Consider the following 144,179-nt stretch of genomic DNA (forward strand, 5'->3'; position numbering starts at 1 on the left):
TACAAAGGGTTTGTACTGAATGAAATATTTATACATTATATTATAGAAAATATATTATATTTTATTAATATATGTATATATATATATATATATACATATATACGTACGTTTACCAACATTCCTTCTCTTCGATATTATGCAATATCTAAGGTAAAAAATCGAACATGTTTGTTTCTCTGCCTTTCAACAGTTTACCATATGTGAAAAATGTTCATGAATTATTTGCTTTGCAGCGATAAGTTCCGATTTCTGATATTGATCAATGCATTGTCGAAAAATGCTGCTCAACCGAAACGTTCTTACTTTTGAACAATTACTTCATAATTTGTTACACATCATATTTGATATTCCCAATTCTTGATGTTTGCTTTGTAACCTTTCTCTCGGGCTTATTGTTCCACATAACGATAGCGAGCCTTTCATGATAAGTGTTTTATCGATACTTCAAAGTGCGATCTTGCGTGTAGTTTGTCTAAATTCACCGGATAACTCCCCTTAGGCTATATAAGATACCGCCTGCCGATTCATGAAGAATGCAACTCCACCAATATGAAATTTTAATTTCCTTGCAAACAGAACAGTTAAGGGAAGAGTGAGACCTGAAGATTACGATAACGAAATCTTGAGAGATGTTATGGTGTTTAAAACTATAAAACAGTCAATAGGAATACGTAATCATGTTATGAAAGCTTTTGAAGCAACCTGGTTTAACGAAAAGTAAAAGATATTTATCTCAAAAGTTTTCCCGCCGATTTGATGGAGTGGCACAAAAGTAACTGTTGGGTAAATTGCAAATACCAGATGAATCGTACGAGACAGTCATGGATTATGGGGATTGAAAGCTGTTGACTAAACTATGAAACAAATATCTTTATTTATGTATAACTCAGGGCATATCCATGCACGAATCCTTTATTTTAGAAGTTAAGAGCTTATTTTCAGTGTGTTTGTCAACTCTGTCCTACATGCCGTATGAAAAGAAACCTGAAAAAACAAAACAAAGTCGCAAAGGATATACCGCCTAATGCGCGTGTTTTATCGTCTGCTTTTACCAAATGGAAAAGACTAAACGTGCTGCAGGTATACAGTGATAACGTTTTGTGTGAGACGTTAATTTACAATTCTACTACAACTGAACACGATGGAAGAATATACGAAAGATATTCCAAGGCTGCACTACAGTCGGCAAATAGATTCTAAGAAATGAAACACATTAAAGTTGAAATCGTTGACAATAGCATATGCCCGTCAGTGGTCTATTTAATATAAGCTTCATCTCAAGTTGTAAATCCCATCATAAATTACATCCTCAATCAGAAAACGATTTTGCTGCACATAAATGACGTCAACATTTAAGAATAATTGATCTTAAAGAAGTCTCCGATGAATCTTCGAAAAGTCGAGTAGGAGCGAGACAATAAAAAAAAAATTAATTTGACAAAACAGTCACCCGTCTCGCGATCTTCATTCGATCTGAAGTTTAACGAGCGATCAATTTCTACCTTTTAGTTTTAATCATATTCGGTTACCAAAGAGTTGTATCGTAACCAAAGCGCTTAATATCGGCATACATCGTAAAACTAAGTATTGATGATCCACGTGAAAGACATTTGGCTAGACCAGCATTGGCAAAGCGTTTCCCCAAAGTCAATTTACCCGCCAGCCCCATAACAAGGATGCGGTGATAATAGCGAATAAACTCGACAGTAAAGGTTGTAAAACTTGTGCAAACAGCCTAGGAATATATACGTTGACACCAAAAACGATCTATCTTTTTCTTTTTGTCTACTTGTTCCAATTTTCCCATTGTCGGGTGCTTTTCCTTTCTATACATTTTTATTTTCCTTTGGTGAGAATGGCAATTATTAGCTTTTTGTTGGAGTCAACCTTTCTCGAGAGGGAGATCCATGCACGGCTATAATAGGTCCTTTGTGGCTAGTATACTTTCAACGAGTTCAGCAATTCATTTGCTGCATTATTTTTTGCAATTTCCGAGAAGAAGTTATGGCACATTAGCTTGTTATGAGTATGAGAGAAGCCGAAGACCTTCCGTTTTCATTTCCAGGCATGGGAGGACAGCAAAAACGGCAATCAAATATTTCCAAATATTTCATCCAGCGTAGTCAATTTGCTAGTGGCATTCACCATAATTATTGCCTGTTTGTGTTTTTATAATATGTTTCCATCATTTCTTCCAATGAAGATGTGCAAGAACATTGATGTCGATGACTTTCAAATGATTGTTTTGGTTTTACTTCATGAAACACTATTCTGGTGTCATACCATTATTCTGGAATAATTGTAGGCGGCATGGGGTAACATGGGTTGGGAGTAAAAGAGGTGGGGAAAAGTCCCCGGCAGTTGAAGCATTAAGAAAATAAATCATACAAGAACAAATATGTACTATATTCTACGGGATGTACCTCAGAGACTATAGGGCGGGGGGGGGGGGGGGTCCATGAGGCGTTCTACCTTACCAGTGATCTTACCAGTGGTCTCTTCTGTATGATAATCGAGGCAACCATCTTATCCTTATACCAGTGATACGGACAGTGGTCTCTAATATAATTTATTATGGTCACTAATATATGCGGACATTGGTCTCGTATAGATGATACTTAAGGCAACTGTTTAAAATATATATATATATCACCCAATAGAAACTAGATAAATAGCATTTACTCTGCCGAGTCAGTATGGTGACAAGACCGAAGGGTGAATCAGGACAAACTGGCGAGTCTCGCACATTGACAAAGTGGGTCTATACGTCAGCCAATCACGTGTAACACAAAACTTGTTCAGAGAAGCTGAATGTTAATGGCTTGACGTATGCATTTCATTTCATAGTTATCATAAAACAAAGCAACCTCATTTACAATACTTTTTGTTATGACTTATGTTTTGATAGAGGCCCAACCATCGGCAATCTTAATCCAATCTCACTTAGGCTCACTGAATTTGCATTTAATGACACGCATACGCGAGGTTACGGATGGGCCCTACATCAAAAGGTTCACAATAAAAGTTGAAAGTATTAACATTCTAATGATTCCATTTCCATTTTCCAATTTTATCCCGTGTAGTCACAGACAAAAACTTGGATGCAAAATGTTGAAACAATTAGACAGAGAAAGACACGTGGTATTTTAGACAGGGCAGATTTTCATCATACTTGTTAACTTAACACAACTGAGATGGGCAATCATGGTGCACAGTACAATGTGACCATTGCACATCAGTGAGAATTGATTGAAAAAGCAAGTGATACGAAATGGTAAGACTTGAATGAGAGCTAGAATCATGGACGACACTATAATCGTAGCATATATTGTATCTTAATGATAGAACTTTACGACAAAACATTCAATGGGTGCACAGGGTTGGTCAGATGAACCAACTAACTAAACTGTTCTACAAACCGGTATTCGAAACACTCTGAAAGCCCAAAAAATAAAATAAAAAATAAGACCAATGCAACAATCAGAATATTTTGTACAATATATACCAAAGTTGTAATTCAACCAATATACTTAATCCCCACGTAGATCAATCATTTCTTAAGTGATTTTAACGACATTGAAACACGTTTGACATCATATTTAATGACTATTATAGACATGAAATTTTATTTCACTGAATTCAAGTTTTACTGTTGAGTGTTCGCTATTAGTAGGCCAAACCTGCCCACAAGATCGTGCGCAAATTCGTAGCAATCGTAGCTCTGTTCACAAACGCATAGTAACGATTACATATGAGCATACTGTTCAAAAGCTTTACTGAGCATTGAGAACACCGAGGCCCACAGCTTATTTCCACTTACGGAATGAAATTGATTGGCATTTCCCCAACATTTTGTGCAAAAGTGGAAAACCGTCTTTTCTTGGAAATGGTCCATATATCTCTGGCTTTGAAGCCCCGACACTTCTGTTAAATACCACCTAACGTTTATTCTAGAAGGGCCAACAGAAGGAAAGTAAAGTATGCTACGCGGGTAACTTTATATAGGTCTTTGGCTTCTACTTGAGGTCTTGTGATATAGTATTTTCTTGTAAACCAAAAATATGATACTCCAAAGCTAATGGAGAGTTGTTGGTTCCGTTACAATAATTTCAATCGATCTTTGTAAAGCGACTCCATAAAGATTTCCTGGGAAAGTGTAAACAAAAACTGTTTTCCAGTATTATATATAGACTTTTCCTCGGCAAAACGACACCACGACTGTGTATATACGTCTTAACAGTTTGCGTTATGATCAAGGGCGGCGGAAGCACTTTTAATCTGGGGGGGCACCGACATCAAAGGGCACTTTGCAGAAATTCGATTGGACTGATGCAGCCTTATATTTAGTACCCTTGATAACTCTTATTGTATTAACTTATTTGCGTATACACTTCACTCCATCGACGTCCCGCCCCCCCCCCTCCCCCTCAAGGAAAATATGCATACTAGCACTGCAATATCCAATGTGCAAATTGGGAAACAAGGAACAAGTTTTCTTTTGAGACAAAATGAGGTGAAATCATGCTAGTTGCTAATGTAGGAATCTTCCGAATTAGAGTTTATTTCTTGTTAATATCTTAACCAATTTTTTTCCATTCGAAATAGCTTTGAGTTTGACCCACAGAAATTCATTAAAAGTCAGGGGCGTAGCCAGGATTTGCAAAGTTGTGTGCACGACTATCTGGAGCGCCACCATCGGTTGGCGCGGAGCGTACAAGAAAATTTTTGGTTTTACAAACCCCTCAGATGGCCGGAAACGGCCCTTCCCGAGTGTTCATTCTGGTTCCCTGGCCTCTTGCTAACTTGAGACACCTCAATTTTTATGTAGAAAGAGGGCACATTTTTAACCTGAGGAATAGTGGGGGGGGCACGTGCCCCCTGTGCCCCCCCCCCGGTTCCGCCGCCCTTGGTTATGATACAGTTGAATTTGTTTAGTTATGCTTTATAAAATGCTATTTATAGACTGAACTGCATAAGCTTGTGATCGACGGTTTGATCAAAGGTCAACTTGTTCGATGTCATCATAGAGAATGAATAAAGTTATGTGGAATACTCTTATACTCCTTCTTACTCATATGGACACCAACTTGTCACAAATATCAATCGCTTAGATTGGATTTTAATCAATCAATTGGGGCTTTCATTCCATCATATGACTCGAAATAAAGTTCTTCCCTAAGGATGTGCGTTTTAGAGAAACGTTTGTATGCTATAGTGTAGTATCGGAAGAAGCAACTATACTTTATTCAAGGCTATTACTACATTCATCAGAATCTGTTCATAAATTCCTCGCAACGTGTAGACGAAGCAGCGATTTTCATTGGATTGCTCTTCGTAAATGTGATCAAGGCAACTACCCTAAGTAGGCCCACTGAGTTTGAAGCAAGTCTTATACGCATGCATGGAATGAATATTCAATAAAATAAGTACCATGGAAATAGTTGGGACCCACTCAATTTTCAGAAACGACAGTGCAGTATGCTATTTCAATACAACCTATATACACCGGTGAACTCACACTTCTATCAATAGTCTTCGAGGAGATATACATATCAAAACACACAATACTATTTACATGCATGACAGGAGTGAATAACATACCACGGCATTGCATCAAAACTCAATCCAAACATACCATTGGCCAACCTTAACATTTTCTTTACTTATATTACAAAGACGGAGAGAATCTGTAAGACTTGCCTAAATTACTCGAGCGTGAACTAAAACCAATCGAAATGCATTACCCAGTATGCAGTCCTATCAATATCAACTGATAATAACCCGTGATGAAAAATCAAATCAGAAGAATCGCTCCAGATGTCAATCAAATTTCATTAGCACCCCGGGAAATGAGCCAGGAGAGGGAATCAGGCTCTAGATGAAGGAGTAACTTCTATGTGTGACAGATCGATAAACTCAGGGGTCGCACTCAAAATCAACTCAAACCAATGTAGCCTGCGTGCTAGCTTGCTTTGCGGATTTCAACACTCCGGTCCCAGGCAGTGGCTTGCAATGGGCTAACTCAGCCACCTTTCAAAGTTAAAAACTCGAAAAGTGAACGCACACTGCAGCTGGGCTTTTCCAAAGAGATGTAAGAAATATAGATTTTCAATGTTTCATTTTATTCCAAGTTACCAATGACGGGGTTGACTAGGCGGGAGATCTAGCGCGCTTGAATGCCCATGCATGCGGTAGGCGGTGTTACTTCACGCCGCATTGTGAGCCCATGACACGGCTGTTACATATTTTACATTGCACTCAGCTATCTGTTTCTTTCGCATTTTCCAAGGTTATAAAAACACAAGAGAGAGTTTCTTGACGCCAACCAATTGAAAAAGGGCGGAGTATTTTCTCGCTTTTGTATCTTCCCTTCCCAATAAAATATTAATTTCAAAAGGTTTCGGAAATCAACTTCAACATTCAAGGAGATAACAGAGATGGCTCAATCATTTGTTTCAAATTTCTTTGTTTCGTGTTTTCCTTCTATATCGGCAGTGACAAGGTACGTCACTGTAGGCTTAAAGCGATATTAGTCACAAAGATATGTGTTTATCATGAAAACGTGTAGTTACAAAGACTAAATACAGTCTGGAATTTTAGTACAGTTATGGACGAATATCTTTAAATTAAATTCTTTGTTCTTTTCAATCGTCAACATTTTCCCAGTCAGTTTTCTATATTTAAATGAACGTATATGAAAGTGTTTCTTGGATTTCATTGAATTAATGTATATTCTGTACACTTTCGGAAATACTCATATGTAGGATTCACATACAAAGACTGCTGCAATATTATTTTGAGATGAGAAAGGTGAAGGGCATTATGGAGACGTCCACTTGGTCAAATTTATCAAAAGAGGGATTCCTGCATTGCAGAACTTTTTGTTAACTTAACCTGTAACCGGCACCAATGCACCAAATAATTGCTTTCGAAGGACACACTTATTTTTGTAAGTTTAATATCACGTGACCACAATAATAACGGTGCTTTGAACAACATAACACTTGATTTTCTTCTATGTAATTGCTTGTTAGTTTTTACGCTTTTCGATAACCTGAGTGGACAATATGATTAAACACTTTCATGATCTCTGGAGAACAAAATGGATCGTTTAAAACAGTGTCATTCAACTAAATACATGTCTCATGTAACTAACCAGCAATTTTGTCCAAATATCGGTGCATAAAATATTTGCATCGCTTCATCGGATAACTAGTCAAAACATTCTTTTAAGTCCTGTATTTCTTCCAGCCAGCCGTGTACGAGCCAGCCCTACACATCACCGTACTATCAGCCGGCTGGAGGATGCATGTAATGTTTTAGTTTGACATAACTACGACACAGAATGAAATATAGCACACATTGAATACAGAGTTGGCGGCTACGTGACATAGCTTTAAAGTGACTTTTGATTTTATGCATGGCACGTGTCGTGTGCAGCTCAGGCTGTTGTTGAACAGACCAAGGATTGTAACAGTTACAGATCCTTTTGATAGGCCTACATGAGTTTTCACGCTTCGTCGTGTTCATTCTATCAGCAATAGGAAGCGCGCTTATCGATTGTTCCGAACAGTTGACTCGATGTCGTAGCAGAGGGTGAGGGACGTTCTCACCTAGGTGTCAAAGAGGTCCACAACTAGCAGGACAGGAATCGGTGTTCATACTGCACGAGAAGTAGTCAGCTGATTTAAAAGACCTAATCATATCAAATGAGCATACAAATGAGCATAAAGTATGCAAATGAGCAGATATATATATATATATATATATATATATATATATATATATATATATATATATAAATATATGTGTGTGTGTGTGTGTACCTTGAATTACTATGATTTCTTATAGTTCTGGGTAGTGTGTATATATAATTTGAATTACTTATTTCTTAGTGCATGATAGTGTACAAACATATAATTTGAATTACTATGATTTCTTACAGCGCTAGGTAGTGTGTATATCTAATTTGAATTACTATGATTTCTACAGCGCTAGGTAGTGTGTATATGTCATTTGAATTACTATAATCTCTTATTGCTGGGTATTGTGTATGTGTACCTGAATTACTGATTTCTACAGTGCTAGATAATGTGTATAAATGTAACTTACAATACTATTTCTTACAGAGCTTATTACAGTACATTTATGTACCTTGAATTACTTTTTCTTACAGTGCTGGGTAATGTGTCTGTATATGTACCTAGGCTTGAATTACTATGATTTCTTACAGTGCTTCTTACAGTGTATATATGTCCCTTGAATTACTTTTTCTTACAGTGCTGGGTAGTGTGTCTGTATATGTATCTAGGCTTGAATTACTATGATTTCTTATAGTTCTGGGTAGTGTGTATATCTAATTTGAATTACTATGATTTCTACAGCGCTAGGTAGTGTGTATATGTCATTTGAATTACTATAATCTCTTATTGCTGGGTATTGTGTATGTGTACCTGAATTACTGATTTCTACAGTGCTAGGTAATGTGTATAAATGTAACTTGAATTACTATGATTTCTTACAGTGCTTCTTACAGTGTATATATATACCTTGAATTACTTTTTCTTACAGTGCTGGGTAGTGTGTCTGTATATGTACCTAGGCTTGAATTACTATGATTTCTTATAGTTCTGGGTAGTGTGTATATCTAATTTGAATTACTATGATTTCTACAGCGCTAGGTAGTGTGTATATGTCATTTGAATTACTATAATCTCTTATTGCTGGGTATTGTGTATGTGTACCTGAATTACTGATTTCTACAGTGCTAGGTAATGTGTATAATGTAACTTGAATTACTATGATTTCTTACAGTGCTTCTTACAGTGTATATATGTACCTTGAATTACTTTTTCTTACAGTGCTGGGGAGTGTGTATGTATATAATTTGAATGACTATAATCTATAAGGGCTGGGTAATGTGTACATGTACCTTGAATTACTATGATTTCTACAGCGAAGGGCAGTGTGTATATCTAATTTGAATTACTACGATTTCTTGCATTGCTGGGTAGTGTGCAGTATTTCAGGGAATTCAGTGAAGAATGTTTGCATTGTGCACATTAGTGATGAGATCTGTGAATTTTGTTTATCACTAAGTACTCAACTAACTAAGGTTTTGTGTACAACCACAGCTATGCATATTGAATGTTTGCACCAAACTTGTATTTCAGGAATTCACAAGCAGCTAACTGTTAATATGTGAAATAATAAAATGCATGCTTTAGTTTTCTTATGTTACTGCAAATAATGAGGCAGATGGGGGAAATGGCCAGTTCCTTTGTAAAATACAAACAAAGTTTAGCTTTAAAGCTAACAAAAATGATGACTCAATTGGATATGTATGAGATGTAACTTTTCTCTATTCTAAACTGATTCATATAAAGGTAAAATACCAGAGCGAAGTATGAGACTTATCTTATTGCAACCCCTTGCAAAATGCAAAATGAAAATTTGGCTTCTGATCTGCACTTGAAGAAAATTTCCATAATCTGAGCCAAACAAATACACCTTAATACACATTAATCGTATGTATACTGTATAGTCTTCTCCTTATCACATGACATTGAGTCAACCTAAATACAAAATTGATTGTGCATTTTGAAGTGACACTTGGAATAGAAACACTGTCATCTGTGTGCTGGCATATAATAATTTATCCAATTTTACACAACCTTTACAGTTTGTTCTCTTAATGGATCAAATGATTTTTTTTTTTTTATAGTACCTTGGTATTCATTATTCATTTTGTATCAAGACCAATTAGCCTAATTAAATTTATAAACATTTATAGTATCCAAAATGATTAAAGTCCTTTTCATTCTGCTTCTTAAAGTATACATCAAAGAAGTTAAATAAGCAATTCACTGTGCATCCTACAGTGCTCTCAAAAAACACTATTAAACATACATCAATGTTCATACATCAATGTTCATACATCATATCATTATAATAGGTTACATCTTTTTCTTCAAACAGACATTATATTGAGACAGAGCAGTCTAAGCATACAGAAACCACATCAGATAGGGCAAGACCTGAAAAACCAATTCAGCTACAGCAAATTGCCATCTGTGCCCATACAACTTGCCATTATGCCTTTAAGAAGCTACGTCTTTATTTTCAAACTAAATCAGGGCTAAACAATTGTCCAACGTTTCAGCAATATTAGCAACATCCATTAAGCAGCTGTGGGAAACACTTATGCATTTCAGTTTTAGGAATGATCAAATTCATCTTTTCTATTACTGTCATTTCTGAGAGTGTTTTCCCTCACATTGACAAAAAAAGAGACATGCCTTCATGCTCTTTGGCATGCACAAAATAAAAAAGGGTTGTTGTGCCCACCTATTTCATTAAAAAAATAGCTGCCGGCCCTTTATATCGGACCAGCTAACCACCTTTTAGATAGTACACAGTCAAAAAATACATGCTTGTGATATATCCTTTGATGAAGCTAAGACCAATAGCAGTAATTCACGTAGTATGATTATTTTCACTGAAATGGAAACCAACAGAGCTAACCTATTTTCCTTTGTTTCAACATGATTGAAAACAAAATATATTGAAACCCTAAAACATTAAACATCCAGTTCTATAAACTATCTAAATATTCTGTTTTGTAAGAATGACACTAAGGCAGGGGTGGGCAACCTTTTTGAATGAATGGGCCAGACGTAAAGAGTGAAAAATTCACTGGGCCGCACCTAACCAACGACCTGCTGTTTCAAACCTTTGATTCCAAGGACTTTCAAGCAATAGGTGTGTACTTAATCTGTATTCACAAAAACATAATGTCAATACAGTACAGTTGATAATTAATGGGGATAATAGGCCTACCTGACAGCATCATTAGTGCTGATAAATTCTAAGCAGCTAGCTTGTTTTTTTGGTGATGATAGATTGATTTTTTTCCTTTTTCTTGAGACATCTCACAGACCAAAAAAAAAATCACTGGCGGGCGGCGCGGGCCGCATGCCGTAGGTTGCCCACTCCAGCACTAAGGTATTGTACTGTTGCATAATGAGGATCTCACACATTGGAACATCAAGGGAATGTGTTTAACAGAGGAACATAGTTCTCATATTGAATACAACTCATATAGATCAGTAAACCGAGTAAGGCAGAAATAGACTTGAAGCAGTATATTGAGCTTGCTTGTTGTTTCGTTCATAACATGGATTGATCTGAAGATAACATGCATTAGTTAACACTGATTTTAACACTGATTAATTAAACAAAGCAAAATATTCTAGGATTGACTATTGTTGCTCAATCATTTGCTGAAGTGGATGGAGGCTGGATAGTACTACATACTGTAGAGTTAACCCTGAGTAAAGAACCACATCAGCCTGTCTATGTCAAACATTACATACATGTATATCTCAACCTGTTTAAGGCTGGCACAGTTACTGTTTGTTGTCAAGGGCAGGTAGTGTAGTGTACACTCATGTGTGAGCTGTAAGTACTGTGAGTTCACTTCTTCTGAAACCATATCTAAATAAAAGAGAAATAGAGAATGCTATGATCCTTAACTTTTGTTAAATACAGTTATATATCTTAAGGCAGAAGAAATTTTGATTCTAAAATGTAAAGGTTTATTGCATGAATTCATGCATTGAACCTGATGTTGTTTTACCTTATAATGTAAATCAGTTAGTTGAATCCATGACTTTAATGACATGAATCATCAGATACACCCTATTATAAACTACACTATTTAAATGTCCTGTAACAAGTCTATCAAGTATTTCTTGTCGCCCCAATAAGTGTAACTTGTTTAGAAAAATAGCATATGAAGTTTAACTATAAGCTTGTCTGCCCTGTTTCTTAGCTGCAAGTGAACTGGGCTAATAGGTTTGCTAGCTACCAAAAGATTTGTAGGCAACCACCCACCACATCCATACACCTTCATTCCACTATCCCATTAACTGTTAATGTTAGTGGCCAGCCATCTTGTGAAAATACATCTTGCTTTGTTTAGTGAAGAATGTTTAGGACGATTAAAAAAAGTAAGACCAAGTTTTTATTGTAGCAGAACAATGGCTCAATCCTACAAAGTTCCGCTGTGTTCGACCAAACAAACGAAATATTGAAATAAAAATGTGGAACATGGTGACGGATCTGGACAAAAGAGGCAAGCATTGTCAATTGCACTAAGCATAACGGAAAGGCACGGGAGACCATGTTGGAGACGCCAGAGGAAAATCTGAATTCCGACAATGGTGTGGAGAAGCTACTAGAAGAAACTTGACATAGTGTTCAAGAAAGATTCCATTCACAGTGCCTACCTGAACTTTGACCCCTACTGCCAGGGTGAGTCCGTTCCAATTTCTGACTTCACCGCTCAATTTTAATTGCTGAACCGTAACATGGAAAAGCATGAAACGAATTGCCTGATGCTGTTTTGGCATTTAGATTGCCTGAAAAGGCCAACTTGGAAAAAAAGGATCGTCAAATTTGAGACGAAGTCTACCCATAAAAGAAGTTTTGGGGATCAACACAACAAACAGGAATAGGCTTAGACCTCAGCATGAACTACCCCTCTCAGGCCAGATCTGATATGCCTAACATTGATAGGCTTAACATTAGGCCCATCAAACAAGAGTTAACTGAGGAGTTGCTTGTCTCAGAGTACCAGCCTTGATCTTTGCAAGGACATCGTACTTCAGATACAGTGGGCATAACTGTGTAAGTTTATGAAACAACTTGTGCAGGAAAGATTTCCCCAAAGCCAGCTGTTGCTCCTCATCTTGGCAATGAATTAAATGAAGTTGTGGCTATGGACTTGCATGAAAATATCACCACATTTTCCTTCAGACCTGGATTAGTGAACATGGTTCCCCAAAAATAATCTTGACTGTGGACACAAATGACACATTTCCACACCATTTTCAGTACACTCAGTACAATCGACTTTGAATAGGCTGCAACGTGTCCAAAACACCGCGGCACGTATAATCACCAGAACTTCGCGTTTCTCTCACATCACACCTGTCTTAAGAGATCTTCACTGGCTGCCTGTTCACCATCGTATCGAGTTCAAACTATTAGTATATGCATATAAATCAATTCATTTTCAAGAACCTCATTACTTAACTGATATGCTAACTGTGTACAAGCCTAACAGAACATTGAGATCGGCCAATTCCCTTAATACACTAGTGGTCCCCAGAGTAAGAACTGCTACATACGGTGACAGACAATTTAACTTTGCTGCTAGCAAGCTATGGAATGCACTGCCAAATAATATCCATGATGCCAAAACATTAGCCACCTTTAAGAAATTACTTAAAACTCACTCTTTCTTTTTAGGAATTTCACTGTAAATCTATATTGTTTTTAAAAATTTTTCCTTATAGATACATATATATTTTATATTTATATTCAAACTGCGTCCATTTTATTTTTCGTATTCATATTTTAAGGGGTTTTGTCAGTTTTTTACTTAAATTTACTTAAAACTCACTTTTTTTCCTTTTAGGAATTTCACTGTAATTCTATATTATTTTTTTAATTATTCCTTTTTTTTAATATATATATTTTTTGTATTAATATTTAAGCTGGAGGAGCCAGTCAGAACGTCATGCCTTTGCACAGGTTGGCTTCAATGCACGGCTAGTGTTTACACGGGTCCAAAAATCGGAGACCGGATACCCGAGAGCCGTTTGTTTACCCTCATGTATCACGAATTTCAAGAGATTACATTTTGGTTGCTGTAATAAATGCATTATATTCTCTACTGACAATGTTTTTATGGTCAAATACGTAGGTGTAAGATAAGGTATAACTCCTTCCTCAATAATTTCTATTTAATTTTGTTTCTTTCATTAACTTGATAATAACTTAATTATTTAATTATAATTAACATTACTACTAACATCGCACTGCCGCGGCTGCTTGCTCTCCACGTCTATTGGATCAGACCATATTAATAACCAATTTAGCTCTTAAACAATTACGACTACAGTACTATCTATTATGCAGGCCCAGGGTTCGCATTAGCCGTGAGATTGCGCGATCCGCGCAATTTGATCGCATTTGGAATAAACGATTGGTAAAAAGCCACTTGCGATGATTATTTTTTAGTTATCCCGTCAATAGTCCATAAACATCTTGTAAAATTCCTTGTCAGCCTTTCCTTCTATGAAATAAACCAATGAATAAATAATAATTTCTTCCACATGATAGCCTAACACCACACTAAGTCAATGAGAAATATAGCTAAGCCAAACCATCTGTTTATTCGCTGAATATAAGATATCCATGGAATACTTTTGTTATTGCTGTTATCTTTGACCACATGGTAGCCTAACACCACACTAAGTCAATGGGAAATCTGCCTAACCATCGGGTTGCAATTTTTTTAAAAAAAAAATCACACTTTGCGTAGGATTTGGGTAATAAATTAAGAACCGGGTAGTATCGCGTGGGGCGATACCTTCGTTATTACTGTTATCTTCGACCACATGGTAGCCTAACACCACACTAAGTCAGTTAGAAATCTGCCTAACCATCGGTTTGCCAAAATTTTTTGTTTAAATATCAGACTTTGCGTAGGATTCGGGTAATAAATTAGAAACCAGGTGGGTACCCGGATAAACCGTGCAAACACTAGTCGCACAACTACTGAAAGATCTGGTCCAAGTGCGGAGCTGAAGGTACTAGGACCGATAGGTCACGCACGGCAGGTACTGGGCGGGGGAGAGTCTCCATCCAAAAGCCGTAGATTGAGAATGGGTCTCCAATGGCCGTCCTCCTTCAGAGTGAGGAAAAAGGTTGCTGAGAACAGGGGTGGTAAGAAAAGGCCGAACGAGGGCCCCGACCGCTAGTAGCAGGTTTCGCTGCTTTCCTGCGAAAAAGGAGGCAAGGGAGGAGAAGGTTCCATGGTCTTACGGAGGTTGTCTCTCCTCACTACATCCTGCTCGACGACCTGCTGGGAACAAGCCTCCGAAAACGTCTGATTCGGAAAAGGGGGGGGGGCACCCATAAGAGCACCAGAGGCGATGTCTGACAATCCCAACAGCGAGAGGATGTTACGCAGAGAAACCGATTGCGGATGTGAAACAAGCATCAAGACCTTTGATGTAGACTTGCAACTGAACAGAGCAAGTCACAGGAAAAGAATGACCAGGCCAAGGCACGAATCTGGCCAGACAGAGCTGGCTAGACCGGCTGCCCTTGGCAGGCTACGGTATAGTTATATTTATATATATTATATTGATCAATATACCCTATCACATATCCTCCTATATCAATCCCTCCATTGCCAACCTACAGGATCCCCTGCGCTATAGGTATTAATTTAGCATACATACTGTATATATGTATACATCCAACGATTCCATCCATCCGTACATCCAACCATAGAAATATAGATTCATAGAATTTTTAAGATATTTTGTACTCTGCAATAAATTGGTACAAAGAAATGCAATATCTGACTGGTACAATAGTTTCGTGCTCATGTATTTGTATGATTTTAAGTTCCTGCTTAAAGGTGAACTTTAACTCTAACTAAAATATGTATATACAGTCTAACCATTGGACTGTTGCTATCAAGGATTGTATCCAATATAATCCAGCTCTGTGTCCTATAAATTTAAAGTAATGTCTTAATCATTCCTGTCCAAACCATTGAAGTTTATGCCTAAGTTAGTTGTTCATGGTGTGATTTTGATCGAGCAAATATATGTTCAGGCTACCTTCTCTTCCTGTTGGTGGTGGTCAGCACGATACCTCCAGACTGTTACAGATAAATGTACAATGTAAAACTTACCTCAAAACTTACCTAACCAAAATGTTCCTTAACAATGTTTAAACTGTGTTTAGTCAAAAGTTACCTCACAACAGATTGGATGCATTTAGTTGTCTCACCAATAATTGAAATTGTGTTTTGTCTGTCAAAATTTACCTCACCAACAGTTGAAATGTTATGTTAGTTTTTCAAAACACCTCAACAACAGTTTAGATGTTATTTTAGTGTGTCAAAAGATACCTCACCAAAAGTGAAAATGTTATTTTAGTTTTCAAAGTTACCTCACCAACAGCTGAAATGTTATGTTAGTTTGTCAAAACATACCTCACCAACAGTTTAGATGTTATTTCAGTTTGTCAAAACTCACTAAAAGTTAAAATATTATTTTAGTTTGCAAACATTACCTCACTAACAGCTGAAATGTTATTTAGTTTTTCAAAACACCTCAACAACAGTTTAGAATGTTATTTTAGTGTGTCAAAAGATATCTCACCAACGGCTGAAATGTTATTTTTGTTTGACAAAACTTACCTCACCAAGATTAAAAATCTGTTTAGTCTGTCCAACACAAACAACTTTATGACCAATCGCTGAAGAAGATCCATTTTTGGTGTCAGCACAATCTGGACAGAAAACTGGTTGAAAGCAGCAATCATCTTCCTCTGACCAATGAGCATTCAACTTGTAAACATCTGGACCTAATGGAAGTGATGAAGAAGAAGATACTCCAAGTATGATTTTAGGCAATATTTTACTGTTCTTATATGTTTACCAATCAACAAACAATTGAGAGCTAGCAATTTTTTACAGCTATCCAAGTTTTTATTGTAAGATACTCAGCTTTAAAATCTAATGTAATGACTCTTTAAGAAAACTTGATGGTTTCAGCTCCTCGGGTTCAAGCCTCAATATTAATCCACTGTTTTATCATTGTAATAATTCAAACCAGAACATGTAACCATTTACCTTCATATGAACATGAACAGAGCACTCTGTGGATGATATTGCACACTATGAGTCCTTAACTTATTGTTAATGCATTTTAACATGTTATTTGAGGCCATAGGTTTTCTTCTTGAGTTTTGTGACATTGCACTGACAAAGTAGTATGTGTGTTAGATGAAGTATGCCATCCACTTCATTTCATGACCCTCTGATGTTATAAAGTCATTTTTCAACAATTAAGTGGTATAGATATACAACTTAGACTGCTAGTGCTGTTTTGTTGTTTATTTTTTGGTCTACAATACAAATATTAATGACAGGTCTAATAGGTCATCCAGTACTCAACAGTGTAAAATAGATCCTCCCATCTACTAATATTAATACAAATATTAATGACAGGTCTAATAGGTCATCTGTCGTTACTCAACAGTGTAAAAGAGATCCTCTCATAACTGCAGTTAAGAAAGAGCCTTCTGCATCACAGGAGATTATGTGTGGATCTGAGTAAAATAGACTCAAGCTGGCTTTAATTTGTATAGCACCACTACACAAAAACACTTGTAGTGGAGAAATGCTGTTCAGAGCCAGACAGCGTCTATACACGGTACTCTGTTGCTCAAGGGTTCTTCATTTTTTACAACTTGCTCACAAAATACCTCTTAAGAGCTAAATCAGTACAAACCACCTTTGAAATCCTGCTAAAGGCCAGACCCTCCACATCTAGGTGAAGACCTAATTAACTAATAACTAAATCATTTCCAAGTAGCACTCTTTTCTGGCATCATTTTCCCAATCACATTTACACAGGCACAATTTGCACCAGAATAGAAAACCATTCCATGTTGTCAGGGTGTTCCAGTTATAGATCTACAGTATATATTAATAACATTGGAGGATACTGTTGCTTTTCACACTGTCCTTATGGAAGTAACTTCCATCCTGGTTCTTTGGAAGAGACACATTTCCAAACATTTTGAGCATTGGGTTGCTCTGTGGAAATTGTAGGAATATGACCGCTTTGGCATAAACTCAAACTGTTTATCAATGGAATTACAGATCCATTGAGACATTCCATTCAACACTTTGTTTAAATATTAAATTGACAAAAACTGGCAAAACCCTCATCCCTAAAAAGCAGTTTTGCTGATAAGTATCACTTTAAAGTAAAGTTTCCACTTAAGAGAGTTCAAATACAAAAAAAAACCCAAAACTAATTACTGATGATGACCAGGTTTGTTATTAAAGGGCATCAATACCATCTGAGGGAAACATCTGTGGACTGCCACAAATTCCAGATTCACATGCTCAAGATGACTTCTGACCAATTTTCTATTTGTGCAGCTTCAGCAATTGGCTTGCTTAAACCAAATAACATCTAAGAGGTGAAGGTTTCAATCATTTCCCAGTTAGCTGCTAGAGAGTTCCTGTGACCTTAGACCTATTATTCCTGTGCTTTCTGTAACCACTACCAACTGGTGATCATTACCATAAATTTGATTAGGGCCTAACCCTGACCACTTGAAAATATTCTCATTTTGGCCAATGAAATTAAAATCCTAATGTACACATTTTGTGTGCCTTAACCCACTGACCAATGTCGCCAGATATCAGGATTACATCAAATTCCTAGGAGGAGATACCTTTCAATGAACTCTATGTTTGACCTTGCATTCATGAAACCCCTCACATAAGCAACAACAGGATCAAGCAAATTGCCTGCAAGCATCACCTTTGAACTGATGTTTAAACAGACAGACATATACAATTATACATACACACAATAATATAGCAGAATCTCCTCCATTGGCTATGCTCATACTCATCCACTTATACTGATGTTTAAACAGACAGACATATACAATTATACATACACACAATAATATAGCAGAATCTCCATTGGCTATGCTCATACTTATCCACTTATACTGATGTTTAAACAGACAGACATATACAATTATACATACTGTACACACATAGCAGAATCTCCATTGGCTGTGCTCATACTCATCCACTTATACTGATGTTTAAAAAGACAGACATATACAATTATACATACACACAATAATATAGCAGAATCTCCATTGGCTATGCTCATACTCATCCACTTACAGTGATGTTTAAACAGACAGACATATACAATTATACATACACACAATAATATAGCAGAATCTCCATTGGCTATGCTCATACTCATCCACTTACAGTGATGTTTAAACAGACAGACATATACAATTATACATACACACAATAATATAGCAGAATCTCCATTGGCTATGCTCATACTCATCCACTTATACTGATGTTTAAACAGACAGACATATACAATTATACATACACACAATAATATAGCAGAATCTCCATTGGCTATGCTCATACTCATCCACTTATACTGATGTTTAAACAGACAGACATATACAATTATACATACACACAATAATATAGCAGAATCTCCATTGGCTATGCTCATACTCATCCACTTATACTGATGTTTAAACAGACAGACATATACAATTATACATACACACAATAATATAGCAGAATCTCCATTGGCTATGCTCATACTCATCCACTTATACTGATGTTTAAACAGACAGACATATACAATTATACATACACACAATGCTTTCAAGTCACTTCGCCCAACAACCATTTCGCCCAACTGCCATTTCGCCCAACCAGCCTGGTCACTTCGCCCAACCAGCCTGGTCATTTCGCCCAACCAGCATGGTCATTTCGCCCAACCATCATGGTCATTTCGCCCAACCAGCATGGTCATTTCGCCCAACCGTGTTGGTCATTTCGCCCAACCTTATTTTTACTAATATTCAGTCAGAATAATATTACTTTTTCTATTCCACTAGTTCAATTTGATTTATTTTGGGTAAGGTTACTTCGTAATAGGTAAATAAAAAAATGAGGTCCGCTCGATATCGATCGGAGTCTGAGCAGTTATTTCAGGTATAATGGGAGTATTACACTACTTTAGGCGTTTGCGCATACAATGGAAGTTACATTATCATACAAACACAGGGGAATCGGTCTTCATAAAGACCAATCAAACCTAGGTCTTTATGAAGACCGATTCCCCTGTGTTTGTTGGGCGGTGAAATGGTTGTTGGGTGAAGTGACTAGAAAGCATCAAACCTAACCCCTAAAACACTGATCCATCCTCAAGATTCCTTAATATTCGGTTCGTATCCTGTAACGTTAAAAATTCCCGAACGTTTCCTTACTAAAGTTATACAAAGTAAAGGACTTCAAGTTTCCTTAATATTCCTTAATATTCGAACGTTTACTATCAAACCTAACCCCTAACACACTGATCAATCCTCAAGTTTCCTTAATATTCGGTTCGTATCCTGTAACGTTAACAATTCCCGAACGTTTTCCTTTGGAAATATCATATTTAATCAAGGTTGGGCGAAATGACCAGGCTGGTTGGGCGAAATGACCAGGCTGGTTGGGCGAAATGACCAGGCTGGTTGGGCGAAATGACCAGGCTGGTTGGGCGAAATGGTAAGGTTGGGCGAAATGGCAGTTGGGCGAAATGGTTGTTGGGCGAAGTGTCCTGCTTCCCACACAATAATATAGCAGAATCTCCATTGGCTATGCTCATACTTATCCACTTTTACTGATGTTTAAACAGACAGACATATACAATTATACATACTTTACACACATAGCAGAATCTCCATTGGCTATGCTCATACTCATCCACTTATACTGATGTTTAAACAGACAGACATATACAATTATACATACACACAATAATATAGCAGAATCTCCATTGGCTATGCTCATACTTATCCACTTTTACTGATGTTTAAACAGACAGACATATACAATTATACATACACACAATAATATAGCAGAATCTCCATTGGCTATGCTCATACTCATCCACTTATACTGATGTTTAAACAGACAGACATATACAATTATACATACTGTACACACATAGCAGAATCTCCATTGGCTGTGCTCATACTCATCCACTTATACTGATGTTTAAAAAGACAGACATATACAATTATACATACACACAATAATATAGCAGAATCTCCATTGGCTATGCTCATACTCATCCACTTACAGTGATGTTTAAACAGACAGACATATACAATTATACATACACACAATAATATAGCAGAATCTCCATTGGCTATGCTCATACTCATCCACTTACAGTGATGTTTAAACAGACAGACATATACAATTATACATACTTTACACACATAGCAGAATCTCCATTGGCTATGCTCATACTCATCCACTTATACTGATGTTTAAACAGACAGACATATACAATTATACATACACACAATAATATAGCAGAATCTCCATTGGCTATGCTCATACTTATCCACTTTTACTGATGTTTAAACAGACAGACATATACAATTATACATACACACAATAATATAGCAGAATCTCCATTGGCTATGCTCATACTCATCCACTTATACTGATGTTTAAACAGACAGGCATATACAATTATACATACTGTACACACATAGCAGAATCTCCATTGGCTATGCTCATACTCATCCACTTATACTGATGTTTAAACAGACAGACATATACAATTATACATACACACAATAATATAGCAGAATCTCCATTGGCTATGCTCATACTCATCCACTTACACTGATGTTTAAACAGACAGACATATACAATTATACATACTGTACACACATAGCAGAATCTCCATTGGCTATGCTCATACTCATCCACTTACACTGATGTTTAAACAGACAGACATATACAATTATACATACACACAATAATATAGCAGAATCTCCATTGGCTATGCTCATACTCATTCCACTTTCTACTCTTGACAACTTGAGATACCAATGCTATGAAATAAAAGTTTCTATCACATATGTTGGACAATTCCAACAGATAATTTTGCTTTTTATCAACATTGACTAGATGTCCTCAGTAAATTGTTTGCTAGAACTCTTCCATTATTAGTCTTGATTATATAAATGTCATTACACTGCACACTGAATCAAAAACTAACTCCTTATCAACAACACTATAAGGTTACAAATATACAGTGAGCTGGAGCTGAAATCATACTGAATCAGGGATTGAGTCATCTTTGCCAGAACAGTGTAAGGATGATGTCAATCCATGAACTGGTCACACATTTGGTGGCTCTGCTACAGAAGGTCACAATTTCACAAACATACAGTAGGAACACAGCTGGCTAACTTGTTTACTTTCAACAAACAAATTAATGAACAAGTTGTGCATGTTGATGGATGACCAGCTAAACAGTGATATTATGTATAAAGCTTGTATCTGCTGAAATAATGATCATGCCATCCAACCCCTCCCCCCCCCCCATCCCACAACCTCTTCTCCCCATCCCCAATAAACACCAAGAGAGGAATGAAACCATTCAACAACAATTGAGAAAAACATTTTGGCAGTGATGGTAAGACGAGCTCTGTCCTCTCTAGCAAATGACATGGCACTCCTGTGCATTACAATGTGAATCTCTTTAACTCTTTCCCAAGATATTCCTCGGTTACTCCAGAAAACAGTCTGTGAGAACTACGTCATTAGGATTAAAGCTTGACTTGTCTGCGACAAACAGTTAACCAACCAATCTATTATAACCCCAGATCTAATGACAATTCAACATATTTTAGAGTTCCTAATCTATTATCAGTTAATTATCACAAAATACAGATATCTATAAAAGCCTTTTTCATCTCAACTGGCACAGTGGATGGTGCAGATTATAACATGAAGGTGCCAGAAACTAAGCAAAATACAAAAGTTTTCATATCTTTCTTAAGTAACATAAATATGAGAATCTGGCTATAAGTGATTGATGTAAGAATCATGCAACAATTTTTCTCATTATCAGTTCTAATGCACAATATCACTCAAAGTTAAATAAAAACACTAAATTAAAGTCTTCAAAGAACACTGCTTGCTATATCCAGTTGATTAGATGTATAGCATAGGCAATAACACACCCTTTCATTGCACACAAATTACTGCTAACAGTGCAAAAAATCTCTGAAATTGTATCTCTAAAGGCATAACTTTGATCACAAATGTAATGATTACATGATGAAATTAATAAAATGTGAAGCAATTATTGACTTTGAATTGTGTGCTTTAAGATTGAGTGTGTAATGGTGGTCTCGATAATCTTCATATGATATCCATATATGGGTATGAGGCAATATTTACAGACATCTCCCAATGTATCAAGTAGCCAAGTAGGCAATTGACAGGGTAGTTTAGTTCCAGGAAAGCTGGTCTTTGAGCAAAACAACTTTTATTACCAAAAGCTTAAAATCTTCCAGGGTAATATTCACTGACTTGACAAAGCCTACCACCATAATTTACTGATCAAGTTAGATTGCATCAACATCTGTGTTGGCACAAAAGAGCACCAAATTTAATATATCTGGAATTCAATCACATCAACATATGCAAAATGCAGTCTGCTCAAATTAATAAAGGAAAAAGTAAACAACTTGTAGTTCAATTTAGAGAAAGCATACAAGAGATCTCCAGATGTACAAATATCCTCACCCTCATAGTATACATGCATTCTGGAGGTATTTACTGTGATAAAACATAATGGGATTGTAAAGAGTGTTGGTAACACCTCACCCTCAGACTATGATATATAGTAACACATAGTATGCATTCTGGAGGTATTTACTGTGTTAAAACATATAATGGGATTGCTGAGAGCGTTGGTAACACCTCACCCTCAGACTATAGTTACACAAAATATGCATTCTGGAGGTATTTACTGTGTTAAAACATAAAATGGGGGTGCAGAGAGCATTGGTAACACCTCACCCTCAGACTATAGTTACACAAAATATGCATTCTGGAGGTATTTACTGTGTTAAAACATAAAATGGGGGTGCAGAGAGCGTTGGTAACACCTCACCCTCAGACTATAGTTACACAAAATATGCATTCTGGAGGTATTTACTGTGTTAAAACATAAAATGGGGGTGCAGATAGCATTGGTAACACCTCACCCTCAGACTATAGTTACACAAAATATGCATTCTGGAGGTATTTACTGTGTTAAAACATATAATGGGGGTGCAGAGAGCATTGGTAACACATCACCCTCAGACTATAGTTACACAAAATATGCATTCTGGAGGTATTTACTGTGTTAAAACATATAATGGGGGTGCAGAGAGCGTTGGTAACACCTCACCCTCAGACTATAGTTACACAAAATATGCATTCTGGAGGTATTTACTGTGTTAAAACATAAAATGGGGGTGCAGAGAGCGTTGGTAACACCTCACCCTCAGACTATAGTTACACAAAATATGCATTCTGGAGGTATTTACTGTGTTAAAACATAAAATGGGGGTGCAGAGAGCGTTGGTTACACCTCACCCTCAGACTATAGTTACATAAAATATGCATTCTGGAGGTATTTACTGTGTTAAAACATATAATGGGGGTGCAGAGAGCATTGGTTACACCTCACCCTCAGACTATAGTTACATAAAATATGCATTCTGGAGGTATTTACTGTGTTAAAACATATAATGGGGGTGCAGAGGGCGTTGGTAACACCTCACCCTCAGACTATGATATATAGTAACACATAGTATGCATTCTGGAAATATTTAGTGGTAAAATATAATGAAGTTGCAACTAGGATATTCACTGGTAACACCTCCAAGGACTATACATACTGTATAAATATGGATTTTGGAGATATGTACTGTAGTCAAACATAATAGGATTGAAGAGGGCATTGGTTACACCTCACCCTCAGACTAAAGTTACACAAAATATATGCATTCTGGAGGTATATATTTACTGTGTTAAAACATAATGGTATTGTAGAAGGCATTGGTAACACCTCACCCTCAGACTATAGTTACACAAAATATGCATTCTGGAGGTATTTACTGTGTTAAAACATAAAATGGGGGTGCAGATAGCATTGGTAACACCTCACCCTCAGACTATAGTTACACAAAATATGCATTCTGGAGGTATTTACTGTGTTAAAACATAAAATGGGGGTGCAGAGAGCGTTGGTAACACCTCACCCTCAGACTATAGTTACACAAAATATGCATTCTGGAGGTATTTACTGTGTTAAAACATAAAATGGGGGTGCAGAGAGCGTTGGTAACACCTCACCCTCAGACTATAGTTACACAAAATATGCATTCTGGAGATATGTACTCTGGTGAAACATAATGGGATGGTAGAAGGCATTGGTAACACCTCACCCTCAGACTAAAGTTACACAAAATATATGCATTCTGGAGATATGTACTCTGGTAAAACATAATGGGATTGTAGAAGGCATTGGTAACACCTCACCCTCAGACTATAGTTACACAAAATATATGCATTCTGGAGGTATTTACTGTGTTAAAACATAAAATGGGGGGTGCAGAGAGCGTTGGTAACACCTCACCCTCAGACTATAGTTACACAAAATATGCATTCTGGAGGTATTTACTGTGTTAAAACATAAAATGGGGGTGCAGATAGCATTGGTAACACCTCACCCTCAGACTATAGTTACACAAAATATGCATTCTGGAGGTATTTACTGTGTTAAAACATAAAATGGGGGTGCAGAGAGCGTTGGTAACACCTCACCCTCAGACTATAGTTACACAAAATATGCATTCTGGAGGTATTTACTGTGTTAAAACATATAATGGGGGTGCAGAGAGCATTGGTTACACATCACCCTCAGACTATAGTTACACAAAATATGCATTCTGGAGGTATTTACTGTGTTAAAACATAAAATGGGGGTGCAGAGAGCGTTGGTAACACCTCACCCTCAGACTATAGTTACACAAAATATGCATTCTGGAGGTATTTACTGTGTTAAAACATATAATGGGGGTGTAGAGAGCGTTGGTTACACCTCACCCTCAGACTATAGTTACACAAAATATGCATTCTGGAGGTATTTACTGTGTTAAAACATATAATGGGGGTGCAGAGAGCGTTGGTTACACCTCACCCTCAGACTATAGTTACACAAAATATGCATTCTGGAGGTATTTACTGTGTTAAAACATATAATGGTGGTGCAGAGAGTATTGGTTACACCTCACCCTCAGACTATAGTTACACAAAATATGCATTCTGGAGGTATTTACTGTGTTAAAACATATAATGGGATTGCAGAGAGCATTGGTAACACATCACCCTCAGACTATAGTTACACAAAATATGCATTCTGGAGGTATTTACTGTGTTAAAACATATAATGGGGGTGCAGAGAGCATTGGTTACACCTCACCCTCAGACTATAGTTACATAAAATATGCATTCTGGAGGTATTTACTGTGTTAAAACATATAATGGGGGTGCAGAGAGCGTTGGTAACACCTCACCCTCAGACTATGATATATAGTAACACATAGTATGCATTCTGGAAATATTTAGTGGTAAAATATAATGAAGTTGCAACTAGGATATTCACTGGTAACACCTCCAAGGACTATACATACTGTATAAATATGGATTTTGGAGATATGTACTGTAGTCAAACATAATAGGATTGAAGAGGGCATTGGTAACACCTCACCTTCAGACTAAAGTTACACAAAATATATGCATTCTGGAGGTATTTACTGTGTTAAAACATAATGGGATTGTAGAAGGCATTGGTAACACCTCACCCTCAGACTATAGTTACACAAAATATGCATTCTGGAGGTATTTACTGTGTTAAAACATAAAATGGGGGTGCAGAGAGCGTTGGTAACACCTCACCCTCAGACTATAGTTACAACAAATATGCATTCTGGAGATATGTACTCTGGTAAAACATAATGGGATTGTAGAAGGCATTGGTAACACCTCACCCTCAGACTTTAGTTACACAAAATATGCATTCTGGAGGTATTTACTGTGTTAAAACATAAAATGGGGGTGCAGAGAGCGTTGGTAACACCTCACCCTCAGACTATAGTTACACAAAATATGCATTCTGGAGGTATTTACTGTGTTAAAACATAAAATGGGGGTGCAGAGAGCGTTGGTAACACCTCACCCTCAGACTATAGTTACACAAAATATGCATTCTGGAGGTATTTACTGTGTTAAAACATAAAATGGGGGTGCAGAGAGCGTTGGTAACACCTCACCCTCAGACTATAGTTACACAAAATATGCATTCTGGAGGAATTTACTGTGTTAAAACATATAATGGGGGTGCAGAGAGCATTGGTTACACCTCACCCTCAGACTATAGTTACATAAAATATGCATTCTGGAGGTATTTACTGTGTTAAAACATATAATGGGGGTGCAGAGAGCATTGGCCCTCAGACTATAGTTACATAAAATATGCATTCTGGAGGTATTTACTGTGTTAAAACATATAATGGGGGTGCAGAGAGCGTTGGTAACACCTCACCCTCAGACTATGATATATAGTAACACATAGTATGCATTCTGGAAATATTTAGTGGTAAAATTTAATGAAGTTGCAACTAGGATATTCACTGGTAACACCTCCAAGGACTATACATACTGTATAAATATGGATTTTGGAGATATGTACTGTAGTCAAACATAATAGGATTGAAGAGGGCATTGGTAACACCTCACCCTCAGACTAAAGTTACACAAAATATATGCATTCTGGAGATATGTACTCTGGTAAAACATAATGGGATTGTAGAGGGCATTGGTAACACCTCACCCTCAGACTATAGTTACACAAAATATGCATTCTGGAAGATATGTACTCTGGTAAAACATAATGGGATTGTAGAGGGCATTGGTAACGCCTCACCCTCAGACTATAGTTACACTATATCCTTTTCGCAGATATTTACTGTGGTAATATAAAATGGGATTGCAGAGGGCATTGGCAACATACTTCTATAGACATCACGTTCAAAATGCGACAATTTAAAGCTGCGTTTGATCAGGTTAATCCATTTAATCTTTCTAGGTTAAGGATTACTTGCCATTAAAGAATTTCTTAAAATAAAGGATTTGAATTGTCTTTACTAATTTTTCTGGTTTTCAACAGCTAACAACAACAACAACAAGTTCCCAGCTAATTATGTTCTGTACAGAGTATACTTAGACATAAAAGCCACCTCTCACACCTTTGTAACATATTGACTATAATTGGTATCAACTGCAGCATGAAGAACAACAGAACATTAATAACAACAAATTACCAAAATAAATTACACACATATTTGTAAACAATATTAATTATATTATACAGTATCTTTTAAGTAGTTATAAACCTGCATTTGTGAAATTCTACAATGTCAGCTTTGGTTTCCTCTTAAATATTGTAGGTTGATTGGTGCAACAATTAGAGCACTTTCATCATTCGAAAACACAGTCATGGCTCTGTGTAATTTTTAATAAATATATTTAAGAGTAAGTTTAAAAGTTGTGTCATTACAATCTCCTTCCAAATGACTTGATAGCAAATATGTATTTTCTGATTAATTCTCTATTAGTTTATTGTCAGTCTAATAAGGACTGCAAACACACACTACTTCAATACTGTGTACATTTAACTGAATAACCTTTACACACTTCAAATCAAAATTAGGGGCAGTATTCAGATTCATGAATGAAGAACGATGTAAAGCCACAGAGTGCTGCATGCACTAGGTCTTAGGCAACAACAACACAGCAGCAATACAGCTACTGCATAGTGGACTATAATTACTGATATGCTTCACCCAAAAGACAATACATTAAGTCAACCATCTTTGTATCTCTGAACAGAGATAAGTTTCCCAGCAATCTCTTTTTCTGTTTCTTTTTTAATTGGAATTGTTTCCTTTGTAATCATGGAAAAGCTGCATTTCCAGTCAATATTGAACAATTTGAAAATGAGGAAAAGAGGACAATTCCTTCATTAAAGTCTCCATATAATGTTAAAGTATGTTCAGGAGAGTAATGATCACATAGCCATTGTACACAACATATCCCATCAATTGAGCTTATAATGCATCATTTCTGCAGTACTTAAAACCTGTTTATCTGGTATGGAAGGAAACCTTTCTATCTGTTTGGTATTTGCTGACCAGTGAAACTCAGCAAATCTTTTTGTTTTCAATGACCAATGCTTATAGTTGCTTTCAACATCAAACATTTTAGTTACCAAGGTTATGTATGAAATAAACCAATCAAGAGGACAACTGGCCTGCATTGAAACAATGGTATAAATGTGACCAAAGCATTCTATTTATAGCGTTGAGCATTAATTTATTAGTGAATAGGTAAGAAATCCTATGGTTAAAGATTAATATTTGGTTGGCAGCAAGCCATTACATCACAGTATTGATATGATGATATCTCTTATATTTCATCAGCAATGTTACCATAATTGACCTTTCCCTATCTGCTTGTACAGGTTGCCTACCATCGTTTATTCATATCTCCATAAACCAAACTTTCAAGGAGTCTTCATGAAATTAAAATGCACTAAGATTGAATTTCTCCTCTAAGTGGAGATAATATTGCAGGAAATGAAAAATGCTTGGCAGTGCCAGGCACTGTTCCAACTTGCTGACGACTGGTATTACCATTTACGTGTAAATTCAATGTTCATGACCTATTAAAGTACATGCTGTTGGGTCTTCACATAACTTTACACTAAAAACATCTCTTTCCAACTTTAGAAGATGCTTACTGCTTACTTATTAAAATATGATGACAATCCATTTTTGTTTGCTGCTTGATATTATTAAATACTTAAAATATGGAAAATTGACACCATTCAATTTTCTAGATGGAAGCAATACAATGCATTTTCTTTTGAAAATTCAACCAAACTAGACCTGTTACAAATTAACTCATAAAAGACATTGATTTTGTATACATCGAAATTACAGTTCACAATGTTATTTATTTCACAATTGTTCACCATATATGGAACAAGAGTTTGTGTGAAACTACACATAGTCTGTGATTATTTAATACCATGGATGATCCAGATTTAGAATACTTTTTTCTCACATGAGATATAGTGTTTCACATTTCTACATAACTTTGTCCCGTTATGATTCAAATAGTCAATCAAAAATATTAAAAGCTGTGATATATCATGAAATACATCAGTAATCATATTAACAGCTGTGAGATAGCATGAAATACATCAGTAAACCGTGCAACAATCTCTAATCAAACACGATTGTCAATTCTCCTCCACCTTCCCTTTTATCATATTAGTCGGGACCCCTAGAAATGGTTGCAGTGCTATAAAAGTTATTATTGTTCCGTTGGGGGGGGGGGTGAGAAGTTGGAGAGGGTTTGGGAGTTTTAACTGATTCCATTGTTTCAAATTCTTTGACTTTAAACATTTCGTACAGAAGCAACACCTTATGGAGACTTCTTACTTTAAGTTTAAGGCTCCCAAGGACGATTGAGGTATTTTCATATTTGTACATACACAAGAAAGGCTGAAAAACAACTCTTCCAAATTGCCATAAAACAAAATACTGTTTGACTTGGTTTTAGTGGTGACTCTTTGTTGCTTCCTTCTAATTACTGCTGGCAGGTTCAATTTCACCTCAATAGCTACAAGCATTGATAACCCTCAACTACAGCTTTGATTACAAAGTTCTTGCATTCGGTATCTTATTATTCTGTTTAGGTGGGATGGGATCATCTGTGTGGTAAATCTTTCACAAGAGTTCCACTTAATGCCACCCTTGATATAAAACAAGCACCCTGAATAATGACAAGTGATCACCACTCGACAGATGCGACACCCTCAAACAGTCTACTACAGAGAGAAGTGTGAAGCTGCCCTCTATCCTCAAACATAGTCTACTACAGAGAGTAGTGTGAAGCTGACCTCTGTCCTCAAACATACAGTCTACTACAGAGAGTAGTGTGAAGCTGACCTCTATCCTCAAACATAGTCTTCAGAGAGTAGCATGAATCTGCCCTCTATCCTCAAACAGTCTACTACAGAGAGTAGTGTGAAGCTGCCCTCTATCCTCAAACATACAGTCTACAGAGAGTAGCATGGATCTGCCCTCTATCCTCAAACAGTCTTCTACAGAGAGTAGTGTGTAGCTGCCCTCTATCCTCAAACATACAGTCTACTACAGAGAGTAGTGTGTAGCTGCCCTCTATCCTCAAACAGTCTTCTACAGAGAGTAGTGTGTAGCTGCCCTCTATCCTCAAACATAGTCTACTACAGAGGGTAGTGTGAAGCTGCCCTCTATCCTCAAACATACAGTCTACAGAGAGTAGCATGAATCTGCCCTCTATCCTCAAACATACAGTCTTCAGAGAGTAGCATGAATCTACCCTCTATCCTCAAACAGTCTACAGAGAGTAGTGTGTAGCTGCCCTCTATCCTCAAACATACAGTCTACTACTGAGAGAAGTGTGAAGCTGCCCTCTATCCTCAAACATACAGTCTACTACAGAGAGTAGTGTGAAGCTGACCTCTATCCTCAAACATACAGTCTACTACAGAGAGTAGTGTGAAGCTGACCTCTATCCTCAAACATACAGTCTTCAGAGAGTAGCATGAATCTGCCCTCTATCCTCAAACAGTCTTCTACAGAGAGTAGTGTGTAGCTGCCCTCTATCCTCAAACATACAGTCTTCAGAGAGTAGCATGAAGCTGCCCTCTATCCTCAAACAGTCTACAGAGAGTAGCATGAAGCTGCCCATTATAATAGTATAACATTTATAATAGTGTAACATTATAATAGTGTAACAATTATAAAAGTGTAACAAGGTCTGACCAAATCTGAACAATGGCTGATATACTATATCTTTAAGTCTTCTACAGATAACACATTATACATACTTCACTTGCCTTGGCTAAGGGTGGGGATAACTATGCAGAAGTATAGCTAGTGCCTTGAAAAATGGCGGAAATAGTTAAAGAGACCAAGTGTTCACAATTTCTATAATAAAGACTAATAGTCTGGTGCGTAACACAGCATATCACATTAAGGTTTATCCAGTGAAGAGTACTCAGTTTATTAACCTCAGATTATCAAGTTAAGAAGATATCTGTACTTTTTATGTTTATTGCAAACTCTTCCAGTTCACTCTTTTGCCATTTTTGCTTCTTAGTATATTTTATGTGTTGATATTGGAAGTCAGAGGCAAGTTTATCACAACATTAATATATCTATCAATCTAGCCATAGAATAAAACATAAAATGAGGCCTTATCTTTTTCTAATAAGACATTTGTTCTAACTTGAAACTTTTGACACCTTGATTTATCAGTTACACTGGTATATACAATTATCAATGCAAAGTTCTAAAAATGCTCATGGTTCAAGCCCTCCTTGAAAAGTTGATGAAAATTCAGGAGTTGAAATCTTGATTTGTGTTTAGTAAATCACTGAATGAATGAACCAGATAAGCATGTATACAAGCAGCTACACTTTACATTCAGTACAAATTGTTGCTTGCATTAAACTACTGATAATTTTCAATTGTAATAAAGTTAAAAGATTGCTGAAGCCATATTTCAGGTGAAAGATTGCTGTTTTATATGGATATAAAATAGGTAAAATGGTACTTGTAGAGACACTGAGACAGAGAAACGTAAATGTTATCTATTAATTATATAACTTCCATTCAAACATTGTTTGCATAGCTCTTCCCTCACTAACAATGTTAGTGACCCATAATCATTGCAGGCATAGTCTGTAAATGCAGGAATAATGGAATAGGTGAAAGGTTTCAAATTTTGAAACAAGATTTGCAGAATCAATACACTAGCTCTTAAAAGATGTTTACTAATGTCTCTCCTAGATTGGTACCAGTAAAAATAACGGGGTATCCAAATACATCAATAAAAAATTGTGCAGGAAAAGTGAGACTCAATTACCATCTCTCATCACCACTACTCACGAATATGCGTCCTGAGATTACTAATTGAGTGAGGAATTCAAACATCTGATGAGGTTGCCAGCACCTTTAGCCTTCTTTTCTCACAACTAGCTCATTAAAATGATTATCTTACAGCTGAAGTGAAAATTGAAGTAACTGCTAGTGGCACTATTCTTCACTTACAACAATACTTGAGAGAGAATAAAAACATAAGACAATACAGAAAAAAAGAGGAATATATAAATATATATATATATGTATATATATATATAGAGAGAGAGAGAGAGAGAGAGACAGGGGAGGGCAGCAAACAACTTCTCAAAGGAGAAATTACCTTTATTATGCCTCACCTTCTTATTTACTAAGTTAAATAATATATTTGTTTGGTATATTTTTAGCAAATTTGGTATAAGTCTGTGTAGACTGTGTCATCTGAAGGTCTGATTAGTGAGACTGAGAACAAAAATATTTAATTTCTGATGAGTAAAATATTGCAATATCACACTTTATCTTTAGATTCACATGTATACTATTTATAGATTGTTACAATAGAACAGAGCATATAGTTTGAGATGGCCAATGAAGGCATCTGTTGTGAAGGCATCTATTGTGAAGGCATCTATACTGTGATACTTCAAGCTGAATCAAGTCTGGATTCTACTTTCTTTGTCTAACTGTTCTCTAATGGCATTGTGTAGCTAATACTGCCAAACTATCTTGTAAATCTTACGCTTAAGATGTAATTAAAGTTATAGACAGCTTTTCTTAAATCTAATATACAATAACAACACTTGTCTATATGATTAGATCCAAGTTATGATATTTACCTTATTTATAAAGTGAATGCAATAGTAATACATCTCTTTTTCATTCCCTCTTCAGTCAACAGCAGTGTAACTAGCTTGCTATATGTAAAAGTCAAACACTCCAAGCTAAACTTGATAATAGTCTACAAATGTCAACAAAATAATCTCTGATTGTCACCAGCTTCACTTTGTTCCATTATTCTGTGATGCATCCAATGGTAATGGATCAGTCATCAAGTTACATTACTGTTACGCTGTTGTTTCAAAAATTAATTTAGAGGAATACCATGGAAGCCGAGGAGGGTTTAAGCTTTTGCCACAATCAGTGATTTGATGATAAATATGTATTTGTCACAATAAAGGTAATATTGGTTAAATTTTGTGTGTGATATAGCTGGGGGTGCATAGATTTCATCAGAACTATCAAACTTCCAGCATGTAACTATGACAACAGAGACCTATGCTAGGGGGAAGGATAAAGGATAGGGTCTAGTAACTCAAAACATCAATGGTCCCATGGTCACTGAATCTCAGTTAATAATAACAATGTACATGATCTAACCAAGAAAACAAAAGATAATGCCTTTAAAATTTCCTGAAATTTTGATCAAAATGTAGCTTAAGGTGAATAAAATAGTAAAAAATTGGAAAATCTGCAGCCTGGTGATGAAATGCCTAAACCAATTCCCAATATAACAATATAACTGCCCAACTTGTTCTTGTGATTGAAATGATGTATAACAATACAAACATTGGTAATTAAGTGAGAAGAAAATAACTGGTTCATGCATATAAAAACTTAATTCAGAGAGACCATTCAACAATGCCTACAATCTGCAGCGCTAAGTGCATGATTTACCATGACCATTGTCTTATCTGCTCATTTCACCCAAAGTGCTGGTTACACACACCTTGTATTTGCACTGTCAAATATTAAAGGTAAAATTGTCCATTCCAGAGCATTAAATATGTTTTGGCTGGGAAACTCATAATTTAATTTCATTGGACAATACTAAACCTCAAAAGGAACAATTTCAGGAAAATGGTTGCATCCCTTGAGATCCAGTGAATCTCTTTCCTTCCATAGTAACCAGGATTCAGCAAACACACAGGTCACTGCCACCAAATATGTTTCAAACACTATAGCATGCTCAGTTGTCAACAAGTATTCACATATAGGAATGAAAAAGCTATGAAGAATATTTACTTAGAAAGACTAAAATCAATCATATTTCCACATTTATTACTCAGGAGATGACCAGCTTATTCCTACCTCCAGAAGCTGTGTCAATTTCAGTCCCATTTCCCATTTGTAAACCTTTATGTCCTTAACATTTAGAGAGTAATGGAGACAACTTATAACTGTTGATTATAACAGAACTAATGCTACACAAACAACACAACCAAGAAGTCAATTAACTAATGCTGATACATTGTAATTGAGGTGTGAACTTGCATCTATCTTCACTTCTCAAAAAACAATATCAAGATGTGTGAGCAGAGAGTGTCTTCTCGCAAGACCAACCCTCTCCCCTCACCAATAAATTTGTCAAGGTGTTTAAGTACACTGTCAGGGATGTGCCGATGCTGGGCGGCCCCGCCCAGCACTAAAAATTACCGCCCAGCACTCTCTAAAAAATCGTGAATCCCGCCCAGCACTATTTTCATCTAAAATCCTGACATTCCTAACAATATATTCAACATAAATTGGGCCTAGCCTATGCCAAAATCATAGACTAATAATGCATCAGTTACGCATGCAAGAAACATTACTTACGGCTCTCAATCGGTCCCTTGTAAAATCTCTTTGAAAAAAACTAATAATTTTTACCAGGTACGTAATATATTTCACTAAATTTTTAAAAAAAAATGTAAATTGTTAGCAATTAGCAAATTGTTAGTACTTGTGTATGTGCTTAAAAAGCTACACAAGTGCCAGCATTTGGCATCTGAGCACCTTCAAAAATCATAATAACCGGCACTCAGGAAATCCTGGGCACATCCCTGCAATGTAATATATAAATAAAACTTACAGAATGAAAGCACCCTTTTTTCCATTTTAATGTTCCTACAGGTAAAAGTCTGTTCATCAAAGATCACCACATTCATGTGAGAACATGAATGAAAATATCAACTTACTAGTCCTTGTACTCATGAACATCTTGTGTTCTTACTTGTACAGGTACTCTTAAGTTTGCACTTCTAAAAATGAAATTCAAATTCTTGTTCTCATACTTGTGGTTTTGTACTCAAACTAGTTCTGGCATACTCTGATCGATGACACTGCACAGGAATGCTGAGCGCCTAGTCTCACTCACTAAACAGTTTGATTACATCACTCCTGTACTCCGTTCATTGCATTGGCTTCCCGTCTCTTAGCTCATCCAGTTTAAGATCCTACTTCACACCTGCAAATCGATCAACTTGCTTGCACCTCAATATATCACTGACCTTCTTACTCCTTTGAGTCGGTCAACTACAGTTACGCTTCGCTCTTCCAATCATGCGCATTTGCAATTAACTCCTGGTCCACGTACCAGCACTGGTTATGGAGATCGTGCCTCTGTCGCTGCGCCTTCTCTTTGGAACGAACTCCCATTTCGCGTTCGTGACTCTCCCTCTCTTTGTATCTTCAAGAGACAACTGAAAACATTTCTGTTTGATTCCTAGTTTCTTTTTTCCCCTTGGTTTCCTTTGTCTCTTTCCTACTTTGTAAAGCTCTTTGAAACGCTGTATTAAGCGCTATATAAAAGGAATTTATCATTATTATTAATGCTGCGAGGGAACACCGCGCAGGAACGCTGCCTGCTGAGTGTATTCAGTGATATCATAAGAATCATTTTGCAGAGTCTGAGGGGAATTCGTCACATGTCCCCCTACCTTTAATCCTAATGATCATGAAACAAATAATCTAGCCTGTCACCCTTGTGCAATTAATAACAAAATGGCTAACTGAAGTTACAAGTGTGACCCTGCAAAAACCAACTTTAAATGACAAATTAAAGAGAGAAGTAAAGTTTTAGAGGAATGTAACTGAAATTTCAGAATAAATGATCTTAAAACAAGCAGTGACTGACCTTTCTTCTTTACATATGGTACTACTACATTCACAGGGCTGTCTGGGCAAACTCTCAAAGCAGTGTCATTTCTCACATTACTGACGGTTCTTTTTCTTGGTGAAGTTCTTCTCCCTGGTTCTGCTTTGAGTGCTAACTGTTCCAACAGATACGTACTTGTTATAACATTAGCTGGGACTTCCGTAATTCCTATGGTAGACAAGACAGAGAAAAATAAAATAAAATAAATCCATAAAAAATTTGAACTGCATTTAAATGTTTGATTCCAGTCAATCTTAGGTGAAAGTCCCTTGTGCCTCAGCAGGCTATCAAGGTATGATACAAGCTTTCTTGTGATTAAAATAAATTATACACAGAAATCCAGTCTGCATATGACATTACAGATAAGCTATTGATACCATAAGTAGTTCATGTCACAGAGAGAAGATGATAACAAAGCCATATAAACTGAATATACAATTTGACTTAAGTCTCTGTAAACTACTTACTTTAAGCACTACTCAATTATAGTAAAGTCACCGCAAATTCCGCAATGCATCTAAATGGTGCTCATTTTAACGACCTCCTGGAATATCGTCTTATGTAGTATGTTTTTTTGTTATACATTAGCTGTAGCATTCTGTGAAGTTTGTATAGTAAATGGCACATCGGATGATTTTGAAGATTGAACTGCTTGTAGAATCAATTATTTATTCATCTTATCACCAAAGGGATATTCCACTGATAAAGTCTTGTGTGAGTTCCCACCAGATTAAGATTATTATTTTCCTTAGTGTATAAATGATTTGAACATTATATTATATATAGAGCATGTTCAGCTCAGCTGCCAAGATGATATTACTCAGTTGGTTGATGCATTGGTAGAGTAACAAAGACACTGTAACTTTGTGATAAAACATGCTACCAGACGGCAGCGACGTAGCCAGGAATTTGCAACGGGGGGGGGGAGCACATTTTGTGATTGATATGGGGGAGGGGTCTAAGGGGAGAGGGTGTCCCCCTCCCGTTTTAGAAATGTTTGAACAATTGAAGGTCCTTAGATGCGATCTGGTGCAATGTTTTGCCAGTTTCATCATTATCATATGATATCATATTATCAGCAGATTTTGTTTCCTGTTTGAATTATTCTTTTACATGTTCATTTACATATTATATCAGAAAGACAAACATAGTGCTCTTTTACAATTTTTTCCATTAGGATGATTCTTGTTTATTGTCCAATGTCTGGACTTTAATACATTTGACGAACTTAACTGATGGACAATATAAACTTTCATATTTAGCAGTGTCATAATTATTTATAGGAAGCGCTTATCACGTACGATTGCTAGCTTAGCTTCATAACATGCTGTTCATGCAACAACTTAGGACCAATCATAGAAAGGACCAAAACGCATGTTGTCGTCGTCGTTGTGCATACGGTTTGTGACACTCCATCAAGTGCGGTTAGGTAGGCTATATGTATTTTATTACGCAGTGGCCAACTGTAGGCTTGTAATAGGCTATAGGCTAAATTTAGCTTATTGCATCTGCCAAACTAAGTAGCTGAATCAGTAGGCCTGAATGTTACTATGATTATAATCGAGTTAACGGAGCTGACGAGTATTCAAGATCAAAAGAGCACTGACAAAATACCATACCATTAAACAACAGTTTTTAACATTTTTAGACACTGAATGGGGGGAGCAGTTGCTCCCCCCCCCCTGGCTACGTCCCTGCCAGGAGGTGTTTTTCACAATCCAGTGCAGATATTTACAGCAAGCATTGACACATTCACCTCCTGCCACCAAAATATCACTTTAACAGGGATAACGAAATGATGAAGCAATCATCCTCTCACGGGCATTTTACTGACCTGATTTACAGATAATGTTACCACAAGATGGACAAGATACATCAAGCACATCAGGATTCTAAAGGAAAACAGGACACTGGATATGACAATGAAAGTACACACTAAATGGACTGCTTTAGCACTTAATACAACATGTTATGTTTGATAAGTGAATCCACCATATCTTTCAACTTCCAAATATAAATATATTAAATATTTTATAAAATCTTTGGTACTAGGGAAACATTCACACATAACATTTCTTCTGAAAGTAAACTATGCAAAACCTTTGTTGAAGCTGAACATGTTGTCACATCACTGACCCAACTTCAATGGATATTACACGAATCCAGGTTTTTTTTTATACTAAGTCAGGACTGAAATTGTTCACTGAAAGATATACCACAGAGAAAGAGACAGCAAGGCAGAGATTAAATGTAATGAGAACATGCTCGTAATTACACCACCTTCTTGATAGTTTGGTCCACTTCAGTGGTTCCCATCCTTTTTGCAACAGTTACCCAATCCTCCCTGGCCTATAACCTCTATATCCTACTTACGTAAAACAGTCATTAAGTACAGTTGGAAATTGGTTCACACCGGCCGACACTAATTAATCTACATTCAGCTTTAACAAATGAATTTTAACCAGCAATCGGCGCTTCTTACCCCACTCTCCCCCCCCCCCCCCCAATAAAAAACTCAGTTCCTTACCCTTGGCGTGAATTGATCTCCATGTTAGTAACAACTGTTCTATATCATCTACAAATATAATATACCCTGACCACTGCCTGCATCAAAGTTGATTGATTCCACTCACCAGGTCCATTCTTTCCTTGACAGTCAGAGATGAATCTTTCTTGCTCCTTTTTGATTTCCTGAGTAAGGTATCCTCTTGTTCCTCCGTCTCTTCATCGTCATGACAACAAGTCCTCTTCCTCAATGGTGTTTGTTCCTTCTTTGAAGATGTACTTCTCCTTCTAAGTTTGGACCTTGTACTTCTTCTGACTGAACTATTGTTTAGCTTACTATTCTGTTTCTTTGTCACAGAGGAGGGAGTATCATGTATAGAATTGTCATTTTTATCAACAGTCACCTCCTCATTGAGTTTAAGTGTTTCTTGTGAAGATTCTTCTTCTTGCAACAAAGATGTATCTTCCTCATTCTCTACAACTATCTGTGTCTCTTGATCCAGTAATTCTATTTCAACTTCCTTTACACTTAAATAGTTTACAGTGGTCGTGTCATCAACTTCTGCAGAGTCCTCTGGAAACAGAGAAGGTGGAGTCCCAGCTGGCTCTTCCACGTGTACTTCCTCTGCCTTCACAGTTTGCAGAGCAGTGTTTTCAGTGAGTGATTCCTTTTCCTTTTCCTTTATGACCTCCTCCTCACCTTCATCTGGACTTATCCGCCCAGCAACATTACTTGTTGTTGTTTCACACTCAGTGTTGCTTTGATGTGTTTTATCAGAAAAAGTCAATTTTTTCAAAAGTCCTTTCCCACTGTTTGGAGAATGCATAAATGATGATAATGACTGCTGTATTAAAGGTTTGGGTGTCTCTGATGATTTGATATTAGTTTCTGATGCAGATGAGGGAATGATTGTTGGCTCAGATTTCATATTTGTTTTCGTTACTTCTGGAGTAAGACAAAGACCTCCTGAGTTAGGGAGGCAATTTGTATTTACTTTATCTTTACCTGATGTATCTGCACAATGGTAATACGGTCCATTCTTCAATGGTGTTATTTCACTGTCTAAACACATAGTTGGTGAAACTGAATTCACTGATCTACTCGGTGTATGGGCTAATGTCTGTGAAGTTGTGGCAGGTAGTTTCTCTTCACTTACACAATGCGATGTATAGCTGTTGGGTTTCTTTCCTGTTGGTGTTTGAAACCGATTGGTTGATTGCGGTGAGGATTTATCAAACCTGCTCTCTTTAAGGGAGATAGCATGGAATCCATGCATTACTGCAGTAGGCTTAGCAAACTTATTGAATTGTAAGGGTGTGCTGACTAAATGTCTGGGGGTCGTTGGAGTTGCTGGATGAGAGGAACAGCTAGTACCTTCGGAGGAGGATGGTAAAGGAGTTGAACTTGGGTCATGGAATGTCTGGCTGCCAGCAGGTGAAGTTCTTCTATGCAGGAAATATCAGAAAGAAACACAAAAGGAAAGATTACATCAAGTCAGGCATGTTGCAAAATGAATACAACTTGGAGGAATCATGTGATCTAAAAGATTACAACAACTACTTGTGCTAAAACATCCACATGTCCACCTTAGGTAAAGAAACACTTCAAAACTGAAATGTCTTACTTGAAACTATTAATATATACCATTGTTCGATTACAAGACGAAAACTTATTTCTTTCAAATATACGACAAGATGCATGAACAATTAACAAGATTTAGTTGTAAAATGTATACAACAATTTACAAGAATTTGCATATCCATGACATAATGCAAACTTGACACCATCATCAACTTATTAAAACCTGAAAGATGAAAGTGGGCAAAGTGAGCCTAACTAAGATTCAGTGTCTACAGAACAAACTTGACAAATACTTACTGGGAATCTGAATGTTCCGAGATCTTCTGCTGACGTGTAACAAAATTCTTCAGTGAGTCTACGCCATCTCTGCTATGAAGAAAATGATTCACTTTGTGTCGCACCCACTTCGAAAGTCCTGACAACCAAAAAGATATAAACAGAAAAATGAACAGACAGTAAACTGTAACAAATACACAGCACCTACTACAATGCCAAGCTTCCACTGTGTTATATGCTGGAGAACAATTGGGATATGTATACATAGTGACTACAACTATGAGTCTATGCAGAGTATCAAACAACCAGCATGTCTAGATGTCTTTGCCTCTCATACATTATACACCTGGACATGTTCATTGGTTCCAATATTTATACTCATTTCCTTGACACAGGAATAATTCTTCAAAAGTGTTCTTTGTTTAGTAGTAGAAGTAGTAAGTTGCGTCTCGTCTATCCGACATGCTCAGTGATTAACCTCCACCACGTATCACGATCTTGTGCAAGGTCTATTGCTTCCTCGACATTGTTAATGTTTACATCTTTAAATTGCGACTTTATTTTTCCTACTGGTTTAGCAGTATGTCTCAATGCTTCTCTTAAAGCAACCTTTGCTGGAGCGTCCTCCTGGAGTCTTGCTACATGACCGAAAAATCTTCTATGTGGGACTATGGATGACCAAGTTGTTTAGTTGGTTCTTTGTTTAGATGTCCATGAATTTATAAATTAATAACATTCTAAACTTGCTCACCACTGATATACTTCTGAGGGTTTCTGCGAAACCTTTCATCAACCAGAATCAGCGCTCCCCAATCGTTCCTGTAAATAACACATAAATATACAAGTTAAAACAATGAATTCCATTCGCTATTTCTAATGTATTACTAAAGGCTTACTTTGTTTTCTAAACTTGAATAAAAAATTATTTGTTAAGGAGTCATCTTTCCAATTATTGAACTGCACCCACATTCAAAAGGCTGATTATGACCAGACTTGAGGGATTAAGGAGAAACACTAATCTGTGCCATCTAAGTAGACTTCACTATTCAATATGCACAATGAACTATGCTTTTAGTAACCCATTCTAGGGTACAGGTTTTAACATAAGTAGACTTCACTATTGAATATGCACAATGAACTATGCTTATCCTAACCCTTTCTAGAGTAAAGGTTTTAACAACATGAACTATGCTTATAGTGACCCATTCTAGAGTGCAGCTATTAACAACATGAACTATGCTTATAGTAACCCATTCTAGAGTACAGGTATTAACAACATGAACTATGCTTATAGTAACCCATTCTAGAGTACAGGTATTAACAACATGAACTATGCTTATAGTAACCCATTCTAGAGTACAGGTATTAACAACATGAACTATGCTTATAGTAACCCATTCTAGAGTACAGGTATTAACAACATGAACTATGCTTATAGTAACCCATTCTAGAGTACAGGTATTAACAACATGAACTATGCTTATAGTAACCCATTCTAGAGTACAGGTATTAACAACATGAACTATGCTTATAGTAACCCATTCTAGAGTACAGGTATTAACATGAACTATGCTTATAGTAACCCATTCTAGAGTACAGGTATTAACAACATGAGCTATGCTTATAGTAACCCATTCTAGAGTACAGGTATTAACAACATGAACTATGCTTATAGTAACCCATTCTAGAGTACAGGTATTAACAACATGAACTATGCTTATAGTAACCCATTCTAGAGTACAGGTATTAACATGAACTATGCTTATAGTAACCCATTCTAGAGTACAGGTATTAACAACATGAACTATGCTTATAGTAACCCATTCTAGAGTACAGGTAATAACAACATTGGTTCTCTCCTTTAATGTTTATTTCCTTGAAATAGATTTGGAGAGATATAACTAGTTAGTTTTCAGAAAATGTAACAATCATTCTAATTGATTGAGATTTGGCACCAGACAAGACTTTGGCAAATCAGAAGTTCTTCCCAAGGACACAACGTAATGACCTGGTCAGGACTGCAACCTGCAATGCTTAGACTGCAAGTCAACTGTAACAGTGACTTCAGCACAACTATGATGATAAAGAGTTGCGGTGTCCAGAGTGTGTTAATATGTACTTTGTCTTTATAGAGAACCTTGGATTAACAGTCTTGGTGAGATTTCACTGCTATGTATTGTATAAAATCATTTGTAGATATCATTGACTACTGAGTTTCCATTTTATTTGAAAGAAAATTCACATGGTCAATTGTAAAGGGAGGAAGTTATGCTCTCACTCTCTCTGCCTCCCATATACAAACGTTAAAAGGGCCTCCAAGTTGTTCTTGGGGGTCAAGTCATTAGTAGTAGTTCCATTACCTGTGTCTCAGACAGCGTCCAAGGGCCTGGTTTAGAGCTCTGTATGCCTGAATTTCGTACCATTCACTTCCACTGAGTAAGCCTCTGTCCCTGTTCTGATCATTGTAAGCTCTTTTCAGCTCAACCTGAGGATCCTTAAAGCTAGGGAAAGGGATACCAACCTGAAATCAAAGCACACCATCAGTCACAATCATGTAAATCAAATAAGAAGAAAAAACAAGCAAAATCTGAGTTGGCATGCTCTGCAAATATCCCAAAATCCTCTGAAGTAGTTTGCAACCTTCCTTTCGGTAGAGACACATAGGTTGTTCACCGTTGATATAAATAGATACAAAGAAACTTGAATGTGGTACAAACTAAGATGAAAGGCATTTTCAACATGAAAGTCCTGCAGACTTATTCATTAACAAAGATCTTGAAGTCTGTTATTGCATAGATTTGTATTAAATAATTATTATTCAACAGCTAACTTGAATGACTGCATTGAGCATGTGCAAAGGTCAATGTTGTCTTTCATGTAAACTGATGGAAAGATTAATCAAATCTAAAGTACAATTCTGTAATATCGAAACTAAGCTGATATTACTGCAAGCAGAAGGTTCCTTCACTAATGTGACAGCTACTGTTTTCACATTACAGGTTAATATCTTCTCTACAACAAAACTAACTCCACAATTGTTGCAGAAGAGATAACATTAAGTATTTAAGTGAAAAGGCAGAATAAATTTGTAATGAGGAACATCAAGAGCCAAAGTCGTACTGCTTCTTTAAAACGACACCCCTTTTCTCAATTACCACGTTCCCATCCAACAATCCCATTCCAACAGCCCACCCCAACCCCCCCCCCCTCCAGACTGTCTTACCCTGGACAAATCAGTTGCACACCTCTTATATTGTGCAATGCACACCAATAATTCAATGCAAAACCAAATACAATCAAAAGTTACACCTGAGATGAGGACTTTATTAGAAGGGAAAAGCATGGCATTTATAGGGACAGCCATTTCAAGAGACAAGCTCTACGGACAAACCATTCAGCAATGCGGACTCTTAATATCAACTACAATGCTTGTCTTTACAACTTGATTAATTTATGACAACTATAAACTTACTGTTATAACAGCCCTTGCATTGTTATCTGCAAAGTCCATGCCTTCACTAACTTTACCCCTGCATACCGCTAAAAACAAGACTCCTGTCATTGTCCGGTCCTCAATACCTGAGAAAATATTGAATGCAAGCACATGAAGTTAGAACTGTACCAATCCTTAGGTTGCATTTGTTTATTGGATCAGTCATCACTAGGACTCACATTCATCGATCGAATCTAATTCATACTCTACTGAGTTAACAAACAATTAGGTGTAGCAAGTTGTTACACAAGTTGGTGTTTATAATTACAATTATTTAATAAGACCTGGCGAAGTAGGTGGTTTTTTGGCTAATGGCAATCCTAATGGCACAAATTTAATGTGAGTACCAGATTAAGATACTACCAAACAGAGTACAAATCTAGAGTACACAAAGGTATGTTGGGATGTGAATCTCCAGCCATGACATAAATCAACAGAGGGTGCTGCCATATTGGCCCTGTCTAACTGCTCTCAGATCACCCGCAGGATCTATCTTAATGGATCTTTCACCAAACAAGACTACAATGGTTGGTAGGTAGAAACTAACCTGGCGAGGAAAGAAATGGAACATTGCCACCTGTGAGCTAAATCAAGCTAGTTGGCAGTAATGAACAACTTTGTTTATAATATCCTATTGAAAAAATACAGATAAATCCTACATTCTGATAAAGGTGACACCTTCTTAAATTAGATTGTTGGACTGCAGCAGTGCTTCTCTTAAAATTAAAAGCAATTGAACAGGAACCTTACTTGTAAGTATGTTGAAGTTTTGTCACAGATATGTTAACAATCTGCAGCAAAACCAACAGGAACACTTAAATTTGAAATGTCCATCTGGACCGAGCCTAGACAGGTTGACACATTAACAGGATACCACAAACTAGGACACATATAAACTTGACCTAATTAGAGTAAATACCCACAAATATTTATCTTATTGTGACAATCATGAAACAGTCACTAATGGTAGATTTTACACTCTCCATCATATGTCACAATTATTTTTTAGCAATGACTCTTGTTATTTAATGTTTAGTGAATGGAATAAAAGATACAAATTTAAATTGAATTGATATGTTTTGAGGCGACATTTGCAGGCAAACTCACAGTCTTGTTTTTGAGCTGGTTCAGAATGTGGCATTCTTTATAATGTGTGAGATCATAGTTTAACATCAACACAAATGTGCAGATGAAAGCTAACAAAGTATTCACTTTGCAACAATAATAAAACAAAATGATAAAGAATAGTGATCTCAGGATAGCTTCTCATTCTTCATATAAAAGTTACTTCTTTGATACCAAGCACACAGTCCTGATCAAACATATTTATTATTGCATGCATTGCATCAGAAAGCAAACAGTCTTGATCAAATGTATTTATTATTGCATGCATTGAATCAATAAGAACACAGTCCTGATCAAACATATATATTATTGAATCAGAAAGCACACAGTCCTGATCAGATGTATTTATTATTGCATGCATTGAATCAGAAAGCACACAGTCCTGATCAAATGTATTTATTATTGCATGCATTGAATCAGAAAGCACAGTCCTGATCAAATGTATTTATTATTGCATGCATTGAATCAGAAAGCACAGTCCTGATCAGATGTATTTATTATTGCATGCATTGAATCAGAAAGCACAGTCCTGATCAGATGTATTTATTATTGCATGCATTGAATCAGAAAGCACAGTCCTGATCAAATGTATTTATTATTGCATGCATTGAATCAGAAAGCACAGTCCTGATCACATGTATTTATTATTGCATGCATTGAATCAGAAAGCACTCAGATCATATGTATGTATTGTATGTATGTATTGTATGTATATATTGTAGCACCTGATCATATGTATGTATTATTGCATGCATTGAATCAGTCCACTATTCTCTTACCGCTACTCTCAAAGTCTTCAATAGTTGAGTAGAATTCCTTAAGCTGCTCATCAAACTCTTTCTTCATCCCACCTCTTGCCTCTGTCATAATAATCTTCTTCTCTGATATTTCTGACCAAAGTCTTGTGTTCTGTTGAGTTAGTAGTCTGAATATCATTAAAGTATCCTTAATCAAAACATAAAACTATAAACTATATTATTGCAGACTACGAGGTTGATCCAGACACAAAAGAATTAAAGTACAGCTATGGATTTAATAGTGATAAGAACAAAGTACTCCTACTGGTTTGCCAGTGATAAAAAGCTGAATTTCTCATCCGGGAGAAATTCCAAACTTATGAAACAAATCTGCAAAGAGCAAGATCTTCTCATTGGACAGTGACTCATTGTGGGTTATCATCTACAAGCCATTCTCATCTTTCTCCACATGCATAGATAGCTGCTTAATGTCGTAAGGCAACCGCCACTTATGCAGACGTTTTATGTAATTCAATGTAATTAAAGGACATGCATTCCAAGTAGGTTGTTCAATTTTATAAAATACAACTCATGTACCTCTAACTTTGACTGATTTACAAAAGCAATTAGCAGAAGAGTGATCCAAATTAATTTAGACTAGACCAGTAACACAGTCCACAGTCTGCACTTTCTTTGTCATTGATGAGAGATCATGGTGTTTTACATCAGACTTGAATCAACCTAGTAAAATTAAACTACAGACAAGTAATGCTTTGTCTCTAGATTAAAACACTAAAACTTACAAAAACATGTTTTCAAAATTCCAAATATATCTGGTACTGTGTGAAGAACACTATGCACATTCCTGTATAATACTACCGACAACAATGTTGGTCTCTATGATCAGTATATAGACAGTTCTGATTTCATAAATCAGCCCTTAGTTCAGTTTTCTCCTGTATAAAGTTTCAAACAATTTATCATGTGAGGGGCTGCTCACTCAATCAAGGACATTTTCTCAAGTTATTGGACAGTAGGACATGTAAAAAGAAATGCTTTGAAAAGATCCTGAGAAGATGAAACATCACTTGTTGAACTACTGTAACTGAAAATGTGTGGATGAAGCTACATGCTTGATCATGATCAGACAGAAAATCAAGACAATGGACTGTAAGATCATTTAAATGTACTAACTTTCCATCTCTCTGAGAGTTTGAGCATCAGACTGTAGGAGGAGAAGAAACACAGGACACCAAAGGGGATAGTCTTACAGACGTCCAGAACCAGTCGGCCTAAATCATCTTGAAAGTTAAATGTCTAAATGAGATCAATGTTAAGAATAATAAATGATTATGATATGACATGATGTAGCACTGGTTAATAATTCCCTGGAACAGATCTCCCCCCCTCCCCCCACCACCCACAAATAAACCCAGAATACAACTTAAAACTAGCTGATTATATAAAACTTTATTTCACTACCCTAAGATACTCGACTTTGTATTATATTATTAAAACTTAAACTATAGGATGTTTCTCCTCTTCTACCAAAAGGTGCAACAGCTGTTCATTAGCATCCAAAGATGGTAACCATGACAACTACAAGCTACAGCATAGACACTTTTATAAAATATGTAGATTGTTATGGTAAGTATACCTGCTATGGAAGTTGGTTAGGTGTGACCAAGTGTCAGTTGTTGCTTTGAAGCTAAACACATTTTCCTAAGATTTTTGTTTTGGAAAGTGAAGCTTTTAATACTCAGTTTGCGAGCAGTTGCTTTAGGTAAGATAGGAAGACAGTTCTCAACCTTCTCAGAGTTGATGAAAGTATCAATGCATGTAGTTTTTTGACTGAGTATATGACAATCGGTTAATACCGATAAGTTCATGTGACAATCGGGCCAATGCCGATTACCGATTATTTCATCGTTTTGGTGGAACTGGCCTAGCATGATTCAGTGTTATGCATGATTACCAACCTAGAAGGCCTATTCAATCAAAGATGTAAATTAACGACTTAACGTTTCACACTAAAGATTAATGGAGTAAATAAAGAGTACTGTGAAAAACAAAGTGTTTGTATTGTTCTTCTTTTTCTTTGCTGAATGAATTTGAAATTTTGACTAATTGATCGTTACGCTGTGGCCACTTCAACGTCGAACGTTGACTCCATGATTGCTCGTAATTATTGGCAGTCGTAATCGTTCTCGACTCGTACTCAAGGCCATAGATTAATCAGAAAATATACATACATAGGGCGCTCTACATTTTCAATGATGAGTCACAACATTGCAATCCCGCCACAACACACTACATGGCAGTGCTATACAGACTACAGAAGGGAAAACTAGTAGCCAATGGCTATGAAATGAAATAAAGAAGTTAGGGACAGCTTTTACAACTGGTATGATAACCATTATCAGTGTTGCAACTCCAACCTGTATAAAGTGAAAAGTAGACCACAAGGAAATAAAAAATCGTAATTTTGTAATCTTATATCCAAAAATAAACAATCTCTGATGATTGCTTCAAGTTTTCAATGATTAAAATCTGCAAGGGAACCCTTCCGATGGAACGTTGTTTCAAACGATTATACACAGTAAGTCAATGGTGCTTCTCCATAGACTTAACTACATTTGGGAGAAATCACACACTAAAGTCCCATTGACTTTGTTGCCCGTGTCACTGGAAATCAGACTTACTTTAGTCAGTTGCGGAGCATAGTTACTGCAAAGGGGTTATTTTAGCACATATGTAAATGCAGTCAGGGAAAAATAAGTTGCTTTGGGTTTTGCAAAAATGTGCGTGTGTTTGCCTTATCACAAAATACTGTAATGCAGTAGAACTACTGAGGACTGTCGGGATTGTGTACATCAAGGAGATTTTGTCAGTTTGTTTTCCTTTTCGAGATAAATAACTGCAAACTGAACGGTTATGAGGCTCAACTATTCTCTAGCCAGACTAGCCTTATGTACATAGAACTCACAATGAGCAAAGCCTAATGTTTTGATTTCGCTTTCCAGCTTCAAAGTGGTTAAAAAATATATTGTATTGGTTTTATATTCAGTCAAGACAATAAAATTTTCTTATCATTCATTGAACATGGATAACAGGCGCCGAAAAATGCAATCCTTTTATGTGAAACGTAATAATCGTTTTAGCATAATTGGCAGCGCAATAGATTTTGCCGATGCCGATAATTTACCGATTGCCTGATAATCAGCCCGATGCCCATTATCTAACTTATTATCGGTTGAACACTAAATGCATGGTTAAGGAAACTTGCTTCTTCGAATTTACAATTGCTCTCTAATAACTTATTCCACTAAATAAATTGTTTGTTCCAAAAACTAAATAATTCCTGAATTTCACTGAACATTTCTAAGATTCAAACTGTTATTATGCTTGTTCCATACCTCAGTGTTCCTGTAGCTGGCGTTTAGAGTTTTCCCTGTCGGGCCAGTAGCAATAGAACCAACCCAAACCTAGAATAAACAACAGAATGTTTATAAAACAGCAAGAAATGTCTTCATAAATAATCAAAAATAACTTTTGTAGTTTAGAGGATATACACATCAAATGGAGCAGCTGTTCCAGAAGTACAGGCAGATTCCAACTCTTGACTTCAGAGCCAATGTCCTGTACACTGTTGACATCAGAGCCAATGCCCAGTACACCACTGAGTTCAGAGCTAATGCAGCATTGTTGACTTCAGTATAACACTCTGATTTCTATTGATTAAAGTTGTATATAATCATCAAGGCAGTCAACACTTTCAATGCATATTAGGTTTCAACCCCTTGACTTGGTTCATAAATGAAACATACTGGTAGAGAAAGCAGCAAACTCAAAGTTTAATAGTTTAGTGATACCTGAGAGTCCTTTATGACATGATTAGCCTCAAGAGAAATTGAGAATTCAACTCCAAGCTCAGAAGCAAATGATCCCATGGGAGAAAGGGTTCCTGATGTAAGGATGATAGTCCTGGCTTCTCCCCCAACATCTGAAAAAGCCTGAAAATACCAAAAACAAACCAAAAAGTAAAGTTAAATCTCCTCAGAGTACATCATTTCTGCAGTTAAAAACAAACAAAGCCATAAGGGGTATCGTTTGTCATAGACACAACTGCCTCCATTTAATGAAGTTCATTTTGAGTAAATTATTTTGACATTGTAGACTTAACTTTAAGCAGCAGCCCTCTCCCAGACTTAGGGAAGACATCATAATATAGTAAGGGTCATAGAGGTTACACTATCACCAGCTGAAGTACAAGGAAGCAATACTTCATAAATACAATATATACATTTATAGCGGTTGTAGGAATAGTTTTAATGAAAGATGTAATAGAACTACTTGTAATGATATTCATGGTCATTGTTACAGAAATGACTGCAACATTGAAAGTGGTTTGAATGAAGCCTCCACTATTAATAGCATTAATTCAGCAAAAATAACAAATTGCACAAATAAAACTCTAATGACAATATATCAGATGGACACCAGATTGGATACCTCAAGATACACCCCAACCCCCTCTCCTTGCACATAGAGATATAGTCTTGTTTACAGATTAAACAGACTTTCTGATTGGCAACATAAATTGATTTAGTATTCATAAAATTACTTACCACTGCTGGGTTCATGCACCAGAAATTAAGAGAGTAAGTCAGTCTCTCAGAACTTCCTGTAGGAATCAAATTAAAGGGACAGGCTTCAAAATACAAAATTACTTCCTAAAGATATTGTCCCTATCTTTCCGAGCCTCAATGATAGCACAAGTAGGAGATCCACTGGTACAAAACAAAACTGCAAATGATGTGTTGTATCATTCTACTTTGCATTCAAGATCTTCTATGAATTATGACATTCACTTCCTGTATGTTAATATTCTAAAAATACAACCTAGACTATAAGTAAATGTACTTAATGTTGTTGCATTCTGTAACTTTGTTGTTGAAATCAATTGAATTTGAATGCAGTTCAATATAAAAGTCTACATATAGTTACATGGTGATACAATTTTATGAAGGTAATATTCAAAATTAGTTTTTCCCACTCAAAGGAGAGGAGTGGGGGGTGGTGGGGTGGGTGGGGAGACACCTCAACTTTCAATTCTCCCCAAGCTCTACAACTTGTTCTTCTTTCTTAAAATAAACTAGCCTAGCCCTAATAATAATTATCAGAAACATATATGTATATATTTGAACAGAAGAAGCCTGAACAATATAGAAACTGGTCTTAGGACACATTAGGTTCTACAAGGTTTCAGAGGTGACTTTCATAATGGGGCTTTTAAGTTCACTGAATTGACGTTGTTACTCTGTTTTGGTCTTTGAATGTCTCTGACTCACCTCTCCTGGGATTCAGCCATCTATTATCCTGAAATTAAGAATTGCAGAGACAATGGACACATCTTGATATTATTTCTTTGGATAATAACTGACTGTTATGTACCTCAAACAGGATGGACCCAAATATTGAATCAGTGATTTTAACTTTCTAAAGCAATAATTCAATGAATCCCATCTTTAATGAAATGTATCCAATTTATAAGAATATTAGATGAATGTGCAACTCACCAACCTACATTTGTGAAACAGGCATAACTTTTCAAGAAATGCTAATTAGTCACACAGCAATTTTATGGATAAAAATGAATCACTGAATATCATCTCAGGAAGGAATACAGCCACTATAAAACACTAGTTGCAACAGACTGCACCCAAAAAAAACATTGGCAGTTTTGGCAAAAAATACCAGTTATTATTGCAGTAGTATAAGAGGTTGAAAATTTAAATAGAGCTGTTTTGATAGTCTAAAAGAGGAACTGCAAATGGACTTACTGTATTATCACGCCCCTTTCGTTGACTGAACTCTTTAATCATTACAACCCTATAAAAAAAGCAGAAATAAAATTATACAGAACATTTACAATACGATACAAAGCTACAAAACAGTCTTTGTGATTCTTTTGTTTCTCAATAGAATGATTTTTAATAAAAACAAATAGTTTACTTCTATAGAAAAATACCAAAACATCACAGACCAATTATTGTACTTGACAATTAATGGTTCCACTTACTTGTGTCATGGAAGTTATTTGCCAAGTTCATGTTTTTAATGTTAAGTCTCTAAAATGAGCAACTATAAAGATAATTAGTTTTGACTCGCAATCAACAAGAGCAAGTTTGCAGGTTTCATATCACAGGTAAAATGAACAAACCTTTCAGGCTTGTATTAAACCTTGCTCTACTAGATGTATCTGGGTTACTTAAAGTAGCTTTCTGCTTGACATTGGTAAATAATAAAATTCAATACTGATTCACATAGTTATTCAGTTCATCAGCTCATTGACCATTAAGGTTTCATTTTAATGAGAAATGGTGCAACATTTTGAAAATTCCACTTTATTGTTTGCAAGTGATTAATACTGTCTGACTGACATATTTATTAAAATCCCATAGAGTCAGTACTTGCTCCAATTGACAGTGAGTTGGTCTAATAGTTCTTCAGTTAAAATATACCACAAAAAGGTGCTTTAAGGAAACCCAAAATACTGACACCATGAGTGAGTGTCTCCTAACATTTATTAATAAACACTATGTTGTATCATAGTAATGACATTAAATATGAAAAGGTTTAATAACATCCGTCTTAGATCTACTTTGATTACTTAGAGAGTTATAAAGAGAAGTTTAGAGATTAATGCATACTTGTAGTCTTTCATGTACACCATGTTTTCCCTGAAGAAGTAATCAACAATAATGAAGAGGCCCCTTAGTAGCATCCCAGATGCCGAGGTCAGGGACATCATCTCTTCAACAGGTATTTGTGGATTAGGTTCCTCAAACAAAGCAGCAAGGTGATGCTGTTGGATAAATATAGAATAATTCAATTCCAACACAAATATGTCAGCTGGTATAATCAGTTTCTTATAATATGAGAATATAAAGCATCTTTGTGAAAGCTGGCAAGAAAGTTAACACTAGTTCAAGGAAAGACTAACTGGATATGTAAAGGTGGAACCATGAAGTGGAAGACACTAATGTGGCAAACTTTTTACTTTCTTTATCATTACTACAAATGACCTAATTCTACTTCCCATCACATTAACCAGATGACAGCTCTGTATCACCTCCATCTTGTCTTCTTGTAAGAAGCTGGTTGTTAGCCTTAACCACTCAGTGACAATAGCAACTCTGCCATTGTTTTATTTCTACTATTATTATTATTATCATCAATGTAGCCTAAGACTAAAGACATCTGCAGTGACAGTGCCACAAGGTATAGCATGTTCAACTTTAGATGTTTGTTTCGAACATCAAAATTTTACTCAAGATACTTAACATGAATTGTAAGATAATTGGATATACACTTAAATACACGGTGAAACATGTTTGTTGCAACAACAACCATTTTCATTATTTTATAGCATCAATACCATCAATCTAACGATACAAACCTTCAGAACATCATATGTGCCTGGAGACACACCCATATTGTTAAATTGAGCTACCATCTCAACACCACTCCACACCTTGGATGCTTTGTTGAAATCATTCTGAGAGAGAGAACCGGACTGGCTGGAGATCCAACGCTGTAGATTGGCTGCCTTCAGACAGGATTAAATAGTAAGAGGGGAAGGATTAAACAGTAGGAGGGGAAGGATTAAATAGTAGGAGGGGAAGGATTATGGCAATGGATGTAAATATGGCAATGAAAACTTGGTTTAGCAGCACATTTCTATCAGAACACCTGGAAAGCTATATCAGATATAAGAGGTTTCAAATGTTAACAATATCATAGACAACTAGCTCTGATAAATTTGAATATTTAAGGGCCTAAAGAACATAGTCTTCAAAACATCTAAATGCTTGTTTGAAATGTTTGAAAGTATATCAGTACTTTATTAAGGTTTGTACTGACGTGATACTAATCTCCACTAATCCCTTAATCCTCTCATCACTCTTTATTCATCTTACCTCTCATATGTATCTAGGTTTTTCTCTATTAATTGCTCATTAGTCCAATTTAACTGTCTGCCCATCTCAGTGTCTCTTAATGTGTTCTTAGTTTGCTTTCTTTTAGTTAGCCTCTGAAAAATATCCTGTCAGGATCGAAACATCAGACCCTCTAACTTTTACATATTTACCTACAGAGGCTTTTTGCAGTAGATATAAAGCAGTTTGTTTACATTTTTTTCTCTCTGTGATATTTATCCAAATAGTGTTTCAATGCATACCAGTACTGGCTAAAAATTGTTTCTAAGCACCAATGTGAAATCTGTATTTGCTATATTTTGATTTCATGACTCGTTAAAGCTACTGCAGAACTGTTAATAGCATCATGGTAATCATGAATAACAAAATCATACCTATAGAAGCTATGTCATTCAACCAATTGCATCTCACAGATGTGAACTTTTCTTATAAGTGCAATCAAAGACTGCTTCTTTATGAGAGCTATTTCAAAACACATAAATATCTTCCAAAGGGAAAGGCTTGCTGCCAAAAGTAAACATTACACAACCACTACCATTAATGTTTTCTGAGAAAGCAATTTCAAAATGTTGCATTCATTTAATGTATCCTAATAAAAGCTCAATTTCCAACAGTTCTTACATTTTCCAATCGGGAAACAATAATAGTTCTATTCCATGCCTTTTGGCATGTTGTCATATATTGAATGAGGCTAATTAATACTCACCACTACATGCATTGCTCTACAATGCTCTTCCCTCCATTTATATTGTACTGAAAATGAAAATATACAAGGATCTGATTGTTTTAATAGCTGATATTTTATACAATGAGGACAATGATGCAAAATGTTAGTTTCCAGTCAACATGTGTGTTCTGGAGCACCAGATACTATGTTGATGAATTAATTAGTTTTAAGAATGACTTACAGTAGATAACTTTGTATGACAGCCACCCAGTTCGATGACATTCATATCTAATATAAATTTTTGAGTCAACATGCAATGTGCCAAAGGATTTTGTCACATCTCTTTAAGAAATGTAGTCATATTGTCCCACCCCCCCCCATGGAAGATGTTAGTTGTACTATCCCTCAAAGTATGTAATCTACTACTCTACATATAGTCATTTTGTCCCCCAAGGAAGATGTTAGTTGTACTGTCCCTCAAAGTATGTAATCTACTACTCTACATATAGTCATTTTGTCCCCAAGGAAGATGTTAGTTGTACTATCCCTCAAAGTATGTAATCTACTACTCTATATATTGTCATTTTGTCCCCAAGGAAGATGTTAGTTGTACTATCCCTCAAAGTATGTAATCTACTACTCTACATATAGTCATTTTGTCCCCAAGGAAGATGTTAGTTGTACTATCCCTCAAAGTATGTAATCTACTACTCTATATATTGTCATTTTGTCCCCAAGGAAGATGTTAGTTGTACTATCCCTCAAAGTATGTAATCTACTACTCTACATATAGTCATTTTGTCCCCCAAGGAAGATGTTAGTTGTACTGTCCCTCAAAGTATGTAATCTACTACTCTACATATAGTCATTTTGTCCCCCAAGGAAGATGTTAGTTGTACTGTCCCTCAAAGTATGTAATCTACTACTCTACATATAGTCATTTTGTCCCCAAGGAAGATGTTAGTTGTACTATCCCTCAAAGTATGTAATCTACTACTCTACATATAGTCATTTTGTCCCCAAGGAAGATGTTAGTTGTACTATCCCTCAAAGTATGTAATCTACTACTCTATATATTGTCATTTTGTCCCCAAGGAAGATGTTAGTTGTACTATCCCTCAAAGTATGTAATCTACTACTCTATATATTGTCATTTTGTCCCCAAGGAAGATGTTAGTTGTACTATCCCTCAAAGTATGTAATCTACTACTCTATATATTGTCATTTTGTCCCCAAGGAAGATGTTAGTTGTACTGTCCCTCATAGTAAGTAATCTACTACTCTACATAGTCATATTGTCGACAATGGTAATTTAGAAAATCCAACATAAATTGATGGGAAATACCAGTTCTTCCCACTGTTTTTGGCTTTGTGCCACCTTCATGCTATTCATGATAGCACCACCAAAACCAAAGGTCTTTTTATCAGATCACATAGAAAGGTATTCTAACTCATTCTCATAAGCATTGTCATATCCACCCTGTCTTAAAAAACTTGCACTGGCTACCTGTAAAATATCTTATTATGTATAAAATTCTCCTTATTGTTTATAAATCACTTAAAGGACATGGTCCAATGTATATTTCTGACTTATTACATATTTATGTCCCCTCTCGTTATCTAAGATCCAGCTCTCAATTTTTATTATCTGAAATTAAGTCCAAACATTCTTGGGGGTATAGGTCATTTATTGTTTCTGCCCCTCGCTTATGGAACCAACTTCCCTTAAAAATCAGAAAAACATCTACTCTCTCTAACTTTAAGAAGAGCATAAAATCCCACTTAATGACAAAAGCTTTTATATGATCTTATACCATTAAGTTTTTCTTTTGTCATTGCTTTGTATTTTTCTGTATTATTTGTATCATTTCTCATTGTCATTTGCGCCATGAACATTCTTTGAGTGGTGCGTGCGCATTATAAGTCTTATTATTATTATTATTATTCTGTAATAACAATAACACACAAATACACCCAGCGTCGCATCTTCCTTGCATGAAATGCCAGTCATATTTTCTTGTGATAAAATTAGCAATCTGCCACACACTATTATGAGTTTTCAATCACAAGTATCATTTATTTCCTTTACTCTCTCAACAATTCAATATGCTTATTTTATAGTAAACTGACTTTCATGGAAATCAGTGATAAGATGTGAATGTACTGCTATCAGATTTTGTTGTCCTTTAGGATGCCATAATTCTGCATCAATAAAGACCAGAGTATTAAAGAACAAATGCTTTTAATACAAATTTGTAGGAATGACTAGAATAGATTTAACCAACCTGTTGATGAATGGACACAACCCATTCAGCTTTATATATATATGTGTAGTTAATATCATACAAACATCACCCATTCCTAGTATGTGACATACTCAGTTTATCTAGTTCATCCATCACATCTTGGAGTTCATCAGCTCTGATGGTTGCAGATGCTGCCTCTCGAGCTGAATCCTCAATATTGTGAGCCTCATCAAGAATAATTATCTGGTCTTTCAACGTGATGTCCATCTATTAAGAAAGTTCAAACTATCTTCAAGCTTCACTCACAGTTTGAATAATTTATTAAAATATCAAAGTTTCATGCTTTGAACTTTAACTGCCCTGCTAATAGAAGACAAAAAATATTTACACGGCAAACAGAAAAAGATTTTGACAATGTGGTCTTACATTACATTGGTCTTATATTACATTTTGACATCATCTATTTAGTCCCAAGTTACATCCTTGGCACATACATTTATCAGTTATTAACCTTCCTTTCATTAGAGAGAAATTGGTGCTGGAAACAGTGTTTCCAGAAATTGCTTAGATTTCATGTTTACTTTAATGATAAATACTGTTCCTCATTTGTTGGTTTGAAGGGCAGGGAGTGCTTTCAATGACTATAAGATCTCATCTTGACCACCAAGTATAATTTAATCTAATAACTAAGAGTGAGGACAAAGCTGATTGGCTGAGTGAAGCAGCTAATACTTAATCTGATAGATCACATGATGTATACTTACAGATGACCGAATAAGTGGTCTATCGGATAGTTATAAATTCATCTAATAACTAAGACTTAGGACAAAGCTGATTGGCTGAGTGAAGCAGCTTATACTTACTCTGATAGATCACATGATGTATACTTACAGATGACCGAATAAGTGGGTCTATCAGATAGTTGTAAGGACAGAAGATTACATCAGCATCATTGGCTAGGCTCCTAGTGGCAAAGTATGGACATGACTGGAAGGAAACAAATAACCAATGAGTCGTTTAAAGAAAATGATTATGTTTCATAGCTTTATTCAAGTCTCTGCAGCAATGTTGTGAAACTCGGAAATGCTTTCATTGCATCCAAACGGTGCAGCTACAGAATGGAAATTAGCCTCACCAGTCAACAAAGAGAAGAACAAAAATATCTTACACGCAAGGAACATGAAAACTGGTATGTCTAGGCTAAAGTTTGATGTTTGTTGTACATAGTAACTGAAAGACTTTATCAACTGTTCTAACTTGATACTATGTAACAAGGTAGCTCAATGGTTTCATGAGAGAATTTCCACTCAAATTCGATACAGAAATAAAAATACTCTTGTACAAAAGAGAAAACCTATATTCAGCATGCTATTATAATGATCAGCCACCTTGATTTTCTTTCCAAGTTTGACCAAGTCCTCCACATCCCAAGCAGAAGTCAGTCCATGACCCTCCAGCTGCCAATGGTGCTTTATCTTCTGAACATTTGCATAATATCGGCAAGATATCCCCTAGGAGGAAAATATTGATCACATTGAATTTATATTGATTCTATAACAATTCTATAAAATAATTGCAAGAAACTTTGATAAATCTATAAAAAAGGTTTAAGAATACCATTTGCAGTTGTGCTGTTTTTAATTCCACTGCCATCTAAGATATATTCAATTCATAATTAAATGTGTTACACTGTGTATTTACTGATGATTGATTACATTGACATTAACATCAAACTGTGCAGGCTGTAATAGGCACATTATCAAATTAGGTAATAATAAAAGCAAAAGCTGATTTGAATAACTTTCAATACAATTACTGTCATGTTTAATGAGTACAATTTCAGAATGTCAACAACATCATAGTCATGTTGAGGTGTCAATCACAACACAACATGATGAATTATGCTATTACTTACAGTTTTTGTATCCAAAAGTTCCCGACATCCATCATTCTTGTTTTTGCTCCGAGATACTTCTGGGTGAACGCAAAGGTGCTCCCTACTGCCAAGAATTGCCATTCTGAATTCAGTAATGAAATATCTCACGGTTTGTTTTGATTTAAAGTGATCACATGTTCAGCTGCTTCACTGACTGTTATCAGACACAAAACACAAATTTAAGGACACCTGCATTACACTAAAACATTGAAAGACATTCCTGTAATAAGCCAAAGTAACCCAGGAGGAAGGAAACACAACTAAATCATCAGATTTTATCCGTAGGATAACAAACCCCCTTGTACATTACTAACCAGATATATAAATATATTTATTATTAGACAAATGCAGAGAAATAAGATATGACTCATAATTGACAAATAAAGAGCACTGTTTTAGAAAATATATTGGAATTTTTGACCTCCCTGGGACCAATAGTTGGCAGGGGAATTACTTTCCCCTGCCAAGTATTGCTGATAAAACAGTACTCATTATTTGTCAATTATGAGTAATATCTTATTTTACTGCTTTTGTCTAGATAATCGTTTGCATGGTTTTGATGAGATTTAAAATATAAAAAGTTCATTTCACTTTTGTTGGTTTATGTGTCTCCTCTATCTTCTTTCAACCCCATCATTTAATAATTTTTCCGAAGATTAATAAGCAAGAAATTTTTGCGGGAACCGGGATGTAAAAAATGTGTTTGAAAACAAAAACCAAATGAAAAAGCCTGTGTATAACTGCTGTGTTAGCTTTAGGTTGTATGTGTATCAGCATGATGTAAATGTATTCTGTATTATATTATATGCAAATCCCAACTGAAATAAACAGTTTATTGCAGTGAACTTGAAGCAAGTCCAAATCGCATTTTTGTTCACGACCAATGTCAATGGGAGTTAACTGTGTGAAAAAGATCACTACATTTACTTACATTACATACGAGAATTTTCGCATGCAGTGATTGTTTACAAAGGTGTAGTGTTAAAAACTGAACTTTCAAGGGCATAAAAAATTTAAATGATAATTTGCCTAAAGTACATTACATATGATGAAATGAACAAGAATTTTATTGGATTAACTTTCAATCGGAAAAAAAAAAAATAATTCTCAAGACCTGACCAATCCATTAGGATATCCGACACTGGGTAATCAATTGATAATAACAATAAATGTCTCATATATTTGGAGTACCAAGCGTTATCTTTTTAATGGTACTACCAGTTAGTGTAATGTCATGTCAAGTGAAAGTTATTTCGCACATGACTGTATTGTACGCAGATGGCGCAAACAGTGGGTTTAGGGATGAAAACTATAGCTAATGGGCACTTTTGTGGCATGAAGGGGACATGGTTTGCTTCTCCTTTAGTTGCAGTTTAGATTGTCTTGTGTGGGTTACCTATATATATATATGTGTGTGCGTGTGTGCGTGCGTGCGTGCGTGCGTGCGTGTGTAACTATTCCTTCCAGTCTACGCTCTATTAACTAGGGTTATGAAGATTTTTTCATTTCTGCATTTCACACTCACTTGACTTCACTGTACGCTGTCCTCTTCAATTCCCGAATTATTTGTGCAATCTGTTTGTGAGTTCTGGTCCCAAAGTATATTTTGGGGAGCCTGTAAGAAAGCATATATACTAAAGAATGAATAAACAATGTCCACCAAATAGCTGCATCTTTATAATGTGGATGGTAGATAACTGTACATACATGTTTATAAGAATAGATTTTAAATTTGCATTTCTCCTTGTCTCACTACTCATCAAGCTACAGTCTATTTGTAACATGTCAACATGTCCCTCACAGAACACAACAAACTTTCATATAAAGGACTATGTATATTCATTTACGTACCAAGCTACAGGTTGTCCAAAAAAGTGCAGCTAGAGTGATCCTTAACATGAGAAAATCTGAGCATATATCCTCAACTCTATATCACTTTCAATGGCTTCCAATTCAACAAAGAATCAACTACACAATTCTTTTCCAACATGGAAGGCCCTTCATGGGCAAACACCTAAATATTTGTATGATCTCACATTAAGATACAGGCAGAAATGTTGTGAAGAGAGACTTGTCTAGATATCTGACCTGATTGGTTCTGCCTCGTCAGTAGCTCCCATACATGGCTTGTCTAGACTGTGACATGCACAGCTGCAACTGACACCTAACAACTTCTCTCCTGCACGTGAAAATGAAGAAATAAACTAATACTTTCTTGACATGCTACAGGAAAACCAAACGCATCCTAAAGATCACTTGTTAATGAACCAGTGAGCCTACTACATGCTCCTAATAACTGATCATATTATCTATCTTACTCTAGCCCAAACTATCAAGCTCACACTTTTGTTGTTTCCGATCACATGTTTACGATATATGGTTTCAAATGTCTTTCTTTGACCAAATGGTGTTTTGAATATATTTTTTTTATTATTATTTATATTTTAAAGGTTTAATTATCAATATTTTGCACACTTCAATTTCACATTTTCTCACCTGATGTGGTCTTTCTGTCTGTTGCAACACATCTGGATTTGGAAGGCTCTTCATCTTCATCTGTACATTGTTTTGCTCTTGCCTTGTAATCAAATATGAATACAAATATTAGACTGTACATAAAGAAAAAGAACTTGAATAATTTCAAATTGAGTCATACCCACTCATTAATATTCATGCAGTACTAAAATATTCATGAGATAACTATACCATCCATCCCATTTTCATGTTTACAAATGATGTGTCTCATTCGCATATATATTCAAGCACTTCACGGCTTGTTCATGAATATTCAGTGAATTTTTTTCAAGAATGCAAATTACACCCCACCTGCTTAATATTAACATAACTTAACTACTTGTATAAATCACAGCTGATTCCTACCTTGCTTCCAGGAGTTCTGAACTTTATCTGATCTGTTTGGAAGATGTCTGAGTCATCGTCATCATTCTTCGTTGTGGTCACGTTATCAACGGTTGGTTTATCTGAGGTGCTTGCAAGCCCATCCTGTGGTAGATCTTTTGATAGAGTGTCCTGCTCACCTTCCTGTTTGGAGTGGCAGTGACACAGTGTACAGTGTGATAGGGCAGTAGGTGACTCAGTGTCACCTGAAACAGAAAGACACAGAATCAAAAGATTGGCTCAATTTTTTTTTAAGGTAGTTTTAAGGTAAGTTTTAAGGTAGACAAACATGCATTTATATCAGACACTTAACAGTGAATGACACTACATCAAAGAGGAAAGAAATATTGATTTTGGAAGCTATCAACTTTGAATTAAATGTATAAAAGAGTTGGTCCAGTTTTCCAGTTTGTGTAATTATTGTGCAACTGAAAGGTGAATAGCAAGAACAGCATTAATTAATTTAACAGCATTAATTTATTTAAAATAGTATACTTCCAGACAACACTACTTTCAAAGGAAAGCAATGCACCGATGAAGACATATTAGAAGAACACACAGCTGTATGATGTCATATTTAAGCTTACTCAAGTCCTCTTCTTGCATGTAGAGTAATATCCAACACAAGATATCTCCTTCAGCAGTACTTAGAGAAATAAGGCTTTGACAGTGGATTGATGCATTCCTTATCTTAAGTAACCTCAAAATGTTTAATCCTGCATGAATGTTACTCAGAAGGCATAATTCTTTATGTAAATATTGCAAAATATTAATTTAGACACATTTAAAGCTACCCAATAGACATGTGCTATGTCTGTTCCTTCCCTAAAAAGGCTTTTCCAGGTCTTGCAAATGTAATAAGGAGGAAACAACAAAGTTACCAAAGAATCAGTTTGAAGCCAGACATCCATTAGTTCATGATGTGTAAATTCAGTTAGTGGTTTGATTACAAATTAACAGGAATTGGAAGTATTTTACGTACAAGCAAGGAGAGACTACCCCTTTAAGATGTGCAGAAAGACTTAGTCTGTTCTTGATGATGCATACTAGCTATACTACAGGAATGTGAATGTGCTTCATAAGTTTGTAATTTCAATAACACTTGCAACAATAGCAGAAAGATTACCACACCAAACTATGTAAAAAAACCGAAAGCCATATGCTGACAATGACTCGTAATATTCCACTAAAGATTTCCTTGTTAAAGTGCTACACTGTGATGATGATCAATATTTTGCATGAAACACCAATTCCCAAACTAAAGAGGTTCACACATGTTTAGATTTATGATGGACACAATGCGATATGAGCAGATCATCCAGGGCAGAATATTAATCCTCTGGGATCCAGAATATTCTTAAAGAGAAAATGAGCCCTCCTCAAAATATTCACTTCAAATAGGATCGATGAGTCGCAAGCCACCAATATTCCACATACAACTGTATACAGACAGAAACTTGGTGAGGTATTTGCTTTCTGACTCGAACAAAGGTCTCAAAGCTACCTGTTATTTCTTTCAAACTTTAGACATTTTAAAGTTATCATACCAATAGCAAAATAAGTTGGAAATATATAGTAATTAGCAAATGTCAAAAAATGGTCAACATTAATGGAACAGTACCTCCAGTAGACACATCATGCTGTGCGATGAGCTGTTTTTCTGTAGAAAGAAGAAAAATGATCTGATTGGAAGTTTTAAGCACCAGGGCTATGATTTGTTTGTTTACATGTCATTAAGACAGACATGAAGCTAAGGCATGAGCAGACATTCAATGATGCTAACCTGTTCAGTATGTATCGTTTGAACATGTACCTCCTACTAATAGCTGATAGCAGTAGTAAATGATTGTGAGCTGTTCATTTCAGTAGTCTGTTGACACATCTGTTTATAACTACAAAGCTAATTGCTTAATAACAGTGGATTCTACTGACAAATCAACTGTGTAGAGGTGAAGGGAATGTCAAACCTATTATATTATCAGCCTTCTACTACAGTAGTTGCTCATCAACATTCTACTAAAGTCACTTTCACTAGTGTCAGCTCTGTTTTCAAAGTTTTCACAATTCACATCACATCCCCTTTTAAGTTTTCCAGATTACTAGTAATTTGATGGCTTCCACAGAGTCAAAACTTAAAGTCCCAGTTCTAATGGAATAGAGCAAATAAATCCAGTTCAAAACAGTTTGAGGAAATTTTGCACTATGAAGGTTTGAGAGTCTTTAATAGTTTTCTACACATGGATGCATTTTGCTTGCAAGAAAGACTGCTCTTTGCAACAAAATATTCCTAAATGCCATCATCAGAAAGATGCAAAAAGTTTGAACAATTTTGACAATGTCCTACAGTAAGTTGTTTGGTGCATACAAATATTTGACAGCATGAGTACACACAAATCTTGTTCTGTTTTGTCAAAGTATTTAATTACCTACGTATAACATTGTGTAAGTAAGGACTTTACTTCCAACCTTATTAATTTAAACATAAACAAGGCAAAAAGCAGTTACAGCAGCAGAAGAAGGATTTGATAGAATCCTTTAAAATGAACCGGAGAAATAATGGAGAGTTGGTACCGTATTCATGCTTCTGCCAGCCAAGAGATGAACACAACAAGGCCAGGCTCTTGCCACTTCCTGTTGGACTTTCTAGGAGACAGTTTTGCCTTCTGTCAATTCCTCTGACAATCTGAGATACGATAGAACATCAATATAAATGAATCTAATTGGGTCAGTGTCACAATGAATGTCTACTTAATCTCTGCTAAAAGAAAGCTGTAGCAAGATTTGAAAAACATTGCAAAGCTTGCCATGAATGTGTAGCGTGCTGAGAGGTATGGAATCCAGGACCCAATCAATTTTAGAACCCTGCCAGGGTTAGGTGATAGTACTCTTGTAGGTATCCAATGGTGACATTTTTAACATTTTTTTGTATCCATAATTAAGCCATAGTTAATGCACAAGTTTTGCAATAGATGCATTGCAACAAGAATGCAATAATGCATAGAGGTTTTAATGACTTCAATACAATAGACTTCTGCTTGTTCACCAGAAATATCTCTTATAATTAAAAGGCCCTGATTTCTACCATGAGATATATGTTTAAAGGTTTTCAGAATTTGACCACTGGTGACTCCGATGACCTTAAACCTCCACCAAAAACAATTGAGCACTATATAATGCATCTGCATGCCAAGTATGAAAAATATCAGTACTTCCTAACTTGTTTACCAGGTTTTCAATATTTGACCTCTAGAAACCTTTGATGTCTTCTATAAAGAAAAGTTCTATTACTCAATGTAACACATATACACATGCTAATAATGAGAAGTATCCATCTTCCTATCTTGAGATAAAGTGTTTACAAGTTTCAGTGTTTGATCTCTGGTTACCTCAGATGACCTTTGACCTCCACCAAACACAATAGGGTTCTTCCTCTCTGTGAAATACCTACATACCAAGTACGAAAAATATCCATTATCTTGAGATATCATGTTTAAAATGTTTTCAGTGTTTGACATCTGGTGACCTCAGATGACCTTTGACCTCCACAAAAACACAAGGCTTCTTCATTTCAATATGGCATATCCACAAGATAAGTATGAAATGTATCCATGCTTCCTGTCTTGAGATATAGTGTTTACAAGGTTTTCAGAGCTTTACCTCTGGTGACCTTTGAACTCCACCAAAAACAAGAGCATTCTTCTACTTACTATAATGCATCTACATGTCAAGTATGAAAATTAACCATGCTTTCTAACTTGCGATATTGTATATACAAGGTTTTCAGTCTTTCACCTCTGGTGACCTCAGATGACCATTGATCTCCACAAAAAAGAATAAGGTTCTTCCTAGACATACCAAGTACAAAAAGTCACCATGGTTCCTATCTTGAGATATTGTGTTTACAAGCTGGGCGTCTCTACACACAGAGCGTAATAACATGCCATCATGACTGCAATGGTAACGATTATCATCGAAACCAATAAAATGAAGAAATACTTTCAAATGACAGCAGACATACTACTCACTTTGGCCATCATGGAAAGTTGTGACCCATATGGTTTGCATGGGAACTTGATTGGTACACCTCCAATGTGGATGGAGTCAGAGTTATCTTTCTTGAACGCCATACTTTAAAATTACGTATTCTACCACAGCACCATGAAATACTGCAAAGAACCACAAGGTTAACTATGTAAGTACTCATTTATCGATGAGTACTTATGGATTTCAAGACGATATATTTATAACCACTGTGTATTTTACTGTAACAAATCTTGTGCTGACACTTAATGCCATTGAGAAATATTTCTGTGGTTGACTGGAAATTTGTTATATTGTCATTAATCATAATAATATTAAAAATATGCTATATATAAAAAGCATGAATAGCCTATTCATTTCCCAGATCAGCATGAATTATGTTGTTTTGATCTACTCTCATCAAGTTAGCTTTCCCATGGCCTAAGCACATCTCCAGAACCTTTAGTATAGGCCGTGGCTATTCTTACGACGAGTCGTAACAATTATTTATAAACTATTCTTACGACAAAGGCAAATTCAAGCGCAGTAAAGTAAATAAAGCAACTGCGCATGTAGTAGGGTAACCCTAACCCTAAACATAACCCTAAACCTCAATCCTAACCCTTACCCTAACCCTAACCGGAAATTATTGTTTCTCCTCGTCGTAAAAATAGTACTCCTGGTCATGAAAATAGCAACTGCGCATGCGTAGTCGGGAATTATTCTTATGACTAGTCGTAACAATAGCCACTTTGTTTAGTATAATATATTCAGAAACAACCTCAGGTTTGATTGGTTCCAAACTTACCCCAAAATGTCAAAATCTTTCTTACCTCAACCCAGTTCTTTATTTATGGTATAGTCTTAGGGAAAATGGGCTAGCCTAGGCCTATAGGGTGGCTATCATAAATTCATAGGCATGTGCAGTCAATCATTTCGGGAAATGATAGCTGGATTTAAGGAAATTTGGGAGCACCTTTCGGGATGTGAAATTTTGAAATATGGAAACGCTGACACCAATGCTATGGTCGAGCGGTTAACAAAACTCACAAAAGCAATGAAACCTAGCATCTGGAAGGTCGTGGGTTCGACCCCTTCAAAGGTGGGTTATTATCCAGGAGAAATCCATGGCTTTTCCATTGGAAATGGTCTTCCAAATTGTAAAACCTAAAATTGGATACACTCCTGATGGGAAGTGTAAGTACTAGTACGCCATTTGGCTCATCACACATGCTTAGCGTCGTAAAATCATTGCCCTTTCAGGCCGATACCTTGTTACTGTTTGTAGCCTAGGCAAGCTATAGTACTATCGTATGCCCTAATTTTCGGTCTAACTGTATCAGTGTGTGCCTAACTTAGGTTACAATACATTGAAATTCAGAAAATTTGCCTACGAAAACTACATTGCAGCCCTGACTACACGGTAGACTAATCGATATTGAAAGTATTAGACGTTGGCAGATAGAAGCATTTTGGGTAATGAAAGGTTCATATTTCTTATCAATTTTATGGACAGTTGATTCGAGTTGGACGACGGTTTTCCTATTTCGCAGAACCGTTACCAATGATGGCTTTTCAGGTTAAAAATTGAGTTCCACTAATGGTAAGAATTTTTCTCCTAAGGAAAATTTAACAAAATTATAAACAACATGTTTATACCAAAATAGTCGTTACTGGTCGTAGAACCTAAATCATTTACCTAGATGCATATCTTACTTATCGACATACCTTTCACAATTCATCCTTGGCGCGCAAAATCGTTGCGGTTATACTATAGCCTGGTGAGACAACCGGGGAGATAACAGTTTTAGCCTAATCATGGAGCTATAAACAGAGTCCATGGCCTAATCAACAATGTTGGAAATTTGGAATGACGTCATTAAAGTAATTGACGTAAATGTGATGGTGCATGTATCGAACAAATAACGAAGTTCTAATTGTTGATATGAGTCAAGAATTGAATTAGCTTTCCTTTCCCCTTCTCTTTGTCCTTTTCTTTCTAAGTGGGAGGGAGGGAGAAGTAGATATTGCATTGAGGGCGCATGCATAAATGAGAAATGGTGTGATATTTTGCAAATTACATTTGAAGAAAATTTATTTTCAAACTTTCGATACGCCAGTATTGACCTTCAAACGTTTTCTAAACTTTGTTGATATGATGAAGCTATTAGAGATCAATTTTTAACATCCCATTATTTACGTAATAAACACATCAGTATAATCTACATATCATGCTGGGGTCGTACTCTTTACCTGCCCTATACAGGTGCGTATCCAGGGGGGGCGTTGGGGCGCGCGCCCCCCGGGTAAGAAAAAGAGGAGAGAAAAAAAGAGAAGAAAAAAGGGAAAAGGAGGGGGAAAAAGAAAAGGAGGAGAGAAAGGAAGGGAAAGAAGAAGGAAAAAGAGAGAAAAAGGAGAAAGGGAGGGAGTAGAAGATAGCCAAGACTTCGGGAAGAGAAAGAGGAACAGTCATAGTTAAAGCGCTGATCCCTATTATATACACAGGGTAGCCAGTGACAGATCAAGGATTACGGAGGGGGTGTGCGCCTCACCCTTCCCCTTACACCAACAACTCCATTTTTGACGTTTTTTCCCTCTCTCACTAATGTATCTATATAAATACTATATATGGTCTATCATAACGCGCGTGTGTGTATGGACGCCTTAAACAATTGTACAATTGTGCTATATGGAACCAACTGTGGCTGGTCTTGAAATCGACGGGGTCGTCGGGAACATGACGCATTTCGGGAAGGGGGCGACCGCCCCCCCCCCGAGCAAATTTTCTTTATGATATCGCTAGTAATTTCAAAATAGACAATGCTTAGGTGCAACTTACAAGGCCTGGGAAGTGTCATTTCCAGCGATCTAGGAGGCATTTTCGGCCAAAATTTTTCTTGTACGCTTCGCGCCAACTCATGGTGGCGCTTCGCTTAGATAGTTTGCCTACAGGCTTCGCCCCTCCCTTGGCAATTACTCGCTACACGCCTGTTCGAATTTGTAAAGCAAAGAGCAGATATAACATCATAATCAATGACTCCATCTGTGTTTTCAGTTTATTTTTCAAGATTTGTATCAGCACAGCAGATTAAATCCACAGGATGAGGGTTATGCAAGCTAGTACATCTCGCGAAGCGGTCGTGCGGTCCACGGGCCCACTGCAAGAAGTCTGGTGTTCGGTTTTCATCATTCCCAGAACTTATTTGAGGTTCAAATCAGTAGAATTTGAAGGTAGACGCAAGTCAATTATAGTCAGTAGAAGTCAAATGGCTGTGTGTCTACCTACCCACTTTTTGTTGTTGTTGACATGGCAAATTTCAATTGGTGGCGCAAGGGGGAGGGCACACCGAACATTTGTCTACCCTTATGTTTTTACTGATATAACGCCTGGTCTTATACGATACGACCGAGTTACAAGGCTTGCTTTGGTAGTAATGTTTACTTGTTTTCCAGTTTGGCGTAAGAGGTAATGTTATTTACCAGTAATGTGAATGTGAAATTGGTTGTGTAGGAACATGATAATTCAGTAAAGTAGTTAACTTTACAAGCAACTTGTTTGCACATGTATGTATCAACATAGCAACCAGAGACGTTATTAACCTTTCCCTAGCTGAACCACCCCCCCCCCTCCATATGCCTCGATCCCTGGCGGCTTAGCTCACTTTCCTATCTACCGTGTCTAGTTTTCATCTCTTGGTTAGTCTCTGTCTCTCTAATAACACAGAAACCTGGGCAGCCTTCTCCCCTTTTAAACTAAAGAAACATTACTACCAAAACATTTGTCTACCCTCCAAATCAAGCTGTGTAACGATAAAAGCCCATATGACCATTTCCGTGGTGGATTTTTTTCAGTGGGGGAGCGCTGGGGGGGAGGCTTGACCATTTCCTGGGAGGGCGTCTTGTTACTATCTAAGCGGAGCGCCACCATGAGTTGACGCGCAGTGTACAAAACAAATTTTTAGCTAAAAAGGCCTCCTGGATCGTTGGAAATGACACTTCCCAGGCCTTGTAAGCTGCTCTAAAGTTTTCTCAACATCCTTTATTTTGAGATCCCATGTCTTGATATGGTCATCAAATAGTTTAGTGAAATAGAAAAAAAAACCAGTCTGGTAAGTTACTTTGAAATATCATGACATATCTTTTGTGAGTTTGACACCGGCATTGACATTTTTCGACAACTCTGCAAATTGCGCGTGGAAAATAAGGAAACATTGACTGCGCTTTCATGCAAGTAACATATACTAAAGTGTCCAAACTATATGTCAAACTGACATCAAAGATTGCGTCTGAAATATTATAAGGGTGATAGACTGATTGGCCGGTAGTTCTCAGCGATAGTATTGTCTCCTTTCTTGAAAATTTGTTTTTAGCGGTTTTAAGAGCATCAGGGTACGTCCCAGAAGTAAAAACCCGATTGAAAATGTAACAGAGTATCGAGGCAATGACGCGAGCAATGATGTGAGAAACCTGTATTATGTCAGCATATTTTACCTGTTAACATCTTCTTTGGCATTCAAGTACCTGAAAACCACCTTTCTATAAGGGTATAGTATACAGGGGCGTATCCAGGATTTTCCAACCCGGGGGCGCGAATTACTATCTAAGCGGAGCGCCACCATCGGTTGGCGCGCAGCGTATAAGAAAATTTCTGGTTTTGATACCCCCCAGATCACCGGAAATGGCACTTCTTGGGCTTGACAATGACCAACCAGATGTACACTCTTTGCCTGAGAACCAAGTATTTCCCAATAGTTTTTTTTTCCATCCATAACCTTTTTGAAGATTGTCACCAGTCACAAATCATATTCGAACTCAGCGCATGTCCTGTGGATCATTGCTTTTGTAGGTGATTCTACCTCGCAGCCCGCAATACACGTCAGCCCCACTTTTCAAGGTTTTCAGCCCATTATTCGTTCAAAATTTGAAAATTCACATTTCTTGTGAATAAACTCACTTCAAAACATACCCATAATGTTGTAAAATTTCATCTATGGACAACCAATATAGAAAAACCTCCTTCAGCCCCTAACAGACCGGTCAAAATTGCACGAGTAGAGGGAAGTGTGATGAAGAATGTTGGTCAGAAATTTTCGAAAATTCAGACACAGTTAAGTTATTGGTGTACAAATATTAAAACCTCTTATAACGACTATTATAAAACTTCGTTGGAGGAAATGAAAACTTGGCATATATTTCCGAATTCGAACACTATACACATAGGCGTAGGAGGCGGGGGGGGGGGTGCAGCCCCTTATTCGCCATTACTAATGTAAAAGAGAATTTTGACATAATTGGACCTCCATGCTTTTCTCCATCTACATAACACATTTCGTTGTTTACATTAGCATCCCGCGGTATACTGCGCAACTTTGACGGACCGTACGGTACACGATGGCATGCGATGTAATAACCGATGCTTGCTTATGCGAAAAATTTTGGTTATTTTTTTCCGGCAAGTCGGACAATTTTGAGGCTTTTCATCCTGGAACGCCATTTTCATGCACATTGATATGATGTGATATCTGCTGTTTGCTTTACAAATTCGAACAGGCGCGTAGCGATGAATTTGCCAAGGGAGGGGCGAAGCCTGTAGGCAAATAATCTAAGCGTAGCGCCACCATAAGTTGGCGCGAAGCGTACAAGAAAATTTTGGCCGAAAATGCCTCCCAGATCGCTGGAAATGACACTTCCCATGCCTTGTAAGTTGCATCTAAGCACTTTCTAATTTGAAATTACTAGCGATATCATAAACAAAATATGCTGACGGGGGGGGGGGGCAGTCGCCCCCTTCCCGAAATGCGTCATGTTCCCCGACGACACGGTCGAGTTCGAGACCAGCCACATTTGGTTTCATAGCACAATTCTACAATTGTTTAAGGCGTATACACACACACGCGTTATGATATAGACCATATATAGTATATATATAGATCATGAGTGAGAGAGGAAAAAAGGAAACGTCAAATATGGAGTTGTCGGTGTAAAGGGTAGGGTGAGGCACACGCCCCTTCCGAAATCCTTGACCCGTCACTGGCTACCCTGTGTAATAGGGATCAGCGCTGTACTGATGTCACTGTTCCTCTTTCTCTTCCCGGTGTCTTGGCGTTTTTTTTCACTCCCTCCTTTTCTCATTTTTCTCTCTTTCTTCTTTTTCTTTTCCCTTCCTTCCTCTCCTCCTCCTTATTTCCCCCTCTTTTTTCCTTTTTTCTTCTCTTTTTTTTCTCTCCTCTATTTCTAACCCGGGGGGGGGGGGGGCGCGCCCCCAACTCCCCCCGGATACGCGCCTGGTATAACTCTCTAGCTTGTTTGCACTGGTTACATGATCCTGATTGGCTATTTGTATTAGTATTTATTCAGGCGCGTATAGCGAGGAATTTGCCAAGGGAGGGCGAACCTGTAGGCAAATTATCAGTGCCGTAGATTCGGCATTGGAAACTATCTAAGCCAAGGGCGGCGGAACCGGGGGGGGGGGGCACAGGGGGCACGTGCCCCCACTTTTCCTCAGGTTAAAAATGTGCCCTTTTTCTACATAAAAATTGAGGTGTCTCAAGTTAGCAAGAGGCCAGGGAACCAGAATGAACACTCGGGAAGGACCGTTCCGGCCATCTGAGGGCATTGTAAAACCAAAAATTTTCTTGTACGCTCCGCGCCAACTGATGGTGGCGCTCCGCTCAGATAGTCGTGCCTTTACAACTTTGCAAATCCTGGCTACGCCCCTGACTTTTAATGAATTTCTGTGGGTCAAACTCAAAGCTATTTCGAATAGAAAAAAAATGTCAAGATATTAACAAGAAATAAACTCTACATTAGCAACTAGCATGATTTCACCTCATTCTGTCTTCAAAGAAAACTTGTTCCTTGTTTCCCAATTTGCACATTGGATATTGCAGTGCTAGTATGCCTTTTTTTCTTGAGGGTGGGGGGGGGGGGGAGGGCGTTGATGGAGTGATGTGTATACGCAAATAAGATAATACAATAAGAGTTATAAAGGGTACTAAATATCAGGCTGCATCAGTCCAATCGAATTTCTGCAAAGTGCCCTTTGATGTCGGTGCCCCCCCCCCCCCCAGATTAAAAGTGCTTCCGCCGCCCTTGATCTAAGCGTACAGAGCCGTATTCGGCTCTGTAAGCGTAGTAAGCGTAGCGCCACCATATGTTGGCGCGAAGCGTACAAGAAAATTTTGGCCGAAAATTAAATTGACATAGCCTAAGTAAGCTTCTCGTGCTCTTATAGGACGATCATTTTCACATGTCATTTTCTAGTGTTCTGATTGGAAGAAATCCAAATAGTCGATATCATCCAATCAGAGCAAGAGAAACTTACATATGATATGTCATTTTAATTCAACATATCACATTTGTCGATATACTATACGGTCTTATGGCACACAAAGCGCACTACAGACGCAAGGTACGTAAAAAATGGAGAACATAATACGTTTTTTTTTATTTACAATTGACAGGATCAATAATGACAATAGTACGACTGTAAGTAACCCTAACCATCGAGTTTAATAAATCGATTTATTAAACTCGATGACTCTGACGCTAGCCGGCCAGCGATATTTTTTTTCGTAGTACAGCGAAGGGATGTTGTGAATTATTCATGAATTTTAATAAATATCAGATTACTTGTTACTCAGTCACGAAAGCACAAGCAAACAACGTTATCAGTGTGAGCTACTACATCTACATGATGTGTAAGAGGATTTGTATTGTATGGTGTGACGATGTGATTGGTAAGTACTGTGTGTAATTTGTAAAAAAAAAAAAAAAAAAAAAAAGTTTGTGATTGCGTTGTATGGTAAGTATCCAGTGAACTAGCAGCTTTTTGAGGCTCATAATTCCCCATGACTAGTCACAGTGAAGAATGTCTGGGCCTTTAGATCAATTTGCAATAGACAATATTGCATTGAAAGTACATGATGAGAGTCCCACCCTCACCCTCTCCCTCCTCCTCCCCTCCCCCTCCTCCAGATATTTTGCTGTAAATGATTGATATGGAGGGGTGTAGTAAAGACGCTTTATTAGCTCACTAGCTTTTATTTGTGACGATTACTAGCACTCTCTATTGTGCTAAGTTAATGTGATCCTTTTTTGCCCGCCAAGTCAGTGGTTTGAACAAATATTTCATTATATAGGCCTACCTTTACTGATAATTTTGAACTATTCCTTTTTAGCATGATGACTAGTAGTATAGCTGAAAATGCAGTACTAATGCCAAACCATGTATACCAGACCCCCAAAATGTTTATTAGTACTGAAAAGTCACTCATGTCATGTTGAAAATGGCTTTAGTTTTAACATTCCATGGTTAATTTTCTATCAAACATACAGTGACAAGATGCAAACTCACTCCATCTCATATGGGAAGCTTAATTACAATAGCTACTGCCCAAATTCGAATTTCTCTCACATATACTGTTAAAACAGTATATTTTGTGCCTCTGTCAGATCATGGAGCTATATACTCCCAGGTTTATAGCTCCATGGTCAGATAAAGTGTGAGCCCCTGACCTTCCCAGCTCCCTCCCGCTTCACTCTACAGAGATGCTTTGTGGTTTCAATGACCATCCTTTCATGAATCTGACATACTCTTAATTAAGTTAGTACAATGTTAACGTGATCTCAGCAATACCATATGAAAAGCACTTGTATCATATATTATTTAAATTTACAATGGACAACAGGTGGATAGGCACAGGCTTTCTACCAATGACTCAGTCTACGTTCACGAGCGTGCGCAAGTTGTACAACGGCACAGTTCGCTGTTACGCCGTTACAAGTGATAAATGAATAATTCATTTCTCAACGACATTTCGGTAAGATCATGAATAATTAATAACTCTCCCCTCGCTGTACTAAGAAAAAAAAATTCGCGGCCGGTCATCATCACTAGCAACAAGAATGGCTGCAGACTACATGAGACAGAAATTGACGAATTTTACTGAAACTGTATTCCCAACTTATCCAACTCAAGAAAACCGGCAACATCACATGATTCGACCTGGTAAATGTGTGTTACTCTATGTTCAGGAGTAGACTATGCGAAACTAAGACCAATAGCAGAACAAGGACACACCAAACCCTGCTAGATAATTTAGCCCTACATTGGCTATGTCACAGTATGGGGACAGGTTTCGCGAAAAATCTAGGCATAGGCTAGGTCCGAGTAACCTAAAATGAATGAACGCACTTTGAAAGCTCAACCTGTTCCTTGTTATAAATTGTTATTTTGGTCCTTATTGAATGTAAATGATGAGTTGGCTGTATGTTTGAAAATGCTCCTTGAAATTTGTGAACAACCTCCACATATGAAAAGTACTGTAGCCTAGGTGCATAATGCACGTGCAGATAGCAGACCATTTTACACAGTTAATTCGCATTGAGATTAGTCATTGATAAAAATCAGTTTACAACTTAAACTTGCTTCAAGTTTTCCAAGGTACTGATTTTGTCACTCTGTGAAATGTTTGTAATGATATTCTTGCTAATATTGGGGTTTGACTGGTTCACGAGTCACTTGCCAAAATGTCGAGTGTAGTGCATTTTCTAATTGCTTAAAGCTAAAATTCTACTTGCCGATGGCCAGTTAACTACTGTATTTGTCAAGGTCTGCATACTAAATGGTCAGGGGATTATAAGTCACTTGTATAGCAGAAGCTTCTTCATGATTCTTAGAAGCCTTGCTTTGTTTTCAAGAACTTTTCATGACCTATTTATCCATCAGCAATGGGTTATGGTTTCTTGAATGTATGTCCACAATAGAGCAAGAGCATTGCTGCTCACTTAAAGTTGTCAGTAGTGGTGAAACCTTTTCTGCAGCATAACTGTACAGGAAGGGTGGAAGGTTCACAAGTTTGGTTTTCAATCTTTCCTAACATGAATGGGATGTAGTGTATCAGTTGTAATGACAATGAAATACAACAGATTCAGTGCAGACTACAAAAATATGTGCATCAATCAGGTAAAGTTTGTAGCTTTACTGAGTTACTGTGCACTTTTCAGTGCACCAGTGGAAGGACCTCAACTGTGCTGAATGGGGGGGGGGGGGGGGATGGGGGAGGGATGGCTCTGGTAGCTTGGTTTGATAAGAATGAGACAGGATAGGTTGCAATGAATCGTGAGAGTATCCTTTCTGATAATGTTACAGTCTTCCCAAGTAGTCTTTGGTTTTAAAAGTATCAAAGTATGATATCCATCAGTATTTTGTGTGAGTTTGTGTAAGTTTTACTATTTTGGGACTAAAATATGGACTTACTTTTAAATAGTTTAATAAATGAAGATGTGCAGTTGGATAATTAAGTGTTTCATTTGTCTTTGACAGGTAATGAATTAGTTTCCAGTCTGCCACTTCAGATTGCTTTATACTTCAATGTTTACTTCTTTCCCTTTTGGCTATTAACCTGTGTGGTTATCCTGGCATTGAAAGTAAGTCAATTACACTGCATTTAACCTGCGTAGTTATACTGGCATTGAAAGTTAGTCAGTTACACTGTATTCAACCTGTACAGTTATCCTGGCATTGAAAGTAAGTCAATTACACTGTATTTAACCTGTATGGTTATCCTGGCATTGAAAGTAAGTCAATTACACTGTATTTAACCTGTATGGTTATCCTGGCAATGAAAGTTAGTCAATTACACAGTATTTAACCTGTATGGTTATCTTGGCATTGAAAGTAAGTCACTTACACTGTATTTAACCTGTATGGTTATCCTGGCATTGAAAGAAGGGTCAATTACACTGTATTTAACCTGTATGGTTATCCTGGCATTGAAAGTAAGTCAATTACACTGTATATAACCTGTATGGTTATCCTGGCATTGAAAATAAGTCAATTACACTGTATATAAAGTACTCCCTTTCTAAATACTCTAATTATGTCCAAGCATTATGTTACTCATCATAATGTAATAATACTAAAGACAAACTTGATAACAGATTACCATGAAAGAAAGGGTTTCAAAGTTTGGCTGCCAGTCCTACTGTTATTCTCTGAATAAATCATTGTTGATGTAGTACAGTATATATAGGAACATAGTTTGAAGCAAACAGAGGCCCAACAGAAAGGAAAACCGCTTTGAAATGTGACCAGTTTTAATCATGTTACAGTCAATACTTTACTTGCAAGCCTCTTTCAATTGCATAGTAATTGTAAGGAGTACATGCACCATTTAATACTAAAGTGAATCTTGTAAAAAGTGTAACCTAAGCTGTTTAAATGCAAGCAGTTGATTTCATTGCAGGAGTGTGTTTCTACTAATCATTGAATAAAACATCTGGATTTATTAAGAGTCTTGTTATACAGTGTTTAACATTTGGGTTTATAGTTCGGAAACTGTCCACAGAATTCATTGACCATAGGAGTGTGGTAGATGTAATGTATATGATTTAGTTTAATGCTTCCTGTGATATGAACGTGAGATTTTACCCCAAAACATTCATTGTACTTGATAGTCTTATTTGAATAGCAGGAATATTATCCATCAGTAAGATATACCAGTGTTAGGTAGCCCGTGACTAAATTAAATCTTCTGAGTTCTTAACCTTTTTTTAATTTTTAATTTCATGTTTCTCGTCAGTTTCAACATCTTGAGCAACTCTTCCAGTTTGTGATAATAACCATCTACATTGTAATCAGTGGAACGGAAGCAATGAGGCTCTACCTCGGATATCTGGGAAATTTACAAGAGAGAGTAAGGATATGCTGCTGTTAAAATCAGAGAACTATTCTCGGTTCCAGTGCTTGTAACATATCTTAAAGCAAATCAATTTGCCAAACACTTACAACTGGTTGGTTAACTGAAAATCCCTTCCAATTTGGGTGAAGTTAAAAATATATATGAGACCTGTAAATTTTACTACAATGTAATGAGAACACTTGTCCAAATGAATATTAAATTGAGTGTAAAGTATTTTGAAACAAAAGGAAAAACTTTAATCTCCAGGAAACTAGCATCAAATCCCCAGGATATCTGTGAAAACCATTACATTCAGTTTACCAATTTGTTTGTCCAAACCAGAAGCCTCGCAGTAATATAGCTAGATTTGAATATTACTAAAAACTCTTTGATTCGTTTCTTATAATTGAGACAATTCCTCTTTCTCAATTATAAGAAACGAATCAAATAGTTTTTAGCAATATTTTGCCATTAAACATTTTATCTTCCTGGATAACTTATAAAGATAAGTGACTGATGCCTATTGTAATTTGTATGTTTTTTTTTTGTAAACAGGTTACTCTGCAAAGTCTTAGGATTTTATATTAGACATGTTTTTTGCAAAATGGTTTACAAAGACTAAAGAAGATGTGCATCATATAATTTGTTTAAATCTTTCTTATTTCAGGTTCCTGAATTAGCTGGATTTTGGTTGCTGACATTGGTCCTTCAACTCCCACTGTTAGTCTTCTTGTTAGCAGCCAGTGGAGGCAAGCCAACTCCTGCAGAGATAGGAGTTCACATCATTTTTTTAATATTTCTTCTCTCAGAAATAGTGGTTGGTTTCTTTGCATTGAAGGTTATGAGTAGGCAGCAGGTCATGAAATTTCATTTGCAAGAATTTGATGACATATTGAATCCAAATAGGGATCAGTCTGAGTCTAGCAGGTATGAACCATTAAGGTAATCAATGTGTCTACAAAACACACAGTATTGATAGTTGGTCAATCATCATGTCAGCATGACATATCATGATGATGTCAGCACATATGATCATAATGTCAGCATATGACATATGATACTGCTGGCAGTATGACAACATGATGACTTCATGACACTGCTGGCAGTCTAACAATATGATGACTTCATGAAACTGCTGGCAGTCTGGTAATATTATTATTTCATAATACTGATGGCAGTCTAACAATATCATGATAGCATGAAACTGCTGGCAGTCTGGTAATATGATTATTTCATAATACTGATGGCAGTCTAACAATATCATGATAGCATGAAACTGCTGGCAGTCTGGTAATATGATTATTTCATAATACTGATGGCAGTCTAACAATATCATGATAGCATGAAACTGCTGGCAGTCTGGTAATATGATTATTTCATGATACTGATGGCAGTCTAACAATATGAGGATTTCATGAAACTGCGGACAGTCTGACAACATGATGATAGCATGATTTCATGACACTGCTGGAACCTTGATAACCTGATGATAGCATGATGTCAGATTGATACTGTGATATCAGCATGGTATCACTATTCTGCAGACAGCATATGATACTAGTGTATACCCTTATTCAATGATGTCATGATACTGCTGGCAGTGTGATATCATAATGTAGCTGGTAGTTTGACATCATGTCATGATACTGGTGTCAGATTGATACTGTGATATCAGCATGGTATCACTATTCTGCAGACAGCATATGATACTAGTGTATACCCTTATTCAATGATATCATGATACTGCTGCCAGTGTGATATCATAATGCAGCTGGTAGTTTGACATCATGTCAGCATGTCATGATACTGGTGTCAGATTGATACTGTGATATCAGCATGGTATCACTCTACTGCAGACAGCATATCATTCTAGTGTATAACCTTGTTCAATGATGTCATGATACTGCTGGTAGTGTGATATCATAATACAGCTGGTAGTTTGACATTAGTTTCAGCATATGTTATTAGTGTTTACCCTTAATCAGTCTGCTTGCTGTTGTTAATACTGTCAGTGTGATATAATATCACACTTTTTTGAGACTTAAAGATATTTGTATGGTAAGTAGGGAGTATCAACTATTTGAAATATGTATTTAAGAAATTCACAGTTTGGTGAAGTAAGAAGTTATTTTTATTCCTCTATAGCTGTATAACAGCTTAATGCCTTGATAATATTGCACCTTGACATTTGTGAGAACTGACAAGCCTAAAAAGTATTACAGTTATTAATAAAATGACCTCATCAACACTGTTTCATAATGGCAACATGCACAATAGGAACTTGTAGAAGAGAAGTTGTACTTCAGCATTATTAGGTAGACTGAATCTCCCCTAATTCTTAAAGTATGGTAGTAAATGCTTTAATAGCCACATATATCTCCAACCAAAACCAGTCATACTAATAATTCACCGGTGTGATACATGCCTGGTCTGTCATCACACAGAACTATGATGTAAACATTTGAAGTTAGAATTATGAAATGGCCTTTTGAGTGACATGGGCAGAAGTGGGCTTTAATATAGTTAAGTAGAGTGAAGCAACTACCAAACCTTTAGGCCGGTTACCTAACTTGATTACTGAATTTCTCAAAACTTTGCTTTCTATTCTTCCTTTTTCACATTCCCTTAAAAGGTTTACTATTGCTAACCAAGTATTTGTATTGATTTGTTAGTCTTTAACTTTCTAGATGGAGCAAATAAATTGCTGTCATAATTATCTCATTGGTGTTGTATTCTGTATCCACTGAGGAATTGATAGTGAAAATTGCAATCACTAGTTTTGTCTTTAAACTGCCCATCTTTTTCTTCTTAGTTTGTCATTACTGATTATCATATTGATGGCTTGGGTGAGGAATGTCTTTTGTAGGAGTCATTTGTTCTTTATAAGTTCATGGCAATGGTGATCAAAGCCACATGGAATTCTTCTGTTTACTTGTTGACTTTGCCCAAAGATCACTTTGTATTTCTCAACTAAAAAAGGGGAAAACACTGAGAGGGATATAAAAACATCTTTAAATGGAAATGTTATACTCATGGCAAGAAGACAATATACATCTAAAAGTGATTATGTTGTGTGCTATAAATGTATCTGCTTGTTACATGGCATAGGTGGTAGAGAATGGTTATCTTTCTTTTTTATGATTTTTATTATGATTAGTATCTTTCTATAGTATGGCCTTACAGTAGCACAGACTCTCTCAATGCATTTGTTTTAAGTTAACCCAGACCGTTGTCTGTTCATGCTTTGCTTGTATGCACATTTATTAGTCAGATTAATCTTGAATTCTCTTCCATTCCACTATCTGGATTATGTTAAAAGAACTGATGTGGGATCTCTCTATATTTGATGGTAGTCTGTGGTTTGTGATAGACACACAATCAACATTGAAATAATGTATAACCAGAGTGCCTAGCATTGAGTGGTTCCTTGCTGCTTGATTTTTGTAATTGAAATACAAGCATTACATGGCTACATTACATACTAATATTCATATGAGAATCAACAATGATTAATATTTTGGGGTTTAATACAGTAAAACGTGTCTCAGTTTGTGTTAAACTAAATCATGACATGGGCCCAAAATATGATAGGGTTCATCTACTTACTATGGACCACCCACCCACTTCATTCCCAAGTTGGGTTATCATATGCATACACAGTTTTGTTACCTAAATAATGTTAAGCCTTGCCTCCTCATAAATATGCATAATATCAATTGCAACACACATCTGCATGTGTAGGCTATCTATCAAAATCACCATAACAAGTTTGAATAAATTCAGGCTAATGGTTGCCAAGTAATTGCAACTTAAAGATGTTGATTTCTGACCTCATAAATGTTGATGACATGAGCACCAAAATCAATAGGGTTCATCTACTCACTATGGTCCACCCACCCACTGCGCATGGCCATAATCACTCCTAAGTCGAGTTATATACATACTAACTTTTGTTACCTAAATTATTCTAAGCCTCGCCTCTTCATAAATATGCATGATATCAATTGCAACACACATCTGCATGTGTAGGCTATCCATAAATATCACCATAACAAGTTTGAATAAATTCAGACTAGTGGTTGCCAAGTTATTGCAATTTTAAAATGTTGATCTTTGACCTCATAAATGTTGATAACATGAGCACCAAAATCAATAGGGTTCATTTACTTGCTATGGTCCACCCACCTACTAAGTATGGTCATAATCGAACCCTTCCTTGTGGAGTTATCATGCATACTAACTAAACTGTCACACACAAGCATAAACAGATACACATGCCTCATAGGTTCATTTTGCTTGCAGCAAGGAACCAAAAATGGAAATATGATTAGTTTCAAAGTGAGACAAGCTTAAGTTGTATCTACTGATACTGATTATAATATTGTACTGATTAATATTTCTAGACTTGTTGTTAGGATCTCTTCACTTGTTTTTATAAATCTTCCTTTTGGTTCTTGCACCTCTAGATGTCTATTACACATCATCATCCACTTCTGTTTTAAATATGAATATAGATAACAAAATAAAAGTGGCCAACAAGACTTTTGGCTTTGTCTTTATATTTCATCATATTTTGTTGTGATATTGCTTTAGGGATAAATGATTTGAACAGAATACCTCTCTGACATAATTGATCATTACATACTAAAATTGAATTGTAAGAAATAAGATAACATTTATAGATTTCATTTATAATTTTTTGATCCATTATAACATCACTGAATTAAATCAAAGGAATAGACTTTTAAAATATTAGTACTTTCGCAACATGAGTTAGGATTTTTGGAAATTAGGACGACTTTAATATATCTCAAGCAACACTTGCTAGGACATTGGAAAAAAAATCAATGTTAATTATTGACACATTTGGTATGTGATAAGATATTATATTTAACAATATGTTATTACATATTAAATTGAAAACTGATGAATTATCACATTACATTCAGTTACATGAACAAAGTTACCAAAACTGAAAATTAACTGTATCTTTGTTGTATTAATCTCATCAAACCTATGGCATGTTACTCCAGTTATTGCAATCAATCAAGCTAAGCTGCTCCTACATATTTTCACCCAATCAGCATAAAACAGTTAACTACTGATAGTTTGGATTTAAAAATCTTTCTTGCCCGGGCCTATTTATCACATGCACAAATAATTATTACAAATTTTTTTAAATCAGAACTTTCATGCAATGAAATTTTGTTGCTTAAACTAATGCATTATATTGCTATGTAACTTCAGCACCACAATGCAGCTAGCTATTTTCAGTACCTCTGAAGAGGTAAATCCCCAATGAAACTCGCAAAAGCTAAAAATGAAAAATATTATAAAACAAATGCCCCCAAACCCAAACTGTTTTTGAAAATGAAATGAAAAATGATGGAAGAACTGAAGTTATCTTTTCAATGAAAGGCACACATAAGAACATGCAACATATTAATGTTAATAGTACTATTTGTTACCACTTCTCCACACTGGAAAATTCAAAGGATGACTCCACATTGGAGACAACAATTAAAATACTAAAAATCATAAAACAAAACTTGACACTCTGCTTATGGACTATAAAAAGCATTTTGAAGGTAATTATACACAGTTATAGGGACCGTTCTGATCCTAGTAGGATCTTTACAGGTACAAACCTGTCTGTAATGTATGCAAAGACTTTTAGCTGCTGTGTTTTGGATGTCATACAGTTTGTAAACTTAGCCTCGATATTCTGTTTAGAATTTGAGTACAATTTGTTTATGCTTCCAATAGGAAGGGTATAACCTCAATCTGTGCTAGCTAATAAGACTAAAATAACTACTCTTTTTTCATGAATTCTTGCTCTACTTGAGATGTTTTCACAGCATGACATTTTCATATAGTTGCAAAAACTAAAACTTCATTGTCCAAAAAGTGTGAAGAGTCTAGTTATTGCATTGCTGACAATGGGAGCAGAAAAAATGTTAGCAAAATGGAATGGTTTTTAGCGCCCAGCAAAGATGTTCTATAAATAACTGTCGTTTGATTCACCAGGTAGAAATTATTTTCATCTTATCCACACTTATCTATATACAAAGATTCCAAGCTATTACCGTACCAAGGCCACATTTTAAAGGTTATAAAAATATCACCATTACACATTCAAACTAGTAACTGTTCACTTAAAGGGGTTTGGATGTTATTATTACATAACACACACAAGGTCATTCATGTATCTCAAATGTTTTGTTGTTATATACACCCATCACCAATCTGAAGCAGCACCACACATAGCTATGAGAAATGTACTTGATGGATCTTGCCTTCCTTTATAGACCACAACTGAAAAACAAACATGAATCATAACAGCAGGACAATTAAGGCAATGAAATAAATCAAATAATTCAGAAAGTTACATAAGCTTCACACAAACCTTAACTTTTACTAATGATACATATTTTCTTCTTCTGTAGCTGTTTTAAAGACATTTTCAAAAGTTACAATGTTTAATTGATTTTTCAATGACAAGTTACAATTTATTCTCCTTTGAGTAAAGACCCAGGAAACAATGATATAGTACTTAGCATTTGCATACCTTTGATACCCTGTCAAACTTTTCCATAATTCTTCTACGTAAAAAATAATCACATCACATTTGAAATATCTGCTTGAGATTACACTTGTAAATAAATTAACCTAAAAAAGGTGAATGTTCAAGCACACAAGGACAGCATAGATTGTTCAAGTGTTGCTATTTCAGCAAGTTTCCCATTATTGCAAAACAGATTCCCACCCCCCCCCTAAAAAGTTGTTTTGCTGATACTATAAACTGAATCTAATACAATGTTAGTCAATTACAAGATTCATCAATTTCATCCATACCTCAGTGCAGTCAATGTATATTATATGTATAAATTAATACATATTGTAGCTATATTGAATGTATATTATGAATATTTTGGTTCACTAAGCAAAAACTGCCAAATTCAATTTGGAATGTATGATGATTTGCTTCTTGAAACAATTTCAAGTTTGGTCTCACATGGACTTGATAACCACCAAACATTGTTAGTTCTTGGAAGTCGATATTAGGGAGCAACCACATGTCAATAATGAGCTACCCTTCTAGAGATAGTCATGTGTATAATACTCACATTTCAATGTGAGATGATCTAAACCAAACCCAAGAGTCTTTGTGCTCAACATGGGGCTGCCAACTCATCACAAATGCATAAACATGCTCACACAACCACATACGCCATACTTCCAAACCATGCAGTGATCATAAATGGAATGTATTTATATTCACCCGGGCAGCCTTTGATGAATTACAAAGACTGTATACTCTGTTCTCATGCAAAGATTATAACAGTGTGAAATGTAAAGAATATATTAATTAAGGATATTTCTTAATGTTATAGATTAAAAAGAAATAACATGAGAGCTGATATAATTAACCTAACAATACATACAAAGATAATCTAAAGTGATGAGTTTGACCATATTAAATCTCTTACTCAACTTTGCTGTCAAAAACTTGACCTTACTTTGCATTGTCATGATAGAATAAGACATTACCTTAACTAATAATGTTGGTGCAAGATGATACAACAATACCAGCACTATGCTATTTACAGTTTACACCAGTTTCATTAACAAACTAGGTCACCTATTTAGAAGGGTAGGGCAGTGGGTGGTGGCCATAGGAAAAAGGAGTAAAGAGTTACACTCTTGAAAATCTTTGCTACGATTCGGTGAAAACATTCACACTGGTTGCAAATTATTATGGACAGTTTCACCGGCATATTTAAGATAAACTCTAGACGGTTGAAGCATCTAATGAGTTTAGATTTCAGTACTGCAAGTGGAGTATTGAGAAAAGATAAGGAAAGGAGATGAAATGAACCTATGTATTAACTTTTAATTGTTACTTTAAGATAAAATAATTACCTTTTAGAAAGACAAAGTTAACCAATAAATAGAAGTAAAATAACCCATCAGTAAAACCTTAACCAAAAAACCAATTATTGTGAGGAATAAAATCATGCACCTAGTATTGAAATTTCTATACTGTTCTCCTTAACAGGGGTCTCTTTTAAAATCTTATCTTTGCTAACATTTTTGAAGGAGCTAGATAGTGTTAGACCTATAATGTTTCAATAGTTGCACCAAGATGTTTGCATTCCTTTCTGAACATAACATCCAAACTTTGCTGGTACTTTCGAACAAAACTAGTGAAGCAGCTATTAGAAACCAATCTGCAATCCTCTCACTGCTTTGTATCTTCCCCCACCCCCACCCCAGAATACAAAGTTTATGTTAATTACAATTACAAGTTGATGTCTATTACATTGTTCATCAGTTCTGCTGCTTATGGATATTTCAATGATCTTCCAATCGTTTTTATTCTGTGGCCATAACAGAAGTCATTGAAACAGGCAAGTACATGTTGATGTCATTTGATACTTTTAGAAATAAAACACCAAACAAGTGTGTCTAGTTGTAGTGACTGCTTGGCGTTATTATTATTATCAGTTTGTTTATATTTAGTTAAAGCAATAGTCATCATCTACTCCATGTGTCTCTCTCTCTCGTTTGTGGAATGAATGAGTATTAATATCAAGGTATTTTACAAGTTTAAGTTGGGTTTGTATCACCTGGAAAAGACAACATCCAACTCATCTTCTGATTCAGGGTTATCATGATACTCTAGTCCGTTTCTAAGAAGCTTTTGTTTGCCAAAGTCTTTCATTCCTAGCCGGTCTGCATACTCTTCATCCTCCATAGAGTTTGAATCAAGTTGGAAGAAGCCTTGTTTCCGTGGTGATCCTCTTGATGGCTGACAGCATTTACACAGACATACCAGGAGGAATATTGCTATGGCAAAGGTGGTGGCTGTTGAGTATCAAGAGAAATCAATATGAAGTTTCATAAAGTTATCAGAACAAGTCTACAATAAACAATTCTCAAATTGAATAGTTTCAATAGAGCTCATATACAAATTGACTTTCCCACACCTTCACCCAGTTATCCAAACGTTTGCTAGGAGATATCCATAGGAAATGTTCTTCTTTGTAAAGGATATATGGGAGGGAGTGTGTTGTTTTTCTTCATTGAAGTGAATTTTCTACCAGATATACCCTTACAACTTAACCTAAACTAGGATAATAAGGTGAAACCTTTTTACTTTGTGATGGATATTCACATCAAGTTCTTTTCTGTCTCGAGCACCATGGTACATGAACTAATGCTACAATAATTCATGTGCATCCATAAACTTGAGCCAATCATAGGACTATTAACTATTTCCTCCGAAACTGATAGAGTCTAGATGATGTATCTTACAAGAAGGATTACCTGCTATGCCAAAGACCAGAAGCAACGACTCCTTCAACACACTGATCATATTCTGTGTGACGTCTTTTTCAAGTCCGTCTTCACCTTCCAGGACAAATTCTGCATTAGTGACATTATCACTATTAACCACTAAAGCACTCTCAATTCGTTTAAATCCCACAGCAACTATTGACAACTGGTAACTCCCAGGTAACATCAGCCTTGCAAATTCACCACTTTCACTGGTTACCATGTGTTTTGGGAAGCCTTTAATGGAAATCACAGCTCCAGAAATTGCTTCACCATTTGTTGCATGTACATATATATTCACTCCTTTTACTACCTGTAAAGGGATATAACAAAAGACAGATATGAGTGTACAAACTGAGTATCAAGATTCTTATCACCTAAGTACCGCCTATAAACAATTTCAATACATTAGAAAACAAAGTGAAAAATAATAAGTTTGGTTAAATGGCAACATTATACATCAAATATAAATGACAAATAAATGGACAAATCACAACATCTTATTAAAACTTACAACTAAAAAAAAAACAATCTGATCAGCCATGGAATAAAAAAACAACCTTTCAAAGTAAAATATATAGCAGCAAAGTATCAGATCAGCCATGGATAATCCAACCCCTCTAAATAAAATATATGGCAGCAAACAATCAGATCAGACATAGATAAAACAACCCCTCTAAATAAAATATATAGCAGCAAAGAATCAGATCAGCCATGGATAAACCAACCCCTCTAAATAAAATATATAACAGCAAAGAATCAGATCAGCCATGGATAAACCAACCCCTCTAAATAAAATATATGGCAGCAAAGAATCAGATCAGCCATGGATAAACCAACCCATCTAAATAAAATATATGGCAGCAAAGAATCAGATCAGCCATGGATAAACCAACCCCTCTAAATAAAATATATGGCAGCAAAGAATCAGATCAGCCATGGATAAACCAACCCATCTAAATAAAATATATGGCAGCAAAGAATCAGATCAGCCATGGATAAACCAACCCCTCTAAATAAAATATATGGCAGCAAAGAATCAGATCAGCCATGGATAAACCAACCCCTCTAAATAAAATATATAACAGCAAAGAATCAGATCAGCCATGGATAAACCAACCCATCTAAATAAAATATATGGCAGCAAAGAATCAGATCAGCCATGGATAAAACAACCCCTCTAAATAAAATATATGGCAACAAAGAATCAGATCAGCCATGGATAAACCAACCCCTCTAAATAAAATATATAACAGCAAAGAATCAGATCAGCCATGGATAAACCAACCCCTCTAAATAAAATATATGGCAACAAAGAATCAGATCAGCCATGGATAAACCAACCCCTCTAAATAAAATATATGGCAGCAAAGAATCAGATCAGCCATGGATAAACCAACCCCTCTAAATAAAATATATGGCAGCAAAGAATCAGATCAGCCATGGATAGAACAACCCCTCTAAATAAAATATATGGCAGCAAAGAATCAGATCAGCCATGGATAGAACAACCCCTCTAAATAAAATATATGGCAGCAAAGAATCAGATCAGCCATGGATGAAACAACCCCTCTAAATAAAATATATGGCAGCAAAGAATCAGATCAGCCATGGATAAACCAACCCCTCTAAATAAAATATATAACAGCAAAGAATCAGATCAGCCATGGATAAACCAACCCCTCTAAATAAAATATATGGCAGCAAAGAATCAGATCAGCCATGGATAGAACAACCCCTCTAAATAAAATATATGGCAGCAAAGAATCAGATCAGCCATGGATAAACCAACCCCTCTAAATAAAATATATGGCAGCAAAGAATCAGATCAGCCATGGATAAACCAACCCCTCTTAATAAAATATATAACAGCAAAGAATCAGATCAGCCATGGATAAACCAACCCTCTAGATAAAATATATAACAGCAAAGAATCAGATCAGCCATGGATAAACCAACCCCTCTAAATAAAATATATGGCAGCAAAGAATCAGATCAGCCATGGATAAACCAACCCATCTAAATAAAATATATAACAGCAAAGAATCAGATCAGCCATGGATAAACCAACCCATCTAAATAAAATATATGGCAGCAAAGAATCAGATCAGCCATGGATGAAACAACCCCTCTAAATAAAATATATGGCAGCAAAGAATCAGATCAGCCATGGATAAACCAACCCTCTAGATAAAATATATAACAGCAAAGAATCAGATCAGCCATGGATAAACCAACCCCTCTAAATAAAATATATGGCAGCAAAGAATCAGATCGGCCATGGATAAACCAACCCATCTAAATAAAATATATAACAGCAAAGAATCAGATCAGCCATGGATAAACCAACCCCTCTAAATAAAATATATAACAGCAAAGAATCAGATCAGCCATGGATAAACCAACCCTCTAGATAAAATATATGGCAGCAAAGAATCAGATCAGCCATGGATAAACCAACCCCTCTTAATAAAATATATAACAGCAAAGAATCAGATCAGCCATGGATAAACCAACCCCTCTAAATAAAATATATGGCAGCAAAGAATCAGATCAGCCATGGATAAACCAACCCATCTAAATAAAATATATAACAGCAAAGAATCAGATCAGCCATGGATAAACCAACCCCTCTTAATAAAATATATAACAGCAAAGAATCAGATCAGCCATGGATAAACCAACCCTCTAGATAAAATATATGGCAGCAAAGAATCAGATCAGCCATGGATAAACCAACCCCTCTTAATAAAATATATAACAGCAAAGAATCAGATCAGCCATGGATAAACCAACCCCTCTAAATAAAATATATGGCAGCAAAGAATCAGATCAGCCATGGATAAACCAACCCATCTAAATAAAATATATAACAGCAAAGAATCAGATCAGCCATGGATAAACCAACCCCTCTAAATAAAATATATGGCAGCAAAGAATCAGATCAGCCATGGATAAACCAACCCCTCTTAATAAAATATATAACAGCAAAGAATCAGATCAGCCATGGATAAACCAACCCCTCTAAATAAAATATATGGCAGCAAAGAATCAGATCAGCCATGGATAAACCAACCCATCTAAATAAAATATATAACAGCAAAGAATCAGAAGAGCCATGGATAAACCAACCCCTCTAAATAAAATATATAACAGCAAAGAATCAGATCAGCCATGGATAAACCAACCCTCTAGATAAAATATATGGCAGCAAAGAATCAGATCAGCCATGGACAAACCAACCCCTCTTAATAAAATATATAACAGCAAAGAATCAGATCAGCCATGGATAAACCAACCCCTCTAAATAAAATATATGGCAGCAAAGAATCAGATCAGCCATGGATAAACCAACCCATCTAAATAAAATATATAACAGCAAAGAATCAGATCAGCCATGGATAAACCAACCCCTCTAAATAAAATATATGGCAGCAAAGAATCAGATCAGCCATGGATAAACCAACCCCTCTAAATAAAATATATAACAGCAAAGAATCAGAAGAGCCATGGATAAACCAACCCCTCTAAATAAAATATATGGCAGCAAAGAATCAGATCAGCCATGGATAAACCAACCCCTCTAAATAAAATATATGGCAGCAAAGAATCAGATCAGCCATGGATAAACCAACCCATCTAAATAAAATATATGGCAGCAAAGAATCAGATCAGCCATGGATAAACCAACCCCTCTAAATAAAATATATGGCAACAAAGAATCAGATCAGCCATGGATAAACCAACCCCTCTAAATAAAATATATAACAGCAAAGAATCAGATCAGCCATGGATAAACCAACCCCTCTAAATAAAATATATGGCAGCAAAGAATCAGATCAGCCATGGATAAACCAACCCATCTAAATAAAATATATAACAGCAAAGAATCAGATCAGCCATGGATAAACCAACCCCTCTAAATAAAATATATGGCAGCAAAGAATCAGATCAGCCATGGATAAACCAACCCCTCTATATAAAATATATAACAGCAAAGAATCAGAAGAGCCATGGATAAACCAACCCCTCTAAATAAAATATATGGCAGCAAAGAATCAGATCAGCCATGGATAAACCAACCCCTCTAAATAAAATATATGGCAGCAAAGAATCTGATCAGCCATGGATAAACCAACCCATCTAAATAAAATATATGGCAGCAAAGAATCAGATCAGCCATGGATAAACCAACCCCTCTAAATAAAATATATGGCAACAAAGAATCAGATCAGCCATGGATAAACCAACCCCTCTAAATAAAATATATAACAGCAAAGAATCAGATCAGCCATGGATAAACCAACCCCTCTAAATAAAATATATAACAGCAAAGAATCAGATCAGCCATGGATAAACCAACTCCTCTAAATTAAATATATGGCAGCAAAGAATCAGATCAGCCATGGATAAACCAACCCCTCTAAATAAAATATATAACAGCAAAGAATCAGATCAGCCATGGATAAACCAACCCCTCTAAATAAAATATATAACAGCAAAGAATCAGATCAGCCATGGATAAACCAACCCCTCTAAATAAAATATATAGCAGCAAAGAATCAGATCAGCCATGGATAAACCAACCCTTCTAAATAAAATATATGGCAGCAAAGAATCAGATCAGCCATGGATAAACCAACCCCTCTAAATAAAATATATAGCACCAAAGAATCAGATCAGCCATGGATAAACCAACCCCTCTAAATAACAAATTTTGCAGCTAAAGATCAGATCAGCAATCTATCAACTTAATGATTAAATTAATCAGGATCTGTGGTTTCTATTATAAGAAGTGAAACAGATTGTTGTTACAACCTATAAAGAATGAGTTGACAATTTCTGAATGCTACTGTAGGCCATTCAGATTAGCCTTCATTCTACGGTAAGAAGTTTCTTGATATACATGCAAATATTCATTGGTTATTGATGTGTGATTGAAATTTAAGTTTTTAACATTGCAAAAATTGTTTTTTTTTTACCAGAATACATGTAAATCCAATATGAGCAAATGCTGCAATGTCTGTAATCTCTCAGCATTAATTGCACCCTATGAAAATAAAACCTTCATCAAATTGACAGAAAATTACCTCTTGGATAAGTGCTAGCAAAGCAGTCCTCTGTTTTTCCCATCCTCCTTGAAGTTGGAGAAGTTGCTGTTCACTCTGACCAGACTCACAACAATCCACCATTAAAGATAACTCAGGGCAATTGGCTTCATGGTAATTGTAGTTCTGTAATGAAAATTTAGTTCCCATCATTTATTGTATAAAATATCATTAAAATATATTACCTGTTTCTATAACATAATTACGATTGTAACTACAAGACTTATATCACAAACTGATTTAAAGCCAACCAAACCATCAGTTTAACATTGTCTTCACAATTTCACTTTCAAACTTGTGTATTAAAGAATGTATATAATTAGACAAAGTTAAACACTTCATTACAACTTAACCAGCTGGTTGTGTTCACAACATAAATTCTCCAAAGTTGCACGATGAGGTGTTCAGTAGTAATTAGTTTGTATTAATATGCAATTATAAAGCCACTCTACATATTTTAAACAAAATTTGTCCAAATTGCTTGCTCTGGTAACTTAAAAATTGTGAGAAAGTTCCTTATATGATGAGTCATGATATGTCTTGGGTGGTAATATATTACTTTGTCAGGTAACACTAGTAGGGATGCACCGGATATCCGGTCCGGCCGGACTATCCGGCCGGATAGTGAGCAATTATCCGGTTCCGGCTGAATATTTATCAAAATCCGGCCCGATCTTTTTCAAAATCTGGCCTGAATTATTCCTTAAAAAGGTGTTGGTTATTAACTTAAATCAATGTAAACTATTTCCAAAATTAATTAAAACATTTAAAGTAAGGAAATATTAGGTTTAACATGTTTAATTTAATTTTCTCTATAATATGCGTTTACCTCACCTAACATTTGATCCTTGTTTCATACTTCTACTTCTTATTAATGATTTTCTTTTGTGTAATGAAAAAATCTGGTTCCGGCCGGATTTAATTTCGGCCGGATTTCATGTAATCCGGCAAAATCCGGTTCCGGCCGGATCCAAAAATTTGGATCTGGTGCATCACTAGGTAATAGCAATAATAAATAGTTAAATCCAATAGAGGTCTTTAATATCATTATCTACATAGATGGTATTCTCATCAGTATTATTACTGACAATCAATGGCAGGGGAAATGACCTCTCTTCTATAACTTGACATTAATTGTTGAATTTTTACTTACCGGCATGTAAGTCCGGCCTTCAGCTGTATCACCTGTGAGGAAAATGAAAATAAGTAAAAAGAAATATATGTGAGTCTTTTTGTTTTTCACAAAGCAAAGAAACGTGTAACATCTATCCAATACATAGATCCATAGACATACACATACATGAGCAAATCTATCAAGATTATATACTTAGACATACACATGATATATGAGCAAATCTTACATACCAAGACTATCTTGTTTGTGTGTGCAGGGCTTTGTTGTATCAACCCCAGTCTTTCGGTAGTACAACTCTGTCAAACTATCCATGACTGCTTGGTCTCCACTCCCGACAGTATCATCTAAAAAGGTGACAAGTATTCATAGTTTGAAAATTAAAAGCAGATCACACAAGCTATACATTTACCATTCTTATTCTGAAACTTAAGATCAATATAAGAAAGCTGTCAAACAAGCTTTGTCGAGAACAAACTTAAAAACTCTATAACCATGAACAATCTATACATCTCAGCTGTCTATTTCTATAACTATACCTTGTTAATATTGTTGCTATGGAGATGGAATTCTTAGGTGTGAGCCAGTGAAAGTCTGAAAGTTGGTGCTTATGGAGGTCAGGCAGGTTGAAGGAGAGATAAGGGGAGATGGGGGTCCAGGGGTTAGAGATGTATGTGTGTGTTTTTTTACAGTGTATGCTATATAGAGACTACATTATATGATATTGTGTGCGAAAAAGGGAGTTCACATTGACTATATTTGGAATTGGCCTTGTGTTGTTGTGCTGGCTGTGGGAAAAATGGTGGGTGTGGCTGAGTGAAGTTACTGCAAACTTATGGAGACCTGAGAGATTGAGTGAGAAGAATTGGGACTGTGTGGGGATACAAGTAGTGATAGAATAAAAGTTACTGGACATTATAAATATTCTCTCATCTTATCTTTGGATTTCTGAACTGAGTTCCACGCTTTCCGCAAGAAACTTTGCAGCTTTGTCGAGACTGTACTAGTACTTTGATCCTCTACTCGACAAGCTTAATACCAGACTAGTTGCTGTCTTTGATTCAGTTCTTGAGCTTGAATAGTATCATAACATAAAAATGTCAGTAACACACACTACTATGAACTCAAAACATGAATGATATTAGCTTTGTGTTGTAGTATGTTCCAGCATAATACAAGAGGTGACTCTGAGTAACAAAATATTTCACAACTCCACTGTTTTATATGTTCTTGGCATCCAACAACAAGCTCAACAGATTTTTAGCACACATCAATAAGTGTTCAGTTAACAACTCATATACAGTGCTACAAAGAAGGTCATTGCTGAATCCATAACAAACTTCTTAAAACCATAGGGAAGCCACAGTTTTCTAAACCTGAGTTAACTTCTAAACAGGAATCATTTGACAATGATTACCTATTATCTATACATGATTTATTTACCCAACAAAATTCAATAAAATAAACCATATAGTTAAGCACTGCCACTAAATCAAGTTACCTTTAAGCTTCAGAACGTTAGAGCCTCCATAAAGAGAAACACTTAATGAGAATGGACGGGATGTAGCTAATGACATCAGTGCCTTTGTCTCTGGTTGTAGATCATCCTCCTGTACGTTTGAAACTAACATCAAAGAACGAAAACAACATTGAATATATTTTAATTGACTATTCCATGACACTCATTGTAAGTTACTGTGAATAGGACCAACTTTCATACTTTGCCACAGATGGCATCTCATGTTACAAAGTATTGCAAAGAGAATCATACTTCTTTTTGTGGGAGAAGGATAAGAAAGGGTTCAAGTACTTGCAAAGAACCAAAACCATTGTAATTTCAGAAGGGAGTAGAACAAGTAACAGATTTCCTCCAACTAAAGGCATTATTATGTCTGTGTAAATTATAACTAAATTGCCATCAAACTTTTACTTTCCTAATGGAAACGTTCAGTACTAATGTCCAAATGTTACTGTTTTTGGTATACAGTCTAATGACAGCATGTATGAGCCATGGGTCAATAATGATCACTTAGTTAGATGTACCAGACTGCCTCCTACTGAAGCCAGTGAAATATTTCCATTCTAATACAACAATAAGCTGCCATAGAATATTCATTGAAAATATTGTAATTTCTAATACCTGGAAACTCCTTTGTTAACTCACACAGTGCAAAATCAGGGTAAAACTGGGTAATGTCTGAATCTTGAATTTTGTTGCGACTGAATCCATTTCTATGAATGCTACGTCCTATGAAACATTTTGCTATTTCAATTTAATCCTTCATTGAAACCACAAAATGGATACTATACATTTACATCTTCACAAAACAAAACATGCTAATTCATATACATGCACATTTCCTTCTGTTCAAAGTAAAAAAAAACATTGCAGCCCATAACGACAAATTACAACTATAAAAGCTAAGATCAATCATGATGCTATAATGTCATGTCATTCAAACTCTGCATGTTTATGACATGATTATTGTAATTGAAATCAACAGGATCCTCATAAACACTTGACAAATAACACAAATATACAGAAATTGAATATCTGACAAATGGTGTCATAATATTGCTCCGAGCGACGCAAACAACATCTCAATAAATACTCCTAACCCTTCGTTCAAGAGGCTCCCTGATAAGAATATCCTAAGGGCATGATTTGCTTCCGTCTCTGACCAGTACTTGGCTGCAGAGGAAATACATTTGAGAACTCCCTCCTTGGAGTAGTCTGAAAAGAATTGAGCTTGAATTTGTCCAAAGCATCTCCTAGGCTAGTGAGCATGGAACCTACTTGTGTAGATGGAACCAACTTGTGTAGGTGGAACCTACTTGTGAAATGAGCTTTCAACATTGATGAGGAACCAACCTGGGAAATCAGTCAATAGTGAGACACCATTTGTATTGTCTCTATCTTGACTGGACATGCATTCAGAAGATGGATTTTCACTCTTGTCTGGGTTTGCATTTGGCACCACATGAATGGAGACCACATTTAACATCTATTGTGAAGATAGTAGAGGAAAAAGAGAACTTGTAACATACCTGCATGGAGAGGATAGTTACAACTGTTTACTCTTAGTGAAACTCACAGATCATATGACTTTAATATAATACAATACAATGATAACAAGTACCAAGGCTGTTCTAACATCATGTTTTACTCCATGCAGTTCTATTGAGAATATAGGAGAGGAGAGGATAGTTTGTTTTACTCCTAGCTAGCTGTCACAGTACTCTTAACATAGCAACAATGCAAACTATTTCATTTATTGCTAAGATTGCAATTATTGCTATACAACCTTGAAAAGCATTGTTCACAGCAGTTAGCAATCCTAAAATACTCATATAAACCACTGTTTTCTGAGACTTAAATTTAAGCAGCTCTGAGTAAGTACATGGTACAGTGATAGGAAATTGTAGGTTCACACAGTGAAAAGAACACATCACATCAATGTTATCAAGTCCAATAATAAGTATTTTCATCTTTGGATGGCTTCATTGTTCTCACAGGAACTCTTTAGTTTGATGTTACCTTACACTATATTTAAAAGTCTGCTCGATATACCAGGAAAAAAGCAAGACACTCAAAAAAATTAAGATATTGTTATGATATCCACTAAACTTCCTTAAAACCATCAACCATTAATTAAGTGAACGGCTTGTACTTACTGATTAATATCCATCCATTTCTTTAGACATGTATGTAAGCACATATTTTCTAGTGAAATTCTGGTCTGCCAATGAATGTTTGAAAGTGACAACAGACAGGGCTGTAGGCCTAAGTAAGCTTAAATATTTCATTTTTTTGTTTGTAAAGATGGATTCAACATGATGTAATCAAACTTAACACAGGTAAAAACACCATGTACTAAATGAATCAACCTGTTTACTATATATACTGCAGTTGTTAAACAATTGTGTGTAACTTTTGATATAAAATTTCAAGTCTTTTAGTCATGTAGTGAAATTACCTCTGTCATTTCATCATCTTTCTGGTATGACTTGAGCAGGAAATCTATCAATGCGAGGAGGTACTCCTGACCGGCCTGTTCATTACCCATAATGCCACTGATAAACTTAATTTCTGGCACAAGAAATTGATGCTTTCCCGGGCGTTGACTGATCTCTAGTGACCAAATATGCCTCCCTTCCACTGATTTACCGATGCTGTAAAGCAAGAACATTGCGAGCAAATAGACATTTCATCGTTTTCTTTGATTTTTAACTGAGTTTCCAAGAGTGGATTCCCAGAGCATAAAACACTTCACTAACCTATCCACTCACTCAGTAGCTGTAGTCATAACGTTCCATAATTACATATGACTACACAAAGCAGTTCAATAGGATCAAGTTGGAGGTTAGTGTTGTGACAGACACTGAGTAGCCATGGCTATAATGTGACATAATTACATATGACTACACAAAGCAGTTTAATAGGATCAAGTTGGAGGTTAGTGTTGTGACAGACACTGAGTAGCCGTGGCTATAATGTGACATAATTACATATGACTACACAAAGCAGTTCAATAGGATCAAGTTGGAGGTTAGTGTAGTGACAGACACTGAGTAACCGTGGCTATAATGTGACATAATTACAAATGACTACACAAAGCAGTTTAATAGGATCAAGTTGGAGGTTAGTGTTGTGACAGACACTGAGTAGCCGTGGCTATAATGTGACATAATTACATATGACTACACAAAGCAGTTCAATAGGATCAAGTTGGAGGTTAGTGTTGTGACAGACACTGAGTAACCGTGGCTATATTGTGACATAATTACATATGACTACACAAAGCAGTTTAATAGGATCAAGTTGGAGGTTAGTGTTGAGACAGACACTGAGTAACCGTGGCTATAATGTGACATAATTACATATGACTACACAAAGCAGTTTAATAGGATCAAGTTGGAGGTTAGTGTTGAGACAGACACTGAGTAACCGTGGCTATAATGTGACATAATTACATATGACTACACAAAGCAGTTTAATAGGATCAAGTTGGAGGTTAGTGTTGAGACAGACACTGAGTAACCGTGGCTATAATGTGACATAATTACATATGACTACACAAAGCAGTTCAATAGGATCAAGTTGGAGGTTAGTGTTGTGACAGACACTGAGTAGCCGTGGCTATAATGTGACATAATTACATATGACTACACAAAGCAGTTTAATAGGATCAAGTTGGAGGTTAGTGTTGTGACAGACACTGAGTAGCCGTGGCTATAATGTGACATAATTACATATGACTACACAAAGCAGTTTAATAGGATCAAGTTGGAGGTTAGTGTTGAGACAGACACTGAGTAACCGTGACTATAATGTGACATAATTACATATGACTACACAAAGCAGTTAATAGGATCAAGTTGGAGGTTAGGGTGGAGACAGACACTCATTTATTTAATCAGTGGGGCAAAAGAATAATAAATAGTGGCTCATCTTATCGACATTCTCCCTCTCCTTTACTGTAAGTCTAGATTCTCCTTATCTATATCTATATAATTTTCTTGTCGATACCCCATGGCTCATATTTTCTTCTAAATTCTGCCGGAGCTGGGCTAGGCACCGCTGGATCAGTTATCACACAACACAAACACTCAGTAGCAGTGGTCATAATGTAGCTAAATACATAATACACTCAGTGTTAAAGATGCGTGAAGGAAAGAAATGACAAATTATGGGCCCAAGGAGTGAGAGTTAAACTCACCTTGATAGTATGGTAATGTCTGAATACTTTGTAGCATAGTATAGAAGACGGTTCTGCATTGCAGTGTAGTTATGGTATGAGTCAATGGTGGTTTTCTTTTCTAATTCAAATGATAACAACTGCAGAAAAATGCAAGAAAACACTAGTTATGACACATAATATACCCTAACACCAGTTTACCATGGTACAGAAAAATATGGTGACCACTGGAGCAAGAAGGAATGGAAAAGGAAGGTGTGGGAGTTTGGCATCAGACAATTATTCCACTAAAGACATTATGACCCAACACTGGTTCCCACACAGGGTATAATTCAATTGTTAAAGAGTCTGCAACCTCAAAGAAATTCTGCAAAGAAATTTTGCACACTGACACAAAACAATTGTTGACATGAGACCAGTTATGATGTAATCCACTGGTATTGTTACACATGTAAGTCACAGCTTAGTGAGCTATGTGAGACCAGTTATGATGTAATCCACTGGTATTGTTACACATGTAAGTCACAGCTTAGTGAGCTATGTGAGACCAGTTATGATGTAATCCACTGGTATTGTTACACATGTAAGTCACATCTTAGTGAGCTCCATGAGACCAGTTATGATGTAATCCACTGGTATTGTTACACATGTAAGTCACATCTTAGTGAGCTCCATGAGACCAGTTATGATGTAATCCACTGGTATTGTTACACATGTAAGTCACATCTTAGTGAGCTCCATGAGACCAGTTATGATGTAATCCACTAGTATTGTTACACATGTAAGTCACAGCTTAGTGAGCTCCATGAGACCAGTTATGATGTAATCCACTGGTATTGTTACACATGTAAGTCACAGCTTAGTGAGCTCCATGAGACCAGTTATGATGTAATCCACTGGTATTGTTACACATGTAAGTCACATCTTAGTGAGCTATGTGAGACCAGTTATGATGTAATCCACTGGTATTTTAACACATGTAAGTCACAGCTTAGTGAGCTCCATGAGCCCAGTTATGATGTAATCCACTGGTATTGTAACACATGTAAGTCACATCTTAGTGAGCTATGTGAGACCAGTTATGATGTAATCCACTAGTATTGTAACACATGTAAGTCACAGCTTAGTGAGCTCCATGAGACCAGTTATGATGTAATCCACTGGTATTGTAACACATGTAAGTCACAGCTTAGTGAGCTCCATGAGACCAGTTATGATGTAATCCACTGGTATTGTTACACATGTAAGTCACATCTTAGTGAGCTATGTGAGACCAGTTATGATGTAATCCACTGGTATTGTAACACATGTAAGTCACATCTTAGTGAGCTCCATGAGACCAGTTATGATGTAATCCACTGGTATTGTTACACATGTAAGTCACAGCTTAGTGAGCTCCATGAGACCAGTTATGATGTAATCCACTGGTATTGTTACACATGTAAGTCACATCTTAGTGAGCTATGTGAGACCAGTTATGATGTAATCCACTGGTATTGTTACACATGTAAGTCACAGCTTAGTGAGCTCCATGAGACCAGTTATGATGTAATCCACTGGTATTTTAACACATGTAAGTCACATCTTAGTGAGCTCCATGAGACCAGTTATGATGTAATCCACTGGTATTTAAACACATGTAAGTCACAGCTTAGTGAGCTATGTGAAACCAGTTATGATGTAATCCACTGGTATTGTAACACATGTAAGTCACATCTTAGTGAGCTCCATGAGACCAGTTATGATGTAATCCACTGGTATTGTTACACATGTAAGTCACAGCTTAGTGAGCTCCATGAGACCAGTTATGATGTAATCCACTGGTATTGTAACACATGTAAGTCACATCTTAGTGAGCTATGTGAGACCAGTTATGATGTAATCCACTAGTATTGTAACACATGTAAGTCACAGCTTAGTGAGCTCCATGAGACCAGTTATGATGTAATCCACTGGTATTGTAACACATGTAAGTCACAGCTTAGTGAGCTCCATGAGACCAGTTATGATGTAATCCACTGGTATTGTTACACATGTAAGTCACATCTTAGTGAGCTATGTGAGACCAGTTATGATGTAATCCACTGGTATTTTAACACATGTAAGTCACAGCTTAGTGAGCTCCATGAGACCAGTTATGATGTAATCCACTGGTATTTTAACACATGTAAGTCACAGCTTAGTGAGCTCCATGAGACCAGTTATGATGTAATCCACTGGTATTGTAACACATGTAAGTCACAGCTTAGTGAGCTATGTGAGACCAGTTATGATGTAATCCACTGGTATTGTTACACATGTAAGTCACAGCTTAGTGAGCTATGTGAGACCAGTTATGATGTAATCCACTGGTATTTTAACACATGTAAGTCACATCTTAGTGAGCTCCATGAGACCAGTTATGATGTAATCCACTGGTATTGTTACACATGTAAGTCATATCTTAGTGAGCTATGTGAGACCAGTTATGATGTAATCCACTGGTATTTTAACACATGTAAGTCACATCTTAGTGAGCTCCATGAGACCAGTTATGATGTAATCCACTGGTATTGTAACACATGTAAGTCACAGCTTAGTGAGCTATGTGAGACCAGTTATGATGTAATCCACTGGTATTGTAACACATGTAAGTCACAGCTTAGTGAGCTATGTGAGACCAGTTATGATGTAATCCACTGGTATTGTTACACATGTAAGTCACATATGGTTGAGCTATGTGAGACCAGTTATGATGTAATCCACTGGTATTTTAACACATGTAAGTCACATCTTAGTGAGCTCCATGAGACCAGTTATGATGTAATCCACTGGTATTGTAACACATGTAAGTCACATCTTAGTGAGCTATGTGAGACCAGTTATGATGTAATCCACTGGTATTTTAACACATGTAAGTCACATCTTAGTGAGCTCCATGAGACCAGTTATGATGTAATCCACTGGTATTGTAACACATGTAAGTCACAGCTTAGTGAGCTATGTGAGACCAGTTATGATGTAATCCACTGGTATTGTTACACATGTAAGTCACATCTTAGTGAGCTATGTGAGACCAGTTATGATGTAATCCACTGGTATTTTAACACATGTAAGTCACATCTTAGTGAGCTATGTGAGACCAGTTATGATGTAATCCACTGGTATTTTAACACATGTAAGTCACAGCTTAGTGAGCTCCATGAGACCAGTTATGATGTAATCCACTGGTATTTTAACACATGTAAGTCACATCTTAGTGAGCTATGTGAGACCAGTTATGATGTAATCCACTGGTATTGTTACACATGTAAGTCACAGCTTAGTGAGCTCCATGAGACCAGTTATGATGTAATCCACTGGTATTTTAACACATGTAAGTCACATCTTAGTGAGCTATGTGAGACCAGTTATGATGTAATCCACTGGTATTGTTACACATGTAAGTCACATCTTAGTGAGCTCCATGAGACCAGTTATGATGTAATCCACTGGTATTGTAACACATGTAAGTCACATCTTAGTGAGCTCCATGAGACCAGTTATGATGTAATCCACTGGTATTGTTACACATGTAAGTCACAGCTTAGTGAGCTCCATGAGACCAGTTATGATGTAATCCACTGGTATTTTAACACATGTAAGTCACATCTTAGTGAGCTATGTGAGACCAGTTATGATGTAATCCACTGGTATTGTTACACATGTAAGTCACATCTTAGTGAGCTATGTGAGACCAGTTATGATGTAATCCACTGGTATTGTAACACATGTAAGTCACATCTTAGTGAGCTCCATGAGACCAGTTATGATGTAATCCACTGGTATTGTTACACATGTAAGTCACAGCTTAGTGAGCTCCATGAGACCAGTTATGATGTAATCCACTGGTATTTTAACACATGTAAGTCACATCTTAGTGAGCTATGTGAGACCAGTTATGATGTAATCCACTGGTATTGTTACACATGTAAGTCACATCTTAGTGAGCTATGTGAGACCAGTTATGATGTAATCCACTGGTATTGTTACACATGTAAGTCACAGCTTAGTGAGCTCCATGAGACCAGTTATGATGTAATCCACTGGTATTTTAACACATGTAAGTCACAGCTTAGTGAGCTCCATGAGACCAGTTATGATGTAATCCACTGGTATTGTTACACATGTAAGTCACATCTTAGTGAGCTCCATGAGACCAGTTATGATGTAATCCACTGGTATTGTTACACATGTAAGTCACATCTTAGTGAGCTATGTGAGACCAGTTATGATGTAATCCACTAGTATTGTAACACATGTAACTGAAGACCTTGTAACATGTAACTTGTAACATGTAACAGTTGACACAATCATTTAATATGCAGCCAATCCTAATATCTCAATGTCTGTGCTTTATTTATGAAAGCTCAAAGTTTCACTTCATAAACTGACATAATAACATAACACAAGATGTTACAGTGAGGCACTTGTACACCCTGGTTGTGAAGACCCTGTATAGCACCAATATTTCAAAGATAGCAGTTCAGGAAACATAAGACAGTTGTACTTATGGTCAAATTAGAGTCAGCCATGGCACTAGATAAGTGAATTTGTCATCCTGGAGAGATACTGATCAGAATTAACCTTACCTCCATCCCTTCAACTTTAATCTTCTTTCTTTGAGTTATGCATCCACGAGCTGACACTTCTAATCTATGGTGGCCAGGAGGTAAAATCTGAAGGAATCTATTAGTGCTGGAATCTAGTCGGAAATTTCTGTTATGTCCAAAAATGCTGATCTTTGGTGTTACCTTTCTTGTGACCTCTTCAGTAAAAAAGACCTGTCCTTGAACCCCTACAAATACGAGAGATATTGATATTGATTGAAATAAACCTACACTTGACAATTTTATTCATGGAATAATATGTTAATAATGTATGGAAAATGGTAACTCAGCTGAAGTCCTGTCCCATTAAGGAAGTTTAATAGATGAAACTGAGGTCCTACAGTAGTAGGAATAATTCTATAAGATGAAGGATTAATAATAACAAGATTGAGATGACAAGAATCACTGCTTTTGGAATGACACAATTTCAAAAACTAATTTTATATCAGTATTTATAAAAGAATGCTGAAATGTTCTACTACCACCATAGTAAACTGCTGGCTAAGCTAACTTTCACGTTATCCTAAACGTATAATATACCACACATTATATTCACTAATAGCTTCATACATTGCTGTGATATTAATGCTATTAACACAGTAACAGACAATATGGAATATTAATACATTTAGCTACAGAGAGTTTCAGTGGGATTCACTTCTACTGAAGAAGTATATTAACAGGGATTTATTTCCTAAATCTTACCAGACTTTGCAAGTTCTATAAATGTTAGTAAAGGTTCAAGATTTGACATCCATATTTCTTTCAGCTGATTTGCAGGTGGATACCCACAACAAGCAATGTGCGCTGTCATCTGTAACACAAAAGAGAGAGAAAAAAAATTGACTAACACTCTAGGAATTTGTAGAATTGAGTGTTATAATGGTCCTGTGTCCACAGTTATATTGTTGGTTTCCACCAGTACTATGAGTTGATAGTCTTACATAATGTCATCACTTCCTTGTGGCAAACTATATTCTATTATTAAAACACACAATCTATCCAATACTGGAGTTTGACTATTTTCTTTACCCTTCAACACGGAGAGTGTGTCATGGTTGTATCTTTCCTTCCCAATACTTGGTACATATTAATTAAATTCTTACCATAAACATCCCTCTCTTGATGTACATATAATCTTGTAAGCTGTGTCCTATGCTAGTCAAATCACTCCCTCTTGTGACACCTCCCTGTACTTGGGCAGAGTGGTTGCACTTAAATCCTCTGCTGTGCATCATGGGTTGTCTAGACACATACTGACTTGCAAAGTAAGCCAGTGTATCATCATCCTCAGTTTTACCACCATCAATAGTATCATACGGCTGATATTGCTGATCCATTGGGTACCTAGAGATAAATGAGACAGAATAATCATACACAGATGGGGGACGCTGCTCGTCAGGTTAATTAACAGACATCACCACCTCATTAAAGCTGACCTGACTAGTGAGGGCATAGTAAGCTTACTCCTCTTGACCATGCCTGTCTTGGACTTTGAGACAATTCAGAGAGACAACCAGCACTTTCACTTCCTAAGTCTTGGAAGTTATTCTTCTAGCTCTAAACGAGGAAATCCAATCATCCTCCTCACTAACTATACCAAAGGTGTTTCAGGAACTGAAACATCAAATTATATGTCTTTCATCCATTAATATAATTATCACTAGAATACCTAGAACCTTGTTATACCCTTAATCTCAGTAACAAGCAGACATTTATTTTAAGTGTAACAGTATACTGAAGCAGTAGGGATTGAGGAGAACAGGTAAGAAAAGAGTTCCCTGCTAGAATAAACTTCATTCCAAGAAATAATTATGTAAAGTTACTGAAATATTTGCATTTGGTGTATGACTTTATCAAATCTCAGTCACCTGGTCATAAATCTAGTAACAAAATAATATCAATACTCTAAGACAAGTTTACTAACACTAAAGTTGCTTTTATTTGTACATATTTTTATTTTCCTCCTTACCTCATCCACAAACCACCTGCCTCAAGTGATAAGACTAGAGAGTAATCTTGTGCATTGAGAAAATTCTTCAGCCAGGTGAGTTCTTTTCGAGTACTTATCTTAAAAGAGACAGAGAATGAACAATGGAGAACAGTCATATAAACAACTTGACAAATTAAGACAAACTTTATATCATAAAGGAAATGAAAATCAAATTAAAATAAAACTGTTAGCAAACTGCTTATCCACTAGAGAGCCTGTGTAATAGAATGTGTAAAAGTAAGTTGGCCTGACGTTTCGATCCTAGCAGGATCTTCTTCAGAGGCTAAATGACAAGTACAGTAACAGAAGGGACAAAAACACGTACAGAAAACAGACAGGTTTATGAGCATGGTGAACACAATGAGATAGATGTAAGGGGATTAGTAGTAGACAAGGGATGGTGAGAAGAAAGCAACAGGGAAAGAGGAGAGGTAGGAGATAAACAGTGGAGGGACAGAGAGAGGATCCTCTCAAATTTCTCACAAGTAGACCAAAGTTATGTCTTGGAAGCAAACCTTCAGCAAAACTATTCCGGAATAACTTGTATGGTATTGTTTAGCAAAATACTTGTTAAACATGGCTAAATATTCACACAAATGCAAAGATTGTATGGATAGCACTTAACACAAATTACTATTACTTTCAGTATTTAGGAATGATGGGAAAGATGCAAAGTATGTTATACATACATAAAAAATACCTCCAAATGCTATGTAGAACATGAAGACCAAATGATTCCTTGTATTGATTGTTTTCCACAGAGTTCAATGATAATATCAAGTTTGCTCACGAGCAGACAAATCATACACTGTATTGTACCTCAATATGAATTTATTTAGATGGAATCAATGTAATCAACTTTCCTATTCTAGCATATTTAGAGGAACAACTGTGTCTATTGGTGGAGGACCATCTTATTTAAAGTAATAATTATTTTGCGGTAGGGAAAACGGACAAATTTTAGGGAATCAAGTGCAGAACACAGAAAACGGATTAAAATCCTGTTGTAAACATATAGCTAGGGTATTACGTGACATTTGTTAATTTTCTGTTGCGCATGAGCATGTGGAAGGTAAACAAATATTCCCTAATTTATTCATGTTAATTCATAGGAAACAGAAAAAAATGGAAAGGTATGAGGAAACGAACACACGGAAAGTGACATATTTACAGAACAGAATTTTGAGTTAGAAAATGGAGAAATTATGGCTTCAATCTTATTAATCATCAACATCTACAAGTGGTATTATGCTTGTACTTTTTGGAAGAAATGACATCTGGATTACAGAACTAACTGTCACAAAATAAATCCATTAATAAAGTCACAAGGTATGACTTGAGTATTTCTTGACAACATATCACTCCAAAGCCAGATGCAAGAGCCTTAAAGCAGATATGGTTTTGCAGGGTCATGGTAAATTATCTGACCTAATAAAAGCACACCATCTTGGTGGTACTTAATACTAGGTCCTTGCTTATGTGCACATGTAATGACAAACACGCACGGTTATAAATAGGAGAAGACGTTGCTAAGAACAGACAACAGAGACAATGCAGATGCATTTCAAATAGATTTTAGGTCATTTAAGAACAGCAAAACAATTTTTCATTATAAAAGTACCTTCTCAGAGTGAGTTGTTTACTGATGCAGACCTATAGCTTAGGCTTCAAAAGCTAATATATCTTGCTTACCAATGATCCATCTGGTGTTATACTATTTGGATCTAGTAAAGATGTATTTGTGGAAATACACTCTCCTTCTTTAGCTAAAGTAAATCCATTCATGTCAAGACTTGGCAAGATGTTGATGTTAACAGAGTCCAATATGGACATGATTCTTTTATCTTCTCGTTTGGCTCCTGTCAAAAAGAAGAATGGAAACTTACATGAGACATTTCAGGGCAAACGTAAGACAAAAAAATTGAAATCTTTACACAGGAAGAGAAATTGATCGATTGTGCTGAAATGTATATTCATTCATACTTAGTAAAGATTCCTAAATCCTATTGGTCCATTCAGGTCAGCTGACCGTGGTTAATCCTGTGAGTAACGCACGGTAAAATTACGGGGCATCACTTTAATAAATCTTTGGTTAAATGTAACCAAAAATGTTTTGTTTAATGATTTTTCCCCCACACAAATGGTAGTGTATGAATGAACGGTGTTAATCAACGGTCTAGCGTGCGTTACTCACATGATTAATGCACTCCGGGTGTGAATGCTATCGCTGGATGCACTCGGGCTCCGCCCTCGTGCATCGCTTGCATTATCCCCCGATCGTGCATTAATCCTGTGAGTAACGCACGTTAGACCGTTGATTAATCCCTTATTCAATTAATATAGTTTAAATAACCCACTTACAGTTCCATCTTTCCAGGGAACGATTGTGAGATGCAAGGCCTATGCACCATTCAATTTCTTGATCCCTGTAACATCCAATACTGGAATGACCAGCTCACCTTCTTCTCCCATATACAGTATATACCTTTTGCACCTTTCCCATTTCTTCTCTGATCTTAGCACAACACCACATCCTAACCATCCACAGCTTTCTCTTTCCTAATTTCCCTTTTATTTTTGTACTCTCCTGCCTCTCATTGCTACCTACATCTGTGTTTTATTTCTCCCACAGTCTATCCTCAGTTATTACTTCTCCTTGCATTCCCTTTCATCTCCTGCCTCTCATTGCTACCTACATCTGTGTTTAATTTCTCCCGCAGTCTATCCTCAGTTTACTTCTCCTGGTATTCCCTTTCATCTTCTGCTGCCTTCATTTGCCAAGTCATTACTTCTATCTACTTCTACACTATTGATTTGTTTAATGTTCCTATTAACTCATCGCTTCCATCTTTCTATTTAAAATGTTTCCTATTTCCATTTCAGTCTGTCTGTGAAGAAGACCCTACTGCAATTTCCCTATGGTAGTTCAACTAAAACAAAAGGCCTAACAGAGACAAAATTCACAGATAAGAATTCTGCACTGCCAGGCATGCACATCATACTGATGAAGAACTAACAACAATTTTGGTTTATATCTAGACTTTTATCAAATACTGATGAGAACAGAAAGAAATATTGCATGCTACTATTAATGAAGACAAAATGAAGGAAAGCTTTTATACCACTTACCTTCACCTATATGCCTCAAAAACCTCCACAAGATTTCCCTTCCAATTGGTTGGTCTCCCCTCAAGGACCCCATAAGTGCTACCGATGTCTTCATTGGATGAGGAGAACCCCTGTTATGTTTAGAGGATAATTGTATAGAGAACACACCAAATTTCCCATCTGTGGCCCCTTCTCGTTTTAAATCCACAGTCAAATATAACTGATATTCTGAAGCCAAGCTGCGTAACTGATCAAGAAAAGGGTAGTTTTCCAAGTAACTGCTGAACTCTTGAGGGAGACTAAAATCATACTCCACTTCCCAGATTTTGTGGAGCACAAAGTTCAGTTCAATGATCCTGTTACTATTTGTTAAATGTACAGATTTGGTCACAGGAGGAAACCTGTTGATAGGAAGAAATAATGCAAGTAATAAAAAATAAAAAACAATGACCGTCCTTTGCAAGGTTTTGTATTTGGTTCAATTTGTTTTTGTTCCACTTTACAAATAACACTCAAAGTGAATGAACAAACAGCATAGAAATAGAGAGGAAGACATGGAAGGAAGGGAAAGTTGACAGTGATGCATAATGGTTCAAGGGATGCACTGCTAGAATGCAGAGTATTTATTGACAACATATCACACCAAAGCCAGATGCATGTGGTAATGATGCGTACAGAAGTGGGTTCAAGGGATGCACTGCTAGAATGCAGAGTATTTATTGACAACATATCACACCAAATCCAGATGCATGTGGTAACGATACATGCAGAAGTGGGTTCAAGGGATGCACTGCTAGAATGCAGAGTATTTTATTGACAACATATCACACCAAAGCTAGATGCATGTGGTAATGATGCGTACAGAAGTGGGTTCAAGGGATGCACTGCTAGAATGCAGAGTATTTATTGACAACATATCACACCAAATCCAGATGCATGTGGTAACGATACATGCAGAAGTGGGTTCAAGGGATGCACTGCTAGAATGCAGAGTATTTTATTGACAACATATCACACCAAAGCCAGATGCATGTGGTAATGATGCGTACAGAAGTGGGTTCAAGGGATGCACTGCTAGAATGCAGAGTATTTATTGACAACATATCACACCAAATCCAGATGCATGTGGTAACGATACATGCAGAAGTGGGTTCAAGGGATGCACTGCTAGAATGCAGAGTATTTATTGACAACATATCACACCAAATCCAGATGCATGTGGTAACGATACATGCAGAAGTGGGTTCAAGGGATGCACTGCTAGAATGCAGAGTATTTTATTGACAACATATCACACCAAAGCCAGATGCATGTGGTAATGATGCGTACAGAAGTGGGTTCAAGGGATGCACTGCTAGAATGCAGAGTATTTATTGACAACATATCACACCAAATCCAGATGCATGTGGTAACGATACATGCAGAAGTGGGTTCAAGGGATGCACTGCTAGAATGCAGAGTATTTATTGACAACATATCACACCAAATCCAGATGCATGTGGTAATTATGCATACAGAAGTGGGTTCAAGGGATGCACTGCTAGAATGCAGAGTATTTATTGACAACATATCACACCAAAGCCAGATGCATGTGGTAACGATACATGCAGAAGTGGGTTCAAGGGATGCACTGCTAGAATGCAGAGTATTTATTGACAACATATCACACCAAATCCAGATGCATGTGGTAAGGATACATGCAGAAGTGGGTTCAAGGGATGCACTGCTAGAATGCAGAGTATTTATTGACAACATATCACACCAAATCCAGATGCATGTGGTAACGATGCATGCAGAAGTGGGTTCAAGGGATGCACTGCTAGAATGCAGAGTATTTATTGACAACATATCACACCAAAGCCAGATGCATGTGGTAAGGATACATGCAGAAGTGGGTTCAAGGGCTGATCTACTAGAATGCACAAACATACTCATAGGGAGATAAGCCATACATGTTTATATTCCTGAACTTGTGCACACATAATCAGTTATCATGTTGGCAAAGTGTATTGAACGAAATAATGTAAAACAGATACATACATGAATATTATTGAGATTAAATTTTATGTTATTTTTATATTAACATTCTATTATAAGTACATGTATAAAGTTAATTAGACATAACATGGAATGAATTCATGGAATGGAAATTAAAAACAATCTGCTCATCATGTGGCATCTACCTACCAAGTATGACATTGATTCATCTTGTGGTTGTTGAGATATTCTGTTTACAAGCTGTTTTGGAAATTTTCTCAATAAGCTTCACCCACCATGAATATTACCGAGCGAAAATTGTTGTTGCAAAGAACATGTACATACTATGTAGTTACATCACCATACCCAGTATAAACTATATCAGACGTACGATTGCAGATATATTTACATTTTAATAGGAACCAGCCAGAAAATGAAAACGTTTAGTTAAGATGCCTACACATGTTCATAGTGTGGTATACCATACATGTTACTATACGTGAACTTGTGAACACTCAAGTGAAGAGGATTATCAATTGAGTAATGCGGCAACATATATAGAATCAGGTATCAGTTATGATATTGACAAAGGTAAGAATGTTATACTCTATAGCATTCTTATTCCCATTCCTAATGCAAATCCCTTTAAGATTTGTTATATAGGCTGAGAGCTCAACTGAGATTGTTTAAATGCACAGGGAAATATTACCACATGTTAACAGTCATCTGATATAAATCAAAAAACAAATTGCCATTTGTAGACCAATTGTAAAATTACCTTTGGACCACTTGATCCAATCTTTCCACCATGTGAGGTAACCAGTTGACCCCTGAAGCTCAGAGGGTGGAACTGGATAACAGCCACTTTATGAGTATGCTTAAAGCAATAATTCATACCAACTTTCCTTGAACTTTCTTGAATGACTGTATAATCTGCTAAAGACTTATAGAGCCCCATCACAAAACTCAACTGAATGAATTTGACCAAACTATGTTTACGAAAAAAAAAAATAATGCCATTGGATAATTGACAGATTTATTCTAGCTTGAATTTTAGAGTTTCCATGTTTCAAAGGTTTTCAGACTTTGACACCTGTTCACCTATTTTGACCTCTTCTAGTTTCAATCATGGGACAGCTATCTACCAAGTAGGACATTGATTCAACTTGTGGTTGATGAGATATCGTGTTTACAAGCTGCTTTTGGCTATTCCCATTAAGCCCCACCAACTCATGAATATTAATGATGTCAAAGTTGTTATTGCAAAGAGCATATACTTAATATGTACTTACATCACCATGCAAAGTATGAACTATACTGGACTTACTGTTGAAGAGATATTGACATTTTAAGAAATTTACATAAGCCCGACTACTCATGAATATTCACGAGATGGGAATCACAAACAAACGGGCACATCTACACATCATGGGGCATCTACGTACCCAGTAAGACATTGATTCATCTTGTTGGTCTTGAGATATTGTGTTTACAAGCTTTTCTAAGCAGAACTATAGGTAGAGCCATTTTGGCTGTAGTTTGTAGTTTGTTGTATTTTGTGTTGTCTCCCTCTAAATGAGCTAGATGGACAAACCACAAATCATCCCATTGTACCTCTTCTTAGGATTTCTGTCGTCTTTCCGTTTATTTAAAAAGCAAAACTGGCTTTTGATTAGACATAAATATCTCCTTGTTTGATGTTGCTTGCACAGGGATAAATTCCCATTCTTGAATCTGCTAGGAACACAAGGAATTTGTTTCCCTGTCTAGCTAACGTATCAATATGAACTGTTTCATCACTAGCAACATAATGAGTTAAAGTTAATCTCTCAGAACAGTACAACCGCAACAATCTATGCTATCTGTCAGTTTCTGTGAGGGAATCTTTGAAGAAAACTACAAACTGAAAAAGAAAATTGACAAGCAAAAAGTGTTTGTTGAGGCAGAGTGAGACCAAATTGATTGAAACATTTGATCCAAATTAACCTTCACTAGAAAGACCAAATAATTCTTTGTGAGATAAGTATTCCATATGATACATACCCTTCAGCAGTGACTGTTACTTCATAGCTTCCAGGGGACAGTAACCTCCAGTAGTCTCCATCTTTGGCTGTGGTGATGTTGTGCGCTATAGATTTCAGAGAAATAATGGCATTGGGTATACCTACGCCGTTAGCATCTCGAACAAAACCTTTGATGCCTATATGAACCTGGAGATTAAGAAGGAAAAGAAGAAACATGACAAACTGCCATTAGATATTAAAACATGTAATTAATATGCATTTAGAACAAACTTGTTCAGTCATTTAACTGGTTTATGGTATTGTCAACCTGATACAGACCCCACCTTGGATGAATATTACGTCCTCTTTAATCATATATGATTAACAAAAACAATTAATTTAATATCCTAAAGATGACATCAACAAGTCCAATTTTGGAAGAGAAGTGTTTTAGTTTTAACCTTTTAGCTGCATACAAATGTTATGGTCACAATTCAATTATATATGACAGTAGTAATAAAAAATCTATAAATTTTATGAAAAATGAATGAACCAATACAAAATGCTTTTATACAGAAACATCACAAAATGCTGCCCTGATCCTGGAAAGAACAATACCAAGACAATAGAAGATCTAAATAATCAAGTATGCTAGTGCATTATTATTAATATTATTATAATTTAAACACCACCAACAGCTGCATCTGTAAGAAGGAGGATGGGGAGGGGAAACAGTTCAAACAGCTTTAAACAGTATTGCAATACAGTCTGTGTTTTAATTTGCCAATATTGCAAGTTACATTGGGTAGTGTATCTTGCATTTCTTACATTAGATTGCACAGTAAGGTGTACACTTTCATTCAAAAGAACAAGATAGGACAAATACCCTTCTCACAAATAAAATTTGATATGATGCTGGAAGCAGTGGCGGAGCTAGGGGTGTTGGTCAAGGGGGGCGAGAATGGTGTGTAGGGGTTCTTCTGACACTATCTAAGCGGAGCGCCACCACAGGTTACGTACAGGAGCGTACAGAAATTTTTTGAGTAAAGATACTCCCTAGATCGCCGGAAATGACCCTTTCCTGGCCTTACTAATTTGCAGATAAACGAAGAATAAATAGGTGTCATCGGCAAAAAATTGTGACAAATGTCAAGATGAGAGCACAATAAGAAAGTCAATAATCGCGAATAAGTTAAAAGTGGTAAAAAGCTGAAAAGGGCACCAGCAGTCCATTTGATTCCGTCAGGGGGGGGGGGCGGATGCCCCCCTGACTGTATGGACGCTCCGCCACTGGCTGGAAGTGGATTTTAGAAGTTGAATCTGAAAGTAAAATGCCAGACAAACCTCATTGATAAGGTTTAGTAACGACTGCTTGTTCTGATCCCAGTATGTCTGTAGGTCTTCCTTAGGAGGGAACTTGACACAGCTTAGCTCAATGGTAAGTTCAAAGCAATTTGTATTCAAATAATTCCAATCCTGCATACCACCTAAAAAGAGAAACAACTTTTAAAATAAAACAGGGGTCTTTTACAATGCAGCCGTTATCCACAAGACAGATGATGTGATCAAGTCAATCTGTGATAGGAAAGTGTTCATTTTCAATCAAATTTGACATCACCTAAAGAATTATCCAATGCGCTAATGAGTAGAGTGCATCGGTATAAGCAAAAACAGATACTAATATACACGCTGACGAATACCTGGTATTACCAGGTATACCCAAACCGCTACTTCCAGCATTAACTGTACTGTCAACACTAGCATGAACCATATGGACACTAGTCTACAAATGTATTTGTAGTTTTATGATGATGACTTTTCCATCTATGTTTTTTCTTTTGAAGCAAACTTATTTAAAGATTTGATTAAAAAGAAAATTACGAAAAATCAGCATTGTTTACGTGTCTTTCATTTTCAACGCAAGCACACAGTTCAGTACACTTCACTATGAGACCCAGTCCAACAACAACAACAGTACAGTAGCATATAATAGGTATGGGAATTACCAGGTCAGTATTTGCATAGTAATGCGTAGAATCGGCATAATAACAGGTATGAACATACGTAATGCGTAGAATCGGCATAATAACAGGTATGAATATAGGTAATGCACAGAATCGGCATAATAACAGGTATGCATATATACGTAATGCAGAGAATCGGCATAATAACAGGTATGAATAAAGGTAATGCACAGAATCGGCATAATAACAGGTATGCATATATACGTAATGCAGAGAATCGGCATAATAACAGGTATGCATATATACGTAATGCAGAGAATCGGCATAATAACAGATATGAATATAAGTAGCACACAGAATCGATATGAGAACAGGTATGAATATAGGTAATGCACATATAAGAACAGGTATGAATATACGCAATTCTCAGAATCAATATAAGAACGACACACCAGGCAACGGGATACTGTACTACGAGTGTTGAGCGCAGAATCCGTATTCATATTTTAGAAGACAGTGCTACTACTATACTAACAAAAACAGGTATGAATATACCTGTTGCACAGAATTGGTTTCTTCCCAAAATAACTTGTTATAGCATTTGACAAACTACGTGCGAATAAGGAACTTGTGAGAACCATTTGGCAGGAAAGTGTACTTGCGAGTAAGGTAGAACTAGACTGAAGTTTTGAGGCAATTTGCCGTAGCAAGGTGTGGGTATTATTATGCGTGACTGGGAGATGACTTGAATTTGTAACCCATCTGTCCTCTGGATTGGCTGATTAGGCTTAAACCATATTTGAAGGTGAAAACACAAGAAGATATCAGTTTGCCCTTTGGTTGACCTTTTGTCTTGTACAACACAATCAGCAAGAGCGTTTCCAGTTGGGGACAACAGGTAGTTTTAAGTTACACATGATAAACAGTAGCAGTGGGATTTTTTGCTCAAATTTGTGTGTATTATCTGGGTCCGTATTTTTATCGGGTATAATTTAACCGGGTACTCAATAGTACTCAAATGTTTCGGATAAACTTGGTATTTTTGGCATATTCGTTGATGACAGATTTCAATACCGTCGGTATGGTTACAAATGAAATACCAGGTATACCTGGTGTATCGATATACCGACACACCCTAGTTATGAGGACATGGAGATCACTTAGATATGATTCACAAATGCTGAGTGATTAATTGACTAGCTGAAAAATGATGTTATTGCAAGCAATGTCAAAATCACTTATTGCCACATTGTTCCAAAGAAGCATATATACATGGCAACAAAATCTGCATTAATGTGCAGTGCATAGTGACCCCACTCTTTCAATTACTACAGATGTACAGTACCTGCAACACTGTACCATGCTGCTCCATTAGTTATGCCTTCTAGAAATCTTTCGCGTGGTTCCAGGACTGGACAGGGAAATCCTCCGCCCATAACTGGGTGTACCTAGAAGTCGGAAGAGAAGAAGGGAACTAAAGATACATAAAAGGTCAAGTCTATCTTCCACACACAAACTGCCGAAATCATCTTGTTTACTTAGCAGCTTACCATCACATAAATTGGATAAAGTACCCCTCCTTCCCCTCCCCCCACCATGCCTCAAATCTTGACCTGTCTGCAACCAACCAGTAGTGATCCCCACAGCCAAAATTACCCTCATCAAATACAGTAGAGCAAGGGTGCTATAGTTGTAAGAGTCAGCTAAATCAGGAACCATGGATATACTATGCGTGTCAAAAACAATGCATCGTTGTACTTAAAAGTGTTTGTATTAGAACTTCTGTGAAGTTTCTTCATAGTATCCAGCATAAGATCCCTCCTGACCTAGATGAACTCTGTTATACTTACAGATGCATATGCCCTGGCCAGCTGTTTAAATGTCTCATCATCAGGAGACTTGCTGTATGTACTCTTGAAATTCTTATTATCATCAAATGGGTAGTTTGCTACAATAGTGCCACCATGGAGAGATGCGGACAAGACAAATGGGATGGATGAAGTCCACGTCATTATAGCTAATGTCTCAGGTTGCTGATTCCGAATAGCTTTAAACTGATCTGGAAAATTGCGATTTAGATCAATGTTCCTAGCATTCTCACGCCCATCTACATCCTCCCTATCATTAGCTTTAGCTGTGAATAAGGTTAGAAGAAAACTTTTGTAAACATTGTAAGACTGACTAACAAAAGAATTGTAACTAGAAAAGAAACTATACAATTTATTTAATTAGAGTCTGTTTTCCAGTTACCAGTTTCAAGCAAGAAAAATTCTTCACTGTTGAAATCTGGTATCCTACTCATTTTGGGTGATATGAGTTCTTCTACTACACTTTTTAAACTTTAAATATCCTACCAGTTTCAAGCAGGACTAAATGCTACTGAACTACTGTACCTTTAGTTCTGTTATCCTACCAGTTTCAAGCTTTCAAGGTCAAACTTGCTGTTACTGAAACTATCAAACAGGAGCTAGTGAAACTGGTTAAGAGAATCAAGTAACTACTGACTGCAAGGTCTGTCATCATTTGCATCACAATGAGTTTATCACTGATGTAACAAGTAATTAGAGAATAAAATGAACAATATACTCTGACTAACTAATGCAATGAGTAGATCAATCAGTAGATCTTCTAACAAAATGAAACCTACTCTTATGTGCCCTTTCACGACCATCTGGATTCATGGATGGAAGAAAGTGAATTCGGGTATTGTCGACCATGTCTCTGATGCTGGATGAAGTGTAGTAGTTTTTACAGAGGTACTCAATCAGCATTATGAGGAGCTCTCGACCCACAACTTCATTACCATGGATACCACCGATGTATTTGAACTCTGGCTCACCTATGAAGTCAAATTAGATATAACAATGTACTAGGGCTGTGACCGTGCAGTGATTAATTGCTAAACAATCGCATTGGAATAACCCTTTAGTAACAAGCCACTTGCGGTTGATTTTTTTTTTTAGTTATCCGTTCTATAATCCATCTTAACATCACGTAAATTTCCTTGTCAGTCATTCCTTCTATAAAATAAATGAATGAAATAATAAATATGGTGAGAATTCTTTCAATATTTATGCTTGAATCATGACAGTATACAGAAGCTATAACTATGAGAACAAAGCATATGATCTGGACTATCAGAGCTATCTGCTTGATGACGACACATGCACTCGACAAACTACGTTTACCTAAAATCCCTACAAATCTCTGACCACATGGTATCCTAACATCACAATAAGTCAACATGGAAATCTAGCCAAATCATCTGTTTATTCGCTCAAATTGTGTCGCAGTTAGCTGGCACTAAAAAGTTCACCAAGTACTTTGTTATTGCTGCTATCTTTGACCAAATGGTAGCCTAACACCACACTAAGTCAATGGGAAAATCTAGTCAAATCATCTGTTTATTTGCTGAAATTATGACACAATTAGCTGGAACTAAAATATCCGTGGAATACTTTCATTACTGCTTCTATTTTCAACCACATGGTAGCCTAACATCACACTAAGTCATGGGAAAATCTTGCCTAACCCTCCATTTGACAAAAAAAAAAAAAAAAATTACAAAATCACACTTTGCATAGCCTTGTTTACAACTTTCAATAAGCTGGAAATTGGCAGTTGTTTGGGAGGTATGTGCTATGTCTTGTAGAGGGAATGTAGTATTTTACGACCACTGTTGCTGTGGCGAGGGATTGAACGTTTTAACTTTGAGTACTTTTCACCGGTATCATATTTTGGTTTTCGATGGTGAGTGAATTTATTAACACACGCAAAAGTACATGATTAGAAGAAAGGGCACTTTCGGCTAATGCAAACCTGTGTAATCTATTTCAGTTAATGGGTTCTGGGTTTTTTCGTCGTACCTGTATATTCGTTGGCTTGATGTTAATCAGGATTAATCACGGAATGATTTTTTTTTTTAAATTAAACGTTTACAGAATTTGCTACATGGTCGCAGCCCTATAAAGTACAAATGATTTACTTTTGAGAAGGAATAAAGAGGAATAGGCCTCAACGTCAAGTTAGCCTTAACAAAGTTGCCATGCTGAATTTGAGGTACTGTACATACAGTAGATGCACCATCACTGGAGTTTTACAAGCCCAGTTAATACACCATTTTCTGAAACTGTACAGAAAATGCCAAATTCAACTTATGAGGAGATTGTTTTAAGACAACAGTATCATTACTACTTAAACAACAATTTACCTGGTTCATGTTGACCAGGGTTGTCAGATATTTCCAAGACCCAGAGATTTCTTCCTTCGACTGAGTGACCTATGGAGTAAAGCCTTGTTATATCTGGATAGTCTCTGATCGTAGCATTAAGGAATGTTTCTAATTGGTGATGATTGTGATGGACATACTGACTGGGCTGTGTCAATGTTTCTGTGGAAGAAAATACAGAGGAATGCAATACTAAGAAAAGCATCAGTAAAAACTAAACAGAGATGGAAAGATGAAGATGCCTTTGCTACTAAATGTATCATACTTTGCTTATCATAGATACAGTATATCCAGTGTTGGTACTCGGTGCTTGATTTTTGAAAAGCAACATCAACATTTTGGCTGTTAAAATAACCTGAAAATGCTGTGGTTCTGGTACAAACACTTAATTCTACTCACCTTTGAATTTGTGTAGGATGTTGAATAAACTATAAATCTTTTTTCTGTGATAAAACATAAATAATTTCTGGTACCAGTATCTGGTGCTCTCTGACCTGGAGCCTACCAGTGTCTAACAAAATAGCAATGAGACGGCATTTCAACCTGATCTAATGAAAGTGGTATGTTTCTTACATTGTACCTTAGGTGTAGAGAGAGATTCTAGACGATATTAAATAGGTACAGTAGCCTATACCTTCCATGTAGCGTTAGATCAACATCTATTGAGAACCTCTCAAAACCTTGTATATAGGATAATCACTCTGAAATGTTCAGTACATTAATTAATGCAAGCTGAGAAAGGTTATGTGGTCAATGAAGGTTAAAGGTTGTGTAATACCCAAGTAGGGAATAAATTACTTTAAGAGTTTAAAGCTTATTAATTAGTTAAATTTAAGTGTCAAAGATCATGAGATCAATGCAATTCGATGGTTCAAAAGATGTTTTGTGAACTCAAAACTGGAAGGCTCACATACTGTAGTTTAAACTTTGTGGGGGTGTATGACAGGTGATGTCATATTGTACAGTAGTAGTCATATATAAACCAAATTTTGGGATGTGATCTAAAAGTCCATGAATTGCATATGGTTTGGAAGTGGCCAATAAAGGGTTACCATACAACATCAGGTTCTTGTGTAAAATCATGTTTAAAGCATAAAGAATTTGTGACTGTGACATACTGGGTTGACTGGTCACATTAATATCCATTTTTGTACAAAGTTTACCAGGTCCAACATTACATTGCTAGTGATTTTGCTCATGTAACACAGACTCTCACTTTATTCTTGATGAAAATTTGTTTTAATGCAACTTTAGAGAATCTATAGTGCTGTTCTCATTCTATAACTTTCAATCAAGCTAGGATTAGTGGCCACTGACATGACATCAACATGGAGGGCGTTGAGAGCCAGGTCGAGCTCCTCCTGAGACAATTACTCTGTATCGCACCTTGTTGTAACCTTTGACAATAAACGGTTAGTATACTGTACTTACACTTTATCTCAGATTTCCCACTCCATATTTCCCTGGGCCCACTAATAGATCCCAGGTGGGCCCTGGGCTATAGCCTCTCTCCCGCCCCGTCCCATCCCCCATCCTAACCTTCATCAAGTCTGGGCACACCAAGGGTATGACAAGATGACATGTGTTGCTTGTTTCAAATCTTGTTCTCTTTATATGTCTTAGACTATAAATGTACACAATAAACAATTTCAACCTCAATGCAGTTAGTATGAATGTGGGAAAGAAATTATCTGTAATGCATGTTTGGCGAGAGGTCATGCGGGTTGGAGGTCATTGCACTGAATTCCACACTGTCAGACCTTATGCCAGATGTCTGCCCACCCTACCTACATTAGTTCAGCCTTGTACCTACAGTATATAAACATTAGCGAATGTGTTTCTATTACACTTTGTCAATTGTCTCTGCTACTGTACATGTGTACCGTAACTACTATATGAGTTTGAATACATTTACTTACTGTATAACAGCTATTGTACAGTAGTTTGTACATGTATTAATTAAACACACCAAGCATAAACATACATAGTTTTAATATCTGAACTTGCAAATTTCCGTAGCTTTGGTAGAGCTGATCCTTTTACTTCAATACAAATAACAACATTAATAATAATAATGAAGAAATTGTGCATAGGTATCCTTGTGTGTACGCAGTTATGATTATTCTCCTCTGCACAGTATGCTAACTAGCACTATATTATCCTCATTTTCACTCACTTACCAATCTAATATGCATACAACTGTATGTAGCTTGTAACATGTATACACTACTGCTACACTATACAATTCAATTCTCTAGATCACCTATAGTACCAGCATATAAATAATGAAGCTATAAAATTCCCTACAATCCATGCAGCAAATTAATATGAGTTGCAATCAATATGAACTGCTGACAACAACCATGTAAGGTGAGAGCTAGGAGTCATTTATGAATAGTGTTGCGGTATTCTGGATTACTAGATTATTAAACAAAGGTTACTAATATTGACAACAGCTGGATTGAGCATATATACTGTTGTTTATACTTCATTTGTCAGCAGACTCCTTGTATGTAATATGTATATAACTGTCAGTATGACATACTCTTTCTTACTATTTCAACACATATTCCCATTAACCTCTGTAAACAGATCTACAGTACCATTAAGATACAAAGCTGAAGATGCTCATTACTATTAATCTACACCAGTTACACGTTACTATCTTTTACTCTCCCTACAGTATGTGCAACATCCAGACCATTGTACTACATTTTCTATCACTTGGGCTATATTGCTCCATTTTGCATGAGATGCACTTGTTGGAGTAACTGTTATCAAGAACTATTTATTACCTGTACAGTAGCCTCCATATTTCCCACCCTCTCATCCTTCTGAAATTCAACCATTGATTAACTGTTATCAAGAACTATTTATTACCTGTACAGTAGCCTCCTCATTTCCCACCCTCTCATCCTTCTGAAATTCAACCATCAATGAATGCCAGATTATGATCCTGTTCACCTTATTGCAATCAACTTACTCAAATATTCTTTAATATTGCTGCTTCTGAGCAGAGCCTTACCCTAGAGAGATTTATAATGCATAATGTAGAGGTTTAAGAATACGTATTGGCATTTCATGATATGACATCTACTGCACAGTACAAACCAATAATTACTACTGTATGACAGAATACAATCTGATTGTGGAAATTGTGTAAGGAGCATCACTAGTATCTCGGCATTTGAACCCATATTTAGAATATAATTTATTAAATAATTTCTGTATTTAAAGATTAACCTTCCTTATTTATAGCACACTTTGTTTCACTGTCCCCTTATTTTTTTATTCTTTCTTTAATTCCCATAAATCAAATAAATGAGAGCCTTGAGTCCATTTACTATTAAATCATCGTTTTGGGACTGTAATTAAAACGAAGAATAATTGCTGAATTTTTTTTAGTCTGTTTTATTTTTTTGCATTATATATTTATCAGGGAGACAATACCCAAAATGTTACATGGCAGCTATGAAATTAACCTTAAAGAACTTTTCACTTATCACAGTATTATTCAAAGCTTTCATCCAGGAGACAATAAATCAGCTCTGTATAATACACATCTTATGTAAATCAGTGTGTTTGTAATTCAAGTTGTAGGGCACAGAGGGACAAAACTGATTATATAGTGGAGGCAATAGTCTGATAACCATTAATCAGTCTCACACATCAAAACTTAACTTACTGCTCTGCTAGATACATATCAAATCAATAATAGCAAATCTTTATAACATAATGCTATTAGCAACTATCTCAAATTTAAATGAACAATTTAAAATCAAAAGCTTAAAAATGAAATGAAATTAAGGCAATTTTCATCATTGTACTTGCAACATGTTAGGCCCTATAATTGCAAAAGATAATTTTCAACAATTGTTCGCATAAAAGTATCAACACACTTTAAAAGCAAATAGGAAATTTCAAAATTGTCTATAATGACCTAATTATGTCAGTTATGGGAAAACTTGAATGTTGAACAGTTTCTAAACGATTATCGAAAACAATTCAAAATACTGCTTTAAGTATTACATAACAAAGACACAAAAAACTCATATGGCAGTTTCTGAATGACAGAAACCATTACTAACTCCTGCAAAATGAACAGATTATTTCTAATTTTCACTTACAAAGCAACATTCTCTCTTCAAATTATACATACTGTACCAACTCAAGCTGAGTTATTGTCTTCTCAGCACTTACCATTATTATACATTACTCAGTTTACTGTCTTGTTACTATCAAGTTTTGAAATGTATTTAATCTTGATAAATACTACTTGAATCAGCAGACAGGAAAGGAAATATAAACTCAGCTAGCATAATAATGATCTTCAAAATTTCTCATTAGCAAAAAAAAGACAAAAACTAATATGTCAATTTGAACTGATGGAAGCAAGTGACATCAAATTCAGATAAAAACACAGAAAAGAAAGTTGACAAAAACACACATGGTAAAAAGTGTTCATACCTGCATAAATATGATTATTCAAAGCTTAATAAGTGGGAATCATTGTAATGTTGAAATGAATACTTGTTTGGCTTATTTATCTTAAAAGTACTATTTGCACCTTGTGATCACATCACCTTTTCACACATGCCTTGCAATTACATCTATGAAAGTGTGAAATAAGTTTTTGACACTGCCTGCCTAAAGGTATACAGAGGCTTACAGTGCAAACTGTATACCAAAGTATTGTTCACCATAAAATATAGAATGCATAACTATGTACACATTAATTATATGCAGGCTGGCCTGACCAAACTGCAAAATTTTACCATGGCCATTATTTGGGCAGCACTGCTAAATTCCTCTTTTTTTTTTAATATGTAAAATATTGGTAATAACAAGTTGCATTTGATTTTGACAGTGCACACTTTCCATGTGTACTATTACTGTATGTAATAATGCCTGTTTTATGTACAGTAGTAATCATCTTGCTATGACTCATGAAACTCCAACTAGAGGGCAGAGGAGCAGGTAACATGACAAATATATATAGTCATATTAGTATGCGAGATAGTATTGATCGATGATATTAATACTCGATGAAAGTGATGTAATTTTATATTTAAGAAGCATGCAGTAACAGGACGGTACAATACCACTGAAGCAATTAGATCAATGGAGAATTGTTTGTTGAAAGATTAATGCAAACATAAATGAGTAACTTTCGTTAATTTTGGTATATGGTAGAATTTATATATTCATAACTGGCAATGAACGACACAGAGGTTTATTCTGATTCATTTCAAATCAATAGGATACAGCAGTTTTGTTACAGTAGGCCTACTTCTGTACACGTTGCACACAGTTTTCAATATGATCATTAATAAACTGAATGTATATATATCCAGAACAAAATCAGACACATCTGATGCAAACTTCTGCTGGTTCCATGCTTTTATTAATGTTCTATAAGCTAAATGGATTGTTTAGTCAAAGCAATTGTCTTGTCAAGTTAAGGTTGAACCATCTTAAAAATAGCTTCTTTCACTGACAATGAAAAAAGGTTGTTGAAAGGTTTTAGTCAGATAGAACCAAAGCTCATTATAGCTTGAATAGTCACATTTCTGTTCAAATATTACAGAAAAAAAAAGCAGAAAGCCAACAGGCTTAATTATTCCTTGGCATGATTCATTTGAAATCATTTCATGTGAAACCAATACACATAATTTTCAAATTTTGAACACAGTTGACAATTGAGCAGCAAGATTCTTATACATGTACTGTACAATAAGTCCAGGGTTTACTTCTTGACATATTGTGCTCACAAGGATTTGGCTTCCACAAAATTCCATCAAAGAGTTCTTCTACTCACCAAGGTAGATCTGTCTATCATGTTTGAACTTCATCCAAACTTTACTTTGAGTTTAAACTGTGTTTACCAAATTTCACACTTTGACCTTGTTAACCTCACATGACCTCTGATCTCCACAGGAAACAAATAGGGTGCTTGCACTTAAAGTATCAATACGTGTTTGCTAAAAAATTTCGGAAACAAACTTCCAAAGTAGATTCAATGTTTCTTGTTCTAAATGCACTCAGACCAGGTGGGTTTAATGGAGAAAAGCTGTCCCAATTGAAAAAAAAAAAAATCTATTTCTGTTGCCCTTATGACGCGAACGATTTATTGTAAAATCATTGCGACCGCCCATGTCAGCTTGTTCATTACACAAATGTAAACAAAATAGTCTACACATGCAGCCCGATCAAGATTTTAATGCAGTCCTATACTCTTATCATCCACTTTTTACAATTCCACAGAGGAAACGTCTGAAAACACCTGTTTAATCATTGCAATGGAAGGAAATAACACAATTTCACAAGCTACATCAGTAAGATCGAGAGAGAGATACAAGAGCAGGGACCTAAGACAGGCCAGCCAGGAGAGTAAAAGTAAGCATAGGCCTAACGGTAGTAAACAAAAAAGAGAGATTTGATTGGCGCATGATCTGTTGGGCGGGGCTTGCAAATTTTGATTGAAATTTGTAGACTCTACGGACTTGTTAATAAATCTGGCGAATTTTATTCAGCTCAAAATTTTTGAACAACAGATAACTCAATCAAAATAACAAATATTGATATGGAAAGTTGCATAGAACGTTTTCATTTTCACTGAACTTTTAGTGCAGTAAGCTGGAAAGGTTGAAGTTTAAATTTGGCAAACACGTATTGAGACTTTAAGATGACAGATAATAGATCCACACACAATGTATGAAGTTCATCTAAACATTACAACTGGAGTTACCATATGCACAAAACAAGTTTTTCAAGTTAACCTAAATGATATTGAAAATCATGGGAAACAATTGAGACCTTAAACTCAATACGGTGGATCAACGTAGTTTAAATTACAGTATAATATTGCCAAGCTTTTTCATCTCTGATGACCTAAGATAATCTTTGCCCTAAATGAATTACGACAGGTTACTTGTACTCACTAAGATGAATTCACATACCAAGTACACATTCAATCCATCATGCCTCTTTTGAGGCATAGTATCATGCTCACAAGCCAAGAGACACACATATATTATACAAAGATCTACACACAGAGACTATCACCATCCCATAGTTTCCTATTATGGTGGGACTAAAAATAAAAAATGTATCTGGCCCCAATTTTCTTTAAATTGTTAGCATTTCTTAACTTTAGGCCAATCATCATTCATATGGAAAAAAGGTTTACTGTAAAATTGGAAGAAACATATGCAGAAAGGATTGTTCAATTTGTAGTTATTTGGTAACCAGTTAATGCAAAAGCTATGAAAAAGGTACTGTAAAGTATATTCCCTACCCCTAGTAGAGTTCATATTAAGAGATAATCCGCCCAAAATACAAATGTACCTGACCCAGGCATTCACCTCAAAGAAGAGCTAACAACTTTGATATGTAGAGTTCATCAAGAGATAATCCTCCCACAGTACAAATGTACCTGACCCAGGCATTCACCTCAAAGAAGAGCTAACAACTTTGATGTACACTACAACAGGGAATTCTCTGGTAAGTACACCTTTGTAAACACAGTCAAAATGGCAAAGTTCACACTCTACATACATACTGTAGCTGATTGAATTCAATTCCAGTTTACTGGTAATGCATAACCTGGAGTGACAATTAACTGTTCACACAGTTCTTAAATGCAATCTACAGCAATCCCTGCATCAATACAATGTTATTGACATTGCTGTTATTTGATAAAATGGGAGACAATTTACAAGTTGCCAGGCCTCATAAAAGTGAAAATCTTTGTACATACTGTATTGTATCAAAGTTGCCCAATAAATCATAATTTAATAAGGGGTTAATCAACGGTCTAGCGTGCGTTACTCACAGGATTAATGCACGATCGGGGGATAATGCAAGCGATGCACAAGGGCGGAGCCCGAGTGCATCCAGCGATAGCATTAACACCTGTTAACACCTGTTCATTCATACACTACCATTTGTGTGGGGGAAAAATCATAAAACAAAAAATTTTTGTTTACATATAACCAAAGATTTATTTAAGTGATGCCCCGTAATTTTACCGTGCGTTACTCACAGGATTAACCACGGTCAGCTGATCTGAATGGACCAATAGGATTTAGGAATCTTTACTAAGTATGAATGAACAAAGGTTTCAGGTATCTATAAATTTTACTTAGTGCTTGTTAAACCCTATGAAGTCAACATACATTTTACTGCAGTACTTAAAGCCAAACCTGCAAAATTGTTATCAGAACCATGATGTGCCTACAGACTCAACCATTCCTACAGTATATATAGTAATTTAAATAGACAGGGACTACAGATCTACAGTACACAGACATTCACAGGCATGAGTACACACGTTACAATGCACCCTCCTCTTACTTACAAGTCTGATGGGTCTGTTTGTCCCTTCCCCTGCAGTAAAAGATCTTGCTACACTCATACATTAAATTTAGATACCATTTTCAAATGGTTTGTGACTTTGTGCCATTCGGCCATGGATGACATTTCACATCTCAGGCATCTGCAGGCTTTCAGCATCAGTTGCTCACTCCTAGTTACTATTAGCATTTTATTCCAAACCAGAAAATGTTTCATCCCAGACAATTCATGTAAAGCTATTGTTGTCGTGTCTGTGTTACTTTCTTAAACGTGACTTTACCAAAATAAACACAAAATGCAGCTATACGGCTACTGTACATTCTCAATTGATTGCTTGTTTTATTACATACAGACTGTATAATAATATAAGCACTATCAAATATACAGTTTAAGCAATGTCACTAAATTTGATTCCACCATTAAGTACAGGAACAAATTATACACCTGTAAGTACCACAAGAATCATTTAACCAAATTATAATACATACTAGCACCATATCATACTTAACATATTCAGGTTTTCATGACAAACGTAACCTAGGATTTAAACAAAATGAATTGAAAAAGCCTGATTTGAAAAAATAAAGTCTTCACTGCTTTTTAATTTCAAACAATTGCCTGCCAGGAAAACATTAAACAACATACAGAAACCAGTAAATGTCTGTCTCTAACTAAAAGGAATCAGTGCTAATACAGTATTACTAAACTAATGACTGAGATATTATCAAACATTTATGGATATCACCTAGAAAATGAAATACAGTGCACCCACTCAACAAATTTAGCAGACATTAGTGAATATTGAAATTGCATGAACTGAACATAATCCAGTCCTTCAACAAGATTGTTATCATAAACATGTAGAAAACTTGGCATAACAACTTGACCTACCTGTATTAATCATACATTGTACATGTCTACACTATACCTGGTAGATTGGGAAGATAGCTTAAGGCTGCATTTATGTATTACATTACATGTCTGCACTATACAGGCAGACAGGGAATAGAGCTTAAGGCTGCATTTATATTATATTAATACATGTCTGTACTATACAGGCAGACAGGGAATAGAGCTTAAGGCTGCATTTATATTATATTAATACATGTCTGTACTATACATGTAGACAGGGAATAGAGCTTAAGGCTGCATTTATATTATATTAATACATGTCTGCACTATACATGTAGACAGGGAATAGAGCTTAAGGCTGCATTTATATTATATTAATACATGTCTGTACTATACATGTAGACAGGGAATAGAGCTTAAGGCTGCATTTATGTAAATTTAAATTACATGTCTAAACAGTATTCTAATAATGCCCTAAAGATATTGAGCACAAATGTGAATTAAATGTACATGAAGGAATCATCTAACATTGAATTTGTTATCAATCAACAGTCATTGTCTTGTGCATACAGTACAGTAAACTTGTGAATATATCCAATAATATTACATAGTTCTGATTAATGCAAAGCTATCATTCTTTGCTCTCTAGGACTGTTGTTAGATTTAATAAGTACTTCAAATAATTACTGTATGCAGTTCAATTTGTTTAAGTTAGGTTCAGTTCCAAATGCAACTGATAACTTAAAACGTTTGTGGGTTATTGCAGGTTAAGTATGATACGTGAATATTTCCTATACCATACATGAGCCAAGTGCGGTTGCAAAGAGTAAAACTTGAATGAATGTTCTACACATACAGTATGGTAAAACATCATGCAGTGAACTGCACATAACAAAATAATGTTATCAACAAAATACAAGTTTAGTTGGAATTACTGATATATTCCAGGATCGTGATGGTGCTTATGTTTAACTATTAAAAATACATTGAGCTACTGGATTTAAAATGTTTGAAATGAACACATAGTATAATGCAAACTCTAGTCCAGAGGATCACATAATTTTGAAATTCACTGTGCATTTATGGATGAACTTATTTATCAGTCTCCTCAGCCTGTTTATAGAAATTTAATACCAAAACATAGACAGATATGAACTTGCAATTGAACACTTGGATTTACAGTGGATCTTGAACATGAATGAATCCATGACAAGAGGGAAGCTAGTCTTTTCACATTTCTTTAAATCATAACTTTATAAAGAACCAAACCTGGCATTAACTTGATAAAATTTTGTCAATGGTTTAAGAGATGACCAAAAAAAATGTGATTTCGGACTGATACAAAAATCCTTCTAGGGCAGGCCAAAATACACTGTACACCCATTAGAAACACCAATGAATGGAACTGTAAGGCACACTCTCATTCATTTCATGATCAAATCAAATAAATGCAGACAGAGATGCAAACAGTTCATTGTCCACAAGATTCTGTGTAAATGCCAGAGCTTCTTTTTCAGATTAGGCAGGCTGTAAAGTGTAATCAATACCCTGGCAACTGAATAAATTTATCCAATGAACTTTGGTCAGGCACACCAAACACTCAAAGAGTTGAGAGTTTCCTTCAAACAGTTTTAACTGCCTCATAATATGATTTCCTTAATAGCATATACTAAGTGTGATCAAGGGTGAACATAAAACCATTCCCAAGGGCCTATTAAACCAGTTGTTTGAATCTGTTCCCAATAATGCATTTGATGTTGGTACTTGATGCTAATTTCCCACACTAATGCTGTTCATAGCCTTCACCAGTCAAGTTTCCATTCACATAATAAGGGGGAAGAGAAAAAAAAACTTTTCCAGCTTGATTTTCATCAAAAAATTGATAGGAAACAGTGTCTGGGTGACAAAATGTTGAGAATAATAAATAATTTAATAATTTTAAATACTTGCTAATGAACCTTTTCTTGTGATGAAATCTAGTATCTACTAGTACTACTCACAATTCACAAGCATTTCTCAATAGTTAGATCAATGGACTAACTGAAACTTATTAAATCATGAACAATATACCTTCATTTTGTGTCATTCTGATTATTGGTAAAACATGTCTGGATGTTTCAGCTTGGAGACAATACCAAAATAATTAATACTGATTGTAAAGAATATTTAAGATTCCTTATATACTGTACAGCATCACGCCTTGGAGTAAAGAACCTCTTACAATCCTGCATGCTCCAGCGCGCTGTATGATATTCTGCAGCTCAGAGTGAAGTGGCTTGATTTAATTTACTAAATGTATGGTGTCACTACGAACAGGCTAAATTATTCATTTCAGGATGAATGACTCTTTAGTGTCTGCTAGCCTTGGGTTTCAGAGACTGAGTATCATCTCATCTTTTCAGAGTACTTCAAATCAAGTGCTGCTATTACTATTTTTTGTAAATCTGAGAGGCACATCAACTTGCAAGATGATCTCTCCTCCACTAAAGCCTGCATCAAGCACTCACGATCAAGTTGTAATCAATAAATCGGTCTCTCTGTAGCAGGAAACATTTCTATTGATTTGGACATTTTTGTAGTCTTATTTCACAACTATTTGAAGAAACTTGCTTAACAGCACGTAATCAAGGAAACTTCTTTAGAATTATTTTGATATAGAGTAGAATAAAGCAGCTTTATCGACTAACATTTACTAACAATTCAATACAATACATAAAACTAAGATTCATCACTGACAGCCTTCACAAACTAATACAATGCCTTTGTATTAGAATCAATAGATTTTAAACATCTTCCTCACGCAGGGAGAAAGAATTAGAAGGAAATTGATTTTACACAGGAAACAATACTTTCCAAGTTTAATTTTATCCAGTCTTGTAAACAATTTCTTAAACACACATGTACTGTAAGCTAACTGCAATGCTGGTGAACAGAAGAAATGACATAGGCTGACTTGAAGAATACAAGGCAGTACAATCATACTGTACATGTGAGGGTTTAATGACCTTCTGTACGGTGACATTACTAAGTACTTAAGGACAATTCTACAATATATACTGTACATACAGCGCTTTATAGTGAAGTCTGACTACATGTGTGGCCATCATCTCTATCTCTAAGTAGAAGAGAGAACAGAAATTTTTAGAATATTTAAATAATGCAACCCAAAATAAAACCTTGAAATTAGAACCTCAATGTGACCTTTGAAATATTGTTCTGGTATTCATATGTGATGATCCTCAACAATTCTTCTTATATTGCACTTAGTCTAAACATGGAACTATAGCTCCATGGTCTAAATGATATGAGAGTAACAGTGTACTGACATCAAGAAAAGGGAGAAAATGATGCACTAAACAAGGTTTTCATACAATTTGTTACAAAAATGCTCCAAAAAGACTAGCATTAAAATGATTGATTAGTTGTAAGAATAGTGTACCTCCATATGCTTCATCTACAGTAGTTGCAGTTGTTCATTCAAATAACTTTATAGCTTTCTCATTCGATTCAAAGCTTCTTACTTTTTGATCAACTTTTGTAAAATTGCAAAAAGTGTTGCGAATTAAGGTTGATCTACTGCTGTTTACTGTAATACCAAAACGACTATAATAACAGTCATGTATACTTGTAATGTGACATTTATGCAAGATTATCAACTTTACAAAAGATAAATTCTTGTTCTTTTCCATAAATTTAGCTTTTACAATTTATTCAAATTCTTTTTCCTCTACCCTAACTCTGTAATACAAAGCCATGACTACAACCATGTTACGGCGTGTTGATGTTATCTTCTCAACGGTTATAGCACAGGGGACGGATATATTTCCTAAAGACATTTGTCCATATATATTCCTCAATATGTTAACAAAACACATCTTGTAAAATCCGTAGACTGAAAACAGAATAAATTCCCTGTAGGCTAAAGATATTATTCCAGATGAGATGTTTTACATCCTGTACAGATGAATGGTCTTTATATCGAGCACTGGGAGATTAATATCAGTGGATAGCAGAGGGTGTTTCTGAGTAATTACTGCCATTATGAAGGGAGTGGAAGTAATGCCTATAGTAACTGATACAATTAAATCATATATTTCATAAGGCAGTTAAAAGTGCTTACTTTTTTTTTTAATTGAAATTTTGGATGATAGTGGATAATGGTTTCACAGTTGTGTATCTTTCATGGGAGATTTTCATGCCGCAGCAATTATTGAACAAGACCCTGTCTGATAAATTTTACATGGAACTATTCATTTCATTTCAAGTATGTATATATACACTGAGATCAAACTTAAAATTAGCAGCCTGCTTCAAACTTATGGGTGACCATCGGTGGGAGAAAGGCAAGTGTGCAAAAAACAATTTATGCAGATAACAAAATTAATATATATGCAAAATTATAACAAAGTCAATGATATACTTCTAACAGTGCTCAAATAACTTTATGTTGATGAAAGGAAACTAATACCAACAGTACCCAGATAAATAATTGAAATTTTAACAGTTCAACAGACAAAAAAACAGTTAAATGTGTACAAAATCAAACGCATATTTTTTAAGTGAAGGAAAACAAGATAACAAAGTTAAAATTAAAAACAAAAAGACTGGGCAATACTGAGCACAATCTGGTGATTTCTTCACAAATGTCCAAAATGTAGGTCTACTACATTGTACACTTAACACTGTTACATACTGTATGCAACATGATGTATTCTACAGTAGATCATTTAAAGGATATTGCCTGAAATCAAATGCTCTTGAAAATAAACTTTTAGGTATTTATCAACTTTTGACAAGTAAATGTAAAGCATAGTTGTTAAACCTATTATCTGTCACTGTTTAGTAGGAAAGCTTGAAAAAGAAGATCAAAATATCATTCACAGGTTGACTTCTAGTGTGTCAGGGTGGAATTGTTTTGTGGATGGTTTCAGCATACATATTTCATAATTAGCAATGTGAATAACAGTTGATGTCAACTAGTCAAGTCAATGGACACTGTGAAATATTGTTCACAGACATCTTCATTCTTTACTTGTACAGTAGATGGAAGCTCCAATTTAGTTTACCATTTGTGCACACTAATACAGTTCCTCCTACCAAGACAATGATGTTATTGATTGAAGTTTTACACAGTAAACACAGCACAATGGTGACAGGGTCAAGAGGGTGTACTAAGCTGCAATGTGGTTACTGTATGTGCTCACATAAATGTTACCCTGGACCTTTTATCTAATGTTCATATGTATTATTACTATTGTTCAATCTCTTTGCGGTACATTCTCTACATATAGGATATACATTTGTATGTATAATCATATTAGGTATGCAACTACTCAGTATAGGAAAGGAGGAAGATAACTGATTTCCTTTACACTGCTCTGTTTACTAAGAAGAAACAAATAATTATATTATGGCGACTGCTTTATACAGTATAAAAGAAAAAAAAGATTATGTTAATTAGGCTGAATGTTTTGTACTGAAAAGGAGAGAACAAATGAAATAGTAAAAATTTGTTTACATAATATTGGGTCCTTGTACAGTCAATATATTCATTCCCTTTAATAGTGGTATTAAACCTGTTTTGAATCCCTACCAACAAGTTCTCTCCTCGTCCATAATCCTGTATCCATTTAAAACGGTTGTTTTCATTTCACTTCCTTGTTATCTAGTATTGCATTAAAGCAGCTGTTAGTCATGTACTGTAGTATTAGCTGTTATATATAGTGCTTTCAAGCTTTGCTATATTGGGTATAATGTTCATTTCCTTTTTTTTAGACATAAAAGCACAAGTGAATGTGTTCACTCATACAGTTTTCCTTGGTGCAGTTGTTCCTCATACTGTATTACAGTGTACAGTATAGCACATTGCCAACTGTGTAACCTTGTTATTGTGGTCTCTTTGTATGGGTATGTGAAAGAAATCATTCATACCGCAGTCATTTTAGTGGAAAAGATAGAAAACAGTAATCTTACTGTCATTCTTACCTATGTACTTGATGTTGCCTTCTCCATACAAACAATAATTCCCCCTCCCAACCCCACCAGAAGTAGTGTGTCCCAAAATTGGCTCATTTACCCCTCTATGGATACTTTACTACCATGTTGGGAATCACTGCCTTAAAGGGAGGTACCAAGTAACTGCAGCTAATATTTAGCATATAACTATAAAGCTGTGCAGCATCCTGACCCAGCCAGTCACCTATAATTGCACGACCTTCAATCTACCTAGATTATAACCATTTGATTTCTTCTCATGTAATGTTTCATTCTGTTGTGTATTTGTTCAGTTTTGCCAGTTATGCTTTCAGCTACCATAACCTAGCTCATACGGTGAAGAGGTAAAATCCCAGCAAATTTTGGCAAGTTAATGGAAAATGCTTCTTTAATTTATAACAAATGATGACCTGCACAAATATTTCACAGCTTACTTTTCAGTTTATGTTGAGTGTTACAGTAAAGACACTATTTTTATTTTTAATAGATGGTACAAGATAACAATCAAAGCAAGACAGGTTTTCAGAGCTCTATTTGAATTTATGTTTTCAAAATAAGACTTTGCCCAACATTAACCACTTTCAGTGAGATCTATAACTCCTCCCCCTCCTTTGCTCTCTATTCCTTTCCAAAACTCAACCTTCAAGAATTTTGGGAATAAACGTTTCTTTGAATGATCACTCACGTTATAAATTGTTCTTTCAATATGTCTAAACACACTCCAGATAGTAATAAAAAATAAAGCCTGAATCATTACATTCTCAAGACTGGTAACTACTGTACGAGCTTTGACTGCTTGTTTCTACATGAGGTTTCTACCAGAGTACCCCATCTTCATACAGAACACATCAAGAATATTTGACAATATATTTAGAAAACTGAAAAGAGCAATAGTATCTTACCACCTAATCCATCACTCCTTGCTACCTCATTTAGGTTTGGTAATGGGCTGGTCAATAGTGACAGTTCAAAGTCATGAATGGTGGCAGGTCCTTCATGTACCTCTAGTAATGTCTGCTCACTACTGGCATATCTACATCAAGAATAAAGATATATAGTTACAAATGATTACTAATTAAGCTTTGTAGCATTGTCAATAATGATAGGATTCACATTGAAGGGTGTGAAGACTCCCTGCAAAAACAAACGTCTAATGCCGGTAATCTGACCTAGTTTCGAATGAGGTGTAACAGAAGTGTTAGACACTACCATCGATCCCAGAAAATACACACACAGCTTGCTACCGTCGGTAATTAGACACTAGTGTACAGTCAGTACATACAGCTGCTGTCAATACCCACAGCCCAGTGTATAAACGATACAGCGATGGACATCTCAGGTCCAGCTAAAGATAACAAGGTTTCACGTTTCATTACTGTCTGCATTTAGTAGCGACACGAACAAAACGTCACTTGCAAGCAACAGAAACATTTCTAGATAGCCGCACGCGGTTTGGGGCGAGTCTTCAATGCCTTTAAAGAGGGTACTGTTATGAGATAAAAACTGTCTAAACTAAGCCCTTGATATTTTTCATACTGAGGTAGTACTCTTAACAGTATTCATTAGGAAGGTCTTCTGTGCATATTTTCATACAGTCATCAGTAACTGTAATAACTCCAAGGGGATTTTACCTAAGTTATATGATTACTATTCAGTCAAGATTGTCTTGTTAAAGCTGAAATATGCCTCTCATTTGATCTAATTTAGGATTCCTGATGTCTAGGCCATCTTTGGAACTATTACCTACTGAACTCATGAACTGTATGGTGCAGGTTGGGTAATATATAGAAACATTAAAGCAATGAGGCAGAATAAACTAGATCAGTATTAATCATGGACAATATTTAACATTAGGTTTACAGTAAATCCAAACATTAAAGAAAGGCAAGGGAGTACTGTACTTTATAATTTGTCATTATATTGCTTCCTAGAATAAAGTACAAACCCAATATAACAATGAAACATAGGTTTATCATGGACACTAATCTGCTGCAATGTTCAGACAATCTTCAGACCACGCATCGTTTGTTATTGATTGTAGCAATATAAGCAGATTAACCTTGGATGCAAAGATTATGTGCTAGACAGGAAGAAGACACAACAACATCGGTCTGAACCAATTATTTATTGACTTTTGGGGCATTTAGTGATGCTTTACCATTTAACATCAATGTATGTCTTCTTCATTTAACAATGGAGTCAAAGACGATTAGATCCTTCCAACTGATAACCCCATAGCCCACTAGCTTTCTTTATGTATCGAATGGCTGACATAAATAACTTTTGTGGAATGAAATGATAGAGCTGCATGTTTCCATCTCCATTTACCAGTATTAACTCTATGACTACAGTAGTTCTCCAATTGAAGAGCCCATTAAGTGCTCTATAAAGTTCATTGAATTGACTGAACTCACCCATCTGCATGGGCAGTGACAAGGAAAGTCCCTGGGGTCAGAAGACGCCAATAATCACCAAATACGAAGGAAGTCACATTCTTCTCAATGTCCTTCACTTGAATGATGGCACCATATATTCCTTTACCACTTTCTTGGTCTCTCACAAAACCTTTGATTCCAGAATGAACCTAGAATAGATGCCAAAGCTTTTAATGTTACAACTGAAACAACATCCAGGTACAGTATGTAAAGATTCTTAATTCAATACTTGCAGTACAGTACTTTGAACACACTTTGGGAAAGTGAGATCAAAAAAAAAAGTCAAACGAAGGTGGACATCATTTTGTTATGTTTATTTGTTTAAAAAGCCTGTGTACAGTAGGTAAATATGTAAAAGTTAGAGGGCCTGACCTTTTGATCTTTGCAGGATCTTCTTCAGAGGCTCAAAAAATAGTTGAAGGATATAAATTTGAACCCTGCCAAAAGCCTTAATAGGTAAGAGAATACTATAAAATATTTAGATAGTACCAGGAGGAGAATATAGATAAATTGTAAATGTCATGTATAGCAGAAGATTTCTGAGAGATTTCTGCAGCTGCTTGCAGGAAATGTTTGATACATTTGTGGTACCATTACAGTTTGTAACAAATTCACACCTACTTTGAAATTAAGCAGTGTACATACTGTACATATATGGTGGAATGAGGTAATAAATTTAATTTGGTACTATAAAAGTGAAGCAAATTCAGGCATCACTCAATGGTATACAAAATTGACTGGAGGTAACCATATCCAATATGCGTTCCTATAAAACAAAATTTGCAACACAAGGTGCTCTCAAAGTTTTGAATGTCATTGGAATTTATAATTATATTCACAAAAGAGCCAAAGAAATTCTCAAATTGTGTTGTTAAATGCAAAGAATGTTTTTTTAGCACATTATCTGGCATTACCATTCATGTCACACACGACTCTAAAGCAGTGATTAGTCACTCACAGCTGTTAGTAATCACAAGCTTGGAATATGCTATAGAAATATTGAATGTTGCTAAAATACCATCCAAAGTACTGTAAGCTTCAACTTAATGACAAAACTCCAGAAGGCAACGCAGTGTTCCATACAGCTCATAATGACCCAAACTAGAGCTAGCCACATATTTAGAGGAAATTAATTTGCACTTTTCAGGTGCACATTCAGCCGCACTTTCTGAAGCTACTGTAGCCGTATATATACATCATGTACAGAACAACTATTTCTACCAATCCACTTGCCAGCCACACATGTAGCCACACATATCAGGGGCGTATCCAGGATTTTCTAACCCGGGGGGCGGGAATTACTATCTAAGCGGAGCGTCACCATCGGTTGGCGCGCAGCGTACAAGAAAATTTCTGGTTTTGACACCCCCCAGATCACCGGAAATGGCACATCTCAGGCTTAAAATGACCAACTAGATGTTCACTATGCCTGAGTAACCAAGTATTTTCCCAATATTTTTTTTCTCCATCCGTAATCTTTTTGAAGATTGTCACCAGTCACACATCATGTTCGACCTCATCGCATCTCCTGTGGATCATTGCTTTTGTAGGTGATTCTACGTCGCGGCCCACAATACCCTTCAGCCCCACTTTTCAAGGTTTTAAGCCCATTATTTGTTCAGAATTTGACAATTCACACTTCTCGTGAAATCAATTCACTTCAAAACATACCAATAAGGTTGCACAAAATTTCATCTTTGGACAGCCAATACAGAAAAACCTCCATGTTCAGGAATGTTTGTCGGGGAAATTTCGAAAATTAAGACACAGTTAATTTATTGGTGCATGGGCGCAGATCAGTCTTGGATAATGGTGGGGACGCGTGTCTGTTCTCTGATACTATCTAAGCGGAGCCCGACCATGGGTTCGCGCGTAGCGTACAAGAAATTTTTGGCAAATATACCTCCCAGATCACCGGAAACAACATTTCCCAGACCCAATGATGCTCCCATACCTCCTTAAGTTTTAGATCTCATGGCTTAGAAATTTAGTTTGGGGAAATGCATGGGCGTCTGCAGAAAAAAATCAGGGAAAAAATAATCCAAGTAGACTTTTGTATAAGATGGGTCTGGTTTTGTAACTCATCGGGAAGCGATTAGAGGGGTGGGCGTAGGGTTGTGGGGCGTGCGGTTTCATGCAGATGGGAACAATCTCAAGAAGTGATGGGTGCGTCCGCCCCTCTCCCCCCCCCCCCGCCGGCAATGATACGCCTTTGAATCCACTACATGATATTCACAGGAAATGTGCTCAATTCTCAAATCGCATGCGGAATTTATTTTTAGATTCATTGTATGAGTTACGGTACTAGGGGTGGGGTAACAATTAGCATTCAGTTCGCGTTGTAGAACATTTTAACTCTGCATGACAGTGTTGCATCGAAAGAATTTATGTCTAGTGCAGTTCACATATAGATCCTGGGCTAATACCGAAGTCATGTTCCCCGACGACTCCGTCGAGTTCAAGACCAGCCACAGTTGGTTTCATAGCACAATTTTACAATTGTTTAAGGCGTATATACACACGCGTCATGATATATATACTATACATAGTATATATATATATATATATTAGTGAGAGAGGGAAAATGGAAAGTACGTCAAAAATGGAGTTGTCGGTGTAAGGGGTAGGCTGAGGCGCACGTCCCTTCCGAAATCCTCGATCCTTCACTCGCTACCCTGTGTATATAATAGGGATCAGCGCTGTAATTATGACTGTTCCTTTTCTCTTCCCGGTGTCTTGGCGTTTTTCTTCTACTCCCTCCTCTTCTCCTTTTTCTCTCTTTCTTCTTTTTCTTTTCCCTTCCTTCCTCCTCTCTTCCCCCCTTTCTTTTCCCCATTCTTCTTCTCTCTTTTTTTCTCTCCTCTTTTTCTTACCCGGGGGGGGCGTGCCCCAATGCCCCCCTGGATACGCGCCTGCATATTAGGTGCAACATATCAACTACCTCCAAACTTGATGTTATATACAGTTTGAAGGATAGTAATACTCAAGAACCTAACTTACTTCATACTTTGACAATTCATGACTCACTTGATGCTGAATTTGTCATATAGCTTTACCTCCAACTAATTATGCATAAGTGATATGTGATGGTTAAATATGACTTGAACTTTACAGTTGCAAATATACACTGTTGACCTATATATCATATATATTTACCTGTTGCATGTATGCCAAGAGTGCTTGTTTGTTGCTCTCCCACTCTGGTTGTAAGCGTTCAGATTCTGGGTGCTTACAGCATGACAACTCCACAGTGATCTCAAAACAATTACTGAACAGGTAATTGAAATCTTGCATACCACCTGGTTAGTTTTAAAGAAATGCATCAGGATGTTCAACAAAAGTACAAATTAAAGCTTTCTTACATTTAAAGAAATCGAATCACATGTATATTACATCATAATTTTTTTATATTAATAATGCAGACCTCAATCTACACTGTACTGTAAGATATGCAATTGTACTGTCGCTTTGACAGATGGTGTACAACTCCTTAACTTTTCTACAAACTAGGAAAATGATAAACTAAAGACATGACACTCAGACTGCTGCCACATCCTGACTTTCCAGCAGGTTAGTTGTGGATTTTTTCATAGTGATGAAAATAGGGTTTGCTTACGAAGTGAGAATTATGTCTTTCCACTTTGAACCTCTTAAAGTTCTAGTTGGGGATTTCTGAATTCTGCTTTGAAATCATAAACAATTAACTTCAACTAAGTAGGTTTGGTGTAATAAGAATTGCCATAGATCTACAGATCTTTGCAAAATTGTGTATAATGTTTGCATATATTCCAGCATGCAATAGCAAATGGATTACCATTGTTTTTCGACTATATCTGTTGGGATGTCTCTGATAGTTCCATAAATCAATGAATTTCTCCATTCTGACTCATCTAAGATAAAGATCACAATACACCATGCCCAGGGATCGGTTTATAAAAAGTAGGAAAAGTGCCCTATAAGCTTGTAAAGGAAAAAAACACTCACCTGGAACATCATACCATAATGCACCATTGGTTATTCCTTGAGGAAATTGCACATGATCTGATGAGCAGCCAAGTCCATCACTCATGTGCTCATGGTTAGTTGCATAGGTCAATGCGAGTTGCCTAAAAACCGCATCATCTGGACTTTCACTATAGGATCCCTTAAACACATGGCTTGGCGAATCATCGAAAGGGTAACTTGCGACAATGCTACCACCATGTAAATTGGCAGAGAGAACAAAGGGATTACTCTCAACCCATTTCATTATTGCTAAAGTCTCTGGTTGTCGGTTCTCCAATTTATCTTCAAGAGAAGTATCAAACTGATCTGGAAAGTTACGATTAAGGTCTACATTCTGAGCATTCTTTCTGCCCTTTTCTCCATGACAAGTACCTTCCTTAGATTTTTCAAAACCATCTGGATTCATTGTTGGCATTATGAAGATGTTTGTGTTATCAATTAAGGATGTAATGGTACCATCTTTACCATACCCATTGCACAAATACTGGATAAGGTAGATAAGGATCTCCCTGCCCACAACCTCATTGCCATGCATGTTACCAACATACTTAAACCAAGGCTCACCTGGTTCTAAAATCCCAGGCTGATCTGAGATCTGAAGAACCCATAGTTCACGGTTTAAATGCGATCTACCTATACTGCTTAGATTTGTTATATGAGGAAAGTCTTCAGCAATTTGCATTAGTAGGGTAGTAAGTTCATCATAGTGATGGTAATGGAAGTTCATGGTAGTACTGGACAGCTGTGTGTCATCTTCATGGCTACCAGTACCAGTACCACTAGTAGTACTACTACTACCACCATTGACAGCTGTTGACAAAACGACAACTATTACTAAAATTTTGAGCAACATGTTTAACCAATTTGGATCACTTTTCATTTGCTTGTTTTCAAAACTGGCTAGGCCTAGACTTTTGAAATAAACTAGGCCTAGTACTAGTAGTACTAGGGCCTGTATTCAGTAGACTAAATCTTTAAACTTTAGTACTAACTAGTGGCAAGTGTAGAGTAGTACTAATAAGTTTGATGGCATATTGCAACATTTTGCCTTTTCCGGGTTTTCTAACGTCGCAACTCGTAGTCATATACTGAATGCTAACCGTTCAGTTCCATAACATATGTGAAAGACTTTGCATGGGTCACATCATATTTACCCTGGTCAAGTTAAAATAACCCGTCACGTTCCAGAATGCAGCGTTGAAATAAAACTCGCGTGGATTTCTAATCCAATTCGTGTACCATCGTTGTATTTACTCCATCACTACGCGTCGCTTGTTTTGTGATAAAGTACTAACGTAGCCTATGCCAATTACCAACTTTACAAACTTGTCTGTGTGGAAAGTAATTCGTCAACCGAAACAAAATCCGAAATGTGACTTGTGTGTTGCAGCTGAAACATACCTTGGGTGACAACGTAAAACAAATTTCTTCGACCAATGCTAACTTTACTTGGGAGTGTTACGCAAATTTAGCAATGAGATTGTACTTTCTCCACAAATAATGTAGCATGAGAGCTCTGGTGTCTGTTCCGCCGGAAACTGAATGAAAACCAAAAATTTCTGATTGATCAGAAACTAAGTATGGGAATCCGTCGGCCTTCCAAGAATTAAAGTCGAGTGTGATAACTGGAAAATATTGCGGTATAGCGTCAGGATACAATATTATTGTATGATACTGTGTGATTCGGGTGGTAGCATGCCAAAAAGCAGGAACTACACGTTGTACTGTTGCCGTGCAACGCGTCGTCTGCTCCACTGGCCATACCAATACTGACAGTTGGCACTAGGTTTTAGCACATTACGGTCACCAGCAAGAGTAAACAGAAAGAAAACTTTGCAGCCTGTATTTACCACAAATTGTACGAGTTTCACTGGATTGAAGAAAGTACCACCCTCTCTGCATCTTCTATTCCTCCCATTCCACAACACCCATTACAAAGCATGGGTATCGAAGTGCTTGCTTACATTCCTAACCTAATTGGTGCGATTTTGCTACTGTTGTGTTAGTACTGTTACTTGTGTTAGTGTCAGTTTTAGCTGCTACTAACGTTAGGCCAAACATTATAGGCCTAGGCCTATGCTAATTATAATCATTCAAGCTTTACAGTACACACACACACAAAACATGACTGGATGGTAGTGTTAGACCTAGTCGAGCTATGTTAGGTGCAGGCATAGCCTTTTTAATTCTAAATTGAATATATATTCTTTCAATTGAGTTTGAGATGTCAAAAAGTTGGGGTAGCTACTAGCTAGGCCTGTGGTAAATCAATTCCTTAGTGCAATTCCTTGTGCAGCACAAGCAAGTTTCTCAAAACAGTGTCATATTCATACAGAACAAAGGTCTATAAAAATTATATTAGAGCTCATTTTTTAACTCTGTTTAGGCTACGTAACATTTTACAGACAATTTCAGTGGTGCAAACCGTATTCTTTTCTCTTAACAAATCTTTCTTCGTAAAAATGTGTTAACCCTAATCTGACCTACTGGGAAGGTTGTAATAAGAAAATCAAAATGTTCAAGTCAAAACGCTCCATTCAAAATACACAGTAAATACCTCTCTGAAAATTATTTTGAATAGGCCTCCTTTTTAGGACAACAATTCCAAGAAGCATGTAGTGACTACTTCGTTCAAGCGGCATTTTAAAGATCACAAATATACTTTTCATTAATATAAAATTAATTTGATTGGACAATTCCCTCAATCTGACCAGGTACCAACCAACTGAGAGCCCTGTAAAAAATTGTCACATTTGTCATCTTCAATAGGCTTCAGATTTACAGAAGCATTGTGTTAATTGTCCATGGGTTTAAACACTTTGAATACAATAGAAATGTTTCTTCATGCATGAACATATACTGGTTCTGTGGCTGAGTGGATAAATGCAGTGGCATTTGAAGTAACAAGGCTTAGCATTCGGGAGTATCTAGGTTAAATTCCTGGCCCGGTCATACAGTAGTACGGTGGGTTTCTCATCTAAGAGCATCAGGGTTGGCATTTTCTCGGGAAAAACCTGTTTTTCCCACTAAGCAGTAAAAACCGGGAAAAACTGGTAAATACCGGTAAAAACCGCCTCCGTCTCGAAAACTAGTATTAATTGTCCGTAAAATGCAGGGTCATCAGTAGGCACGATATTGTTTCATGACAGGCATATTTAATTGAATATGGGAGTTTCTTAGCTTCATTTTGAGCTATTTTATCACATTCTTATTCTACTTTTTGTGGAAAAAAGAGTATTTTTCATATTGCACATGTATAGTTATTCTGTCACGATCTCTTTAGCAGTATGCATTGCCTATTGCCCAAACCATCATAGGTCTACACTGGGACATTCACCCCTCCTAAATTCTTCAGGCCTATTATGTGGCATGAACAGCGGAGGATAGAACGAAGTGGCGAACCATGGCATCCAAAGCCTCAAAGGGACAAGGAACCATATAATAATATAATATTATGTGCTCATTCTATTCAGTTCATTCTAGTAGACAGTTCATTCTATTAATACAGTAGGCAACAGTCTATTGAGGTGAACTTCAATCCAGGGGGCTCAATAGAAACTGCTTTGAAACTTTGTAAGGCACATGGGCCCAATTAAAGTATTAAACGCACAATGGCCCTATGTAGCCATTCACACAACCAAACTGTTTACCTTGATGCAAACATGGTCCAATTATTATACAAATTCATGCATGAGTGATTAAACACTTTGAGGTGGACAGGTGAGGT

The 144,179-nt window shown here is 36.3% G+C and overlaps 4 protein-coding genes across 9 annotated transcripts in view; 2 read left to right on the top strand and 2 right to left on the bottom strand.

The window, feature by feature from the left end:
* Positions 1 to 9,344: 9,344 nt before the first annotated feature.
* On the bottom strand, positions 9,345 to 67,947 carry LOC139980773 (Fanconi anemia group J protein homolog). 5 transcript variants are annotated; one of them, XM_071992694.1, is made up of 31 exons: positions 67,677 to 67,945; positions 65,954 to 66,094; positions 64,500 to 64,611; positions 63,550 to 63,588; positions 61,911 to 62,134; positions 61,527 to 61,608; positions 61,119 to 61,209; positions 60,556 to 60,645; positions 59,010 to 59,112; positions 58,483 to 58,605; positions 57,986 to 58,081; positions 57,226 to 57,361; positions 54,888 to 54,934; positions 53,644 to 53,793; positions 52,895 to 53,049; positions 52,025 to 52,073; positions 51,533 to 51,560; positions 50,810 to 50,865; positions 50,054 to 50,194; positions 49,598 to 49,666; positions 47,376 to 47,498; positions 46,224 to 46,353; positions 44,299 to 44,405; positions 43,187 to 43,347; positions 41,578 to 41,645; positions 40,848 to 40,965; positions 39,097 to 40,414; positions 38,298 to 38,355; positions 36,443 to 36,631; positions 16,289 to 16,455; positions 9,345 to 11,496 (listed from the first exon to the last, which is right to left on the bottom strand). In XM_071992694.1, the coding sequence occupies exons 2-31, from the start codon at positions 66,053 to 66,055 to the stop codon at positions 11,476 to 11,478; spliced, it is 4,353 nt and encodes a 1,450-aa protein (XP_071848795.1). In that variant the 5' UTR covers positions 66,056 to 66,094; positions 67,677 to 67,945; the 3' UTR covers positions 9,345 to 11,475. The 5 variants fall into 5 exon arrangements, with proteins under 5 accessions (XP_071848795.1, XP_071848796.1, XP_071848793.1 ...); XM_071992695.1 differs by lacking the exon at positions 9,345 to 11,496 and having other exon boundaries at positions 16,250 to 16,455; positions 39,097 to 40,411; positions 67,677 to 67,947; XM_071992692.1 differs by lacking the exon at positions 9,345 to 11,496 and having other exon boundaries at positions 16,250 to 16,455; positions 67,677 to 67,946.
* A 6,859-nt stretch (positions 67,948 to 74,806) lies between these two features.
* On the top strand, positions 74,807 to 82,173 carry LOC139981163 (transmembrane protein 17-like). The gene is made up of 4 exons (XM_071993356.1): positions 74,807 to 74,958; positions 76,276 to 76,379; positions 77,534 to 77,647; positions 78,300 to 82,173. Exons 1-4 carry the CDS (start codon positions 74,856 to 74,858, stop codon positions 78,576 to 78,578), a joined length of 600 nt encoding a protein of 199 aa, XP_071849457.1. The 5' UTR covers positions 74,807 to 74,855; the 3' UTR covers positions 78,579 to 82,173.
* A 3,426-nt stretch (positions 82,174 to 85,599) lies between these two features.
* Positions 85,600 to 142,061, bottom strand: LOC139981160 (carboxypeptidase D-like). The gene is made up of 25 exons (XM_071993352.1): positions 140,432 to 142,061; positions 139,604 to 139,746; positions 136,427 to 136,596; positions 134,915 to 135,045; positions 118,794 to 118,973; positions 117,231 to 117,422; positions 116,434 to 116,717; positions 115,929 to 116,031; positions 113,964 to 114,106; positions 112,660 to 112,826; positions 108,661 to 109,040; positions 107,224 to 107,390; positions 105,511 to 105,608; positions 104,645 to 104,885; positions 104,244 to 104,352; positions 103,521 to 103,726; positions 98,932 to 99,050; positions 97,189 to 97,384; positions 96,084 to 96,216; positions 94,713 to 94,835; positions 93,445 to 93,558; positions 93,233 to 93,264; positions 92,062 to 92,205; positions 86,963 to 87,284; positions 85,600 to 86,500 (listed from the first exon to the last, which is right to left on the bottom strand). Exons 1-25 carry the CDS (start codon positions 141,330 to 141,332, stop codon positions 86,259 to 86,261), a joined length of 5,040 nt encoding a protein of 1,679 aa, XP_071849453.1. The 5' UTR covers positions 141,333 to 142,061; the 3' UTR covers positions 85,600 to 86,258.
* Positions 142,062 to 142,221: 160 nt separating this feature from the next.
* LOC139981162 (uncharacterized) overlaps positions 142,222 to 144,179 on the top strand; it is a 14,282-nt gene continuing 12,324 nt past the window's right edge. Inside the window, exon 1 of one of the 2 annotated variants that reach the window (XM_071993355.1) lies at positions 142,222 to 142,432. In XM_071993355.1, coding sequence (XP_071849456.1) covers positions 142,393 to 142,432 — 40 coding nt within the window. In that variant the 5' untranslated portion in view covers positions 142,222 to 142,392. The remainder of the gene's footprint in view (positions 142,433 to 144,179) is intronic. The other variant, XM_071993354.1, reaches the window with a different exon arrangement.

Source organism: Apostichopus japonicus, chromosome 15 (assembly GCF_037975245.1).
Source record: "Apostichopus japonicus isolate 1M-3 chromosome 15, ASM3797524v1, whole genome shotgun sequence".
Classification (NCBI taxonomy): domain Eukaryota; kingdom Metazoa; phylum Echinodermata; class Holothuroidea; order Aspidochirotida; family Stichopodidae; genus Apostichopus; species Apostichopus japonicus.

What these genes read in the sequence shown, in the direction of transcription:
- LOC139980773 (XM_071992692.1), bottom strand. Translation starts at nt 66,055, where the DNA reads ATGGCGTTCAAGAAAGATAACTCTGACTCCATCCACATTGGAGGTGTA. An exon ending in AACTTTCCATGATGGCCAAA is followed by an intron (nt 64,612 to 65,953) that starts GTGAGTAGTATG and finishes ATCGTATCTCAG; the next exon opens with ATTGTCAGAGGAATTGACAG. An exon ending in CCAGCTACAGGAACACTGAG is followed by an intron (nt 47,499 to 49,597) that starts GTATGGAACAAG and finishes GATCTCATTTAG; the next exon opens with ACATTTAACTTTCAAGATGA.
- LOC139981163 (XM_071993356.1), top strand. Translation starts at nt 74,856, where the DNA reads ATGGCTGCAGACTACATGAGACAGAAATTGACGAATTTTACTGAAACT. An exon ending in TGGTTATCCTGGCATTGAAA is followed by an intron (nt 76,380 to 77,533) that starts GTAAGTCAATTA and finishes GTTTCTCGTCAG; the next exon opens with TTTCAACATCTTGAGCAACT. An exon ending in TGGGAAATTTACAAGAGAGA is followed by an intron (nt 77,648 to 78,299) that starts GTAAGGATATGC and finishes TTCTTATTTCAG; the next exon opens with GTTCCTGAATTAGCTGGATT.
- LOC139981160 (XM_071993352.1), bottom strand. Translation starts at nt 141,332, where the DNA reads ATGAAAAGTGATCCAAATTGGTTAAACATGTTGCTCAAAATTTTAGTA. An exon ending in TAACGTTCTGAAGCTTAAAG is followed by an intron (nt 93,559 to 94,712) that starts GTAACTTGATTT and finishes TCACCTTTTTAG; the next exon opens with ATGATACTGTCGGGAGTGGA. An exon ending in TGCTAGCACTTATCCAAGAG is followed by an intron (nt 87,285 to 92,061) that starts GTAATTTTCTGT and finishes ATCCCTTTACAG; the next exon opens with GTAGTAAAAGGAGTGAATAT.